The sequence below is a fragment of the Pseudonaja textilis genome, chromosome 1 (genome assembly GCF_049901715.1).
Source record: "Pseudonaja textilis isolate UNSWEBS1 chromosome 1, rPseTex1.2, whole genome shotgun sequence".
Classification (NCBI taxonomy): Eukaryota; Metazoa; Chordata; class Lepidosauria; order Squamata; family Elapidae; genus Pseudonaja; species Pseudonaja textilis.
The window spans coordinates 317,803,234-317,942,975 of NC_141990.1; the positions used below are offsets into that span (position 1 = coordinate 317,803,234).

The 139,742-nt window shown below is 49.1% G+C and overlaps 5 protein-coding genes across 9 annotated transcripts in view; all 5 read left to right on the plus strand.

The window, feature by feature from the left end:
• ANGPTL4 (angiopoietin like 4) overlaps positions 1–3,257 on the plus strand; it is a 26,663-nt gene extending 23,406 nt beyond the window's left edge. The window contains exons 6-7 of the mRNA XM_087922585.1: positions 444–719; positions 2,220–3,257. Coding sequence (XP_087778711.1) covers positions 444–719; positions 2,220–2,401 — 458 coding nt within the window. The 3' untranslated portion in view covers positions 2,402–3,257. The remainder of the gene's footprint in view (positions 1–443; positions 720–2,219) is intronic.
• Positions 3,258–15,459: 12,202 nt separating this feature from the next.
• RAB11B (RAB11B, member RAS oncogene family) lies at positions 15,460–29,624 on the plus strand. The gene is made up of 5 exons (XM_087922587.1): positions 15,460–15,677; positions 20,743–20,938; positions 21,522–21,715; positions 23,534–23,614; positions 27,928–29,624. Exons 1-5 carry the CDS (start codon positions 15,638–15,640, stop codon positions 28,071–28,073), a joined length of 657 nt encoding a protein of 218 aa, XP_087778713.1. The 5' UTR covers positions 15,460–15,637; the 3' UTR covers positions 28,074–29,624.
• A 9,707-nt stretch (positions 29,625–39,331) lies between these two features.
• Positions 39,332–58,220, plus strand: MARCHF2 (membrane associated ring-CH-type finger 2). 4 transcript variants are annotated; one of them, XR_015741271.1, is made up of 6 exons: positions 39,332–39,484; positions 48,762–48,989; positions 50,285–50,480; positions 52,401–52,610; positions 57,091–57,986; positions 58,027–58,220. XR_015741271.1 is itself a non-coding variant. In XM_087922588.1 (5 exons), exons 2-5 carry the CDS (start codon positions 48,814–48,816, stop codon positions 57,247–57,249), a joined length of 741 nt encoding a protein of 246 aa, XP_087778714.1. In that variant the 5' UTR covers positions 39,332–39,708; positions 48,762–48,813; the 3' UTR covers positions 57,250–58,220. The 4 variants fall into 4 exon arrangements, 3 of the variants coding, with proteins under 3 accessions (XP_087778714.1, XP_087778715.1, XP_087778716.1); XM_087922588.1 differs by having other exon boundaries at positions 39,332–39,708; positions 57,091–58,220; XM_087922589.1 differs by having other exon boundaries at positions 57,091–58,220.
• Positions 58,221–61,676: 3,456 nt separating this feature from the next.
• Positions 61,677–87,170, plus strand: HNRNPM (heterogeneous nuclear ribonucleoprotein M). Its single transcript, XM_087922595.1, has 16 exons — positions 61,677–62,040; positions 65,449–65,624; positions 69,713–69,765; positions 70,723–70,730; positions 70,848–70,941; positions 72,484–72,684; positions 73,383–73,536; positions 74,409–74,458; positions 74,547–74,607; positions 78,014–78,115; positions 79,312–79,356; positions 80,087–80,161; positions 80,711–80,809; positions 81,971–82,716; positions 82,981–83,032; positions 86,280–87,170. The coding sequence occupies exons 1-16, from the start codon at positions 61,889–61,891 to the stop codon at positions 86,441–86,443; spliced, it is 2,232 nt and encodes a 743-aa protein (XP_087778721.1). The 5' UTR covers positions 61,677–61,888; the 3' UTR covers positions 86,444–87,170.
• A 1,382-nt stretch (positions 87,171–88,552) lies between these two features.
• On the plus strand, positions 88,553–120,913 carry TIMM44 (translocase of inner mitochondrial membrane 44). Of its 2 annotated transcripts, none has more exons than XM_026722496.2 (13): positions 88,553–88,685; positions 90,000–90,104; positions 95,865–96,035; positions 99,290–99,370; positions 100,698–100,847; positions 103,129–103,268; positions 103,558–103,643; positions 105,079–105,171; positions 106,953–107,077; positions 111,121–111,171; positions 112,290–112,379; positions 117,414–117,524; positions 120,053–120,913. In XM_026722496.2, the coding sequence occupies exons 1-13, from the start codon at positions 88,656–88,658 to the stop codon at positions 120,170–120,172; spliced, it is 1,353 nt and encodes a 450-aa protein (XP_026578281.1). In that variant the 5' UTR covers positions 88,553–88,655; the 3' UTR covers positions 120,173–120,913. The 2 variants fall into 2 exon arrangements, with proteins under 2 accessions (XP_026578281.1, XP_087778719.1); XM_087922593.1 differs by having other exon boundaries at positions 88,610–88,685; positions 95,870–96,035.
• Positions 120,914–139,742: the final 18,829 nt, after the last annotated feature.

The window sequence follows — 139,742 nt, forward strand, 5'->3', positions numbered from 1 at the left end:
CACTTACAACCATCGCAGCATTCCCCATAATCACGGGATCAAAATTCCGGCGTTTGGCAACCAGCATTGTCTTTACAGTGATTGGGGGTCAACATTTGTGGAATGCAGTTTTGATTTCCAAGCTGCCACGCTGCTCCCCCCTCCCTTTCTGTTGGCAACTCCAAAAAGACCACAGAAATATTTGATGAGTTGACGTTGGATTTGCTTTAACGACCGGGCGGCTTAACTTATCCGCTGCTGGGATTTCCTTAACGGCAGGAAAGGTCGCGTAACGGAAACGAAACTTGACTTAGCCAATGTCTCCCTTAAGAGCAGGCATTGGGAGGGAGGGCGCTGTTGCGGTCGTCAAGTCGAGGACTTCCCTGCGTAGCGGTCCATCTTGGCGGCTCCCAAGGCAAGTTTTTTGTTTTTTCCATGGCTCTTTTTCCCCCGCTTTATTTTAGGAGATTTCTGGCTCGGTTTGGAGAAGATGCACCGGATGGTGAAGGAGGAACATTTTCAGCTGCTGGTTGAGCTGCAAGATTGGGAAGGCAACTCTCAGAAAGCGCACTTCCTCTTCCGGCTGGGCGGGGAGGAGACGGCTTACACCCTCAGCCTCCTGGGAGCCATCCGGGGGGAGCTGGAGAGCGCCATGGGGGACTTCCCCCAGCTGCCCTTCTCCACGCGGGATCGTGACCACGATCTGAAGGGTGACACCAACTGCGCCAAGCACCTCTCAGGTCAGGGGCAGCGGATGGAGCAAACACCCGAAGGGCCTTTTTTTTTTTTTTTTCCCAACCCTGTCCCCTTTAAGAGGAGTGGACTTCAACTCCCAGAATTCTGCTTTGTTGGGGGAATTCTGGGAGTTGAAGTCCGCGCCTCTTAAAGGGGACAGGGTTGAAAAACTCTGAGAATGGGGAGTGCAGTTGCACAGCCATTTTGACTGTGCGAGTCACTGAACAGCTTGCAGCGATTTTGCTTAACAATTGTGGCACCAGAGGTCATTAAAATTGGGTGTGATTCACACAACAACCACGTCGCTTACTGGCGGCAATTAGAAACCTAGAAAACTGCAGAAAGACCTCTGGTCCATTGAGTCTCCTCTGTTTTGTTTTATTTCTTAATTGTTAGTTGAGTGGAGTTGAGTTTAATCACTTGATTCCTGTTGAAATTGTGGCCATATTTCGAGAACTAAACAACATGCCTGCAAAAAAAAAAAACTCTTGAGAAAAATCTTCCCGAAGTTTCTGACCCAGTTTGGAATAGCCACGTGGCTCTCGACTTAGCAACAGTTCAAAATTAACAACGGCACCGAAAAAAAAACGACTTATGACCGTTGTTCACACTTACGACCCAACAGCATCCTCAGGGTCACCTGATTCAAAATTGACAACATCGGCGACTGTGTCATGTTAACGCAGTGTTCCCGGTGTGTGTGTGTGTGTGTGTGTTCACCTGATCCCTGTTTTTGACCTTTCGACGGGCAGTCACGTGGGAAGCCAGATTCCCTTAACAACTTTAGTTAGTGATTTCACAAATGAGATGATTCACTTAACAACATTGGCAAGAGAGGTCATAAAATGGGACAAACCTCAGCAAATGTCTCGCTTAACAGCAGAAATTTTGGCCTCCGTTGTAGTTGTAAACTACAGGACTGCCTGTAATCTTTCCCGCTAGCCCAGTGGTGGCTAACCTTTTTGAGCTTCTGTGCCAAAAATTGCTCGCGTGCCAGCGTCCAGAAAGCAATGCGCGTGCGCCCCACCATGCCCTCTGCGCATGCACACGAGATTCCCTCCGCCGCTGCCTCATTACCTGCACTGCACCTCCGAGCTGATTTTTGGCCTGTTTTGAGGCCTTTGTCGGCCTGCCAGAGGCTTTGAGGGAAGCCTCTGCATGCTTTGCAGGCCGAAAAATGGGCCCGTTTTGTCACTTCTGGCATTTCCGGAAATACAGGAAGTGATGAAATGGGCCTATTTTTCGGCCTGCAAAGCCCGCAGGGATGTCTCTTAAGCCTCTGACAGGTTGAAAAAGTCCCGAAAGTCAGCTGGGAGCCACGCGCATGAGCAGTGAGGTCAGTTTGCCTGGGGCTTGCGTGCCTACACAAATGGCTCTGCGTGCAACCTGTGGCACGCATGCCATAGATTCGCCATCACGGCTCTAGCCCGTCGACGGAGTTGCACCCCTATCGGGGTCTTGCGTGCCTGGCTGACCCCCGTTTTCTGCCCCTCTTCTCCTTGCAGGAGGCTGGTGGTTTAGCTACTGCGGCCACGTCAACCTGAACGGCAAATACTTCCAGTCCATCCCACGGCAGCGGCACGAGAGAAAGCAAGGCATCTTCTGGAAGACCTGGAGAGGGCGCTACTACCCCCTGCGATCCGCTACCATGAAGATCCGCCCTGCAGAGCCGGAACGGGCGTCCTAAGCCCCTCCTCTGCCCCACTCCCCCCAAGAGACTGGTTACGGCCCTTCTTCCTGCCCCGTTCCCGCGAGGCACAGCTGGTCTCTGTCTCCGGAGCCCTGGCAACTGGGGGAAGACGGGGTCGCTGCTGGGTTGCGGGGCCAGAGGAATTTGGGGAGCAACCCCTTTCAGCCTCCTGCTCTTTTGGGGAACGTCTTTTGGGCGGCTGTTTCTGCTGATTTCGTGCCCCTCCAAAATGCAAAACAGCTGGGCCTTCGTCTCTCCTCCGCCTTCCCCAAAATATACGCGCAAAGGCATTGAGACAGCTATGGGGTTGTGGGAGGCTAGCGAGGTGGGGGGTGGGGAAGACCACTCCCCACTGCGAATGTGACCTCGATGTAGGAGGGCACACAATGCGGGGGTCTCTTTCACAGACCCTCCAAACTGCCCTCTTTGAACCTAATGCGCCCCCCCATCTCCTCTTCCGGATCTGCTTTAGGTCATATTGACTTAAAATGCTCCTGGGTTTCTCTTGTGCAGGACAATTGTCCGGAGGGGGTTGGGGGGGTCAGTGGTTACATCTTACGTGTGTTTTTCGTCCCCTCTTTTCCAATGCGTGTTTTTTTTAAAAAAAAAAAACAAACCAAAAACCTGGACCATCGCCGAGTGAATATTGTCGTTGTAAACGTGACGAAACTGTGCTTCTTCGGATGCTCGCCGTTAAAAGAGACGGGCGATTTTTTTATTTTTTGTTTGTTTGTTTCTTCCTCTTTGCTTTTTTGTTTTTAAATCTTTTTATACTTAGGTGTGTGAGACTTTGTGGTCAGTGATATGTCTTTTGGGCTTTGATGTATAATAATTAAAAACGACGAGATATTTTTTTCTTTTTCCATTCGGATTTTTTGGGGCGGTAATACGGGAAGATTTTTTTAAAAAACTGTTGAAGCTTTTTTGGACAGTCCTTGTTCAAACGGGCCACCTGGCCGGATGTTTGGAGATGATACACACCATGGAAAAAGATACTTTAAGTCAGTGGACGACCAGTGGACCACTGGTGGTCTGCGAGAAAATTTTATTTTATTTTATTTGGTTTTATTTGGTTTGTCAATTGCTTACAAGATAATAGGTATAAGTAAAAACATAGTTATGAATACATGGATACATATAAGAAAAATAAAAATAAAAGAAACAATAGGACAGGGACGGTAGGCACGTTGGTGCGCTTATGCACGCCCCCCCACAGACCTCTTAGGAAAGGGGTGAGGTCAATAGTAGACAGTCTAAGGTTAAAGTTTTTGGGGTTTGGGAAAGAAACCACAGAGTCAGGTAGAGTATTCCAGACATTGACCGCTCTGTGGCTGAAGTCGTATTTCCTGCAATCAAGTTTGGTGCGATTAACCTTGAGTTGGTATCTGTTGTGTGCTCTTGTGTTGTTATGGTTGAAGCTGAAGTATTCATTGACAGGTAGGACATCTTGGTGGTCCACAGAGAAACGTTGCCACCAAAGCAATGAATCCAGGCTACGCGGGAACACAACGCTGCGCTGCCAGTGGTGGCATTCGACTGGTTCTGCCTGGTTCTGGAGAGCCAGTAGGAGCGATGAACAGTGGAGACCATTCTCTCCACTGCTGTGCTGGTTCTGCTGTTGCGCCTACCCGCCCGCCCGGGCTCCCGTACTCACCTTGATCTGCTTTGCGCGGCGCAGTATAGCGCCACGCAGCAGCTGCTCAAGTGGCCGGAATCATGCAGGCTTGCAGGAGGTGAGTCAGAACGCTTCTGTGCTTGTGCAAATGCCTCTGCACCTGTGCAAAGTGTGCATTTACCGCATGCATACAAAGTGTGTGCATGCATGCAAAGTGTGCCCACCAAGCCACGCCCACTGAACTGGTGGCAACAATATTTGAATCCCACCACTGTGCAGCCCATATGACCTGTGGAAACACAAGGCTTGCGTCGTTTGCATTGCGAACAACATGAGGTAGTGAGGGGAGGTGGGAAAGGTGGGGGGGGGGGACTTGCCCCCCGCGCCTGGCCTGACCACCGGGCTGCTTCTTTCCGCTTCTTTCTTCTTCTGCTTTTGGTAGCACGCAAGGAAAGCAGCCAAAGTCTTTCTTTCTCTCCCCCAAACTCCGCCAGAAATGAGTCTTTGGGACCCTGCAAGGCCTCCTGCGCCAAGAGGTTGCGCCTGCAAAGGCTCCTTTCTGGAGGAGTTTGGGGGAGAGAAAGAAAGACTTCTGCAGCTTCTGCTGCTTTCATTGCATGAAGCCAAAAGTCTCTCTCTCTCTCTCTCTCTCTCTCTCCCGGAGAACGGAGCTGGAGACGGTGTCCTGCGATCCCAAATAAAAAACGATCGATCTGTAGGAAAACAGGATTAGGGATTTTCCTGCAGGCTTTTTGGGGGGGATTTCCCCAGGGTCTCTGGTGTGTGGGATTTAAAATGATGAGTTTGATGGTTCTTGAAGTCCAAAAGGTTGGCGACCCCTGCTCTAAGTCTCTGAAATTCAGAATTTGAGCACTGAGAGGCCGGAAGGACATCTAGTCTGCTCACTTTCTAGAACAAAAGGACATGAGCCTCAGAAAGAAATTGTCTAGAGTGCAGTAGTCCTCAACTTATAGCAGTTCATTTAGTGACCGTCCGAAGTTACAGCGACGCTGAAGAAAGTTGACGTTCACGCGTATGATTGTTGCCGCATCTCCGTGGTCACGCGATCGAAATTCAGACGCTTGGCAACCGACTCGTATCTATGATGGTTGTAGCATCCCGCAGTCACGCAATCCCCTTTTGCGACCTTACATGCCAAGTTCACGGACAAGCCGGATTCGCTTAACAAGTGGCAGTGATTCCCGTAACAACCGGGTTGTAAAATGGGGCAAAATCCATTGAACAAATGTTTCACTTTGCAACAGAAAGGTGAGGATTACCTGTGGCGTTTCCGCGACTTTTAAGATCTGTGAGCTCCCAGATGTCAAGGGTTCTGGCAGTTACTCCAATTAAATCATGAGCCCTGAGACACACTCCCCAAACTAAAGAGGATTTATTTGAAGTTAGCATTCTACAGTCCGGCACTAACCTGGGTGTAGCCAACTCTGAGATATGTAATTCACTGTCACCCTCCTTTCCCCCCCGCCTCTCTGGGTGTATCATCCAATGAAACACGTCCATAGCCAAGAGTCATTAATCATGATCTCCAATTAGATTTTTGCGCGGCAGAATCTTCAGCCATCTAATCGGTCTTTGAAGAAAATATGAATGGAACGTACTTTCGATTCCACACTGCCGCCTGCTCTTTGTAAACTCCCCCCCCCTTCTTTCTGTTGTCAACTATCAAATGTCCATACAAAATGTTTCATGAGTTGACACCAGAATTCCCCAGCAAGCATTGCAAGCCTAAGGGATTCTGGGAGTTGAAGTCCACCCATCTTAAAGTTGCTATGTATGACTGAGAAGCCCTGCTCTAGTTGGGTGTATCTTGCCCCTCCGTAGGCCCAGAAAGGGGAACAGGGTGGACACTGTGTGTGTGGGGCGCTCCCCGAGAACCCCACCCTGGATAATGGCAGTGGTTCCCGTAAAATGACGCAAAGATGTATTCTGCATTTCTCCCGCTGAATTTCCTTTTTTTTCTATCGTTTTTTTTTTTTAATTAATTTATGACATACAAAGAGAATACAAAAGCAAAAATTAGGGAAGGAAGAAGGGAAGTGGATAATGGGGAAAAGCAAGGGAAAAAGAAACAAAAAGAGAGGCATTGACTTCTAACTCCTTTCGTGCAGTAAAATAAAGCATTAACGTCCACCCTCAGCCTTTTACTTTTTCCTAAGAGAAACTAGCCATTTCTATAACAAGAAATCTATTTAATCGGTAAAACCCAAAATCAAAAGTCTCGTGTTTTTTTTTTCCCACCTCAAGCACAAAGTCCAGAAATGGTTTCCAAATAAAAATAAATATATTTGTGGTTTTTTTTTTTAAATCAAAACAGTCAATTTAGCCATCTCTGCTAAGTCCCATCAGTTTTTGTAGCCATTCAAAACCATCCCATTCATTGGTGGGATTGAGGTTGCCTTCCATTTCTGTGCGCAGAGTCGTCTTGCTACCGTCAACATCAGAATTCCAAATTCCGCCCCCCCCACACACACAAGTTTTGTTCCATTATGTGATAACTCCGGGTGGGATACAAAACAAACACAGTCACACAAAACAAGTGAAGCCCCTTTTATTCCTTTAGTTTGCTTCCAAGCTCCAAATATATTTGACGGAAGACAAAAAAAAAACTCCCATGCAGTTACACAAAGAAGGAAAAAAAGGAACACAAACTAGGCAAGATAAGGGCTGGAGGATGTCCACATATAACACACACTGGGAAGGACCGCCAAACTCAAGAGAGGAACTATAAACTAAAGATATTTACATGATTTGTTTCCAGCGTTTGCCAGTACGCAGGCCCGTCCTCTTATTCAGTTGTCACAGCTGCAGACCATGAAGGGGATCAGGGCCCTTACCTCCCCCGCAGACCACCCCATTCCCGTTTCTCCCTTATCCGCTCCTCCCTTCCTGCCCTAGGATGGAGAGGGGATGGGCCTGGGTCCTCCTCTGACTTTCAGCCTCCTCCACAACCTCTGGAGCCACACTTCCACTCCCTGTCCTGCCCCTCAGAGTCAGTCTCCACCAGGGGCATGACACGTTAAACCCAAAAGAAAAGATTTGGTTTTCTTTCTCGATTCACTTTTAAGAATTTTCTCTATTGATAGGAATCTTATTCCAATCTATGTCCACCATAGATGATAGAAAAATCTCTTCTTTACGTTTAGTTTACTTTATTGTCGTTGCACCCCGCACAATAAAATTAAGTACCATCTTCAGGGTATATTATGACTATAAAAATAAACACAAACACACACCCTTCACATTCTACACATTGAAATGAAAACCCCTCGTATTGCATGAATATTGCGCTACGCAGTAGAATTCAATAGAGTTGCTGCCCTGGGATAGAAGCTGTTTTTCAGCCTATTTACATTTCCAATATTCATTTGAGGTACCTTTACACTTTCTTGACAATTTATCTGGAGTTAAATTCCAAAGATACCTTTCCTACTGAATTGCTCAATGTAAGGAAGGTTGCTTTGTCCAAGTAACAGCGAGGACTCCTGGGAAGCACGGGTAAATGGACTTCAGGTGGTCCTCGACTTGCAACATTTCATTTAGTGACCATCCGAAGCCACCACAGCCCTGGAAAATGTGGCTTATGACCGCTTTTCACACTTAACGACCATTGCATAATCCCTGGGGTCATGTGATCGAAATTCAAGACACTTGGCCACTGATTCACATTTATGACGGTCGAAGCGTCCCGGAGGAGGGGTCACTTGATCTCCTTTTCCGACTTTCTGACGAGCCAAGTCAACGGGGAAGGCCAGGTTCACTTAACGGTTGTGTCACCAATTTAAACCACGGCTGTGATTTGCTTAAGAACGGCGGCAAATACGGTCATAAAAAACGGGGCAAAATCCAGTTGTCTCACTTGGCAACAGAAATGCTGGGCTTGACTGGGGCGTGCAGGTCAGAATAACAATAACAGAATAATAAAAAGAGTTGGAAGGGACCTTGGAAGTCATCTAGTCCAACCCCCCGCTCAGGCAGGAGAACCCCTCCCAGACCAATTCACACAAACAGCTGTCCCATCGCTTCTTAAAAGCCTCCAGGGACAGAGCCGTCGAGATCCACCTTACTTCAATCAATCGGAATAGAGCGGGGAGAGACCTTGGAGGTCATCTAGTCTAACCCCGCCCCACCCAAGCAGGAGACCCTCTACCATTTCGGATAGGTGGCTGTCCAGTCTCTTCCTAAAAGCCTCCAGTGATGGAGCAGTGGAAGTCTACCTGTAGTTCCTTTGAGTCCTGAAGCCCCAGGACCAATTGTAGAGTTTGGGTTGAGGTGCTGCGTCCGAATAAGGAAGCCTCAGATATAATTTTACCCCAAGTAATCGTGTCCCAAAGGTGCTTTTTTCAGGAGGCAACTGGACTTTCTTCCTTGTTTGTTTTTTGTTTTGAAGACGTTTCGCTTCTCCTCCAAGAAGCTTCCTCAGCTCTGACGGGATGGTGGGGAACGGAAGGATTTATACTCCTTCCAGACAGCTGGTCATTTGCATCCTTTTTTTTTTTGTTTTGCATCCTTTTTTTGACTTCAACTGCTTTCTAAAAAGATGCAAATGACCAGCTGTCTGCAAGGAGTATCAGTCCTTCCATTCTCCACCATCCTGTCAGAGCGGAAGAAGCTTTTTGGAGGAGAAGCAACATGTCTTCAAAACAAAAAACAAACAAGGAAGAAAGTCCAGTTGCCTCCTGAAAAAAGCACCACCTTTGGGGATTAGAAGGATTTATATTCCTTGCAGATGACTGATCATTTGCGTTCTTTTCAGAGAGACATTGAGGCCACTTGGAGATTTAGCTATGTCCTCGGGGTTGCCTGAAAGGACTGTCTTGTAGACCAGGGGTGGATGATGTCCTCCGCCGTTCCAAGAAGGCTCCACGCCCATCTGCACCACTCGGGTGACCCTGAGGACACAGACAAACCTCCAAGTGGCCTCAACGACGCTCTAAAAGGATGCAAATGATCAGCTGTCTGCAAAGGAATCTATAAATCCATTCCCCCCCAACCTGTCAGTACTGACCTGAAGAAGCTTCTTGGATGAGAAGTGAAACATCTTCAAAGAAAAAACCAGAAAGTCTAGTTGCCTCTTTAAAAACAACAACACAGCTTTGGGACAAGCCACGACCTGGATGACTGAGAACCTCTACAAAGACCAAAGCAACTGACCTTATTCCGCTGAAACCTCCTGACTGACTCATCGCTGGAATAAAAAGAAATGGATGAATCTATTTAAGTTCAGCTCTTAACTGGGGAGGATTACGAGCTACATTACAGGATTAGCCTGGAGGCGGCTGAAATCCCATTGAAGTCAACCTGCCAATTACATTACTAAGCCGTTAACTGTACCAACCATGTCTTAAATGGCTAGCTTTGCAGACTACGTGGAGCCCAAAAGGTGCTTTGCTCGTTAATATCTTCGTATTTTCCACGCAGCCCAGTCCTGCCATCTTGACTTTTCTTAAAAAGTGGACTTTTATCGCGCAGGATATAGGCATCGCATCACCGCCGTCTTCCAACATCGTGTCCAGTTTACCGTTTAAAGCGTTAAAAAAAAACAAAAAACCCTGGAAGTATATAAAAACCATCTTTTTAAAAAAAAAAGTTTTATTGATTTTAACAACAAACAAAAACACATAAAACATAAAAACATCCTCCTCCTTCATAGATTTACAAACAGTGTATCGGTTGGTTTACCACTTTTTTTTGTGCATCCATTTCCTAGTCGCCATTATAGTTATATTACATAATAACTCATATTATCAATCAACAATTGTATAACCTAGTATCATTACTGATCAATCATTTGACTATAATTTTGTTAATTCATACTTTAACAAGATAACTATAATTTACTTAATTTATTTTACAACAAATCATAAGATCATACCAAATCTATCTTAATAAAATTTTATAAAAATAGTATCAAAGAAAAAAGAAAAAGAAAGTATATATTCATTATATCCTAAGTTTCTAAATATTCTATTATTATGTTTTATTATCTAACCATTGATAAAAAAGATCCCAAACTTCATAAAATTGTTTATTTTCCTGTTCTCTAATTTCAAATATCAATCTACTCATTTCAGCACAATCCAATATTTTCTTAATAGTTTCTTCCTCGGATGGAATTTTCTCACTCTTCCAATTTTTAGCAAATACAATCCTAGCCGCTGTTAATACATTTACAATCAAATACTTCAAATTTTTATTATACGTATCAGGTAAAATTCCCAATAAAAAAATCTCTGGTTTCAAATCTATATGTTTCTTTGTCATTTTTTCCAACCATATGCGAATTTTAGTCCAATATTTTCTAGCGTCCTCACAAGTCCACCACATATGGTAATATGAGCCAGGTATCTGATGACATTTCCAGCACTTTTCAGATTTATTCTTGAACATTCTTGATATTCTTGTCGGGGGAAATGCCACCTGTAAAACATCTTATACAGATTTTCTTTATATGCTGTTGACATTGTCATTTTATAATTTTGAGACCACAATTTTTGCCATTTCTCTAAATCAATCCCATATCCAAAATTCTTCCCCCAAGCAATCATCGTTTCTTTAACTTGTTCCATAAAAACCATCTTAAGAGCCTCAGGTGAAAAAATATATCTTTACAGGCCTTTTTTAAAAATTAACAAGCGAAATCTGGGACTGTCATGGAAAAACGCAGTTAATTATTGTTAAGCCTCCGATGATGAGACTTTAGACTGAAATGAAATCCGAGGGGACTCAGGTGGAAATAATCTTGCAAACTGTTTGGAGTTGAGCCATGGAAACACCGTGGACACTCTGTCATGCCTTGGTAAGGCCACACCTGGAATTCTGCGTCCAGTTGTGGTCACCGCATTACAAAAAAAGATCTTGAGACTCTAGAAAGAGTGCAGAGAAGAGCAACCAAGAGGCGAAGGGACTGGAGGCTGAAACATACGAAGAACGGTTGCAGGAACTGGGGATGTCAAGTTTAATGAAAAGAAGGACCAGGGGAGACACCAGAGCAGCCTTCCAATATCTCAGGGGCTGCCCCAAAGAAGAGGCAGTCAAGCTATTCTCCAAAGTACCTGAAGGCAGGACAAGAAGCAACGGGTGGAAACTAATCAAGGAGAGAAGCAACCTAGAACTGAGAGGAATTTCCTGACAGAATCAGTGGAACAACTTGCCACCAGAAGTTGTGAATGCTCCAACACTGGAAGTTTTTAAAAAAGAGATTGGATAACCATTTGTCTGAAGTGCTGCAGGGCTTCCTGTCTGAGCAGGGGGGTTGGACTAGAAGACCTCCAAGGACCCTTCCAACTCTGTTACTCTGTTATTCCACCTTTCTTTATTCTGTTCTGTTCCATCCCGTCCTATTCTATTTTCTATTTTCTATTTTGTTTTGTTTTGTGTTTTGTTTTGTATTTTGTTTTGTGTTTGTTTTGTTCTGTTCTGTTGTTCTGTTCTATTCTATTCCAATATCCCTTCCCATCCTATTGTAGACCCAGCTTGGAGACTGGAAAGGGACTATGGGACAATCCTTGGACTCATGGCTCCCTCTGGTGGACCTGTCAGAACCTGAGATTTCCGTCAAGGAAACGACGCCCAGAGGTCTAATGAAAAGGAGTGACAGGGGTGACGGGATAGCAGTCTTCCATCACTTGAGGGGCTCCTACGAAGACAAGGGGTGGTGGTGGTGGTTCAAGCTCTTTTCCAAAGCACCCAAAGGCAAGATGAGAAACAAAGAAATAAAAATAAACATTTCTCTCCCCCCGCCCGCTTCGTCCTTACCGCTTTCTATCGAGGGACGATCGAGAGCATCCTGTCATGTTGCCGTCTGGCTTGGAAGCATTCCTGCTCCAGGCAGGAAGGCCGTGCAGGTGAGTGGTGAGGGTCACGGGACGTTCACTCCCGGCCCTGCTCCGGGACGGGGCACGTGCTTCAGCAGGGGCCGTGGGATTGTCTGGGACGCTGCACGTCCCCCTCACATGACCTCCTTTCCTTGCTCCGTTCTGGGAGGGGGCTTTGTGGCGGCCGAAGCAAGACCTCCAGATTCAGCCCACAGTTGTGTTCCGTATAGCATCGACCTTTGGGAATTCTCAAGTTTCCTCTCCGTTACGTGCTCAAAATGGACATGATTAATATACATATGTACATATGTTTAGAATAGAATAGAAGAAGAAGAATAGAATAGGGAAAGAACAGAATACAGAATAGAATAGAATTAGAATAGAGTAGAGTACAGTAGAATAGAATTAGAATAGAATAGAATAGAATAGAATAGAATAGAATAGAATTAGAATTAGAATAGAGTAGAATAGAAGTAGAATAGAATAGAAAAGAATAGAATAGAATAGAACAGAATTAGAATAGAGTAGAATAGGATAGAATAGAATAAAATTAAAATAGAGTAGAGTAGAATAGAATAGAATTAGAGTAGAGTAGAGTACAAAGAATAGAATAGAATAGAATTAGAGTAGAGTAGAGTAGAATAGAATAGAATAGAATAGGAGTAGAGTAGAGTAGAGTAGAGTAGAGTAGAGTAGAGTAGAATAGAATAGAATAGAATAGAGTAGAATAGAATAGAATTAGAGTAGAGTAGAGTAGAGTAGAGTAGAGTAGAATAGAATAGAATTAGAGTAGAGTACAAAGAATAGAATAGAATAGAATAGAATAGATTAGAATAGAATAGAATAGATTAGAATAGAATAGAATTAGTAGAGTAGAGTAGAGTAGAGTGGAGTGGAGTGGAGTGGAGTGGAATGGAATGGAATGGAGTGGAGTGGAGTAGAGTAGAATAGAGTAGAGTAGAGTAGAATCGAATCGAATCGAATAGAATAGAAGCTAGAAGGGACCTTGGAAGTCTTCTAGTCCAACCCCCTGCTCAAGCAGAACCTATGCCCATGATGGCAAACCTATGGCATGCAGAACCATTTGTGCCGGCACGCGAGCCGCAGGCAAACTTACCTAAGTGCACATGCGGACACCTCACAACTGATTTTTCTGTTGATTTGAGGCCTTTTTCTGCCTCCCAGAGGCTTGAAAGAACCCTCTGCAAGGCTTTTCAAGGCCGAATAATAGGCCCGTTTCATCACTTCCTGTAATACCAGAAGTGACAAAACAGGCCTATTATTCGTCCTGAAAAGCCTCACAAAGGCTTTTTTCAAGCCTCTGGGAGGCAGAAAAAGGCCTCAAACCAGCCGAAAAAAACAGCTGTGAGGTGCAGTGCAGGTAAGGGGGTGGCGTGGGGGGAGGATTGCACGTGCAATCTGTTCTGTTCTGTTTTATTCTCTATTCTATTCTATTCCATTCTAAATTATATTCTATTCTATACTAAATTCTATTCTATTCTAATTCCTATTCCTCTTCTCTTCTATTTTATTCTATTCTAAATTCTGTTCTATTCTATTCCTTTCTATTCTATTCCTTTCCATTCCACTCTATTTCTATTCTATTCTACCGGTATATTCTATATTCTATTCTATTTCCTATTCTTATTCTTATTCCTATTCCTATTCTTATTCCTATTCTATTCTATTCTATTCTATTCTATTCTATTCTATTCTATTCTATTCTTAACACTTTGCACCAATCATCTGTAACTCTTCCAGGTGTCTGAATCTGGGATGCACGCAAGGAAGCCGTTCCAGCTTGAATTTAGTTAATGCCGAGATCCGGATGGGATGGCCGCCCACCCCCACTGCTGCTGTTTCACAACGCCTGGAAGACCCGGCTCCCCCCCCCGCCCCCCACAAGAGACCTTTGAGAAGGGGGTGTGAAGCCCCCTCCTCAGTTGGGTGGGTCTGTCCCTTTTTTGTCCCACCGGATTCTTGTCAACCTCACCATTTATTCTTCTACCGTTCCCCTTGCTTTTGTTTTGGATGGTTTTACTTGGGAGCTGCCCAGCATGGCTGTCCACGATGTCCCTCAGATCGTCACCTCCTGTTTCTATTGTAAATGTTGCCCTTGCAGTAAACAGATAGTCCTCGCCTTAGAACCGTTTGTTTGTAACTATTCAAAGTTACACCGTCACAGAAAAAAGTGACTTCCAGCTGTTTTTCACACTTATGATTGTTGCAGCCCTCCCCTGGTCATGTGGATATGTCTCTTGTCTATCTCCATCCATCCATCATCTATTTTCTATGTAACTATGTATCTATCTACCTAATGTATTATCTCTTTCTCCTCTCTATCATTCTCTAACTCCATCATCATCTCTCTCCCTAATCTATCTATCTATCTATCTATCTATCTATCTATCTATCTATCTATCTATCTATCTATGTCTCTCTCTTTGTCTCTCTGTCTGTCTGTCTGTCTGTCTATCTATCTATCTATCTATCTATCTATCTATCTATCTATCTATCTATCTATCTATGTCTCTCTCTCTCTTTGTCTGTCTGTCTATCTATCTATCTATGTCTCTCTCTCTCTCTTTGTCTATCTCTCTCTCTCTCGTCTGTCTCTCTCTCTCTCTCTTTGTCTGTTTGTCTATCTATCTATCTATCTATGTCTCTCTCTCTCTCTTTGTCTATCTCTCTCTCTCTCTCTATCTGTCTGTCTCTCTCTGTCTGTCTGTCTGTCTATCTATCTATCTATCTATCTATCTATCTATCTATCTAATCTTCTGTCTATCTATCTATCACCTATCTATCTATCTATCTAATTCTCTATCTATCTATGTCTCTCTCTCTCTCTTTGTCTGTCTGTCTGTCTCTCTCTCTATCTCTCTAATCTATTATCTCTCTCTCCTCTATCATTGTCTCTTTAACTCCATCATCATCTCTCTAATCTATCTATCTATCTATCTATCTATCTATCTATCTATCTATTCTCTATCCATTATCTATCTATCTATCTATCTATCTATCTATCTATCTATCTATGGTGTCTGGAATACTCGATGTCTGGAAGACTCTACCTGACTCTGTGGTTTCTTCCCCAAACCCCAAAAACTTTTAACCTTAGACTGTCCACTATTGACCTCACCCCTTTCCTAAGAGGTCTGTGGGGGGGCGTGCATAAGCGCACCAACGTGCCTACCGTCCCTGTCCTATTGTTTCTTTTATTTTTCTTATATGTACCCATTTCATGTATTCCTAACTATGTATACACTTATACTTATTATCTTGTAAACAATTGACAAATCAAATCAAATCAATATCCCTCCATCCTCTATCCATTATCTATCTATCTACCTGTCTGTCTGTCTGTCTACCTACCTATCATGTCTGACCGATCCCTCCATCCCTCTCTCTATTTTGGGGGCGGGCCGGGCCCGCCTCCTTTCTTGAACCTGCGCCCTTTGCCGGCCGCCGATTGGCCCCCCACCTCCTCTCGCGCTGGCCCAGCACTGGCGGGCCCGCCGGTGCTTTGTCCCGCCTCCCGGGGCGCCGACGCCGTCTCGGATAAGCGGAGCGGTCTGTCCTTCGCGGCGTCGGCCCGTCATCTCCGCGCCGGCCCCGCCCTTCGCCCGCCTGCCTGACGGTGGGGGCGGGGGTGGGGGAGGGGGAGGCGGAAAAAATCCTGTCAGGGCTGGCGCGGATCGCTCCGGTTCGGCCCGCCCGGCTCGGCTCGGCCTTCTCCTCCTCTTCTTCCTCCTCCTCTTCCTCCTCCTCGAGCCCAGCGCCGCCATGGGCACCCGCGACGACGAGTACGACTATCTCTTCAAAGGTGGGCCTGAGGCGGGCGGCGGGAAGGAGGGAGCGAGGGAGGGAGGGAGGGAGGGTCGGGGAAGGAGGGAACGGCGCTCCTGGAAGGGGGCCTGAGGTGGGGGGGGTCTCCCCCGAGCCCCCTCCCCGCCTTTCCTCAGGCCGCATCGGGCCCCTTCACAGAAATGGAGGGCGGGGTTGAAAGAAAGGGAAGCCGCCCCCGCCCCCCCCCCACAAAGACCCCGTTTGCCCCTCCCCCACCTTGGGTGGGTGGGGGGGTCGCCCGTTCCCCCTCCCCTCCAAAAGGCCCGGTGGGAAATCCCCCTCGACCCCCAATAGTCTTGGATGAAGACGCCCCCCAGGTGGCCCTTTCCAAGCAACCCCCCAACCGTCCCTCCTGTTTCCCCTCCCCCACCTTGGGAGGGGGCTCGCCCTTCCCCCTCACCTGGGGGGTAGGCGGGGCTTGCTTGGAAAGGGACACCTGGGGGTCGGGGGTTTCCAACTAGGCCTTTCAGAGGGGAGGGGTGGCCCTTTCCCCGTCGCCCCCTCCCCTCTGAAAGGCCCAATTGGAAGCCCCCTTGACCCCCAATAGTCTTGGATAAAGCCCCCTCCCCCCAGGTGGCCCTTTCCAAGTGACCCTCCCCTCAACTGCCCCCGTATGCCCCTCCCTCACCTGGGGAAGGGGTTGCCCTTCCCCTCCCCTCTGAAAGGCCCAATTGGAAACCCCCTCGACCCCCCAATAGTCTTGGATAAAGCCCCCTCCCCCAGGTGGCCCTTTCCAAGTGACCCTCCCTCAACTGCCCCCGTATGCCCCTCCCTCACCTGGGGAAGGGGTTGCCCTTCCTCCCTCCCCTCTGAAAGGCCCAGTTGGAAACCCCCTCGACCCCCAATAGTCTTGGATAAAGCCCCCTCCCCCAGGTGGCCCTTTCCAAGTGACCCTCCCTCAACTGCCCCCGTATGCCCCTCCCTCACCTGGGGAAGGGGTTGCCCTTCCTCCCTCCTCCTCTGAAAGGCCCAGTTGGAAACCCCCTCGACCCCCAATAGTCTTGGATAAAGCCCCCTCCCCCAGGTGGCCCTTTCCAAGTGACCCTCCCCTCAACTGCCCCCGTATGCCCCTCCTCACCTGGGGAAGGGGTTGCCCTTCCCCTCCTCCTCTGAAAGGCCCAATTGGAAACCCCCTCGACCCCCCCAATAGTCTTGGATAAAGCCCCCTCCCCCCAGGTGGCCCTTTCCAAGTGACCCTCCCTCAACTGCCCCCGTATGCCCCTCCCTCACCTGGGGAAGGGTTGCCCTTCCTCCCTCCCCTCTGAAAGGCCCAGTTGGAACCCCCCAACCCCCACTTAAGAGTCTTGGATAAAGCCCCCTCTAAAATAACAAAAATATTTCATATTTTAATTTTATATTTTAACAATCTGTCCCACAAACGTTGGAAGTGTAACCAAACCCCAGGTACTTATTATCCTATGTGGTGGACGTGTATGAAAGCAAGGATGAAAATATATACATGGTTGGAAAAGACGATTTAAGCGGCATATGGATTTTGAAACCAGAAATATTTTCGTCAGGTGTAATACCAGAAAGCTACGATAAAGGGACTATATATATTTCATATTACGTGTAGTGACGGCAGCGAGAATTGTATTTCCACAATATTGGAAAACGGAGAACGCCCCATCGGATGAAGATATAATTCGGAAAAGATTCGGCAGAGATGGATAGATTGACATTGAAAATAAAAGATAAAGGAGATGCGGAGTATTACTTAATGTGGAATAGGTTTTATGAGTGGTTAGAAATAAGAGGTAGAAATTAGATGAAGAAAGAGCATTGTTATGTATAAGTTAACTATATACTAATATGACCAATAGGATTACAAATAAGTTAATATAATTATAAATATGGTTAGAATCATTCTGTTGTACTACTACTATTGCTATCAGTATATATGTTATTTCTTTTTTTCTTTTTGTTTGTAAAATGGGATGCCTGGATAATACACTGTATTCCAAATATAAATAAATAAAACTTGAGTGAAAGATAACTAAAATAACAAAAAATAATGGAGAAAATGCGCGGAGCACCATTTCAAGCCAGCCCTGCTTAAAAATGGGGGTGGGTGGGTGGGTTGCTTTTTCGTTTGGGTTTGATAGGTGGTGGTGGGGACCAAACCCTCCCAGGGTCGCTGGGAAGAGGTGGCAGTTATGAATCTGATGAATTATTATTTCATTATTATTCATTTTATTCCATTTTTAACCCCGGCTTTCCATGAGCTTAAAGTAACTCTGTGACTTTGGGCGGTTCAAAAGGATAAAAGTATGCAAAAATGTATGTATAATTGGAATAAAGTACTGTAAAAGTATACATTGTTAATCATTACTGGATTTGAGAAGCCAATGGGGATGCTTAGGAGGGTCTTCCTTTGGGTTTTGGTGCATCGGACGGGGGTCAAAGCCACCAGGGAATCTGTGGCAATAATGAATGTAATGAATTATTATTTATTTTATTAAATGTGTTAGTCACCCATCTTGCCACAGGGTAAAATAACTCTGTAACTCTGGGCGACTTAGGGTGTTCAGAAGGATAAAACTATGCAGCATGCATACATAATTTGAATAAAATACTGCAAAAGTATAAGTTGTTAACAATGATTAGTATTGTCCCAATGGTGTTTTTTCAAGAGGCAACTGCACTTTCTGGTTTTTCTTTAAAGACGTTTTGCTTCTCATCCTGTCAAAGCTGAAGAAGCGAAACGTCTTGAAAGAAAAAGTCCAGCTGCCTCTTGAAAAAGCGCCTTTGGGACAACCATGACCTGGATGACTGAGAATCTCCATAGACAATTATTAGTATTATTACATTTCAGAAGATGGGTGGACTTCTGCCGTTGTGCCTACTGTGCTCCCCTCTGGTAGTCAATCTTCCTTTTAGCGCTTTAATGTTTAACCACCTGTGTTCTGAATGTTTTTTTTTTAATGTTCGGGTGGTGTTATACTGCTATTTTACGATGTTGGAAGCCACTCAGAGTGGCTTGATAGGGAGATGGACGGCCTATAATTATAATACTGGGCAATCCCTCTTCTTTAATCAGTGGAAGGACTTGCTTCCTTCCAGAAATGGCGAGTTTCCATCACTTTTCAGAAAACAGCTGTTGGTCTGGAATGGTCTTAAGCATGGACTAGAAGATCTCCAACTCTTGTTCTGTATTTCAAGAGTCTTCTCAGTCAAAAATGTGGTGGACGCTTTCTATAGATCTTTGTTGTCCCCTTGCTTTCTTGGCTCTGTGTGTGTGTGTGTGTGTGTGTGTGTATCCCATGATGTGTAACAACAGAGCCATTGATAAGCTTATGTGATGCTCACATTAGTGCTGGCTGGGCTTAAAAGAAGAGGTGGGAGGTTGTCAGAGAAAGAAAGTTGATTATTTCCTGTGGGCGTATTTGGGGGTTTTGTGATCCAGAGGCTACCAGCATTGGGTTGCAGTAATAATCCAATCACATTTGAGTTAAGGGGTCCTTGGTGCTCTCTGAGCTTGCTTGTTTTCTTGTAGACAAGGTCTACAAGACTAACTAGGTCTAATGAACTCATGATATGTCTGCAAGAGGACCACCAAGCTCAGGAAGCACCAAGGACCCCTCATTTCAACCCTGAGTTGCAAAGGTACCTCAAATTGAGTTGCAATTAGCATCATAGAACTGGCCTAGAGAATAGATGGATCTTAGGCTCCAAATTTAGGCTTTGGTTCTCTGACCTTGTTAGCGTGAAGAGGTAACTTAAGCTAGAAATGAAATTCAGCAAATAAAAAAACCCACTCCTACAGCCCCGTGGAGTCCAGTGTTTTAGGCATATTTGCCGATTCCTGTGGAAAGTTGTCTACAAATAAAGAGCAGCCGACTCTCATGTCTCAAAGTTGTTTTTTTTCTTTAAAAAAAGGCAACTGAAACTGTTTTTTGTCCTTGAGGAAGAAGAATTTTTTTTCCTCTTCTCATCTAAGAAGCTTCATCAGTTCTGATGGAGGGTGGGGGAGAATGGATGTTGCTGCTTACTTCTCTTTAGGGTTATTTGTTTAAGCTGTGTGGAAAGCCACTGCAGAAAGCAGGTGACTACTCAGGTCACTACCCAGGACACAAGTGAACCTCCAAGCGTCCTCAAATAATGCAAAGGATCAGTGTCTGCAAGGAATATAGATTCCTTCCATTCCCCACTATCCTGTCAGAGCTGAAAAAGCTTCTTGGATGAGAAGTGAAATGTCTTCAAAGAAAAAAAAACAAATCTCTGCAAACTTGCAGAAAGCAAGTAGAAAGTGAGAAGGGGCACAGAAAGTCACAGTTGGAAACTAAAAGAAAATCAGAGAAGATGAATCTTTTTACCTGCTAAGTTAATAAGTGGATGCGGGAGGCATAATTGTATGGCAGGCTGGGATTTCTGTGCAGACTGTTGCCCGTGTAATGCAAGGAGTACCAGTTGGGTCCAGTGGTTAAAGCACCAGGCTAGAAACTAGGAGAGGGTGAGTTCTAGTTCTGCTTTAGCCTTGAAAGCCGGCTGGGTGACTTGGGTCTAGTTGCTCTCTCTCAAAAGGAGGAAAGAGGATTTGGTGTGTTCTCCGTCGTTATTTATGAAAATAATAAAGAGGGATAATGTTTTAACACATTTGCATTGATGCTTATGTGGATCTGATTAGTATTTGGATGAGAGACCACTAAGAAATGCAGAGCAATGGAAAGTTGAAGCATCTTGGGAAAAGGCATCCAAAAATCACTTCTGTACTGGTGCCAAGAACAGGGAATCTCCTGGGAGTCCCTAGTAATTGAGCTTGACTGAAGGAAATTTGGGATGGCATGGAGGAGAAGTCGACTAGAAAAGGTAGCAATCAGCCATTGAAAGGGAGAGGAAGGAGCAGGAAAGCAGGACATTCAACAACAGTTTGAAGGCTTCCTCTTAACCACATTGTCATTTTGTGTGCGATTTGCCAATGGCGCCCTTTGCCCTTCCTTCCTTCCTTCCTTCCTTCCTTCCCTCCCTCCCTCCCTCCCTCCCATTTCCAGGTGATGGATGAATGAATACTGATGGAGTGTTGTCTTCTCCTGCCCTGGCAGTGGTGCTGATCGGAGACTCCGGCGTGGGGAAGAGCAACCTCTTATCCCGTTTCACACGGAATGAGTTCAACCTGGAGAGCAAAAGCACCATTGGGGTGGAGTTTGCCACCAGAAGCATCCAGGTGGATGGGAAGACGATAAAGGCCCAGATCTGGGACACGGCAGGCCAGGAGCGCTATCGGGCCATCACCTCTGCGTAAGGCTTGAAAGGCAGCTGGCGGTGGCTAGTCGGTGGCTAACGGGTGGATGGGAGGCGTGTTCGGGTCGTTACGCTCCTCGATGTATGGCCATAACAGACCCCCAAATTTCCATTGCTGAAGCGAGACGATTGTTAAGTGCCTTTTGCCTCATTTTACAACCTTCCTTGCCACAGCTGTTAAGTGAATCACTGCAGTTAAGTTATTAACGCGGTTATTCAAGGGCACCTGACTTCCCCCGTGGATTTTGCGTGTCAGAAGGTCACAAAAACCAAATGCCTCACCCCAGGGGAACTTTCATAAATCCATGCCACTTTCCAAGCGTTCAAATTTTGATCACGGGACCCTGCGGGTGCTGCAGCGGTCGTAAGTGTGAAAACTGGTCACAGGTCGCTTTTTCCCGCCAGCGCCGTTGTAACTTTGAAGCGTCCCTAAACAAAAGGGTTGTGAGCGGAGGTTTACCTGGTCATCCTCTTACGAGCTAGTGAATTTGGCCTCTCGGTAGCTTGCGCTGTGGCCAAGAGGTTGTGTGATAGTGTTTGGCTTTCACTTTGCGTAATAACTCTTTAAAAACAATTTCAGCTACTACCGTGGCGCCGTCGGGGCCCTTCTGGTTTACGACATTGCCAAGCACCTGACGTACGAGAACGTGGAGCGTTGGCTGAAGGAGCTGCGGGATCACGCCGACAACAACATTGTCATCATGTTGGTGGGAAACAAGAGCGACTTGCGTCACCTGAGAGCGGTACCGACGGACGAGGCCCGGGCTTTCGCAGGTTTGGCCCGTTGACTTCTTTAGGCGTTTAGCAACTTTAACATATTTTTTTTATTGATTTTGTAAGAGGAAATAAGATACAAGATAGGAAAGTAAAAATAGGAAAGCGAGGAAGGGTTGGAAAAAAGGAAAAGAATGATTGGCTTCCGACTCTCTTTTGCAGTAAAATAAAGGCATTAACATCAAACCACAACTTTTTGTTTTCCCATGATAAAACGAACAAGCCGTTTCTGTGGGGATCTGTCAGTCTAATCGGGAAAACCCAACATCAAAGTTCCCACATCAGGCACAAAGTTCAGAAGCGGTCTGGTCTCCACGCGGAAACAAAAGTCGTTCTATTCTTTTCCTTAATCAAAATAAGTCAATTTTTGCCATTTCAGCCAACTCCCATCAACTTCTGCAATCCTTTGTCCAGGGTAGGAATCGAAGGGTCCTTCCATTTTATAATAATCTTGCTCCTGTCAACGTCATGTCAAAGCAGGACAGGTTGCTCTCGAAAAACGGGAGAGATATTTTTGGAATCTCTGGAAGGGAGGAAAACCCCCCCCACACACACCTTGCATGCCATACAAAAGCTTTGTGCAAATTGCTGAAGTATTGCAAGGATTCTGGAGCATCCAAAGTGCATTTGCTTCAGTAAAGTCTAGAATAAGAATATCTCCCTGGCAAGAGACCCCTCAGAAACAAGGGCATCCACTGTTCAGGAGCCATTGCACCACGCTACCCCTAGAAAACCAGGGAATTCCCTAAGCAGCCTTTGGCCCATTGCTGTATTCTGGACCAGCTATAGCTTCCCAGAGGTCTCGGAGGGCAGCCCCACATACAAGCCATCGTAACGGTACCCATGCACAAGGCAGCTAAGCGACGAGTGATCATGAGAAGAGGCTCTTAAGCAGGAAGTTGGAGAAGCCAAAGGCACCCCTGTTCTCTTGAGCATAAACAGAATATTGAATAGAATAGAATTCTTTATTGGCCAAGGGTGATTGGACACACAAGGAATTTGTCTTTGGTGCATAGGCTCTCACTGTACATAAAAATAAAATATACCTTAGAATTAATACGCTTTTGTGTTGATCCTCGTCAGGAGGTGGCATAAAACACTCTGCAATCTCTCAAAGTTACAATGGCCGCTGTGGGACAGAGAGTTAGACACTCTTGCCTCAAGTTCAACCTCGATCTTTATGCCCTGGTGGTTGAGACTTACTATAATTGTAGTTTACATTATGAGTCCGGGGGCAGAGGGTGGAAAGCTGATTGAGCGTTACTGTGTCAAATCGCACTGAGCCCCATGGGCTAAAATGGGGGTGGGTTTTATGGATTTTTGTGCGGTAAGATTTGAAAACATTACAGGCCACCTGGAGTCGCTTGTGTGTGAGTTGGGCAGCCGTGTTAAATAAATAAATGTGCTTCTCCTGTTGCAGTTTGACTTGAACTAAACTTTGATTCTTCTTTGCTTTAGTTAGCAAATCTAAGTCAGTTTGAAAACAGGATGAAACTTTGTTTTGTTGTTCATAGTTAAAGCTAGTTACAAATATCAATTTTGGATGCCATAGCAATTCTTCTTCATTTAAAACTGAAGGAATAGAATGGTCTGATCCTCTCCTGGATTGGGAGAGAGGCATTGGACCAGATGCTAACTCCAACTGGTCATATTGGTTATGTATAATCCAGACCAGTATTCCTTTTTCCACTCAGTTAACTAATCTTTTAGGGGAAAATCCTGTGAAACATTAAATCGGCCTTCCCAACTCTGAGTGCTCCTCTGTGCACAAAGTAGCCAAGAAGATTGAAATGATATTTTTCACTCTTCACCTTGCAGAAAAAAACAATCTCTCGTTCATTGAAACTTCAGCACTCGACTCAACAAATGTAGAAGAAGCCTTCAAGAACATCCTTACAGGTAAAGGAACCTAAACTCTGCTCTTCAGGTACGGCCGCGGTCCCACGGGTACCAGAGTTTGAATTTAATGATTTTATATCGTTCATCTCCATCTGGCAAACACCCAGTCGATCGACAAGGAAGGAATTGAATGGCTGTTTGTAGGGTGGGCTTGTTGGACTGAAGCCTTTTTCAAGAAGGAGCTGCCCGATCGAACTTGAATTTCATCCACGCCTAGAGTGTACTTCTTGCCAAGTTTAGCCTATCATATCTTGTTTACAATTTTCTCTCATCGGATAAAATAGGATTCACGCAAACGTTTAGGATCAGCTCCGGGTTGTTCTGGCCTAAGCTTCCCCAACAAGCATGAAGCCGAGTCCTCACCCCGATAAACCCTTTTTATTTAACTTACCATGAATTTCCTCTCCCAACCAAGTCCCGGGCAATAGTCTTCAAGGTAGTTCCCCATTACTGACCTTTTCAGGCTTGGAGAAGTGCCAGGCCGATATCTTTCAGACGCCGCAATATTTGGCAAGCATGCCGGAAGGAACTGATTTGTCTCCTGCAAAGTCCCACTCCCCTTCCGCTCCTCTTTTATCCTATAGGGGGGAGGGGGTCATTCACCATCCACCTGTGGCTTTACTCCTAAGTTGGCCCTTGTTCCTCAGCTGTTCCCTTCTCCTGGCAACTCTGCACATGCGCACACTGGGAACAGGCTCCAGCTGCTCTTCTGCCTCACTGATGGCGGACTCCGAAGGCAGCCGACCACTTTCAGACAGCCCTGGCCCCATCTCTACCTCCGACATAGAGCTCTCACCAGAGCCTTCCCAGGCTCCAGGACAACGTTTTAAAAAGTGACTTATAACTGGTCCTTGTTCTTATGGCCACGCAGTATCCCCGTGGTCACGTAATTGTGATTTAAGTGGCACCTGTTGTGGGGGGCAGAGAGCTGGCGATGTTAGGGACCTTCCATAACAGCCCCCCAGTTTCTCGGGGAAATTAATTGCCTGCCCCTGGAGTAGGGGGAGAGCGGTGCCCTGGGTTACTGCTGCTTTCTGTCTATATGCAGCTGTTGAAGCAGATGTGGGAACCACTCACAGGAAAGTAGAATCAGTATCTGAAACCAGTTCCATCCTCCTGCTCCCCGGCTTTAATCCCCGGTAACCAGATGCTTGGGGCCCCTGGCTCCCACCTTTTGTTGGGCGGGCCCAGATGGTGGTGCTGCCCCCCTCAGAAGGAAACTCCCCTTTGGAGCGCCAAGCCCAGGCCGGGAAAGCAGGGTGCCGGTCAGTATCCAAGAAGCCTGAATGGCTTTCAGAGACACCTGCGCTGGAGATGAAACACCTTTGAGATCCTGCGGTTGAAGCCGTGGACTCCAGGGAGCCAAGAGCTTTGTTCTGCGGCAACATCCCTGCTTACGCCACCTGACGCCATCGTTGCTGTGGTTGGCGGCGCGATTCCCCAAGGCCCATCATCCTTGAAGGCTTCCACCTGCCCTCAGCGTGGCATCCAGTCTGGTCGCTTAGGACTGGGTGGCCACCTTATGTGACGATCCGGGGCACGGCACAGAGGTAAACACAGGCAGATGGCCGTTCAGGCCACCCCTTTTCTTGTTCCAAATTTCCCCCAACGCTCTCACGTTTCTGGCAAGTCCCGGAGCAAAGTGAGGACACACACACTCAAAGCTCAAGCAGCCTCTGGCTGAAAATAGTCCAGCCCAACGCTGTGAGCACCACGGCTGCAAAGCAAGGAATCCAGGAAAATTCCACCCTCCAGGAATTCAGCATTTGTTCCCAACAAATGCCCCTCCCTCCAGCTTCTCCTTAAGCCTCAGTTCCCAGGTGTGCTTTGTGGACGGGGGCGGGGTGCTCTCCTCCCGAGTAGCCGGGTCAGCCTGTGTTGCTTAGCCTCTCCTGGTCATCCTGCTCCCCTTCCTCCCTGCCTGTGAGCCGTCCCAATCCTGACTGGGCCTGCTCCTGCCCATCTTCCTCTGAAGCAGTGAAGCTGCCCCTCTCATCTCTCTCTGTGCTCCAATTCCCAGGCGTCTTCCTGCGCAGAGCCAGGCCTCCAACGGGAGCGCGATACCTTCGCACCCGTGAACCTAACCCTGGGTTGTTGTTTTTTTGGCAGTCCGGGGTCTTCCTGCTTAGAGCATCTTCTTGCCCTCCTTCATAGCTTTAGTTGCCATGTGCATGCGGACTGTCACAATGCCCGGTACGTGGGGCTGCCCTCGGAGACCCCTTGGAAGCCACAGCTGGTCCAGAATGCAGCAACGGGCCAGCGGTTCCCAAAGGATGTTTGGGAAATTCCCCCGGGTTTTTCCAGGGGCAGCTCCGGAGTTCAGTAGGTCTCTTGCTAGGGGCCAACCCCGTGAGGTCCTCTTTGTGACATACAAGTGCCAGCAATGACGATGAGAAGCTATTCAATGTCTGACTCTCTGACTCTGCATGGACATTTGGGGTGCTGAAGCGGAAAGACAAGTCAACCTGAGCACGGGGCAGTGTCCACCTTTGGGGTGAGACCTTTGGTGGGGATAAGGGAGGTGAAGTGGGCTCGCTGCTCCTCCTTTCTTGCCTGAGTGGGCTGCCATCCGGGAGGCTTTGTAATTTCCTACCAGGAATCGTAGAAACCACCTACCTGGCTGCTGAGAGCAATTTGCACATCAGTCCCAAAAGTACCTTTTTTTGTCAGGAGGCAAACTGGACTTTCTGGGTTTTTTATTTCCTTTCGAAGATGTTTTGCTTCTCATCCAAGAAGCTTCAGTTCTGACTGGACAGTGGGCAGTGGAAGGATTTATATTCCTTGCAGTAATTTACCAGCTGTCTGCAAGGGGTATAAATCCTTCCATTACCCACCATCCAGTCAGAGCCGAGGAAGCTTCTTGGATGAGAAGCAAAACGTCTTTGAAAGAAAAAAAACCAGAAAATCCAGTTGCCTCCTGAAAAAAAAAAGCGCCTTTGGGACAGCCATGATTTGGAGGAGAGAGAATCTCTACAGACAATTTGCACAGCAGCTTTCCATGTGCAATTTGAGGAGCTTGTCTTTTTTTTTTTAAACCCCTAAGATCCTTTGTGGCTTGGCACCTGGCTATCCACAGGATTATCTACGAGAGCTAGATCTAGGGCATGTGTCAAACACGTGGCTGTCACGTGATGTTTCGCAACGTTTTTCCCATTCGCGCAGCTGGGGTGGGCCTGGCCCGCACATGAGGCATCCGGCCTGCAGGCCGCCAGTTTCACGCCCCTGATCTAGGGCAAGTGTGTCTGCTGGCTGGTGGGAATTCCCAAACCAACAAAGGAGGTTGCATCCTGGGTCACAGCAAATGCTGAGCGGAGAGAGACTCAACCTTGCAACATGCAGGATCCAGCCGTTCTTTCCCCGTAACCCGGGATCGTATTGTCATGCCCCTGTCGGAATCTGATTCAGAGGGGGAGGCCGAGCTGCTGACAAGGAGTCAGAGTGTGGCTCCGTTGGCTGTGAAAGAAACTGGGGAAGGACAAAGTCCGGCTGGGCAGAGGAGTGGAGAGGTAGAATAAGGGAGAGGGAGTTTAGAGGAAGACTAAGGCCCACCCCCTCTTCATCCCAGGGCACGCAAGGAGGAACGGAGAAGGGAGCAACATGAGTTGCATGGCTTACGGGGGAGGAAAGGGCCCTGATTCCCTTCATTAGCTGCAGCTGGGAACACAGTGTTTAAAAAGGGAAGCTGCGCACAGCAAGTTGTTGGGAGCAAATTGTGAATTATCTGGTATTGTCGTTGCTTATCTGGGTTCTTGGCGTCTTCCCAACTGTGTGAGTTTTGCTGGCCTTTCAATCTGCAATTCCTTCTGTTGCCCTGTCAAGTTAAGTTTGTGTAGATTTTTAGTTACGGTTTGTGTCGACCATGTTTTGGACTGAATTCTCTGCAGTCAAAGACTGTTCCTGGGAGAGTTTTTTCTCCAGCCAGAAAGTATCCAGGACATTGGGGGGCAAAGTTGGAGCTAATAAAGGGACTCTTCTTGATTATCTTGACTGTGTTGCCTTTGTGGCATGCCCCTTTGGGTCATCACACGTGTTGTCCCAGCCTACAATGTTGTGGGGTGGATCACCTTCACTACGGTGTGTCTGTGGAGATTCTCCGTCATCCAGGTTGCAGTTGTCCCAAAGGTGTCCCCCTCCCCTCTCCCCCCGCCCCCCTCCAAGAGGCAGCTGGACTTCCTGGGTTTGCTTTGAAGGCGTTTCGCTTCTTCGGCTTCACCGTGGCATCGCTCCACCAGTTGCTTATTTGGGGGGGGCGGGGTGGGGTCGGCACAAGAAATGCAGGCTCAATCAGAACCACCCTCTGGTCTCCTTTGCAGAGATTTATCGCATCGTGTCCCAGAAGCAGATCGCGGACCGGTCCGCCCACGACGAGTCTCCGGGAAACAACGTGGTGGACATCAGCGTGCCTCCCACCACCGACGGACAGAAATCCAATAAACTCCAGTGCTGCCAGAACCTGTGACCCTCCCTCGGCCGCTGCCTGCCCTTCTCCTCAAGGCCCTGCCCTTCAGCGGGAGACACGTGCGCACTGCTCCTTCCTCGCCCTCCCCCCCCCGACCCCTCTTCCCCCCCCCCCAACCCTTCTCAAAGAGGGCTAACCTCCCCTTCCCCGTGACTGGTGGTGAATGTAGTGCTGGGGGCGGGGTGGGGGATGCGGGGTAAGGGGTGTCTTTGAAATGCCACCACGAGCCAGGAAGTGTTCTCGTGTGTGTGTGTGTGTGTGTGTGTCTGTGTGTGCCTCGTTTAGAGGAACGGGGGGGAAGGATGGTTGCTTGAGGGACCCTCAAGGAAGTGTTGTTGTCGTCTTTCTTTGTGGCCATTCAGGCACAAAGAACTCTTTAAAGCCAAGGAGAAGCCGTTCTTTCCCGGCTTCTGTCCGGTGGGCGTGTCAAGACACCTGCACACTCCCACCTGGGAAGACTCACTGATGGCTTTGTGACTCGTCTCTCTCTCTCTCTCTCTCTTCCCGGTCTCGTGCCAGTCGGGGTTTTATTTTGGCGGGTGGGGGTGGTGGTTTAGCTTTCCTCGCTTTTTCTCTCAGACCAGCCCACTTCTTTCCCTTGGCTCTCTCCTCCCTCCCCTCCCTGCCCTCCCCCCTTGCTTTCAGTCCGGGACAGTGAAGTCTGTCTGTCTGCGCAGTGAGCTCCCGAGCTGCCACCAGGGCTGCGTGCACATCCCGAGAAGCGGCTCTGAAATGTCACCCGCCCTGGCACGACGCTAACAAATCTAGTAGACGAAGAGCGCCAGCCGAAGGCTTTCTGGGTCTCCTTTTTCACCCTAGGAATGCTTCCTCGTGTATCTCCGAGGTCCCATCTCTGCATGTCGCTTTCTTGACCGGCTAGTCGCTCCCCTCCCCACCTCGCCCCTTTGTTTCTCCCCCTCCCCCTCCGGATTGAGTGTGAAGCAATATTTTTCCTGCCATGTACATAACTTGCACTGCTAAGGTTGTTTGGAGGAATAGCTGTAGAGAATCAGATACTGGATAGCTCCTTTTTTTTGGTAACAATTGAGCATCTTGGAATTTGTATTATCTCCTTTTACGTCACTTGCTGTTGATTTCTTATCATCTTAATATGCAGGCCGCTCTATTCACTCTCTCACACATTCTCTCTCCCTCTATATCTATCTATCTATCTATCTATTTATCTATCTATCTATCTATCTATCTATCTATCTATCTATCTATCTATCTATCTAACTAACTAACTAACTAACTAACTAACTATCTATCTATCTATCTATCTATCTATCTATCTATCTATCTATCTATCTATCTAAATAACTATCTATCTATCTATCTATCTATCTATCTATCTATCTATCTATCTATCTATCTATCTATCTATCTATCTATCTATCTATCTATCTAAATAACTATCTATCTATCTAAATAACTATCTATCTATCTAAATAACTATCTTTATCTATCTATCTATCTATCTATCTATCTATCTATCTATCTATCTATCTCTATATCTATCTCTATATCTCTCTCCTCTCTCTCTCTCTCTCTGTCTCTGTCTATATCTATCTACCTCTCCCTCTCCTCTCTCTCCCCTCTCCCTCTCCCTCCCTCTCTCCTCTCTCCCCCTCTCTCATATATATATGAAAATATTAACATTGGGCAAGGTAAAACATTGAACTAGAATATTTGCTGGCAAACCATCCCTTGCAAGAAAGGATCTTGATTCCACCAAACTCGATTCCTGCCGATTTTTGTTTGGCTGTGTAGCTTTTGAAGGAAGGATGAAAACAGCTGACAGGGCATGGACAGGGTTTCTAAATCATCCTCTGGCCAGGGGGGGCAGTTATTGCTGGGCACGAGCCACCCGTAGTACGTGTGTTTTGCCAGCAGAATTTTGGTCTTGCCCCATTTATTTGGGGGCATGTTCACGAGAGCGGGACAGCCGCCATAGCTTCTCTTTTCCTGGCTGGACAAAAATGACTCCAGAGGGTAATTTCTACCTTCCTTTGAATTCCTTGCTTAAGATCTCCAAACAGCACGTGTCTTTTTTAGCCAGCTAACAAATTTTTAAAAAAGGGGGGTGGGGTGGGGACATTTTGCTGTTGAGGTTTTTAAAAATCTCTGATCTATTGAGGAAACCCCTTTTAAGGCCATCCCGGGAAGGAGGAGGGAAGGAAGGAAGCTGTTGGTCCCCTGCCAGTGGATCTCCGGAACGGAGTCGGCCTTTCCTTGGGCTTGGCCGTCTGCTTTCCGAGTGGGCTTCACGGGGGTCATAATGCACCTCCAGAAAACGAGAGCCTTTATTTTGGAGCCCGGCCACGGATCCCTCTCCGGATGCCGGAGGGGTCCTGCCCCAAGGACACCCAGGCGACGTCCGTCGTGGCTCAGAGAGGCGGCTTGTTTGGATGGCAGTCGTGGAGGCAGGCAGGCAGGCAGGCAGTCTGGCTGGCTGCTCCGGCCTCCTCGCTTATTTTGGAGGGGGGCGGGTTTGAACCCTTTTGTGCTTTTGGGAAGCGCTGCCTGTGAGGCGCTGCTGATCGGCACGCGGAGGCTGCTGCCGCCTCAGTGGGGTTTGTTTCCCCCGTCCCAGCCGCACGTGGCGAGGCCTTGGTTTCTTCCTCTGACTAAGGCAGCCCAGGGTGTAGATTCAGACATTACATAACCGGCGGAGAAAACGTGGCTCCTTGGGGATTAAGTGAGCAGCCGCCCACGTTAAAAGGCAGGGAGTCATTCTGGGCCTCCTCTTCTGGGAGGCTGCGCTGGGAAGGGTCCCACCGCCCGGCATGGCCACCCTCTCTGTCCCTGCCATCTTCCTTCGAGCGAGGCTGGTGGGCTCAGATTGGTCTACCCGAATTCTCCTTTTCCCGCGTTGGATCCCAGACAGTCGCCCTAGCAGACCGAATCTCCGTGGGAACGTAAAGGCTATTCTGTTTCTCGCGCCCTCTGCTCCCCCTTAAAAAAAATGCACCCAAGCCTAGCCTTCAAAGAGTGACTGGATTCCACCTCCTCCCCTCCCCTGTCAATCTCAAATGACCACACACACACACACACACACACACACACCCATTTCATTTTTTTTGCTCTTTGGTTCTGGAGGTATTTCTCTCAAAGGGAACCGAGGGATAATTTTACGAAAACAGAACAAAACACCAGGTCCTGTAAGGATGAAGGGAAGGAGGGAAGGAAGGAAGCGAAACGGGGGCCGTGGGAACGGGGGTCAGTCCACCCACGGCGTGTTTCTGTTTCGGGGTAACTTCTCCCAGGAAATCTCTCCCTGCTCTGGATTAGCAGCCTCACTGAATTCAAAAGGAAGACTGCAGGTGCCTCCGGTTCTCTTTCGCGGCTCCTTAGACTTTGCCCCAGCGGGTTCCTCTCTGCTCCCCGCTCCTTCAACCTGCTGTTGCTAACACCCTGGGGGCTCAAGACCCTTGTGGGGGGCAAGGAGGAGGAGAAGAGACCCCAGGCAGTGCTGAACGTCCAGGCCCCCCGTTCCCCCCTCCTGGGCGTAGATGGCCTGCTCCCCACCCCACGCCTTCCCGCCTCCCTTGGCTGCCTTGCGAGCAAGGAAGGTTGCTGGAAGGATCTTTGGCGCTCGGCAAGAGGGAGAGCAATTCCCTTTGAGGCATCAAGCTTGAGAGAGAGAGAGAGAGAGAGGTCTGTCTGTCTGTCTCTCTCTCTCTCTGTGTCTCTCGGTCTCTCTCTCTCTCTCTCTCTGTGTCTCGGTCTCTCTCTCTCTCTCTCTCTCTCTCTGTGTCTCTCAATCTATCTCTCTCTCTCTCTCTGTGTCTCTTGGTCTCTCTCTCTCTCTCTCTGTCTCTCTCTCTCTCTCTCTCTCTCTGTCTCTCTGTGTCTCTCAGTCTCTCTCTCTCTCTCTGTGTCTCTCAGTCTCTCTCTCTCTCTCTCTCTGGAAAACTGCAACCTTTGCAAAGGGGTTTAAAGAGGACAACGGGGCACTTCTGGCTCGGGACATGAAGCACAGGCTCTGCCTCTTCCCTCCCCACCCCCCCAAAAACGCGGGGGCTTGGCACCCGCCACAGAGTGCTGGCGAAACCTTTGGAAAGGCTCTGGAATGTCTTCTCTTGCCTGGTCGAACCCTCCCCGGGGGGCCTGGTCGAATCTCCGGAGGTGACGAAGGAGTCGGAGGAGGGTTGGTTGGGGTTTTTTTGGGGGGGTTTTGGTTTCCCGCTCTTCATGGCTTCCTGCAGATTCTTACGTTAAGTGCAATTCCCCTTGTAAATAAACTCCCCTTGGATTTCGTGCATGGTTATTCTGTATTGTGGATATATAAAGATTGCCAAACCAAATAGCCTCTGTGCGTGCCGTTGTCGTTGGCTCTCTTTTGCTTTAATTCCGAGAGAGAGAGAGAGAGAGAGAGGGGGGTGTCCTTGGAGCTGGGAAAAACGTTCAGTTCGGGGTGGAGGTTGGGAGGAGAGGAAAGCCAGAGCTGAAATTCCTGGTTGCGGGGGGGGGAAAAAAAATCCCCTCCAAGCTTTTTTCTTTTGGTTTTTGATGAGTACGGGGTGGGTGGGTGGAGGAAAGTCCTGTTTCTATGGAAGCCTAAACTGTGCTCGACACCGGCAGATTTTAAAAAACAAACAAAACAAACCACACGAAGCCTCGGCAGGTTGTACGAACTAGACGGTCCCCTCACATCCGTGGGTTGTATAGTTTGTTTTCAGTTGGCATACCTCCTTTAAGGCACCTGTTGTAGTTTGTGAGCTGGGATTAATGGTCGGTCGGCCCTGTAAGCATGGGCGGGGGGGGTTCATTTTGGACGCTGCCTCCTGATACGCCGTGGAGCTGATGGTATCCATGGGAGGGCAGTCGGTACAGTCACTAGGGTTTGTACGGCTTGGGGGCTCCCTTGGCTCTCACCGTGGCTTGTGGAGGAAGCCATAAAAAGCCCTGGTTCCTATCAGAACAGGTCCTAATTCAACCCCTTTCCCCTAAATCGGGGGGTCTCCAACCTTGGCCACTGGCTGAGGCCTTGTGGGAGTTGAAGTCCACAAGTCTTAAAATGGCCAAGGATGGAGACCTCTTTCCTGCAAATACCACGTTTCTCATATAATAAGGCCGGGTCTTTTTTTTTTTTTTTTTTTTTGAGCCCCGAAAAAATGGCTAGGTCGTCTTTTCGGGGGTGACTTAATTCCCCCCACCCCCCTTGCATCTTCGGGCAGGTGGGCGGTGATGGCTTGGATGTTGACCTCGGCGTTGGTGGGGCACTTCGTATCGGGGTCAATGCAGGCAGCACCATATCCGGGTGTGCAACAAAAGTACTTCCTAACGGCAAGCCCCGCCCCCCCCATCTCCCCCTCCCATTTCGCATGTTTTAATATAGGCCTTAATTTGGGCTTAATTTCATTTCATGCCTATAAAACATGCTGGGACTTCCTATTGGGGGAGGCCGTATTGTCGGAGAAATAGGGTAGTTGACAGTTAATCTAGCTAAGCCAGCCACTGAGGCTTTTCCAGGCTTCAGATCCAACCCTGGGAATTTGGGCTTAATGATGATTAATCATTTTGGCTTAATGACAGTTAATCATCTTGGCTTAATGGTTTTGGCTGTCTGGATTCACATAACGCCCCGATCCCCAAGTATCTATATTGAGACTAGTCTCTGCAAGCAGTTTATGGGTCAACTGTGCAAATCTGGGATGTAGGGATAAATAATTCAGCCGGGGACCAATATGTTGGTTTGAACTGTTTGCGACCGGGAAGGTCCTTCACGGACTCAGAATGTGGAGAGGTGCCTTAAGGCCATATAGTCCAACTCTCTCGACAGCGGCTTAGCCACACACGCATGGCCAGATTTGAAGAAAGGAAGTCCCAACCTCTCCGGAGCCTGCCCTTAAGAGCCCAAACGTTTCGGTTGCTTCTGACTTGGCGTTGTGTTACAGCTTCAGCTGTTGCCGTGACTTTTACTGATTCAATTCATACGCTGCCTGTCTCACTGCCGAGTGAGCGACAGGCCTTCCATGAATCCAGCTGTGGTGGTTTAGAATGTATTAATAGGAAACCCCTCCGTGGCTTGCTCAAGCTATGATTATGGCACAAGCCAGCATAGATTTATTATGGCGGTCTGTCTTCTCTTGGATAACCAGCGTGGCCCTCCATGGTCAGCCTTTCCACGGGAGGGAATCTGATTCCTTAAGCAGCTGGCTTCCTATATCGCGCATTTAAACCCAAATGCAATGATCTGCACTTGTTTATAAATGACAGTTTATAAAACTTGATGTCTGATACGAATCCAGCCAATGGTAGTTTATTCATTACATTCGACTGAGGCTGCAAACCATGACTTAGCACTAGTCTGCTCTTTGTCAGTGGCTTTGCGTTAACCCAGAGGGATACATTTCTATATGGAATGGGGTCACAGATGCAACAGGGCTAATATTATGCTAGTGTTCTGAAACTTACAACACCACGTATGGCAAAATTAATACACCGAATTGTCGTCCTGTGGGAGCCTGAACTGACTTGAGCTCTAATATTGTGCATTCATAAGTTAAGGCCAGTTCCAAGACAGTATTAATTTCTTAAAATGTAATCCATGGTCGTGCCTAGCCGATGTAAGAAATGCAGAGATATGGAAAATTGGAAAAGATGCTAAGCCGTCAAAATTGATTGCCGCTGTCATTAGGCCGACAATCTAAAAAATAAAGTTAAGGCAACTGAATTGGAACTAACGCAATGTTTCTCAGTCTTGACGAATTTAAGATACTGGACAGTCATTTGTCTGAGGTGGTTATAGGTTCTCCTGCCTGAGCAAGGGGCTGGACTAGAAGACCTCCAGGATCCTATTCTATTCTATGTTACTATACTCTACTCTAAATTCTACTCTACTCTAAATTCTACTCTATTCTAAATTCTACTCTATTCTAAATTCAACTCTATATTCTAAATTCTACTCTATTCTAAATTTAACTCTATTCTAAATTCTACTCTATTCTAAATTCAACTCTATTCTAAATTCAACTCTATATTCTAAATTCAACTCTATATTCTAAATTCTACTCTATTCTAAATTCAACTCTACTCTACTCTAAATTCTACTCTACTCTAAATTCTACTCTATTCTAAATTCTACTCTATCCTAAATTCAACTCTATTCTAAATCCTATTCTAAATTCAAGTTTATTTTAAATTAAACTCTACTCTAAATTCTACTGTATTCTAAATTCTACTCGACTCTGTTCTATTCGGACTTCAATTCCCAGAATGCGTCACCTTAAAGTCACCAAGGCTGAGAAACACCAGTCTAAAGAGAAAAAAAAAATAAGGCATTTCTTCAGCGGCAGGGCACTTGGGAGTTTCATTTGCTCAATAAGACAATGAACCCAATCCAGTGAAGAAGAAAAAGAATAGGAAAAGACGGGGTGAATTTGCAGCCTGGCACCTGGACCACTTTATACTTGATGGATGATGGACAGACAGATGATAGAATGATGTATCGGGGGAAAGGAGCTGCAAGGTTTGGAAGGGAAAACTCCACCCAGGACTTTTGAAGTATAGGACTTTGAAGGTTCCACCTGATGAGTTTTGTTGCTTGAAAACTTAGCTCCACGGAAATCTGTAACCATCGTTCCTCGCCTTTCTTGTGAAAAGAAACGGGCTCTAATGAATAAATCTGCTTCGTTCTATTCTGTCTCTCCGCCGTTGGCTATACAGTCCACACGTCCAAAGCCTGTGAGGCAGCGAGGTGGTTGTGGTTAGTGTGACAGTATTGTGGGAGGCTGTCCCAGGCAAGTGAGAGAAGAAATTCCCTTCCTGTACAGAGCTAATCTCCATTTGGGGTGGGAGGGTGGGGGACACCAGAAGGATGTGTTGAGAAGATAAAACTTCCCAGTAAAGTGTCAGAAAGCTGGGCAGGATCCTTAGGACAGACTCAGAAGGATCTTGTTAAATGAGATCCCAGATCGTTCTGAAAGGAAGATGACATTCTTCGTTGATATGTACTCTGTACAAGGTCAGTTCCCCAAAACAACACAGGAAAGGCTTTTAATAAATCCCCTTTTTCTCACTGGGTGACTCTGATCGCATCACAGGTAGTCCTTGGCGAACAGCCCTTCGCTTAGTGACTGTTCGAAGTCACAACAGCGCTGAAAAAAAAAAAGTGACCGATGACCAGGTTTCACTGGAGGTCATGAGGTCTCACACTTATGACCCCCAGCATCCCCAGGGTCACGTGATCGAAATTCAGACGCTTGGCAACTGACTCATATTTATGACGGTTGCAGCGTCCTGCAATTCCTCTTTGGCGACCTTCTGTTTCCCCGTCTCCTAGTGATTATGGCGGAACTAGAACTCCCAGTCTCCTGGTGATGGGCCAAAGTCACCCAGCCAGCTTTTCTGCCTACAATGGGACTACAATTCACCGTCTCCTAAGGCAGAACTAGAACTCACCGTATCCTAGTGTTTGGCTCAAAGTCACCCTGCCAGCTTTCATGCTTAAGACGGAACTAGAACTCCCAGTCTCCTGGTGGTTGGCCCAAAGTTCTTAATTTGGATCAGGCGGATGAGCTCACGCCGGTTTTATGCCTGAGAGGTATATTGTTTCCATCCCCAGTTACAAAGGGAGAATTGGCCACTGCTCAAGAGTCATTTAGGACCTATAAACCCGCTACAGAAACAGGCATTGCCACATTTGCTGACCACTGGTTTCCAGAATCGCTTTGACTCGACCCGCACTAGAAATAAACTTCCTTTTTTTTTCCTGAGGGTTTTGGCTGAGCGAAAAGGCGCTTAAAACCCACAGGCAGAGATGGTGATGTGGTTGCAACCAGGCTCCAATTTTATTTTTAGAGAAAGAGAGAGTCATCCTTTTATAGTTTGCAAAATACAGAGCGTTGCTTGCTTACGAGCATCATCAGAAGAGTCAGCTGGTTAATTTTTCCTTGTGGGGGACCCATGAGAACCCCAGAATTTAGGGTGGGGAGGGGAAATGACTTTCTTGAGCTTTTTTTTTTTTTTTTAAATGCTCAGGAAAGCAGGAGCGTCTCCGAAACAGTTTTAAACCAAATTTTCTGCCCAGAATGATGTTTGTACAGATGAGAACCCTGAATTGGGGGAAATCTTCAAATAGGCTGAAATACGCCAGAATTGAGCCGTTATGGCATTTTCAAAGCCCTGGGATTCTGTGCTCCCCGCCCCCCAAAAAACTCCTCCTTATTTATAGGCATTGCTGATGCAGTGAAAGACGTTTGTAGGTTTTTTTTTCCTCCGTTTTGCCATGACAAACTTGGCAGCTAACAAGAAGAACTGAGGGAATTTGTTATGTTGGTTCGATGTTTATGCCTCAGGTAATGCAGCCTATGACAAACAGCACAAGACGATATAAACACTTTGGGTTATTTTTCTTTTCTTTTTTTAAAAAAAGCAATGAACAGATTTATTGGGATCTGCCATCCAAAGAGGGTGAAATGGACCCACTTGGGTGCAATTCTGCCAACACAGTCTGGAAAAGTCATTATATATATAAAAAAAATACCGCACAAGTCACTTAGTTACCATTCAAAATTCCACTGCGCTAGCTGTAAATTTTGGCAACGTTCTTAGCCTGATGTGCCTCTGCCAAAATAGGATCCGAGCTGGAAAGGTAGATGAATATCTTTTTATTTATGCATAAGTCATAAGATTGGTCTCCCACAGGTACAAGGTGAGAAGATCCTTAAAAAGGTGAAAAAACTTTGGAAGATTCTCATTGGCTACCATGATTTGAAGCATCTAGTGAATATGCTCAGACAAGTGATAGATATAGACAGACAAATAGATGAGAGAGAGAGAGAGAGAGAGAGATAGAAATGTAGATTGGTAGATAAATAGATATAGGAGATTGATAGATCGATAGAAATGTAGATTGATAGAGCAATAGCACTTAAACTTATATACCACTTTACAGCCCCCTCTAAGTGGAGAGTCAGCCTTTTGCCCCTCAACAATCTGGGTTTGACCCACCTCGGAAGGATGGAAGGCTGCGTCAACCTTGAGCCTGGTGGGATTTGATCTGCCAAATTGCAGTAGGAAATTAGGAATAGCTTGCAGTACTGCACTCTTAAGCACTGTGCCACCAATCTAAATGAGAGAGAGAGAGAGGACTAGATAGACAGATGGGCAGGTGGACAGACAGATAGATGACAGATGGATGATAGATGAAAGATGAAAATAGCAAACATCACTGGAGGAGGAATTCTGGGAATTGAAGTCCACAAGTCTTAAAGCTGTCAAGTTTGAAGACCCCATGATCAATCAATCGATAAGGCAGGCAGACAAGTAGATAATAGGTAGGTAGATAGGAAGATGAGATAGATACTGATACCGATAGATAGATAGATAGATAGATAGATAGATAGATAGATAGATAGATAGATAGATAGAAGATAGATATAGAAGAGAGACAGACAGACAGACATTGAAAGAACTAGATGCAGATGGATGGATGGACGGACAGGCGTGCAGGTGGACAGATGCATAGATGACATAGATCAGAGCTCTCTAAACTTGGCAACTTTAAGACTTGTGGAGCAACTCCCAGAATTCTCCAGCCAGCATAGCTTCTGGAATTCTGGGAGTTGAAGTCCACACGTCTGAAAGTGGCCAAATTTGGAGACCTCTGCCATAAAGAGGGCAGCAAGAGCTTTGCACCCAGGGCTGAGTTTCTCCAGCTCTGCGGCTTTAAGAGGTCTGGACTTCAACTCCCAGAATTCCCCCAGCCAGCAAAGCTGGAGACGAGCGCGGCAAAGCTGGCTGAGTGAATTCTGGGAGTTGAAGTCTAGACCTCTTAAAGTCTGGGGAAACCTTTGGTCCAGGGCTCCTGTTGCCATGGTGGATGCTCGCTTGGACTGCTGGGAAGGAAACGGCTCCTTTCAACCCGGAAGCCCCGGAGGAACCAACGCCAAAAGAAAAGGGGCGGGGCTTCTTTCCTCTATCGCGGGGAGAAAAAAAATATCGAAGCGGGGAAAGAAAAACAAAACAAAACAAAAACCTTCCGTTGAGAGCTCGCGCAGCCCCGGACGGGGCGAGGCACGCATGCGCGAGCTTCCTCTCTCGCTCGCGCCCTTTTCCCCACCCTCCCGACTCAGAGGCGGGCCCTTCTTCGCCCTCCCGCCCCGCCGACACCGCGGATTGGCTCTTCCCCACGCCTCTCTCCGCCCCTTCGGGACGGCTCCGGACTGCCGATTGGCTGCTGCGCGCGCGGGGGGGAAGAGGCGGGGAGAAAAGGGCGGGATCCTTTTCCTCCTCCCCGTCAGGTGCGCCAGGAGACGCGGCTGACAGAAGCGGCGGAGGCGGCCGGGCCGGGAGGCCTCTCCTCTTCCCCGCGCTCTTCTCCAGCACTAGCCGGAGAAGATGGGCCGGGCCAGGCCGCGACGCTGAGGCGAAGCCGGGGCGGCGGCGGAAGGGGCGGGGCGCAGGTGAGAAGAGGCGGGCCCCGCGACGTTTGAGTGACAGCAGCAGCAGGAAGCGAGGAAGAGGAGGAGGAGGAGGAGGAGGAAGAGGGTTTCGAGGCGGGGAGCCGATGGAAGCCTGGCGGGCTTGGAGGGCGGCCCGCCCGGGGATGAGACAGCGGCACCTTGGAAGGGCCGGCTCCTGCGGCGGAGGAGTCCGGAGGGAGGGTTCCTGTCGCCGGCCTGGGGTGGTGAGCAGGCAGCCGGGCCCTTGGGGAGGGCGGGGCGGGGGGCGGGGGGCGTCTCGGTCCTTCCACCCCCCCGATGGGCTCGGGTGTGGAGGGGCTGGGGGCGAGGGGAGATCTCTTCCCCGATCTTCCTGCAGCCTTGGAGTTTCCTGGCGGTCTCCTTTCCCTGGACTCGATAGCCTCGGTCCCTTGGCAATTGGCCCTGCGGGCAGTCCTCGACTTACGACCGCCACCGAGCCCCGGAAATGTAGACGTTGGTTAAGGGAGTTTGGCCCATTTTACGACCTCTTCTTGCCTAACGGGCGTTAAGTGGATCGCTGCAGTTAAGTTGGCGACTCGGAATTTCCTGGTGGTCTCCTTTCCCTGGAGTCAAATTCCCCCCCCCCCCGAGGTTCCTGCCCCCCCCTCCCCATGTCGGGCATGGGAAGGCCAATTTGGGGAGGGGGGAAGGCTGTACTTCCTGCATCCTTTCTAGCTCATGGGGGAGGGGGGGAGGGTTAGGGTTAGACAACAGGCAGTCCTGGACTTAAGACCGAAATGGAAGCCAACATGTCTCTTGCCAAACGAGATGTTGGTTAAAAGGGAGTTTTGCCAAACGAGATGTTGGTTAAAAGGGAGTTTTGCCCCCCCCCCCGCCATCTTGTGACCTTTCTTGCCCACTGTCGTTAAGTGAATCACTGCAGTTCCTAGGCTAGTGACAGGGTGGTTAAGTGAATCGGACTTCCCCTGTTGAATTGGCTCATTGGAATCATGTGACACACCCACACCCAGACCCTGCTACCGTCACAAATATGGACCATTTGCTGAGCATCTGAATTTTCAACCCTTGAGGGATGCTGCAGTGGTCATTAAGTGTGAAAAATGGCGGTAAGTCGCTATTTCAGGGACGTTGTGCCTTTGGACCATCACTAAATGAATTGTTGTATGTCAAGGACTACCTGCATTGGTTTCTGCCCACTTGCTTGATCTGGTCGGGTGGGGATGGTCATGGCTGGGTCCTTGAGGTTGGGCACGCCAGGCAAGGGTGCTTTCTCTGCTGTGGCTTATGGAACAGGCATTCCCTTGAGAGAAATGGTGACTTGGCCTTGCTGGCGTTCGGGAAGGCAGTGAAGATCTGGTCCTGGGGTCAGGGGATTGATGGAATGGCATGGGGTGGTTGGCAGCTGGCGGTAAAATTGGCGATGGCTGTGAATCAGGGTTGTCCAACCTTGGCAACTTTTAAGACATGTGGACTTCACCTCCCAGAATTCCCCAGCCAGCATTGTGGACATTAACTCCCAGAATTCCTCAGCCAGCATTTCTGGAGATTAACTCCCAAAATTCCCCAGCCAGCATTGTGGACATTAACTCCCAGAATTCCCCAGCCAGCATTGTGGACATTAACTCCCAGAATCCCCCAGCCAGTGTTTCTGGACATTAACTCCCAGAATCCCCCAGCCAGCATTTCTGGACTGCAACTCCCAGAATCCCCCAGCCAGCATTTCTGGACTGCAACTCCCAGAATCCCCCAGCCAGCATTTCTGGACTGCAACTCCCAGAATCCCCCAGCCAGCATTTCTGGACTGCAACTCCCAGAATCCCCCAGCCAGCATTTCTAGACTGCAACTCCCAGAATCCCCCAGCCAGCATTTCTGGACTGCAGCTCCCAGAATTCCCCAGCCAGCACTTCTGGACTTCAACTCCCAGAATTCCTAGGGGAAATAGGCCTCTTTTTGCCCTCCTCAGGCTCCGGAGGCTCTATGGAGGCCGGAAATAGGCCCGTTTTCCACCTCCCAGGGCTCCATGCATCCCCTGCACTTACCTGGGATCCAAAACGGGCTGTGTGGGGACTCCAGGGCGGTGTGGGGCGGGGCCAGCCAGTTATTCGAACTACTGGTTCACCAAACCGGATGTGAAATTAACAGCCGGTTGGCTGGAACCGGTGCGAACCAACTGAAGCCCCCCCGCCCCCCGCAAAACTCAAATGTTTCACTTAGCTGCAGAAATTTTGGGGCTCAGTTGTGGTTGTAACTGAAAGACTTCCTGTATGCCCCTTTCTGTACCTGCCACCCCTTCCGAGAGTTGTGGTGGTGTGGAAAACGGCCCTTAGCTGTGTGTCTTTATTTCCAACCTCGATACGCCGCCTGGTCTACTTTTTGACATCCAGCTTGGAGTAATGGTGTTAAGTACCAGACTGGAAACCGCCAGGCCCTGAGTTCTAGTCCTGCCTTGGGCACGCAGTCAGCCAGGTGTCTTTGGCCCTGTGCCTTCTGCAATGGCAAAAGCCATTTTGGAAATCCTGCCAAGAAAACTACAGAGACTCATCCCAGGCTGTTGTTTAGACTCCACACTGACTCAAAGACACATTATGCGCATATCCCCCCCCCACCCCTGTTCAACTTTGCTTCTCTGGACTGCGCAAAGCATGCATCTTTTGGTCTCCTTCTGTTAATATTACCTAAAGCAGGGGTGTCCAACCTTGGCAACTTTAAGACTTGTGGACTTCGACTCCCAGAATTCCTCAGCCAGCTTTGCTGATTGTGAGGCGAAAGCTCCACCTTCTAGGCCAGGGGTGTCCAACCTTGGCAACTTTAAGACTTGTGGACTTCAACTCCCAGAATTCCTCAGCCAGCTTTGCTGATTGTGAGGCGAAAGCTCCACCTTCTAGGCCAGGGGTGTCCAACCTTGGCAACTTTAAGACTTGTGGACTTCAACTCCCAGAATTCCTCAGCCAGCTTTGCTGATTGTGAGGCGAAAGCTCCACCTTCTAGGCCAGGGTGTCCAACCTTGGCAACTTTAAGACTTGTGGACTTCAACTCCCAGAATTCCTCAGCCAGCTTTGCTGATTGTGAGGCGAAAGCTCCACCTTCTAGGCCAGGGGTGTCCAACCTTGGCAACTTTTAAGACTTGTGGACTTCAACTCCCAGAATTCCTCAGCCAGCTTTGCTGATTGTGAGGCGAGCTCCACCTTCTAGGCCAGGGCTGTCCAACCTTGGCAACTTTTAAGACTTGTGGACTTCAACTCCCAGAATTCCTCAGCCAGCATCCCAAAGATGCTTTTTTTTTTCCCAAGAGGCAGCTGGACTTTCATTTTTTTTCTTTGAAGACGTTTCGCTCCTCCTCCGAGAAGCTTCTTCAGCGCTGACTGGATGGCGGGAGAATGGAAGGATTTATACTCCTTGCGGACAGCTGGTCATTTGCATCCTTTTTAGAGGGTCATTGAGGCCACCTGGAGGTTTACCTGTGCCCTCAGGGTCACCTGAGTGGTGCAAATGGGGTGGAGCCGCCTTCTTGCACCACTCAGGTGACCCTGAGGGCACAGGTAAACCTCCAGGTGGCCTCAATGACCCTCTAAAAAGGATGCAGGGATGTCAAACTCGTATTTAATTGAGGGCCTTATCAGGATTCTGTTTGACTTGGTGGGGTGGCCAGGGTGGGCCTTCCTTCCTTCTCCTTTTTCCTTCCTTGCTCTCTTCCCATCTTCCTTTCTTTTTCTTTCCTCTTTCCTCTTTCCTGTCCCTTCTTGCCCGCTCAAATGCAAACGGGGAAAAGTTTCGCCTTTTGTTTTCGCTGGCAGAGGCACCGCGGGCTGGTCCTTCCAGGGCAGCCCTGAAGGCCGGATCTAACCACCCCCAACGGGCCAGATTTTGGATTCGGCCGGCGGGCCTTTGAGTTTTGACACCCCTGGTGTAAGGTCTCCTGCTTGGGTGGGTGGGTGGGTTGGACTAGATGACCCACAAGGTCCCATCCCCCCACCCCCACCCCGGACTCTGTTATTCTGTTAAATCGCAGCTTGATTCATGTGGTCGTTAGTTCTTCTTTTACCACTATTTGCGTTGGTTCCTTTGAGGCTTAACCAGGGAGGTGTTTCCTTCAGGCCTACCTGGGTTTCACAGGCCGGTGGTTCCAGAGGATGCCCTGTTTCGTGAACCGTGTTTCCCTTCTGAACAAAATCAAAGGCGATACAAGTTCAGCCTTTTGCTGTCTCTGACTATCAGCCAGGAGCAATTTTGTGCCATCTGGTGCTGGGAAGGACACCATATTTTATTTGGTCACTTTGGCCGCTCTGCCTTGGGGCTACCGTGGAAGTCGGAGGGGGCTGCTCTTAACCAGTCCCACGGCCAGGAATGGATTCCCTTCTGTTTAAACCTGTGGCTGGGAGAGTCACCAATAATGGACCGATCAATCAATCAGAATAGATCTGGAAGGGACCTCGGAGGCCTTCTAGACCAACCCCCCTGCCCCCGTGGTCAAGCAGGAGTCCTGAAACCATTTGAGACAGCTGGCTGTTCAGTCTCTTGTTCAAAGCCTCCAGTGATGAAGCATCCACAACTTCTGATGGCAAGTTGATTTAATTCTTCGCCGTCCAAAAATTCTCCGTATTTCCAGGTTGGATTTCCCTCTGACTTCATCCCCCAGAATTCCCCAGCCAGTATGCTTTACGATAGGAAGGCTTAGAATCATAGAGCTGGAAGGGACCTGTTGAGGTAATTCCCCGTTAGGAGAATGAGCGCATACAGGGAGACGTATTTGAGAGGAGTGTTTGAATAATACACACACAGCACACAGATACACTGTACAGTAAATGTAGGTTTTTACTTCCAGAAAGGTTTAAGCAAAGTCCAAAATAAGCAGTCCAAAAGTCATTCACAGGTAAATCAGTCAGTTTTTCAATCCAGGGATAATCCAATAACAAATTCCACTGTCAGAAACAGTTCAGTATCAGACTTACATTAAATCCAGTAATATCAGTGTTAGGGATACACCCTAGCAGAATCTGCATGGCAGGCAGGCAGGCAGGCAGGCAGGCAGGCAGGCAAAATATGCGAGATAAACGTTTTTGTAGCTTACACTCAGTAAAACAGATACACAGTGCTAGTTAAATAGTTTATTCCAGTAAGAGTTATAGCATAGTCAAACAGTCCATATATCATACATTAATTCAGTCCGTCCGGGGATTATTCAGTTGCAAAGTCCAGTGTTGAAAAAGAGGTCAGTTAACTTACTTATATCAGTCCAGTAATATATCTCCTCGCAGTAGAGATATGAAGAACTCAAACCTCCTTTCTTCCTCCAACTCAGCGGCAGGGAACCATCAATCCAGCAAACCAGCAGGTTCTCTTGCTCCCTCTTATGGCAGTTTCACAACCGCACCCAAAATTACATGCTTTGCAGTTTAAAGTGACACACACTTAAACTTACTGTCATAGTTTATATATATTATTTTACCCAAACTACGTTAGGTACCCTTGTTATTCCTAACAATCAGTCAATTAGAAGAAATGGAGCAACGGCAATACTTTCCAACAGAAGGAAACAGAGATACTCATTCAGACACACTCTCTTCTGATACTAAGACTAAGACAACCCAGGTTTCTGGCTCCATCTTATGGCTGTATGAGAAACCACACCCAATTGCATGGTCTTGCATTCCCTTAAAGACATAGTACTAAAATCCTGGTTTATATATTTCTAACCCAAATACCCCGTTAGGTGACTTATATTCCTAACAGGACCTCACAAGTCTTCTAGTCCAACCGCAGGAGACTCTATCCCATTTCAGACAAGTGAGCATCCAGTCTCTTCTTAAAACCCTCCTCCGCTGATGAAGCACCCACAACTTCTGGTGGCAAGCTGTTCCACTGGTTAATGGTCCACACTGCTAGGAAGTTTCTCCTTAATTCTAGGTTGCTCCTCTCCTGGATCGGTTTCCATCCGTTGCTTCTCGTCCTGCCTTCTTGGTGCTTTGGGGAATAGCTTGACCCCGCTTTCTTCTTTGGGGCAGCCCCTCAAATATTGCAGTGCTACTGTCATGTCCTTCCCGGTCCTTCTTTTCATTTAAATTAGACATACCCAATTCCAGCAACCGTTCTTGATATGTTTTAGCCACTAGCCTCCTAATCATCTTTATTTCTTTTCTCTGCATTCTTTTTAAGAGTCTCAGCATCTTTTTTGATACCCTGCTGACCAAAACTGGATGCAGGTCCTCTAGTCCAGGGGTATCCAACCTTGGCAACCTTAAGCCTGGAGGACTTCAACTCCCAGAATTCCCCAGCCAGCAAAGCTGGCTGGGGAATTCTGGAAGTTGAAGTCCACCAGGCTTAAGGTTGCCAAGGTTGGAGACCCCTGCTCTAGTCCATCAAGCAGGCAACCCTATCCCATTCCAGACAAATAGTTGGTCCAGTCTCTTCTTAAAAGCCTCCATCGATGTATCATCCCCAACTTCTAGTGGCAAGCCGTTCCACCGGTTTAATCGTCCTCCCTGTCAGGAAGTTCCTCCTTAGTTCTAGGTTGCTCCTCTCTTCGATTAGCATCCCATCGGTTGCTTCTGGCTCTGCCTTCTGCTGCGTTGGGAAATAAGACGATTCCCTTTTCTTCTTTGGGGGGGGGCGTCCCCTCAAATCCTGGAACGCTGCTATCCTGTCCTTTCTGGTCCTCCTTTTCCCTAGACTGGCCAACCCCAATTCCTGCGACCATTCTTCGTCTGCTTTGTGAACAAAAGTCCCTCTTAAGGGGAAAAGGCCTCCCTGAGCATCACAGCCTGCAACGGGACCTTCGGCCTCCACCCGTTGCTGCAGCCAGCAGGGTCCAAAGGTTAGTGGCGATGGTGGGGTTTCCTGCATAAAGGCAGGAAGAGCTACAGGTCCTGCAAGGTGTGATTCAGAAAATATTTTTTTTTTCCCCCAGAGGCACAAAAAAAACAAACAATCCCACGCTCTGTTCTTTCAAGGTTACATATTCATTTTGAAAAACGTAAGCGCTTCCCTCCAGCGTGTATTCTTGCTTTGACTCAAGCATCCTCTTCTGGAAACCAAGAGGGCAGAGAGAAATTTTCCCCTCCCTTCAAAAAGTTGTGCAACTTTTTGTTTGCTTGCAGGAAGACTAAAGATTGATTCCTGGATATCGTCGTGAAGCTGGCAATAGAGTCAGATAGTGAGGAGGTTGGGGAGGAACCTTGGCCAGTCCTGGAGGCTGAGGAAGGCTCGGACGAGGGCTCTGCGTCAGAGGCAGAGATGGGGCCAGGGCTGGCTGGCTGGCAGTCAGCAGCTGCCTTCGGAGTTGGAGAGCAGTGAGGAGGGGGAGTAGCTGGAGCCGGTGCCCAGCCTGCCCATGCGCAGAGCGGCCAAACGAAAAGAACAATTAGGAACTCAGGTTCGACGTGGGAGTAAAGCCACAGGTGGACGGTGAATGGCTCCTCCCCTAGGGATTAAAAGAGGAGCAAAAGGGGAGGGGGGCTTTTGCAGGAAGCAATTCCTTCCTTCCATCATTGTGATGACCTGCCTGTGCATCTCAGAGACTGTCTGCCGAGCCCTTCCTTGTCAGCACTGCGTTTGGCAATAGTTACTTGGCAGCTCTCCAGGCTAGATCAGGTCTGTGCTCTCAATTTACACCCTTGAAAGACTGTTGGCCAGGCTGTTGCCTGAAGGTGAATGCAAGAAATTCACCTTCGTTTTAATAAAAGGGGTTTTGCCGGGACAAAGAGTCTGCTTCGGGCTTTTGGGGGAAGCCGAGGTCAGAACAGATAACTGAGTCAGCGCGGGAGGAATGTCGCCTTCTATCTCCAGAAGGCTTGAAAGCGCGCGGGAATTTTTGTTCTGTGGCGCTTGAAACCCACCACTTTTAACGTGGCCTGTGCCGAAGGCCATTTTCCAACCCGAGCTGGTCACTTTTGTCTCCTTGACAGGAAGTCTCTCTGCTGGCTGCCAGAATTGTGGGATGGATGTTGTGTGCCTTTACAAACAAACAAACACATGGGCACACACGCACAAAAACCTCGGCCGAGTCAGGGGAAGCGTCCAGTCAGATGCAAAAACGGATTAGCGTGGAAGATCTCCCTCCTTGCAGCCAACTTTGGAATGTCTGCTAAGGCAGTGGCCCCCAACCTTTTTTGCGCCACGGCCCGGTACCGGCATCACAAAATCATCCGTGGCCCGGTACCGGCATCAGCACGCATGGCAAGGCAAGCCGAGCGACCGGCCAGCCAGCCGTCCCCCGCTTCTCCCCGCCACCTTCAACTCTTCCTTTGTACCTTTGTCGATGGGCTTCGCGACGGCTTCGGGACGGCCGCTCGGCTCGCCTTGCCTTGGGTGCTGAAAGAATCCTCGCGCCTTAGTTTCGTTCGAAGCTGCCGCCCCCCCCTTCGATGAAACTAAGGCGCGAGGATTCTTTCAGCACCCAAACAGCCGCTTTCTACCCGGAAAAGCTCACCGGAAGCACTTTTTCATCAAAACAAGATGGCGGCACCAAGCAAACCGGTGTCCCGGTAGAAATTGTTCCACGGACCGGGACCGGTCCGGGGACCGGTGGTTGGGGACCCCTGTGCTAAGGAGAAGAATCCGGAGTCGCCTTGGAGGGGAGATGGGCGGCCTAAAAATGACAGCCAGTTCTCTACTGACAACGCTTCATGTAGTGACCAAAGTTACAATGGCGCTGGGGTGGGGGGAAGGTGACTTACCCGCCCCCCTTTTTCAGACTCATGACCATTGCAGCATCCCCCAGGGTCACGTGATTTGCATTTGGGGGGGCTTGGCCGGCAACCGACTCGCATTTACGACGGGCGCAGTGTCTCCCCCGGGTTGGTCACCCAATCCTCCGCCCCTCTTTGCGACCTTCCGACAAGCCAAGTGGATGGGCATGAAAGCCAGGCTCGCTTTATGACCGGGTGACTAATTTAAGAGCTGCGGCAATTGATTCCCTTAACAAACGTGGCGGGAAAGTTGGGCAAAACTCGCGGAACGAATTTTTCACTTTGCTGCATAAACTTTGGGCTCATTTGCTGCTGTAATTAATTCATTAATTAAACATATGGATAAAGGAATGGCTTTCTTCACATCTTTTCTTCGTTTCTCTTTTTCTTTCTCTTTTTTCTTTTTTTCTTTTTCTCTTTCTCTTTTTCTTTATTACGCTTTCTGTCTTTCTTTTTTCTTTTTCTTTTTCTTTCTCTTTGTCTTTCTCTTTCTCTCTTTGTCTCTTTTTCTTTCTTTCTCTTTTTGTCTCTTTTTCTTTCTTTCTCTTTTTGCCTTTCTCTTTGTCTCTCTCTACCTCTCTCTCTTTCTCTTTCTCTTTCTCATTTCTAGCTTATCATGAACCTGCTGTCTGGCTGCTGAACCCAGCGTCCCCCCTGTTGCCATGACAACAGGTGATTGCTGCCACCTCCCCGGCTCGCTCTGTGACTGCCCGGGCAGTGCCACCTTGTCCAAGTCCGTGGAAGATTCGGACCTCGGGCGCCCCCAGTACGTCACCCAAGTCACGGCCAAGGACGGCCGACTGCTGTCGACGGTCATCAAAGCCCTGGGCACGCAGAGGTGAGGCCGCTTCAATCCTTGGTTACAGCTGGCAGAGGGAAAGAAATTAAGAAATTAAAAAATTCCTCCCTTAGCGACGTAAAAGCTGGGCTCCATTGTGGTCGTAAGTTGAGGTCGACCTTTTACGTCGATTCCAAAAACCGCCTGCCTTAGGATGGGCTGTTTTTGGCCAGTCGAAGGGTACAAACAGAGGAATTTAAACAGCCAAATAAATTAAGGCCCCCAGCCGGAATTTGGGCTGGCTTCTTCTGGAATCGGCCGGAGGCTTTCGGCTTTTGGCAGCCCAGAGGCGAGGGTTTTCTCTAACCAGCTTGTGGCACTCTGTTCTGACCCAGCTCCCCAAACAAGACGAATCCTCCGAGGTGAACTCAAAAAGATTCCTTTATTAGGAGTGCCGGCAGCCTCGGCAAAACATTTCTCTCTTTTTTTTGTGTGAAAACAATTTGATTAGTTTTTAAAGACAAACAAAACAAAACATTTCTTAACGCAGGCTAACAAGTAGGGGAGAGGAATAGTCGTCTGCCACACCTATTCATCTCCGCTCCGTTGCCTTTTATCCCCAGAGCTCAGCTAGCAGCGGTGGCTCTTCCGTCCCAAGGACCGGCCCATAGATTTCCACTGCTCTCCTCTCCTTTTATCCCCCAGAGTCAGGGTGGGGCTTCGCTAGCAGCCATGGCTCTTCCGTCCCAAGGACCGGCCCATAGATTTCCACTGCTCTCCTCTCCTTTTATCCCCCAGAGTCAGGGTGGGGCTTCGCTAGCAGCAGTGCCTCTTCCATCCCAAGGACCGGCCCATAGATTTCCATTGCTCTCCTCTCCTTTTATCCCCCAGAGTCAGGGTGGGGCTTCGCTAGCAGCCATGGCTCTTCCATCCCAAGGACCAGCCCATAGATTTCCACTGCTCTCCTCTCCTCTCCCTTCTTTGCATCCGCTCATCAGGCACTGGGCCCGGCTGTTCCTCCTCTTCCGCATCAGCCACGTCCAGACCTGGGGGCTGTTGACTCTCCACCCGAGGGCTGATGGGATGGCCCAGGCTCTGCCTCTGTCTGTCTGTCTCTCTCTCTCTCTCTGCCAGCTCCATTCCCTCTTCCCCTTCGGAGCTCCCCGGTTGTCCCGATGTTGACCGTGCCTCCCCATCTGCCTCCTCTGATTGGGCTGTTTTGGGGGGCGGGGGGGCTGGCGGCCGATCGGCCACGACGCACACTTCCCAAAACGAACGGGAGGGCTCCCCATTTCCCCCCCCCGGAGAACCCCGTGGCGGTTTTCTTACCTCGGTCTCTGCCCCCTCTTTTCTAGCGATGGTCCGATCTGTCGAATCTGCCACGAAGGTGGGAACGGGGAAGGCCTGCTTTCGCCCTGCGACTGCACCGGCAGCTTGGGCACCGTCCACAGGAGCTGCCTGGAGAAGTGGCTGTCTTCCTCCAACACCAGCTACTGCGAGCTTTGCCACACGGAGTTCATGGTGGAACGGCGGCCCCGGCCTCTGACGGAGGTGGGTGTGTGTCTCCCCCGCTCCCCCTTGGTCCCTACCCAGAGGAAAAGTCTTTGGAAATGATGGAGGGGGGGGCGGGGGGTGTTCGTCACGTGGGTGTTTTGTCACTTGACCCACTTGGGACCGACTTTTCGACGGGTTGGAGGAATCGGGGCGGGCTTGTCACTTGGAAAGCCGGCAGCCCAGGTTCGAGACCCTGAGCGCCACGAGACAGGCTCCGCTCCCTTCCTCGCCCTCGGCTCCTTGCCCTTACTAGCAATTCTTGACGCGACCCATCGCGGTCTTCTTACGGGTGGCCTGAGGTGACCTTCAAGTGACACCTCTCAAAGCCATGTCGGGCACGTGGAACCAGTCCATTGGCAGGAGGAGCCAGCTGAGTGTCAATTCATAAAATATTTCTCTGGTCTTTTTAGAGTTGCTAACAGAAAGGGAGGAGGGGGGAGCAGCGCGGCAGCTTGGAAATCAAAAGTGCATTCCATAAATGTTTTTTCAAAGAGAGTAACTAGGCGACTGAAGTTTCTGCCACTGCAAAATTCTAACTGGAGAGCCTGATTGATGACTCTGAGCTATGGAGGTGTCCCATCGGAGAATATGAATTACGATACACCCAGAGGGGTGTGGGGGGGAAAACCAGGGTCAAGGGTGACAGTGTCTCAGAGTCGGCTACACCCAGGCAGTGCCGGCATGTTAACTCCCAATAAATCTTTTTGAAGTTTTGGAAGTTTGGCTCGAGACTCAGGATTTAATTGGGGTTAAGTGCCGGAGATTTGGCTGCTCACATTCTTCCTCCTACCCACCCCCCCCACTTTCCCCCTTTCAACTCTTCCCCTCCACCTGATGTTCTCCTTCCTCTCAGCGTCTGCGGAAGACGTTCAGACGCTGGAAAGAGTGAAGAGTGGGAAAGAGAATTGGGGGCGCTAAAGGCTAAAACATGTGAAGCAGAGTTGCAGGAATTGGGAATCTCTAGTCTAGTGAGAAGAAGGACCAGGGGGGGACAGGATATCAGCCTTCCAGTATTTGAGGGGCTGCCCCAAAGAAGAAAGGGGGTCGAGCTGTTCTCCAAAGCACCAAGAAGGCAAGACAAGAAGCAACGGATGGAAATGAATCAAGGAGAGAAGCAACCTGGGATTAACTTCCTGACAGGGAGGACAATTAACCAGTGGAACTGCCTGCCACCAGAAGTGGTGGGTGTGCTTCATCGCTGGAGGTCTTTAAGAACAGACTAGATCGCCCCAAAACTGGCAGAATGAAGAGACCCCTACAGAAAGCGAAATAATCCGGGAAATATTAGTCTGTGCAGAGATGGACAGACTAGAAATCAAGGATAAGGGTGAGACACAGAGCATTAGGAAGTCGGGAGTAAAATGGATCAGACCGGAATCGAGGGGGGAAAAAAGAAAGAAATTGTTGATGCTTTACAGGACCGAAAGTAAAAGCTTTGCAAATTAAGGAAAATGAAATATAATGGGCCAACATGAGACGCCTATAAAAACTACATAGGGAAAAAAAGGAGATGGATAAGAAGCTGAGCTGTAAATATGTATATAAATGCAAATCGACACAAATATGTAACTAGCATTATATCAACAAGGGAAAAGGGAAAATTAAGTGTTATATTTATTTCTATACTATAGCTCGTACGGCCAAAATGACGGCCAGGAAAGTCGCACTGTGTTCAGCTGCTTTTAATGTTTATTTAATAAAATATTTAAAAAAAAAGAAAAGAAAAAGGACAGACTAGACAACCGCTTGTCTCAAACGGGGTGGAGACGCCCGTTTTTAAGAACAGATTGGACAACCGCTCGTCTGAAATGGGATTAAGGTCTCCTGCTTGAGCAGGGAGGGCTGGACTAGAAGACCTCCAAGGTTCCCTCCCGACTCTGTTATTTACCTGATGTTCTCTTTGTCTTCCCGCTCCAGTGGCTCAAGCACCCCGGACCCCGGAACGAGAAGCGGACGCTGTTCTGCGACATGGCCTGCTTCCTCTTCATCACCCCGCTGGCGGCCATCTCGGGCTGGCTCTGCCTGCGCGGCGCCCAGGACCACATGCAGTTCAACAGCCACCTGGAGGCCATTGGCCTCATCGCCCTGACCATCGCCCTTTTCACCATCTACGTCCTCTGGACACTGGTCAGTGCTCACGGGCTCGGCCGGCTCGCCTCGTGGTTTCCCATGCTGGCAGTCTTGGCTACACTGGGCGGTTACCCCTCTTTGGCTGGGGTGGGCGTCCTTTTCTTGCCGTGGGTGGGGCTGCAAGGGTCAGAGCTGACGACGTCACAGGGGTCAGAGAGAGATGAGGTCCAATTTCCTTGTCTTTTTTTTTGTTTTTTTGCTCGCTGGAAGGATGGTCGGCAGTTAAGACGCTGGGTTTGGCGGCTGGAAAAAGCCGGCAGCCCAGGTTCGAGACCCCGGGCGCCTTGAGAAAGGGGCAAGCTCCCTTCCTCGCCCTCAGCTCCTGCCCACCTAACAGTTCAAAAGCATGCAAAGGCGAGTAGATAAATAGGTAGCAGTAGCACTTATATAACCTCTTCACAGCCCTCTCTAAGCGGTTTACAGAGTCGGCCTCTTCCCCCAAAAAAAAAAAAAAAAAACCACTATCTGGGTCCTCATTTTACCCACCTCGGAAGGATGGAAGGCTGAGTCCACCTTGAGCCGGTCAGGATTGAACTGTTGGTACTGAGCAGAATGAGCCTGCAATGCTCCATTCTAACCACTGTGCCACTACGGCCCTTCCTTCCTTCCTTCCTTCCTTCCTTCCTTCCTTCCTTCCTTCCTTCCTTCCTTCCCACTTAGCCCTTAGACTTCTATACCGCTTTATAGTGCTTTACAGCCCTCTCCAAGTGGTTTACAGAGTCAGCCTCTGGCCACTTCCTTCTTCCCTTTCTCCCTCCAGCCCTCTCTCCTTCCTTCCTTCCTATCCCTCCCCTTCTTCTTCCTTCCTTCCTCTCCCCTCCCTCTCTCCTTCCTTCTTTCCTCTCCCTCCCTCTTTCCTTCCTTCCTATCCCTCCTATCCTTCCTTCCTTCCTTCCTTCCTTCCTTCCTTCCTTCCCACTTAGCCCTTAGACTTATATACCACTTTATAGTGCTTTACAGCCCTCTCTAAGCAGTTTACAGAGTCAGCCTCTGGCCACTTCCTTCCTCCCTTTCTCCCTTCAGCCCTCTCTCCTTCCTTCTTTCCTATCCCTCCCTTTCTTCTTCCTTCCTTCCTCTCCCCTCTCTCTCTTCCTTCCTATCCTTCCTTCCTTCCCACTTAGCCCTTAGACTTCTATACCGCTTTATAGTGCTTTACAGCCCTCTCTAAGCAGTTTACAGAGTCAGCCTCTTGTCACACCCTTCCTCCCTTTCTCCCTCCAGCCCCCTCTCCTTCCTTCCTTCCCTTTCTTCTTCCCTCCTTCCTCCCTCCTCCCTCTCTCCTTCCGTCCTTCCTCTCCCCTCTCTCTTTCCTTCCTTCCTATCCCTCCTATCCTTCCTTCCTTCCTTCCCACTTAGCTCTTAGACTTATATACTGCTTTATAGTGCTTTACAGCCCTATTTACATTGTCAGCCTCTGGCCACTTCCTTCCTCCCTTTCTCCCTCCAGCCCTCTCTCCTTCCTTCCTTCCTATCCCTCCCTTTCTTCTCCCCTCCTTCCTCCCCCCTCCCTCTCTCCTTCCTTCCTATCCTTCCTTCCTTCCTTCCCACTTAGCCCTTAGATTGATGTGCCGCTTTATAGTGCTTTTACAGCCCTCTCTAAGCGGTTTACAGAGCCAGCCTCTTGCCCCCAACAATCTGGGTCCTCATTTTACCCACCTCGGAACGATGGAAGGCTGAGTCCACCTGGAGCCTGGTGGGATTCGATCCGCCAAATTTCGCAGGCAGCCGGTAGTCAGCAGAAGTGGCCTGCAGTACTGCCCTCTAACCCCTGCGCCACTGAGGTACCCGGTTTCCCCCCAAAATAAGCCCTATCCAAAAAATAAGCCCTTGCATTGTTTTTCCGTATGCGCCTAATATAAGCCTTAACACCCCCCCCCAAATAAGCCCTACTTAAGCGCCCGTGCAGAAGGGCCCCCCCATTCTGCCTGGTTGCCCACGGTACCTGTGAGAGGAGTTGAGGTGAAGGGGGGGGGTGGAGCCCCACCTCCTGCATTGACTTACCTCAGCCTCCCCTCCTCCCCCCCCCCCAGGGCCATCCACGCCTGACAACTGCCTTGTGGCTGCAGCATCGGCGTTTCGCTTGGCCTCTTGGCTCTGTTGTGGCCGCAAGCAAGCAAGCAAGCAAGCGGGCCAGTGGCCACGCGGCGGGACCTGTTGGATGGGCCTGCTGGAGCCGCCACCACGAGGCGAGGCAGGTGTGAGGACACGGGTGGCCTGGCTGCGGGGGCCCTGAGGGAAACCGGATGTGGGGCGCTTGGGGCAGCTCCACCCCCTCTGGCCTTGCGGTGGCAGTACCGTCATACCGTGTGGCCTCCCACTCTGCCGCGAGCAAGTAGAAATGGGCCCTCCCCTACGTGGGAAACTAACCTGGTTAGTCTCTGAGCTTTGGTGGGAACATCCTCCATGCCGAGGGGGGTCCTGGATAAATGACCGTTTTACAATCAGAATTTGGGTGCTTTGCAGCATCCCCGGTGTGTGTGTGTGTGTGTGTGTGTGTGTGTTGCAAATCAATAGGAGGGAGGAGGGAAAAAACCCAGATTCACTTCACAGCCGGGTTACCCACTTAACCCCTGCAGAGATTCAGCGGTGCTCAGAAAGGACGCAACGGGGTGGGGAAACTCACTTCACGCGGTCTCGCTCAGCAACTGCAAATTTTGGGGGGCCGGGTTTGCATGTCATAAGCCGAGGGCTGCCTGTGCCGAAATCGGATCATGGGGGGCGGGATTACAAACGCAGTTGCAAACCCCTGCCCCTCCCTCCCTCCCTCCCTCCCTGTGATAAAAATCAACCATTCAGGTATTCAGACAACGGGAGACCCGTGAACAATATAGATAAGAGCTTTATTATGAAGCTTTTGCAAGAGGGAATTCTGCTCATGGGCAGAAGACCTGGTTCCCAGGAGGGCTGGGATTTATATACAGGTTCAAATATACAGTTTCTGCCCCTTTCCTGGGTTCACAATCTATCCAGCTACATATTTCCCTATGCAACACTCCTATTATTATTGTAGCATAACATCAGTTTCCTTGACCTGTTTACCCGTTTCCATTTCCAGTAATCTCCATCATTAATTAAATGGAATTCTTTATCGTCATTGTATGTATATACACAGTATACATACAACGAAATTCACAGAACACCCAGAGACCAGACTCAACACGCACATACACATGACAATCCCCAAACACACACACCCCCCCCAACAAAATTCCCCGCCTCCTAAAACACACACAATCATCCACACAACAGACCAAGTAATACTGTCCAAAAGCTCACTTGATGGTGGTCCTTAAGTTCATTGTTAAGTGCCATTATAGCTCTGGGATGAAAGCTCTTCAGAAAACTCGCGTGGTCCGAGTTTTAATGGTTCCTGTATCTTCTGCCAGAAGGCAACAGTTCACAGAGATTGTGAGCAGGATGGGAAGAGTCTCTGAGAATATTGTGCAACTTCCTCCAACAGCGAGATGCGAAGATGTGCTCCAGGGCGGGTAGCTGGAGCTACGATGATATTCTGGGCCGTTTTAATGATTCTCTGTAGAGCCTTTTTTTGTCCGCTACAGAGCTACTCCCATCCCATGCAAGAGTGACATATGTCAGGACATTCCGGGGTAGTAGGAGAGAAGTAGATGCTGAGATAGATTTATATCTTACTGAGCCTTCTCAGGGAGTACAGCCTCTTCCTCTGTGCCTTCTTTACAAGCATGTTAGCCTTCATAGTCCACGAGAGATCCTCCGAGATGTAAATACCAACCCTCTCCAACTGCTCAGCATTCATGTACAATGGTAAATATACACCTCTCTTCCTCCTGAGGTCAATTATAAGTTCCTGAAGTCAATTATAAGTTCAGTTAACATGACACTGGACAGCGTGACCCGCCAAATATATATGCTAGAAAACTGCTACTGAGATTTCTGCATGCACAACAGCCTCCTCCCTTACCAATAAGTACATTTCAGTAGAATTTGCTAACATATGCAAATTCTAAGGAGGCAGAGAGACCTTCTTTACTGCACAGGTAATATGATAAATACTGGCATAAAACTCATCCCAAATCAACACTCAACTGTTCCTTTAAGACTTACTTTGAAACAATTGACAACCAAATGAAAATTCTGTCCTTTAACTGTGCCTTGTTTAGCAAAATCCTTCAATAGGAGGAACAACTGTGTCGCTGACTGCCCCGCATTATTATCTACTGCAGGTAGAGGAATCTTTAAAATCCAGAGAAATGATTGAAGAGCACCAGCTGGAAAGAAAATAGGAAGAATGATTTATATGGCTCGCTAACCTTTATGCAAAACAATAGAGAATTCTCACATAGCATTCCAGTAAATTATCCGAGGTTAACACAGAAGCTTAAAAATGGCATTACCGTTGCTTTATATGTTCGCCAGGTGTATTTCTACGTATCACACTCACCTTATGCTTCCTCTGCTGTGTCTCACCCCCCCACCCCCCAACTCCCCTTTCGACCAGGTGTCGTTCCGCTACCACTGCCAGCTCTACTCCGAGTGGCGAAGGACCAACCAGAAAGTCCGGCTGATGATTCCTGACGCCAGGAACCCGTCTCCCGTCCCTCACTCCCTGCTCTCCACCAAGCTGCTAAAGAAGAAAGCCGACGAGACCACCGTGTGAGCCAAGCCGCGGAAGGGGAGGAAGAGGAGGAGGGCTGGTCACGGACGTTCCGCCAGGCCAGCCCTAAGGGAGCTTGTCAGTCCGGCCTCCCCATCATCCGCTCCAAACGACAACCAATTCCCGGGCGTGTGCAATGGGGCAGGGGACGCGGCAGTGCCCAGGGCACCCGTTGGCCCCTCTCCGCCCTCAAGGCCCAGTGGGGGGGAGAGGGGAACACCTCTCCCTCCGTCCGCGTAACTATCTTATATTATTGGACCTTAATTATTGTTGTAATTATAATTTGGATGACTGTTCTCGGTTTCGGCTGTTGTGTTCAGGGCCCTTCCTCCACTTTTCTGGACATCACTGTGAAAGCAGGCGGGGTTTCCTTCCTCGGAGGGGCAGGGGTCCTGCCCTTCCTACCATCCCAAGGGTCCAGCCCTCGTTCAGACGCACAGGCGTGCAAAAAGCAACGTGCAAATCCGCTCGTCTTACTCCGGGAAGGAATGGAGGCTCTTTGGAATAAGAGTGAGGTGTCACCTCTACTGGCACCCTGGCTCCTCTCTCTCCCTTCCTCCCTCCCTCCCTCCCTCTCTCTCTCCTTTCATATTTTTGCACTATAATAGGTGGGGATGGCGGCAGTGTTGTCTTTTCACCCTCCTTAGTTCCTCAGTGATGTTGCTCTCTTTATCTAGGGCAGGGGTCTCCAACCGTGGCCACCTTAAGGCTTGTGGGCTTCAACTCTCAGAATTCTGGGAGTTGAAGTCCACAAGTCTTAAGGTGGCCAAGGTTGGACAGCCCTGCCCTAGAGGACCTTGTGCTGTTGGGAATGGATTCTGTTCTAAACATCCCAGGAGGAGTTAAGAAAAGAAAAGAGTTATACTAATAATAACCCCAACAGAAAACGGAACTGCCAGTGAACCGGAGGGTGTCCAACCCCTTTTTTAAAGACAAATAAATAAATAAATGCTGTAAACCTTACAGAAACAACAGCCGTGGGGCTCTTGCAATCTCAGTATTTGCGCAAACGTACGACATGCCGATTTGTCAACCGTAGCTGCTGGCTTCGGCTTCTCGCTCGATCGGGATAGCCTGGTGCACTGAACCGTAGCGGAACCCTTCCACCGACCGGGTTCGTTCCTGCCGGCGTTTTTTGTGGGTCAGCATTTTCATCCGACTTTTGGGTGCGTGGGAAAAAAAAGAGGCGGTTTTGGTTCGGAGGCCGTCGCCCTGCAAGACTGGGCGACACCCCACAGAACATAGAATCCGAGGGCTGGAATGGGGCCTCGGGGAGGTCATCTAGTCTAGGGATCTCCAACCATGGTAATTTTAAGATTTGTGGACCTCAACTCCCAAAATTCCCCAGTTTTGCTTTGCTGGCTGAGGAATTCTGGGAGTTGAAGTCCACAAGTCTTAAAGTTGCCAAGGTTGGAGACCCCTGCTCTAGTCCAACCCCCCTGCTCAAGCCAAGAGACCTTGTAGGATCCCAGTCAAATGGTTGTCCAGTCTTATTTTGGAAAACCTCCAGTGATGGTGTTACCCACCTTCCCAAGATAATCTATTGGTTAATTGTTCTCACTGTCAGAAAATTTGCCCTTCTAGATTGGATCTCTCATAACACGTAGACATATATACCGCTTCCCAGTGCTTTCCAGCCCTCTCTATGCAGTTACAGAGTTGACCTCTTGCACCCAATAATCCGGGCCCTCATTTTACCCACCTCGAAAGGGTGGAAGGCTGAGTCCACTTTGAGCCGGTCAGAATTGAACTCCTGACTGTGGGCAGAGTCAGCCTGCAATATTGCATTCTGACCACTGGAAGGAAGGAAGGAAGGAAGGAAGGGAGGGAGGGAGGGAGGGAGGGAGGAAGGAAGGAAGGAAGGACCATAGCAATAGCACTTAGTAATAGCAATATGTACTACTTTACAGTGCTTTTACAGCCCTCTCTAAGTGGTTTACAGAATCAGCCTCTTGCCCCCAACAATCCGGGTGCTCATTTTACCCACCTCGGAAGGATAGAAGGCTGAGTCAACCTTGAGCCAGTCAGGATCGAATTCCTGGCTATAGGCAGAGTCAGCCTGCAAATGTTGCATTCTAACCACTGCATCAAGGAAGGAAGGACGGGCGAACAATAGCAATAGCAATATATACTACTTCACAGTGCTTCTACCTCTAAGCTGTTTACAGAGTCAGCGTTTTGCCCCCAACAATCTGGGTCCTCCTTTTACCCACCTCGGAAGGATGGAAGGCTGAGCAGATCAGGATTGAACTCCTGGCTATGGGCAGAGTCAGCTTGCAATGCTGAATTATCGCCACTGCGCCAGCACGGCTCTTACAAGAGAAAGGAAGAGAAAGAAAAAGAGAAAGGACAGAGAGGAAAAAAGGGAACTAGATGGAGTAGGAGAAAAAAGGAAAAAAATGGAGGAAAGAAGGGAAGGAAGGAGAGAGTAGAAGGAAGGTAAGAAAAGAAAGGTAGTTAGAAAAGTTTGAAGGAAGGCGAGGGAAGGAAGAAGGGAGAGTATAGCACTAGCACTTAGACTTATATACCGCTTTACAGTGTTGCAAGCAAGCAAAGCCTCATTCACCATATTGCAGGCAGCACGCAAAGCCATACCCCCTCCAGTCCACAGAAAAACCCCTCTCCATAGAACCTGGGGCCCAAAAGATTGGGGGCCGCTGTCCTAGGACATATTGTGAAGGGAGGAAAAAAAAAACGGTTCCAGAGGCAGTAATCAAAGCAAGGGACACGTGATTTCCATGGAAAGACAAAAGTCACCGTTTGGAGAGAAGCGAAGAAAACTCTCCCTTGATCCCGATCCAGAAGGGAAGATGGCACTTTTGAATGCCGTTTTGGTCTCGTGGTTAAGGCACCAGGCCAGAAGTCGAAATGGGGAGGGAGTCCTGGTGAACTATGGAAGCCAGCTGGCTAAGCTTGGGCCAGTCCCACTCTCTCTTGTTCCCAGCCCTTGCTAACCTCTGGGGCCTGTTCCTGTGGAGAAAAGAGAAGGCGTGTTGAAGATGTTTGCCCCTTTGAGTATATAAATAATATAATATAAATAATAAAGGTGGGATATGAATGAACGAACAAACGAATGAATAGCAAGGTTTGACATTTAAGCAGGACAAACCAAAGGGACAAGTATAGATTGCGCAAAACCTAGCTCAACACAACAATTGTGAGAGGGACCTTGGAGTCCTAGTGGATGATCCTTTGAACATGTGCCAGCCGTGGGTGGCAGAATTAGAATACAATCCTCGTTTGCATGGAATCAAAGGCATAGAATCAAAATCATGTGAAGTCTTAGTACCGCTTAATAAAATCCTTAGTAAAACCACATCTGGAATAACTGCATCCAGTTTTGGTCACCACATTACAAAAAAAGGAAGATGTTGAGATTTTGGGAAAAGTGCAAAGAAGGGCATCTAAGACGATTAAAGGCCTGGAGACAAAAACATATAAACATTTGTCAGAAATGGTATAGGGTCACCTGCTTGGGCGGGGATGGGTGGGTGGGTTTTAGACTAGATGACCTTTCCAATTCTGTTAATCTGAAGAACGGTTGCAGGATTTGGGTATGGCTAGTTTAATGAAAAGAAGGACCAGGGGGGACATGATAGGAACCTTCCAGTATCTCAAGGGTTGCCCCAAGGAAGAGGGGGGGGGGGTCACCCTATTCTTCAAAGCACCTGAAGGCAGGATGAGAAACGACGGATGGAAACTCATCCAGGAGAGAGAGGCAACCTGGGATTAAGGAGACACTTCCTAACATTGAGAACAATTAATCAGTTGGAACAGCTGGTCTCCAGAAGTTGTGGGTGCTTCATCACTGGAGGCTTTTAAGAAGAGCCTCGATAACCATCTGTCTGAAATGGGATAGGGTCTCCTGCCTGAGCAAACTTCCCAGCAGTGAGAACAATTAACCATAAGGGACCTTGGAGGTCTTCTAGTCCAACCGACTAGAAGACCTCCAAGGTCCCTTTATGGTTAATTGGTCTCTCTGCTGGGAAGTTTCTAATTAATTCCAGATTGCTTTGTCTCCTTGTTTAGTTTCTATCCGTTATTCCTTGTCTGGCCTTTAAAAAATAGGTTGACCTCTGTGGCAGCCCCTCAAATATTGGAAGGCTGCTCTCCTGCCTCCCCTGGTCCTTTCTCTCCAGGCCCAGTTCCTGCAAATGTTCATCGTTATGTTTGAGCCTCCAGTCCCCTCATCAACCTGGTTGCTCTTCTCTGCACTCTTTCCAAAGTCTCAACCTCTTTTTATATATTTATATTTTTATAGTGTGGCGACCAAAAGTGGCTGAGGAATTCTGGGAGTTGAAGTCCACTTCTCCTCCCCGCCTAGAGAGACGGTTAGTCAGGGATGCCTGCTGTCACTCAAGCGACATCAGAGGCGCCAACTTCCGGTGGCGTGCTGCGGCCTGCTATTCGGCAGCTAAGGCAACGCTGACGTCATGGGGTGGGAGAAAAGGGCGGTGCTTAGTGACGTGGCTCCCGGGCGTCGTTTTTCCCCCCCCCCCCACCGCGCCTTTTCTTCATACCTCACCTCCCTTTCTCATTGGTCCGCCTAGGAGGCGATTTAAAAAAACAACAAAAAAAAACGGGAGGGCTGGGCGTCGCCGACGCAGGCGCAGTAGTGCTCGCGAGCTCGCTTGAGAAGGAAATGGCGGCGGTCGTGTCGGGCTCAGTCTCGGCGGCGGGTTTGGAAGGCGGCTCCAAAATGGCGGAGAGTGGAGTCGTTCCCGTAGGCGGCTTGGGCTCGGGAGGGCCGGCGAACGGGGCGGGCAACGGCATCGCCGTCGGAGGCTCCAAGAGGTGCGTGTTTGGGCGGAGAGAGAATGCGGTGGGGGGAGATGGGGGGTGAGCAGACGACAGGCAGGCCTCGTCGTCGTCTCGGTGCGCATGCGCAGCAGCGCCTAAGGCGCCTTTTTCGGCCGCTCCGCTTCTCTTTTAGCGGGGGAGGATGGAAGATGTAGTCCCGGCGGGATGGGTCGGGAAGAGGAAGGGAAAGGCCGATTCATCCCGGCGAGGATGTGGGAGGCCGCTTTTTCCCTCAAGACGGAGGCGTCCTCAGCTGGTCCTCGACTTACGACGGCTCGCTTAGCGACCGAAGTTAGAGCGGCGATGCAAAGAAAAAAAAAATCCCGACAACCACCACCCGACTTTGTGGCCCCTATTTCACGCTTACGACGGTTTTAAAGCATTTCCCCCCATGTAATAAAAAAAACCTACGCTTGGCAACTGTCATGTACTTATGACGGTCGCCCTGTCTTGGGGGGGGGGGTGTCACGTGATCCCTCCCTCCTTAATTTGCCACCTGACAAGCCGAGTCAATGGAGGAATCCCGGATTTGTTTCGCGACAGGCTGACTCGCTTAACAACGGTGGCAGGAGAAACTTTGTGGAATGGGGTGAAACTTGCTTAGCAACGCCAATTCTGCCCTCGATTGGTGTCGTAAGTCGAGGATTTCCTGGATTCCTTTACAGGAAGCGGAGTGGAAGCTGGGAAGCCGCATTCAAGGAAGGGCCAGCACACTAGTTTAAACGTGCTTGGGATGAACACACACGTCCATTGTCCAACAACAACAACAACAAAAGTTAAAAAAATTAAAATAAATTCAAAACTAATACATTAACAAGAAAACAAACACCGAAAAGGCAAACTCGATGGGCCGCTGGGTCTTTTTCTGTGTTTCTAAACCACTGAATCAATCTCTGGATTGATGGGTGAGAAGCGAAATGTCTTCAAAGGAGAACCAGAAAGTCTCAGTTGGCTCTTGGAAAAAAAAAAAAAAAAACATCCTTGCGACAGGATCAATCATAAAATTCAATTGGCAGAATTATTGAAAAGTGTAAAAAAGAAAGATGTAGCGTCCTCTTCTCTGTTATAAGGGAAAGGTGCACCTGAAAGGTGTGTTTATTTCAGGGCTGTTATTGGAAGAAGAAGAAGTGAAACCAGGTTAAATAGCAATAGTAACTGTGAGAGGGATGTTGGAGTCTTAGTGTACAATCAGCTAAATAGGAACCAGCTGTGTGCAGCAGCAGCCAAAAAAGCTAATGCAATCCTAAATTGCATTAACAGATAAATTCAAGATCCAGGAAGGTACTAATACCCCTCTATAAAGCCTTAGTAAGGCCACACCTAGAGTCCTGCATCAAGTTTTGGTCACCACACTATAAAAAAGATGTGGAGACTTTAGAAAAAGTGCAGAGAAGAGCAACCAGGATGATTAGGGGACTGGAGGCTGAAACATACGAATAACGGTTGCAGGAATTGGGCTTGGCTAGTCTAGGAAGAGAAGGACCAGGGGAGACAGGATAGCAGTCTTCCAGTATTTGAGGGACTGCCACAGAGAGGAGGAGGAGGAGGGGGTCAAGCTATTTTCTAAAGCTCTTGTAAGCCAGACAAGGAACAATGGATGGAAACTGAACAAGGAGAGATTCAACCTGGAAACAAGGAGAAACTTTCTGAGAGTGAGAACAATCAATCCATAGAAGAGAAGTTGCCTTCAGAAGTTGTGGGAGTTTCATCCCTGGAAGCTTTCAAGAAGAGTCTGGACTGCCATCTGTCATAAATGGTGTAGGGTCTCCTGCTTGGGTGGGGGGTTGGACTAGATGACCTACAAGGTCCCTTCAAACTCTGTTAATCTGTTTAAAAAACTACGCATTGGTCCCTTTTTAAATCTAGTTCCTGGTGGGTTTTAATGCTTTAATTCTTAACGTTGCAGGGTTTCAGTGTTACTGTTTTGCAGTGTACTTTTATATTGTAAAGCTGTCCAGAATCACTTGGCATATAAGGTTAATAAACTAGTAATAGGTAGAAGTGGATATTTGGAACTTGGAGATGAACCGTGACATCCTTGGTGTTCTGTAAGCTTAGTGGTTTTCTTGCAGATGTTTCATTATGCGTAGATCTTGTACTCTCAAATTGCAAATGGAGACGTGGGTACTCCATTTTTCTTCATTTTTAAGTGCTTTGGTTTTATTGTATTGCGAACAGTTGCTGGGGTGCATCCCCAGTTTCGTTGTACAATGACAATAAAGTTCCTCTAATTCTAATTACCTGACTAAGTAACATCATCGTGGCTATGATGCTAAGCTAGACAAGCACTGATGTTAGCTAGTTTGGGAATGAAACAGCTTGCAAGACAACTGAAGAAGCTTCTCAGATGAGAAACATCTTCAAGGAAAAATCAAGAAAGTCCAGTTGCCTCTTGGGGGGGGGGGGGACAGCCTTTGGGACAGCCTTGGATGATGGAGAACCTCCATAGATAACTGCAAGAAAACCACCAATCTCGGAGAGCACCAAGGACCCTGCGATAAATAAATAAATTTCCGTCAGATTGGTTTGTGCATGCGCATATTGGAATACGGTTGTTTCTTACATTGGACATTCTGTTGCACCTGAGCTGTAAAACGGGCGACTGTAATCTTGCCATAAAGGATGAAAGAGTCTGCAAACTGGGAGCAGTTTGAGATTGCCCCTGCCGAGTTGATGTGACTGCACTGGATTGTGATTTGTCGGGTTTACACACTGCGGAATTGCTGTGATTTTTGAGTACAACGAACCAGGCTATCGTGTCTCGTTGTTAGAATCTAGGTTTAGTGCAGGGGTGTCAATCTCTATTTCATTGAGGGCTGTATCAGGGTTGTGTTTGGCATGATTGAGGGTGTGGCTATGGTGAGTGTGGCCACACTGACTACACTCGTGTCGGGGGCACCTGTGCTGGTCAACCCTGGGATCCTCACTCTCATTACCATCTTCCATTCTTCCTTCCTTCCTTCCCCCTCTTTCCTGCTTTTTCCTTCCTCTCTCTCCCATCTTCCCTTTTTCTTTTCCTGTACCTTCTTGCATGCTCAAATACAAAAGGGGAAACGTTTCTCATTTTGTTTTTAGTTTGTTTTGCTAGCCCTCAGCCAGCCAAAATGGGAGCCCAGGGGGCTGCGTGCGCCCCCTGTTCTGCAGCCATCTGCCAGAAAAAATGGAGGGGGGGGGCTCCGTTTTCTCTGGCAGAGGCACCGCGGGCTGGTCCTTTGCTGTTTCCAGGTTGGCCCTTTGGGCCAGATCCGTCCCGCAGGCCTTGAGTTTGACAACTCTGGTTTAGTGTCACGTTGCTAGGCCAAGCATGTCATGTGTCTGTTCCCGGCTAGGCTTCCAGAGTTAACGTTGGACCTGGTTTTGGGTAGGGTTCTGACTCGGTCTTCTCCCTTTCCCTGTTTGCAGTGAAGGCGAATGGCCCAGCCAGACGGAGAAAAGGAAAGAAAGAAACGCCAAGAGGGGCGGAGGGAGCCGCTTTGAGCCGTACCCCAGCCCTTCTTCGAAAAGGTACCGAGCCTTCATCACCAACATCCCCTTCGACGTCAAGTGGCAGTACCTGAAGGACCTGGTCAAAGAGAAAGGTACACGGCTTGGGCCCGACTTCCCGGACCTCTGCCCTCTTTCCTCGTGACCTCTTTTTTTTTTTCCTCCCCCCTTTTATCCAGCAGACGCGGAATGGGTCGGAAGTGGCTTGGGTAGGAGCCGTAGCCAAGTATGTTGAGCCCCCGAAGGTTTTCTGAGGGCAGGCAGGCGCTTCTGGCGTTGCATGCTGGCTAGCGGCTGTGCCCCGGCAGGAGACATCTTTGGTGTGCAGGTGTTTGGCACAAAAGCGCCTTTGGGCTCTTGGGAGGAGAGCAGAGGCTGATCGTCAAGAGGCTTTAGATTGAGGGGATTTTGGTTCTCTTTTTTCTTTTTTAAATCAGAAGCCCTCTTGAAAGCCTTCCTGGATCGACGATCCAATTTCCATGGAGGGGGAGAGAGAGCAGCAGTCTTCCTCGTTGACGAAATCTTGCTTGTTGGTTGAATATCTAAGCTTGTTTTAAGAGTGAGCTCAAGAAAAGATGGGTTCAATGCAGCCCCAGGCCTGGTAAATTTGCAAAAGGAACGAACGCCCTGCGGTTCCTTATTTGTCTTCGGTCAAAGCTCCTGCTGAGCCTGCTTCAGAAATCCAAAGCAGGCAGGCAGCCAGGCAGGCATTGGGCCAGCCCGTCGTGTTGTAAACTGGTAATTTACCTCGTGGTAATCTTGCGGGCAGGGTGGGGGCAACGCCAAATCGAAATCAGGCACGACTGGAGCCGCTGCTGTCCTGAATTTCATTTTGTAGCGGGAAAAGAAGGCCGGTTGCAATCTTGGCGGAGCCTCTCTTAAAACACTTAAAACCTGGACAACAAGGGCCTTTGGATTATTGTGCTTAGGGCCCAAGGTGTACCTGTGGCTTAAAGTGGAGGAAAGATGTCGGACAGGAACGGTGAGCCCAAGGCAAGCAAAGGCATTGCCTGGCCCCTCCTAGGGGGGTGTGGGCCATTCACAATTAAGCATATAACACCCCCCCAGGAGGGGAGGACGTTGATAGCACCAGAAAGCGCAGCGTCCTCACTCCTGAGAAATCGGACTTCCACTTCTCTCCTCCTAGCTGTAGCTTGATTCACATGAATTGATGAATGGAAGGTTGCTTTGGGGCATGCCAGTTCTCTTTTAACGCTGCGTGAGAAATCTTGGTGAAAAAAGGAGTGCCTTCTTCGCGCATAGAAGCGTCACCCCTTCCAGTACGATGTCAACCTTGGCCAGCCTTGTTTTCTGGCCTTTTTTTTTTTTTATTTTCTCCCCCTTCTTCCAGTTCACAACCCCATCCCCACTGGATGCCAACTTTCCAAACGGGAGGGTTGTTTCTCCTCTGTTCTCCTACTCCAGAGGTTTTCCCCTGCGGGATAGTCCCCAGGAGGAAAAGGGGAGAAAGGGCTTCCTTCTCTCTGCCCGAGAGCTTGGCGGTTCCGACGTTCTCGGAGTTTGTGACGACAGCTCAGGTTGACGTAACCGGCACCTCTACGGAGCTGTTTTCGTTCCAGCCTTCTTTGGAAACAAACTTGAAATCTCAATTGTCCTTTGATGGCAGTCCCAGTAGTTCCAGGAATCCCACATGGCGGTTCTAAACCTGGCTAGCCCTGGCTGGGCGTTGTCTCCAAGCAACCCAGGGCCTTGGATTTCAGGTATGGCGCAGCAGTTCAATGCTGAAGGGTTACCGACTGCTCTTCCACCCCTCAAGGATTGTGGGAGCATTCAAGCCCCCGCAGTAATAATCCTACTGCGGAGGTGCCTGTAAGTATGCGGCTGAGGAGACTTCAGTGTTGTGGTCTGTTCAGATCTCGCACGGGTGTGTGTATTGGATGCCTGCCTTGAAATGTTCAATTGTGGCCTCTCCCCTCGGTGAAAGGCGAAATTCTAGGCTGATCATCGGTTGGTGAAAACTTCCAAGTTACAGGTGTGCAGCATATTTGTTTTATTTATTTATTTTTTCCCCACCCCCTTTTCAAACTTTACACCGGTGTCCCTCGATATTTTCCCAGCCCGCCAAATTAAGGTGATATTCATTGCTGAAATGTTTGGACACAATGGGCGACGGTCGTTTCGTGGGAAAAAAAAATAACCCAACAACATTCACCAGATGGCAGAACCAGAATAATCTGTTTGAAGAACCCACACCGTTCAGATTATTTCCTCACAAAAATTTAAAAAGCCTTTCTTAGGGCAGGGTGCAATTTGTTGCTTTTAAAGGTTTTTATTATGCTCCAGTCTGGATAGATACTTCAGCCAAGGGTATTTTAGTTATGGCATCTAACTGCCCATCTTCTAACCAACTCTGGGCAACTCCCAGTCAGAGTGATAGCCAGTGTCTCAGAGCCCCCCAAAACTTCTAGATCAGGGTTGTCTTTGACCTCGGGGGGAAGGCAGGGGTGACATGGACAGGGTGGGCGTGGCCAGCTCAACGTCCCCCCATCAAGGCTCCGTTTTCAGCCACAATGGCCTCCTGCAGCCCTCTGCCAGCAAAACCCAAGCTCGGAGACGCCACACACGGCCCACCTGGGGTCCGTTTTCACTGGCAAGAGAGTTTCCAGGAGGCTATTGCGGCCCCAAACGGAGCCCGGGAGGACCACGCGTGGCTCTCCTGAGCTCTCTCTTTGCTGGCAGAGGCACCACGGGCTGGTCCTTCGCTGTTTCCCAGTGTGGGCCCCTGGGCCAGATCTAAGTACCCCCTAGGCCAGATTCGGGCCCCGAGCCTTGAGTTGGACACCCCTGTTCTAGAAGGTGTATATCGTATTCTTACACATCTTCTCGCTTCTCCTACTTTGAACTCCTTTGTGGTTTGTAGTCATCGTGCCTGCATTTTCAGATTGCAGCATCCCTGTGGTCACAAGGATTGCAGCTCGCCACTTATCCCCTGCTGGCTTCTTCGAAAAGGAGGGTCAACGGAGAAGCCGGTTGGTGATCCCAAACGGGGACCCCCCCACGAGGTCACCCCCTAAGAGCTGGAGGAGATTGGCTTAAGCGATGGAACGTCTGCCACGGTTGCAAGACGTTGCTTTAGGAACACACGCACACTTGTGAGGTGCCAGTTACTGTCACTACACGAAGGGCTACCTGTAAATGCGTTGTGACTTATGACCACAACAGAGCCCAACATTTCTGACTGCTAAGCGAGGCACTTAAGTGAGTTTTGCCCCGTTTCACAATCTTCCTTGCCAAAACCGGTAAGTGAATCCCCGCATTGGTTAAGTTAGTAACAAGGGCTTTTTTTTTTCCCCCAAAGAGGCAACTTGGGCTTCCTTCCTTCCTTGTTTTTTCTTTGAAGACTTTTCGCTTCTCATCCAAGAAGCTTCTTCAGTAATGTGGTTGTTAAGTGAGTCTGGCTTCCCCCTTGACTTCGCTTAGCAGACTGTCACAAAAGGAGATCACTTGACCCCAGGACACTGCAAGTGTAGTAGCACTTACACACCACTTCACGGCGCTTTACAGCCCTCTCTCTAAGGGTTTTTTACGGAGTCATAAACATGAGTCAATTGCCAAGCACCTGAATTTTGACCGCCTGACCACAGGATGCTGCAACGTTGAAGTGCGAAAAAGGATCCTACGTCACTTTTTTCCCCCGTGCTGTTGTAACTTTGGAACGGTTCGCTAAAACGAACCGAACGGGATTTTGATGCCCAGTAGATTCGAAAGGAGAACAAGGCCTAAAATAAGTTTTAAATGTTTTCACGACCGAACCACAGCGTCATTAGGGAATCCTGGGCGGGCACACCAGGCTTCTTCCTTGAGAGGCAGGAGAGAGACCTGTTAAAATCAGGCTGGCAGTATGGACTAGAAGGGGGTGGGGGGCGTGGAGAGAAGGAAATTTCTCCCTGTGGGTTCTTCCCACTGTGTTCCAACCTCGAGGCGCCATCAGCCGGCCGATTCAATCGGGCAGGACAATGTCAGGGGGCTCCGGTGCCGCCACCCCACGTGCTGCCCACCCGTAACGCCGAGTTGCGGCTGCTTAGCCAACGGAGGAGTGTTCCCGGGCTTTTTTCTAACAAGGCAGAGGCTCCACATATGGTTGCTGACGACTGTTCTAAATCCCCCTTGTTTTCTTGGCTTTTTCCCTTGGTCTATGTACCGTCTGGAATCTCATTTGTAGTTGGTGAGGTAACATACGTGGAGCTCTTAATGGACGCTGAAGGAAAGTCAAGGGTAAGTCTCCGAGAGCATTTCTTCCGTGGATTTTTAACTACATGACAAAAATGTGTGTGATGGCGGCGTGGAAAAAAAACCCCCTCCCCTCCCCAACGAGGTTGGGCCAGGGGCAGCGTGTATGTGGTAGAGTGGTTCTCTCGTTGGCAGTGGGTTTTGGGAGGGGTGGGGGTGAGTGGGAGGGAGGGAGGGAGGGAGGGAGGTAGAAAGGGGTCTGCTTAGACCCAGCAGCACCCTTTGCCGGTGCCGCTGCTGCTGCCGCTGCCGCCGCTGTGCTCCTTGGTGTTTGGCTGTCTGACTTAAGCATGGATCCTTACTGGCATTATCAATGTTCCACCCTTAGCTTAAATGTCTCCGTGTGGTTCTTGTGGCCGGCCTTTCGTTAAGCTCGGTGTGGAAGCGAGGTTGTTATCCATGTCAGAACTCTCTACGGCCGTCCGTGTCTTAAATGTTCAGGCCGAGCGGTAGCTGTTGATGGGGGCCTTGTCAGCGCAGAGGGGAGGCTCTTGACGCACCTTCCCCAAAGGCCGCTGGTGGAGGAGAGAGAGAGAGAGAAAAAGAGAGGGAGAGAGAGAGAGAGAGAGAGAGAGCAGGTGTTGGCTGGCCTAGAGGCACGTCGGACTTCGCAGAGTCGAGAGGTTCCGAGAGAAACTGGCATCTGTCCTCCCAATCATGGCTTCTGCGTCCCCTTCCCCCGTCCCCCCACTCCTGGCCATGTAGGCTTAGCGTCCGGCGCTCAGGCGAACAGCAGTTGTGCTGTTGTTCAAACGGCAGCCTGGACCTCGCGGGCATGATCCCAAAGAAGTAATCTGAATATCCTAAGATCCAGTGGAAGAGAAGATCTCTGAAATGATTGTCCTGCGCCGAACTGACTTTTGTTTCTCTGTTCCCTTTGCCTTCCCAACCCTGTGTTTTGTTTGCGTTTACCTGCCTGATTCTCCACTTCGGCATCGTCAGGGCTGCGCGTAAGTAGAAGTCCCTCCCCGCCACCCCTCCTTTTCCCCCCGAACTGGGGCTGGAACCGGGACGGTTAGCCCTGGAGAGACTCACCCCCTCCTCGCCTCGTGTCTTTCGGCCTGCAGGGTGGTTGAATTCAAGATGGAAGAGAGCATGAAAAAAGCCGTGGAGGTGCTGAACAAGCACAGCCTCAGTGGGAGACCCCTGAAGGTGAAGGAGGTAAGCTTGGAGCTAGGCCGCCCCAATGGGGAGCAGCCAATTTTGCCCACCCCCGCCCCCCAAAATAAGAGAGCAGCATCTGAGATCGAAACAATAGCCTGAAATTGAGGTCATCCTCGGGACTTAACAACCAGAATGAATGCTAAAAGCGAGCTTGATCCTTTTCTGCCACCGCCGTTAAGTAAATCCGGCTTCCCCCATCGACTCCGCTTGTCAGAAGGTCACACAAGGGGATCCCATGGTTGATCCCTGAACCACTGCAACCGTCATGAATGTGAGTCGGCTGCCAAGCGTCCGAATGTAAATCACGTGACCACCGGAGGTGGGTGAGAAATAGCCACAAGTCATCTCGTTTTCCCTTCCCCAGTGCTGTTGTAAGTTCACACGGTCACTGATGGCTGTAAGTCGAGGAATACCTGTCCGTATTCTCTCTCCTGCAGAGGGAGATAATTGCATGTTTTTGCGTTCAGAAATGCAAAGGTGATTTTGTTTATTTTTAGCATGTTTTGTGACGTGAAGAAGAATGGATTTGCGTTTAATTTCCTTGTTGGGTGGGAAAAGCAGTTTTCCTTTCCTTTGCTCCCTCTGGAAGTCTGAAGCGACTCTCAGCCATCCAGGTCATGGGTTGTCCCAAAGGGGTGCTTTTTCAGGAGGCAGCTGGACTTTGTTTTTTTCTTCTTTCGAAGACATTTCGCTTCTCCTCCGAGAAGCTTCTTCAGCTCTGCCTGGAAGGGAATGGAAGGATTTCGGTTGCTTGCTTTCTGAGGGTCCTCGAGGCCACCTGGAGGTTTGTCTGTGTCCTCAGGGTCACCTGAGCAGGAGCCAGGAGCACCACTCAGGTGCTCCTGAGGACAGAGACCAATCTGCAAGCGGCCTCAACGGCTTTCTAAAAAGGATGCAAATGACCAGCTTTGTCTGCAAGGGCTATAAATCCTTCCCCACCATCCAGTCAGAGCTGAAGAAGCTTCTTGGAGGAGAAACGAAACCTCTTCAAAAGAAAAAAACCAGAAAGTCCAGTTGCCTCCTGAAAAAAAGAGAAGAGGACGCTAGAAAGCTAACGAGTGGAGCATCTCAACTTTGGGGGTGGAAGGGGATGAAAGAAGACTCAGTGTCTTGTCCTTGGAGTTGGAAGCCTGTAGTTGGATTCATTTTACGACTGCGTGAGTCGCCCAATAACCCCATGATTTGCTTAAACCAACCTGGTGGAAAAATATTTGTAAGGTCGGGTCCCGATCACGTGATGCCTTGCTTAGCGACCGAAATTCTGGTCATGGTGGACATACTTCAAGGGCTGCCAGCACAGGAGACCAGGCTCTCCAAGAAGCATCCCCCCGCTCGGAATCTTAGTCACTTTCATTGCTTGATCAAACGATTTTAAGATTATAAAACGTTGGCAGATTTTTCTTGGTTGTTACTTGCCTGTGTTTGAATGGGAGCGGCGGGCTCCGAAGCAAACCTCGCAGGCTAAAGAATTGGTGGTGGTGGTGGGCTTTCTGTATGCCCCCCACCCCAAGAATTGTCTTGTCTTCCTCCCTGTTTTAGGATCCCGAAGGCGAGCATGTTCGAAGAGCTGTGCAGAAGGCCATGGCGGCCTCTGGGAGCGGGATGGGCATCAGCCCTGGCGCAGGCGGGCCTGGCATGATTAACATCCCGCCCAGCATTCTCAATAACCCCAATATCCCGAACGAGATCATCCACGCCCTGCAGGCCGGCCGCCTGGGCAGTACCGTTTTCGTGGCCAATGTAAGTCGCCCCCCCTCCTGGGGGCTTTGTATTCAGAATTTGGGTCCTTGGATCCGAAAGGAAAATCGGGGTTTTGTTTTTTTTCTTGGTCTCTGTGGCAGGGATGAAATTGGTCCCGTCTGTAGCAAAATAGTATACGTGGTCCTAAGCTATTGTTTAGTTTTATTCACCGTTGTAAGATATAAACCATGGTTTTACAAGCCGTTATTTGGGAGGGCTGCATAACTCCTGCCTCTCTTTCTTATCTGGATCTCTGGAAATCTGGGTTCAGACTCTGGTTTGCGTCAGGCTAAGCCCCAGAACGACATAAACTGATCCAGCCAAAGAGCATTTCTTCATTCGCTTATATGGCCTTAGACAGAATCTTGCCAGACTTAACACGCGGTTTGACCTGATCCGGGGTTTCCCCATGGGCAACTTCAAGATGGATGGACTTTTAACTCCCAGAATTCTCCAGCCTGTCAGTCCACCCATCTTCAAGTCACCCTAATGGGTGACTTTTGGCAGTGAGGGGAGGGCACATCCCGTCCTTGGCGTTCGGTCCTGCTTAAATAAACCCGTGTCCCAGACAAGCAGCTAATCCCCCTGGTGTGGCGTTCCTGAGGTGCGACCCAGGTTGGCCGCCGTCTTTCAAAAGATCCGGCGTTAACGTTTCACTGTTGCTCCTCGCTCGTCTCCTCCCGTCCTCTTCCTTCAAGCTGGATTACAAGGTTGGCTGGAAGAAACTGAAGGAAGTCTTTGGCATGGCCGGCGTGGTTGTCCGAGCAGACATCTTGGAAGACAAAGATGGGAAGAGCCGGGGGATCGGCACAGTCACCTTCGAGCAAGCCATCGAGGCTGTCCAGGCTATCTGTATCCTTTGTTTGGACCGGACTAAGGTTTGGGTGTCTTTGGGATAGAACGAATTGAGTGGGTCACCTGCGGAAGGGAGTTGGGTTCAGCCTTCCTTGAGAGGCTGGTTTGGAATTGCTGGCAACTGCCCCTAACCATCAGTTGATGGGTAAGTGGAGGTTGCAGGAGCCGACGCAAACACCTCTGAATCCTACTGCCCGTTGTGGGGAGACGTGTATCCCGATTGGTTCCCACTTCCTCCTGGAAGAGCCATAGCCCTTAGGCTTACATACCACTTCCCAGTGCTTTACAGCCTTCTCTAAGTGGTTTACAGAGTCAGCGCCCCCAAATAATCTGGCTCCTCCTTTTACCAACCTTGGAAGGATAGAAGGCTGAGTCAACGTTGAGCTGGTCAGGATCAAACTGCTGGCAGTGGGTAGCGAGTTAGCCTGCAATACTGCATTCTGAGAATATCCTCTTGCTGAATAATAACTCCGCGTTGGCGACAGGAAGGGCACCTGGCCAGCTCCATTCAGTCCCTGCAAGGGGTTACGGGGTCCTTAAAAGAGGATGATGGCATGTCAACGGGCTGTCACCGGCCGCACCTTCTGCCAAAACAAGAATTTTTCTCCTCTTGAACCGAAGCCCCCCATGAGATCAGCTGTGATGATAAAAAAATAAATAAAATGTTTTCCTCTCGCTCCCCGGCGCCTCTCTTGGGAGAATGGGGCAGCGAGTGGATGAAAACATAACGCGAAGGAGAGGTTCTCGCGGGCGTTTCCTAGAAAGGGGAAGAGAATCTGAGGGGCATACAAAAGGTGTTGCGCTGCTGCTTCTTTTGCGGGTCTCCGTCGGACCGACGTATGACCGGAAGGCCTTGACTCAACTCCTAGCTATGTTCAACGGGCAGCTGCTCTTCGACAGGCCGATGCACGTCAAGATGGTAAGCAAGGCAAGGTTGCCTGCACCCCCATCCCCTCCTGGTCTCTTCCTTCTCCACCCAACATTAAGCTTCTCTTTTAATGTTTCAGGACGAACGGGCTTTGCCCAAAGGGGATTTCTTCCCTCCGGAGCGGCCCCAGCAACTTCCTCGTAAGTCCTCGGAGCTCGCTAGGGAAGTGGCCCCTGGTGTTCTGACCCACCTCCCCAAACACGACAAACCTTCTGTAGTTGAAGCAATGATTCCTTTATTAGGAGCGCCAGCCGAAATTCCCTCTCTCACCGCAGGCTAACCAGTCTGTCCTGCAGGGAGATGAATAGTTGTCTGCCACATCTGTTCATCTCCGCCCCCTGCCTTTTATTCCCCAGGGTCAGGGTGGGGCTTCGCTAGCAGCAGTGCCTCCTCCATCCCAAGGACCGGCCCATAGATTTCCAATACTCTCCTCTCCTTTTATCCCCCAGAGTCAGGGTGGGGCTTCGCTAGCAGCCATGGCTCTTCCATCCCAAGGACCGGCCCGTAGATTTCCACTGCTCTCCTCTCCTTTTATCCCCCAGAGTCAGGGTGGGGCTTCGCTAGCAGCAGTGCCTTTTCCATCCCAAGGACCGGCCCATAGATTTCCACTGCTCTCCTCTCCTTTTATCCCCCAGATTCAGGTTGGGGCTTCTCTAGCAGCTATGGCTCTTCCATCCCAAGGACCGGCCCATAGATTTCCACTGCTCTCCTCTCCTTTTATCCCCCAGAGTCAGGGTGGGGCTTTGCTAGCAGCAGTGCCTCTTCCATCCCAAGGACCGGCCCATAGATTTCCACTGCTCTCCTCTCCCCTGCCTTCTGCGTGTCAGGCACTGGACCCAGCTCCTCTTCCACCTCAGCCACCTCCAGACCTGGGGGCTGTTGATTTTCCCTCGCAGCCCAGGCTCTGCCTCCCCCTCTCCCCACTTGGAGCTCTCAGATTGCGTTGATGCTGACCCTGACTCCCACGCCGCCACCTCCTCCTCCTCCTCTGATTCAGCTGCTGGAGGCCCCAACACCTGGTTGGGCTGGAGAGATTGGGTGGTTGGTGGAAGATTTTGTATTTTTATTTTTTGCAAAAATCTATTGGATTCATTTCCTGCCTGTAATTGAGGAGCCTACTAAGCAGGATACATTTTGACGCAGGCAGCCGCTTTGCAACTCGGAGAAGGGGTGGGGTCTTTGGGGCGCTCCATGGACCCTAGAGCGTTGGGTGTTGCTTGCGAGCTTTGGGATTCATTCGTTCGAAAGTGTCTCGAAACCAAACCTTGACGAAAGACACAAAGCTGGATTCGTTCCTAGGGTGTCTCCGGAGACATGGGAAGGAGCTGACAACTTGCAGAAAGCAGCTGGCCCTGCCTGAGGGGAGACACACAACACAGCTTTTTTTAATTGATAGGAAAGAACAATTTTGTAACTCGGGGTTGAATTTGTGCGGTCCTTGGCGTTCTCTCTCTTTTTTTTCCTTGCAGAAGTTGCACTGCCCAAATTAGGTAACATGACCAGTGGAAGGAAACAAGCCACCTCAGAGAACAAGGACCCCCCTCATAACTTTTAATATTGCGATATGGCTTCTTGTCTGTTGTTTGCATTTTGTATTTCTTAACTACCCACCTCCCTCACAAGAGGGGCTCCGGACAGTGGTTTGTGCTGTCCTTCAACGGTGAATAGTGTTAGGGATACACCCTAGCAGAATCTGCACGGCAGTCAGGCAGGCAGGCAAAAATATGTGAGATAAACGTTTTTGTAGCTTACACTCAGTAAAACAGATACGCAGTGCTAATTAAATAGTTTATTCCAGTAAGAGTTATAGCATACTCAAACAGTCCATATATCATTCACTAATTCAGTCCGTCCGGGGATTATTCAGTTGCAAAGTCCAGTGTCGATAAAGAGATGTCAGTAAACTTACAAATATCAGTCCAGTAATATATCTCCTTGCAGTAGAGATATGAAGAAGTCAAACCTCCTTTCTTCCTTCAGCAGCAGGGAACATGCAGTTAGCAAACCATCAATCCAGCAATCGTCAGCAATCCAGCAGGTTCTCTTGCTCCCTCTTATGGCGGTTTCACACCGCACCCAAAATTACATGCTTTGCAGTTTAAAGTGACACACACTTAAACTTACTGTCATAGTTTATATATATTATTTTACCCAAACTACGTTAGGTAGCCTTGTTATTCCTAACAAATAGAACACGGGATATTTGTGGCATCCAGTGCCTGCTTTAAAATTCACATCAGGGGAGCCTAAAGGAAGGTGCTTAAAAAATGTGTGTGTGCGCTTCTCCAAGAAGCTTCTTCAGCTCTTATTGGATGGCGGGGAATGGAAGGATTGATCCTCCTTGCAGACAGCTGGTCGTTTGCATCCTTCTAGGCCAGGGGTGTCCAACCTTGGCAACTTTAAGACTTGTGGACTTCAACTCCCAGAATTCCTCAGCCAGCTTTGCTGATTGGGAGGCGAAAGCTCCACCTTCTAGGCCAGGGGTGTCCAACCTTGGCAACTTTAAGACTTGTGGACTTCAACTCCCAGAATTCCTCAGCCAGCTTTGCTGATTGTGAGGCAAAGCTCCACCTTCTAGGCCAGGGCTGTCCAACCTTGGCAACTTTAAGACTTGTGGACTTCAACTCCCAGAATTCCTCAGCCAGCTTTGCTGATTGGGAGGCCAGCTCCACCTTCTAGGCCAGGGCTGTCCAACCTTGGCAACTTTAAGACTTGTGGACTTCAACTCCCAGAATTCCTCAGCCAGCTTTGCTGATTGGGAGGCGAAAGCTCCACCTTCTAGGCCAGGGGTGTCCAACCTTGGCAACTTTAAGACTTGTGGACTTCAACTCCCAGAATTCCTCAGCCAGCTTTGCTGATTGTGAGGCGAAAGCTCCACCTTCTAGGCCAGGGCTGTCCAACCTTGGCAACTTTAAGACTTGTGGACTTCAACTCCCAGAATTCCTCAGCCAGCTTTGCTGATTGGGAGGCGAAAGCTCCACCTTCTAGGCCAGGGCTGTCCAACCTTGGCAACTTTAAGACTTGTGGACTTCAACTCCCAGAATTCCTCAGCCAGCTTTGCTGATTGGGAGGCAGCTCCACCTTCTAGGCCAGGGCTGTCCACCTTGGCAGCTTTAAGACTTGTGGACTTCAACTCCCAGAATTCCTCAGCCAGCTTTGCTGGCTGAGAATTCTGGGAGTTGAAGTCCACAAGTCTTAAAGTTGCCACGGTTGGACAGCCCTGTTTAGAGGGTCATTGAGGCCACTTGAAAGTGTATTTGTGTCCTCAGGGTCACCCGTGCAGCGCTCCCGATTCCTGTAGCCTGCAATTTTTTCTTCTGGGAATCCATTCCTACTCCCACCCCATTCCAAGGGTGTTCATCCCAAATTGTGTAGCTTAAAAGCCGGTAGAGATTCTCAGCCATCCAGGTCAGTTGCCTCCTGAAAAAAGCCACCTTTGGGGACAACCGTGGCCTGGATGGCTGATGATCTCTACAGACCTTTAGCTGTTTATAACCTAAATGAGGAACAAGCATTGATTGTCTCCACTGTCCGTCATTGTTGCAGATGGCCTTGGGGGAATCGGCATGGGACTGGGGCCGGGAGGAATACCGATCGATGCCAATCACCTGAACAAAGGCCTGGCCATGGGCAACCTCGGCCCTGGAGGTGAGTCATCTGCTTGCTTTGGGGGTCAGAATCAGAATAGAGCTGTTCCTCTGATTAATGGTCCTCCCTGTTAGAAAATTTCTCCTTCATTCCAGGTTGCTTCTCTCTCGGATTAGTTTCAAACCATTGCTTCTTGTCCTGCTTTCAGGTGCTCTGGGGCCCCTTTTCTTTGGGGCAGCCCCTCAAATACTGGAATCCTGCTACCATGTATTCGTTTTTTTCCTTCCTCAATTGTTCGTCCCAACATCAATTTTCTTCTGCTCTCCTCTTTGGCCTTCCTGACCTGTTCGGGAGTCTCCCGGGGCCCCCCCCGGGGCTGGAAAGCTTTCCTTTTGGGGCAGCCCCGGCCTCCCCACAGACAGGCTCCAAATCAGAAGGAGCAATATACGCTTCGATCCATACAGGTAGACCTGGGCGACCCACAAAGGACCCACCAAAAAATGGTTTTTTGGTGCTGGGTGAAAAAGTGTTAAGGGAGTTTTTGTCCCATTTGACGGACTTTCCTTGCCTCGTTTGTTAAGTGAATCACCGCAGGTGTTAAAATTAAGGGAACACGTTTGTGAAGTGAATCTGATTCCCCCCACTGACTTTGCTTGTCGAGAAGGTTGCAAAAGGGGTCACCTTGACCGCCCCCCTCCCCAGCCATTGCAACCATCATAAATGTGAGTCGGTTGCATGCGAAGGTAAAGCACGTAATCCCGGGGATGCTGCAACGGTCATAAGTCTGAAAGATGGTTGGCGGCGTCGCTTTTTCCAGTGCCGTTGTAACTTCAAACGGTCACTAAGTGAACTGCTATAACAGTCACTGAATGAACTACCTTCGTAGTTTACAAGCCCACCCCAAAGTGGTTTACAGAGTCAGCATATTGGCCCCCAACAGTCTGGATCCTCCTTTTACTGACCTCAGAAAGATAGAAAGCCGAGTCAACCTTGAGCTGGTCAGAATCGAACTGCTGGCAGTGAATAGTGAGTGAGTTTGCAATACTTTAAATAAATGCTTATTTTAAAATGTCCGTGATAGTGTAGAAGAAAAGGGGGGGAAAAATACCTGGAAAAAAAAAAAGCAATCATGAGCAGGCAGCAGAATTCACCTGCAGTGCTGCCTTCTAACCGTTGTTCTAGGGTCGCTTCTTTTAATGTCTTCTGCTCTTAGGCGCATCCACACAAACACCTTTTTTTTTTTTCTTAATTTTTAGGGATGGGGATCGAAGGCTTGGGCTTCGGAATGAATAAAATGGGAGGTAAGTCCCGCAGCTGTTGGAAGTCTGGCCGTGGAGACTTCGACAATGATCTAAGATCATCCAGAATCTTCCCGTAGTAACTGACCAACTACATCGGAAAGCCAGACTCTTGCATTCTTCTTCTTTTTCTTCTTCTTTTAACGACCCCATAATCCTTTGCGTTGGGGTGGAGGAGTCTGGGCAACGGAATTGGAGCTAGCGGAGCGTTTTACTGGCCGGATGCCCAACCTGTTGCCAGGGCGGAGTTTTGCCCAGCCCAGAGAGAGAGAAAAGATATCTGCCTCTCCCCTAGGATCGAACTCGCAGCCTCCTGATGGTGAGGCGAGAGCTCCACCTCTAGGTCACTGCACCACGCTCTAAAGCCAGCCTCTTGCATTGCACCCCATAAATGAGCCATGAGCGTTCAGTGTTCGGGCACGGGGCCATCGCTTGACCATTCGCACCCCTAGGGAGGAGGGTCAGCCCCATCAGGATCTCAGCACCTTCCTGCCAGTCTGGCTTGGTCCAGGAAGCCGGTTGCCCTCAGTTCCTCTCCGGCCTCCTTCAGAGGCCCTCGGAGGATTTCTTGGTCTGGCTGAGAAGGCCAGGCGAGCCGCTGCACGTATTATTATAATTATTATTAACAAGTGCAAGAAATAGGGCGTGATCAAACCTCCCGATTTCACCACGCGTGCTGCCAATTTGCGGTCTCTCCCGAAACGGGAGCTGAACGGCGATGCTTCCGTTGCAGGGATGGAAGGTCCTTTCAGCGGAATGGAGAGCCTGGGCCGTTTTCCTTCCGGAATGAACCTTGGCCGGATGAGTGGTAAGAAGCTAGCAGCCTGAAGTGGTCAGTGGCTGTCTTCCTTTCGCACCTGTGCGCATGCACCCCCCCTCCCCCCCAGTGTGAGGCACCCCTGTGGCAGTAGTCTTTTAAGGCTGTGTAATTCCTGGCTGGTAGCTCCTGAAGGCAAATGGAAGAGGGACGTGTTCCCTTTAACAACCGCTGCAAAACGAGGTCATTTACACCTGTCCCAAGTTCCTAACCGGGATGGGTAGGACGACGGTCCTTACTCAAGGACCGTTCCATTGCTCTTCGCCCGAAAGGATTCCTTTTGTTTTGTAAGCGCAAAAGAGCCAAGGCGGGATGTTCCTTTGTATGGGATCTAGACAGGCTGGGTTTGAATGTTTGCTGGGGGAAATGCCTTCCTGTGAATTGGGGGTGGCGGGGAGAGGCCGGCTGAAGGGACCCAGCCGCACCCAGGTGGTACCTCAAACCCACCCAGGGAGGATGCTGGCTTTGGGCCTTTGGCTCGTGTGTTTTCTCCCCGACTTCCCCCGAGCCGGAGGCTTTGATTTCCTGTCTGTCTTGCAGAAATGGACCGTGCCATCGGAGGGGGATTCGAAAGAGACTTCCCGAGAAATGAAATGGGGATGCCCCGTAGTTTTGGAGACACTCTGGAGAGAGGCATAGGTACGTCACCCGGACACTTGACACCCCCCCCCCCCAGGAGTGTAGAGGGAAGGGGGGGATGGCGAGTGCCGGAAGGCTCAGAGCTGAGCCTCACATGCTTAGCTGGGGTTTCCCTGGGGCTTCTTGCGGGAGGAGGAATGGCAGGCTTCTCAGAAGGAGCGGAGGGAGGAAGGAAGGAGAGAGGAGGGAAGGGAGCCTTTGTTAAATGAGCTTTGCCCCGTATTACGGCTTCCTTGCCACAGTTGTTAAGTGAATCACTGCAGGTGTTAACTGAGGAACACTGTTATTACGTGAATCCGGCTTCCCTCTTGGACTGTGTTGGTTAGAAGGGAGCCGAAAGGGAATCGTGTGACAAATACACACACACACCCCCAGCCAGGGCACTGCGACTGTCGTCAATGCGAGTCCGCGGCCTGAAGATGCAACTGTCGTAGGTATGAAAAATGGCCAGAAGTCACTTTTCTCCAGTGTCGTCATAACTTGGTACGGCCACTCAACGAGCTGCACTGGTTGTCCTGGACTTCACAATTCATTCAATGACTGAAGTTAACACACTTTTTTTTTTTTTTTTTTAAAAAGCAACTTATGACCGTTTTTCATACTTAATGACCGATGCAGCATCTCCTGGGGTCACGTCATCAAAACAGCTGCTTGGCCACCGACTCACATTTACGACGGTTGCAGCACCCCACCGTGTGTGTGTGTGTGTGTGTGTGTGTGTGTGTGTGTGTTTGTGTCAGGCGATCGTCCCCTTTTTCCACTTTCTGACAGCCAGATTCACTTAACGACGGCGGGGGATTGCTTTGGCAAGGGAGAAAGGTGGTAAAATGGGATCAAATTGAGCAGGGTCTCACTTAGCGACCATTTTGGTGTGTGTGTGTGTGTGTGTGTGTTCCACTGTGGTCGTAAGCCGAGGGCTACCTATAAAAATGGGGGCAGGAAGGCCCTGCTCGGGTGGTGGGAGAGGCCTTGTTTTGACAGCCGGGGCCTTTCTGCCGGGGGGAGCCCACCTTCCTCCCCCCAGCAGGCAAAGGAGGCTGAAGAGACAAGGGGGGATGGGTGGGTGGAGGGTGGGGTGGGGGTTTCCTGGGGATTCGAGGGTGAGGGAGGGGCTTTTTCCTGTAACGGGACTGAGAGCGTCCTCCTCTTTTTCCCCCCCAGGGGGTGGCGGCGGTGGCGCCACGATCCCGGCCATTGACCGGATGGCCCCAGGACTGGACCGCATGGCCAGCAGCATTGACAGGCTCCCCAGTGGCCTGGGCCACGGGATCGAGCGCGTGGGCTCCGAGATGGACCGCATGGGGCTAGTGCTGGACCGCATGGGCTCCGGAGTAGATAGGATGGGCTCGGGCATCGACCGCATGGCCCCCCTGGGCTTAGACCACCTGGCCTCCAGCATCGACCGCATGGGCCCCGGGATGGACCGGATGGGGGCCGGCCTGGGCTTCGGCCTGGACCGCATGGGCTCCACCCTCGACCGCGTGGGCAGCGCCATGGACAGGATGGGCAGCGGGGTCGACCGCATGGGCCTGGGCTTGGACCGCATGGTCCCGGCGGGGATGGGCCCCGTGATGGATAGGATGCCGGCCGGGCTGGACCGCCTCGGAGCAGCCCCCATGGACCGCATGGGGCTGGACCGGCTGGCGGCCCCCCTGGACCGCATGGGGCTGGACCGCATGGGGGCAGCGGCCAACAGCATGGACCGCATGGGGCCGGCCTTGAGCCAGGGCATGGGGGCAGGCCTAGACAGGATAGGGCTGCCCTTGGGGAGCACCTTCGAGAGGACCATGGACATGGAGCGTGGGAACTTCGCCGCCGGAAACTTCACCAGCGCCCTGGGAACTGGAGGGCCCGTGGCTGCCGCCGCCGGAGTGGCCAGGAAGGCTTGCCAGATTTTTGTGAGAAACGTGAGTTGAGCTCGTGGGTCTGGGGGTGGAGGAGATCCAGTGAGAAATTGCCCTCTTTCTGGGATCCCCATTTTCTTCCACCATGTTACGCCTTCAAGCGGACTTCGGGGACAGCAGCAGACCCCTGACCCAAGGGAGGAGGAGGAGGGGGCTGGGGGCTCCCGGTGGGATTCGCGGCCCAGCTTGAGGCTTGCTTCCCACCTGGCTTGAGGGGGAAACCACAGTGGGGATGACTTGGTGGCGCCTTGTCTCTGTTCCCTCCAGCTCCCTTTTGACTTCACGTGGAAAATGCTGAAGGACAAGTTCAATGAATGCGGTAAGTCGCTCGCGCCGACTCTGGTAAGCCACTAAGCGGGGCGGGGAAAACGTTGGGCGCGTTAGGGAAGAAGGAAGAGCAAGCGGCTGTTCCTCGCAGAGAACCGCGTGGCCTGAGGCAGCCCAACTCTGCGCGCAACGTGCTGCGAGCAAAGCGGTGGAAGGAAAGCTGTTTCGTTCTCCCCAATTCCGCCTGAGACGTGTTCAGCCCGGAGCGGAATATGCGGAGGGAAGACGAGCCTGGTGGCCTTTTGCATTGAAAGCGGCCGCTGACATTTCTTTGCCACCCGAGAATCGCTTTTCAAAACGAGGCGGGCGGCAAACAAACGGAATGAACAAAATACAGGTTAAGAAAGGAGCATATTTGCAGCTCAGGGCTGACATGAGGTCTCTTCGTTGCTCTCTGAGCTTGGCTGTTTTCTTGCAGATGTTTCGTGACCCAACTAGGTAATGTCACCAGTGCTAGTGTTTGGCTTTTTTTTTTTTTAAAAAAAAAAACAAATTAATTTTTAAAGACGTACAAAGACACAAGACATAAAAACATAAAAAAACCTCTTTTCTGAAGGTTGCTTAGTCCCGGGTTAAAAATCTTCGTACAGACACAAAATCAAATTCATATTCATTTCATATACCATTCCATATCTTATTAACATTTTCAATTTTCTATATAGCTTCTCTCTTTTAAATTTTCTTAATTTTGTTTTATTTGTTTATCTCATCTCAATTCGAATCATAATATTATTCTTTGTCTGTTCTACTTCCAACTATCCATTTATCTTTCTTCTTTAAAGAAAACTTCTCCTGTACACGAATTGGAGTATGACGCCTTTACCTCTTTCCCCTACATTTATAATACTTAATATAGAATACACAGCTTACATTGGGATTCTGTTTGGTACATTCTAAAATTATACAATATTATCAATACTAATACAAATCTATTCATTAATATTAATGTTCATTTATATCTTAAACACTTAGCACATTACTTTTCAATTAAATAACCTACTTTCCAAGATTATTCCCCCATCACATATTTTAAATCATTATTTCATTAGGCTGTTCCCCCTTCTCCTACTCCAAATCTCTCATACCATAAAGGTATGGTATTTAACTGAAATGGGTAAAATGTTTAAGATGGTTAATATTAATGATTGGACTATGTTGTCCTAGTGGAATTTTTTTTTTTTTTTGAAATAGTGTTTGGCTTTTGACTGTTGGTCAGATGGTGATAGTGTTCTGACCCAGCTTTAGCCCAGGAGGAAGGAAGAGACTCCTTGTCACGAAAAACTCCTTTTCATTTACCCCTTGTGAATTAATGGCATTCACCCACCGAAAAGTCCAGGCAAGAGTCCTTCAAAGAATGAATGGCAGCAACAGACCTTTATCCGTTCCTTGCAATAACTGAACGCAAGGCCACCCAAAGATTGCAGATGAAGTCCTGGCGAACGGTCTCTGCCGCGAAGCGCAATGAGCAAAATCTTCAGAGAGACAAACTCTTTGTCTCTTCCGACAACCGCTCCCCTTCTATTTGTTCCCCAGCCTGGAAGGGCCCGTTCGGCGTCCACGTGTGCTTTGCTTCCCGAGTCGACTCCTCGACCTCCGCCGTTCCCCCTCTCCTCGCATCTCCGCACATACGTGCGTCTGGAATAGGCCCCAGCTGCTCTTCCTCCTCCTCCTCCTCCTCCTCCTCACTCATGCCAATCTCGGAAGGCAGTTCCTCTCTGGGGGCTGGGAGATGCCGGACGGCCCTGGCTCTCTCTCTGCCTCCAGCACTGGCCCAAGATCCTCCCCTCAACCTCCTCACCGTCCAATTCTGCCGCCGGCTCTGCTGGCAGCTGGCAGGCCACAACGGATAGCCTGGCCCTTTTATAGCAGAATGCAGAGTTCCCCAACCTTTCTGGCCTTGCAGACGGGGGAGTTGGGTGTGCGCGAGCACGTGTGTTGGCCGTCTGCTCGCGCAAGTGGGTGGTGTGCCCACTCGCCCGACACGTCCATGGCCCAGAGGTTGGGGACTCCTGTTTTATTGGCTTCTGAGGGCTGCTTTCTTACCTGTTCTCTTCTGCTCTGTGGAATGACGCGCACGGAGGACGTTGCCTAGTTTGGGTCATGAAATGGGTCCTGAAATGTCGGCAAGAAAACCACCAAGCTCAGAGAACACCAAGGACCCCACAGCCCTTCTCCTCCTCCTCCTCCTCCAACCCACGCCCTTCCTTCTAGTACAGATGATGTTCCCTAGTTGGGTAATGAAACGTCTGCAAGAAAAACAACCAGGCTCAGAGAGCTCCAAGGTGGACCCCACAGTCTTCCCCTTCCTCCTCCCATCCTTCTCTTCTTCCTCCTCCCCCCTCCTCCCCCTTTCTGCAAGCCCCTCTCCCTTCTAGCATGGATGATGTTGCCTAGTTGGGTAATGAAACGTCTGCAAGAAAAGCTCACCCAGCTCAGAGAGCACTAAGATACCCCACAGTCCTCCCTCCTCTTCCCCTCCTCCTTTTTCTCCTCCTGCACTCTGCAAACCCCACTCCTTCTAGCACTGATGAGGTTACACCATTGGGTTGCGAAACGTCTGCCAGAAAAACAGCCACACCAAGGACCCCAACACGACTCTTTTCTCTTTTCTTCCTTTTTCTCTTCCTCCCTCCTCCTCCTCCTCCTCCTCCTCCTCCTCCTCCTCCTCCTCTCCACACACCGCCCTCCCTTCTAGCACCGATGAGGTTACACCATTGGGTCGCGAAACGTCTGCCAGAAAAACCGCCAAGCTCAGAACACCAAGGACCCCAACACCACTCTTTTCTCTGTTCCTCCTTTTTCTCTTCCTCCCTCCTCCTCCTCCTCCTCCTCCTCCTCCTCCTCCTCTCCACACACCGCCCTCCCTTCTAGCACCGATGAGGTTACACCGTTGGGTCGCGAAACGTCTGCCAGAAAAACCGCCAAGCTCAGAGAACACCAAGGACCACGACACCACTCTTTTCTCTTTTCTTCCTTTTTTTCCTCCTCTTCCTCCCTCCTCCTCCTCCTCTCCACACACCGCCCTCCCTTCCAGCACCGATGAGGTTACACCGTTGGGTCGCGAAACGTCTGCCAGAAAAAACCGCCAAGCTCAGGGTTGGGCGCCCAGGATTTCGAAGCTTGCGAGCCAAGTTGGGGTGCTTGAAAGAAAAACCGGGGGGTGGGTGGGTGTGGTGGTGGTGGGTGGGAAAACAAGCACAGCCGAGAGACCCAACGACGGCCGACGGATTCCCTTGCAGGGCACGTGCTGTACGCCGACATCAAAATGGAGAACGGGAAGTCCAAAGGCTGCGGCGTGGTCCGGTTCGAGTCTCCCGAGGTGGCCGAGCGAGCCTGCCGGATGATGAACGGCATTCAGCTCCGCGGCCGAGAAATCGATGTCCGGATTGACCGGAATGCTTAAAAAGCCCACCCGTGTCCCTTCTTTTTTTTTTTTTTTTTAAATGCTACGTGGGAAGTAGGGTGGGGTGGGAATCTAGATTTGTAATTCTTTCTCGTTTATTATGGTGGGGTTTGTTCGTTTGTTTTTTTTTTCCTCTTTTTTTAAAAAAAAATCTGCCCGGATGTGAGACCGGTAAAGATAGTAGCTCTGCTGCCTCCCTGGAAGTTCATTTTAAATAATTCCCTTTTTAAAATAGGGCACAGCTTTTTTTTCCCCCCGCCTTTCTTCTTTTCATGTTTTTTGTCTTGTCTTTTACCTCTCTTTATTTTTTTTTTTTTTTTTTTTTGAGGTAGTTTTTTAAACCGTTTAAACATGCAGGATTCCGGTTCTTTTTTTGTCGCAATGCCACCTTATTGAATTGAAGAAAAAGAAAACCCAAACAAAACAACCCATTTTACATTGTGTCTAGAAGTAATTCCATTCCCCCTCCCCCCGCTCCTCCAGGAACTTTCACCTCTTTGCCCAGTTCCTGACTGGTGAAAGAATCTTGTGGAAAAATCTCTTTTTTGGGGGGGGGGGGAAAACTAGTCCTGATCATTGTGTTACCTCTTCTCCTTTGGAAAATAGCTTGTTTGCAACCTTTGTCAGACCAGAAGTGTTTGGAAAAACGTGTGTGAATAGAAACCACAGTCCCAACGAAAACCCGTATGAAATCTGTCGACATTAAAGATGTTTCTTTGTGACTTAACTCTTTCTCTTCTCCGGTCTTTTATACTTCTTATTTATTAAATTGATATGCCTCCTTACAGGTCATAAAGAGAGAAAAGAAACATAATGTATAATTTTTTTTAAAAAAAAGTCCTGCCTGACTTTTTAAGGCACGGGACTCTGGCACCTCCCGAAAGGTCCCTTGGAGCTATCAAACTCTTATCCCTAGTACAGGTCCTCGACTTAATGGCCGCAATTGAGCCCAGAATGTCTGCCGCTAAGCGAGGTAGCTGTTAAAGCCGCTTTTGGCCCCTTTTTACAACCTACCCTGCCCATTGTTGTTAAGTGGATCACTGCAGTTGAGGAGTTAAGTAACCAGATTCCTTGCGAAGCGAACCCAGCTTTCCCCGTGGACTTTTTTCCTTGCCAGAAAGATGGCAAGAGGGGAGCCGTGTGACCCCCCGGGATTGCTTCGGACTGTCGTAAATACAAGTCAGTTTGCCAAGCCTCTGACTTTTGATCACGTGACCCTGGGGATGCGGCAATGGGCCGGTCGAAACTGGGCATAGGTCACTTTGGGGGCGGCTTTGAAAAAGTTACTTTTTAGTATACAGTTGTAAGTGGAGCCCTACCTGTATTTGGGGTACCCCTTGGACTCAGAACCAGAAATCAATCCATCTGGGCTGTTTGGGCAGCTGTAGCTCCGTTCCCAGGATGGGTGAGAATTAGGAAAGCCAGAAGCTAGCTAGCTAGCTAGCTAGCTCTTTCTTTCTTTCTTTCTTTCTTTCTTTCTTTCTTTCTTTCTTTCTTTCTTTCTTTCTTTCTTTCCTTCCTTTCTTTTCTTTCCTTCCTTTTTTCTTTCTTTTTCTTTTTCTTTCTCTTTCCTTCCTTTTTCTTTTTCTTTCTTTCTCTTTCTTTCCTTTTCTTTCTTTTTCTCTTTCTTTTCTTTTTCTTTCTTTCCCTTCCTTCCCTTCCCTTCCCTATTAAGAGAACTACCTGTGCCTCCCTTCATCTTCCCCTCATTCCTCTCTGCCTCCCTCCCTCCATCTTTTTTCCCCTCTCCCTATCTCTTTCCTTCCTCCCTTTTTCACTTTCCCTCCTTTCTCCCTCATCTTCCCTCCAAGGGGGACTCTGGGCGGCGGGGCCTTGGCCGGAAGCCGGGCGGGGGGGGGGGAACCCTCGGCCTTTGTGCGGAACGCAGCTGAAGCCCCTGGCCTGTTCGGGGAGCCCCCCAAAAGAGAGGGTCCAGGGGGGTCCAAGCCCCTCACCCGCACAGGACCGGGAGGCTAAGCTAGGAAAAGGGGGGTCCCGTTGGGGGAGGGGGCACCGAGTGTCCCGTTTCCCCCCCCCCCAAAAAAAACCACCATTTCAGGTCAGCAGCCCCCTGAAAACCACGTGTTTGCCTCCTCGTGCCCTTTCTGCGCCTGCGCGGCGGGCGTGACGCCCCCAGCTTACCGCCCGTCGCGCTACGACATCATCACCGTGCGCCGCCGGGCTCCTTGCCCACCAGGCTTCCTTGGCGAAGATGGCGGCGGTCGCGTCCTGGGGCTGCCGGGTAAGCCGGACGGGGGGGCCCCCGGGGTGGGGGGTGTGAGGAAGGAAAGCGGGGTGGAGTGGGGGTTTTTCTGTCAGCCGGGACGGGGGAGGAGGCTCTCCGGCCACGCCAGGACGGGGGTGCCTGGGCTGAAGCCAGCCGGCCCCAGCTCGGGGAAGGCGCTTGCAGGCCGGGGGTCCGAAGGGGTTTTGGCGGGGAGGGTTGTTGCGGCTGAGAGTCCTGAAGCGGTTGAATCCCCGAATTTCTGAGGTCCGGACACGCGTCCCTTGACAGGGGTGGGCCTCGGGAGCTTTTCCTGACTGGAGGCCTCGCAGTTGTTGGGAGGGAACGTCCGTGGACTTCCACTCCCAGAATTCCCCAGCCGGTATATCCAAACCTGATCACTGGAAGACGTGTGGACTTCAACTCCCAGAATTCCCCAGCCGGTATATCCAAACCTGATCACTGGAAGACATGTGGACTTCCACTCCCAGAATTCCCCAGCCAGTATATCCAAACCTGATCACTGGAAGATGTGCGGACTTCAACTTCCAGAATTCCCCAGCCAGTATATCCAAACCTGATCACTGGAAGATGTGTGGACTTCCACTCCCAGAATTCCCCAGCCAGTATATCCAAACCTGATCACTGGAAGATGTGTGGACTTCAACTTCCAGAATTCCCCAGCCATTATATCCAAACCTGATCACTGGAAGATGTGTGGACTTCCACTCCCAGAATTCCCCAGCCAGTATATCCAAACCTGATCACTGGAAGACATGTGGACTTCAACTCCCAGAATTCTCAGCTGGTAGGTCCAAACCTGATCACTGGAGGACCTGTTGACTTCAACTCCCAGAATTCTGGGAGTTGAAGTCCACAAGTCTTCCAGTCACCTAGTTTGGAGATGCCCTGCTGTAGAGGTCAAAATTTCCTGCTGGAACTCATCATCTGATAAATCCCCAAACCTGGATGGACAGAATCACAATTCCTGCATTTGCTTCTTCGCTGTCCTCAAAACACATCGCATGACAGCTTGAAAGATTTCATTCCTTTCTTACATTGACTGTCTATCTCACCACAAGGCGACTCCGAGCGGCTCGCAACACTCAGTGCAATGCTTCATGCAATGGGGGGGGGTGGGGGGGGTTGCGCCACACCTTGCAACCTGCATTCCCACAACACTCTTGACCTGCAAGATGTCCCGCCCCTTGTCAGCCTCGCCTGGCGTGTTGTGTGAACCTGCTTTCTACAACTCCTCACCCTGTTTACAGACCCAGGTCTTTTATTGGCCAATGTTAACGACACATTTTTTTTTCTCTTTTCTAATCCTAGAAATATCTTTTAAACGCGTGGCTTCTATCCAGGCAATGCTCCGGCCCTGTGCAGCACCCCTTCTGCGTGTGCCGAACGAGCAGATTGGCGTTGGGATTTTACCAGGTGCGTTTATGACCGACAGGTAGTCCACAACTTCACAACTAGGACCGAGCCCAGAATTTCTGCGTGTTTAAGCAAGAGAGTCGTTAAGTGAGCTTTGCCCTATTTTATGCCCTTTTGTTGTGGCCTGCCTGTGGCTGGCAGAGCTGGTAGCGAGGAGGTTGGGGAGGAAACGACCAGTCTTGGAGGCTGAGGAAGGCTCGGACGAGGGCTCTGCATCGGAGGCAGGGAAGGGGCCAGGGCAGGCTGGCGGTCATCAGCAGTCAGAGTTGGAGAGCAGTGAGGCGGGGGAGGCGGGAACTGGTTCCCAGGCTGTGTATGTGCAGAGCTTCCAAAAGAAAAGAACAATTACGAACTAAGGGTTGATGTGGGAGTAAGGCCCCACCTCGGAGATGATTGGCCCAGAGGTGCTATTCAGCAGGTTCTGACCAGTTCTGTAGAACCGGTAGCAGAAATTTCGAGTGGTTCGGAGAACCGGCCAATCCCGCCTCTGACTGGCCCCGCCAACCCCCTCTCTTCTCTGCCTCCCATTGAGTCCCATCTGATCGGCTGAGTCTTCTTTAGTTGCCCTGCAGAGGAGAATGGATCTGGAAAGCAGGTTAGTGGGGTGGGGAGCAGAGGTGCTATTCAGCAGGTTCTGACCAGTTCTGCAGAACCGGTAGCAGAAATTTCGAGTGGTTCGGAGAACCGGCCAATCCTGCCTCTGACTGGCCCCGCCAACCCCCTCTCTTCTCTGCCTCCCATTGAGTCCCATCTGATCGGCTGAGTCTTCTTTAGTTGCCCTGCAGAGGAGAACGGATCTGGAAAGCAGGTTAGTGGGGTGGGGAGCAGAGGTGGTATTCAGCCGGTTCTGACTAGTTCTGGGGAGAGAAGGGGGATTTTGCAGTATATCCTTCCCCTGCCATGCCCACCAAGCCACACCTACAGAACCGGTAGTAAAAAAAATTGGAATCCCACCACTAGATTGGCCCCTCCCATAGGACATTAAAAGAGGAATGAACGGGAGATGAGCTTTTGCAGGAAGCAATTAGTTCATCTGGTCGGTTCAAGCTTTGAAAAGTGCCGTTTGACTCTGTGTCAAGTTTGGCCTTGCGCTGCGTCTGGCAATTAGTTCTCTGGCCGCATTCCAAGTGCGATAAGGTGGGTTTTTTATCAACATTCCCCCGAAAAGACTGTTTGTGAAGCCTGGCAGGCTGTGAATGGACTTAATTCACAGCCGTGGAAATAAAAAGAGGTTTTGCCGGGACTTAAGGTTGTGTCTTATTCTTTCTAAGGAAGCCTAGGTCAGAACGTTTTTCTTGCCACAGTGATTAAGTGAATCACCACACTCGTTAAGTTAGTCACACGGTCATTAAGTGAATCTGGCTTCCCCACTCTAAGTTATGCTTGTCGGAAAGTCACAGATCGTGATCACATGGCCCCAGGACTCTGCCACTGTCATAAATAGGAGTCAGCTGCCAAGTGTCTGATTTATTGATCACACGGGAAAAGGGTGCAACGGTCATGAGTGTCGAAAATGGTCACAAGCCACGTTAGTGCCATTGTAACTTTGAATAGGTCAGGATCGAACTCCTGGCTGTGGGCAGAATTAGCCTGCAATGATCCATTCTAAGCACTGTGCCACCACGGCCTTTCCTTCCCTTCTTCCCTTCTTCCCTTCCTTCCTTTCCTTTCCTGCCTTTCTTCCCTTCCTTTCTTCCTTTCTTCCTTTCTTACTTACTTACTTACTTATACAGTGCTTTACAGACCTCTCTAAGCAGTTTGCAGTCAGCCTCTTGCCCCTTCCTTCCTTCCTTCCTTCCCTCCTTCCTTCCTTCCTTCCTTCCTTCCTTCCTTCCTTCCTTCCTTCCTTCCTTCCTTCCGCCTATTGTCAGCCTATTACTCCTCCCTTCCTCCCTCTCTTCTCCTTTCTTCCTTCTTCCTTTCCTCTTCCATCCTTTCATCTCCCTCCCTCCCTCCCTCCAAACTTATTTATATACCGCTTCACAGTGCTTTACAGCCCTCTCTAAGTGGTTTACAGAGTCAGCCTATTCCTTCCTTCCTTCCTTCCTTCCTTCCTTCCTTCCTTCCTTCCTTCCTTCCTTCCTTCCTCCTATTGTCAGCCTATTACTCCTCCCTTCCTTTCTCCTTTCTTCCTTCTTCCTTTCCTCTTCCATCCTTTCATCTCTTTCCCTCCTTCCCTCCCTTCACACTTATTTATATACGGCTTCACAGTGCTTTACAGCCCTCCCTAAGTGGTTTACAGAGTCAGCCTATTGTCCCTCCCTTCCTTCCTTCCTTCCTTCCTTCCTTCCTTCCTTCCTTCCTTCCTTCCTTCCTTCCTTCCTTCCTTCCTTCCTTCCTTTTCTCTCTTCCTTCCTCCTTTTCCTTCCTCCATCCATCCATCACCTCCCTCCCTTGTTTCCTCCCTCCCTCCCTCCCTCCCTCTTTAGACTTATATACCACTTCACAGTGCTTTTACAGCCCTCTCTAAGCAGTTTACAGAGTCAACAAATCGCCAACAGTCTGGGTCCTCATTTTACTGACCTTGGAAGGATGGAAGGCCGGGTCGATCTTGAGCTGGTCAGGATCGAACTCCTGTCAGTGAGCAGTGAGTTAGCCTGCAGTGCTGCATACTCATCACTGCGCCACCATGGCTCTTACAGGAGAAAGAAAGAAAGAAGAGAACGAGGAAAGAAGAGCAAGAGAAAAAGGGAAATAAGAGATGGAGGGAGCAGGAAAGAAAGAAAAAAAATGGAGAAAAAGAAGAAGGAAGGAGAGAGGGAAAGAAAGAGAGGGAAAGAATAGCAAAAGCAGTTTTATATACCGCTTCACAGTGTTTTATAGCCCTCTCTAAGCGGTTTACAAAGTCAGCCTCCCCCAATCATCTGGCTTACTCTAAGGGCAAAAATGAAAGGAGGAATAGAAAACACAAAACGAGAATAGGAAATTAAGGTAGGAATAGAAATATATTCTGGGTTGTGGAGCTGGAGAGAGGCTTCGGTCATCGGCTTGAAGAGGAGAGGCCAACGTGATTTTATTGAAAATTAATATCATGTTTTATGAATGACTTGTCCTGTTTAGCTCTAAGGAAAACTGGGTTTTCTCTTCTCGCCTTATTCCTTTCGTTTTTCTTTGTGTACAGCCACCTGAAAGGGGACACTTTTTAAGCTTTTAATTTTGGATTCAAGTGCCTAGAGGCCATCGGGTGGTTTGTAAATGAAATCTTGCCTTGCTTCTCCGTTGGTTCGTTCCTCTGCCTGAAAGAAGCTGTCCTTAGGTGACTTTCAAAGGAAGGGTGAGAGATAAAACGGTGGCAAGAGATTTAGTTAATCTGTCTTCCTTCCTGAGATTTGTCAGTGTGGAAGTTTCCCTGGGTATCCTTGCAAATTGAGGTCATTAGTTCTTGGAAACAAAAGAGAGGATTTGGGTGAACATTCCCTTAGCAAGAAGGACAGGTTATAAACAGCTTAAGTTCAGACACTCCTCTCTTAAAATAAATATTGGACTTAGAATAACTTTATTGTCACTTTAATCGGCATGCATTAAAATGAAATTTCATTGCCTGCAGCTTCCAAAGGGTCACCACCTCCAATAGACACTACATCTACATGATGAAACTATAAATAATTTTTTTAAAAAGATCATGAACATACCCACACATACCGTATTATTATACGACACAGAGAAACAACACAGTCTAGTTTGGATGTATAAATGTAAATGGTGAGAAAAACAAAAACAAATTACAGCTCATTTGTCATGTAAAAGCTTAAATCTTGATGAGCAGTCTTCCAATATTTGAGGAGGGGCTGCCACAGAGAGGAGGAGGAAGGGGGTCAAGCTATTTTCCAAGGCACCCGAAGGCCAGACAAGGAATAATGGATGGAAACGGAACAAGGAGAGATTCGAACTGACAGTGAGAAGAACCAACCAGTGGAACAGATCTGCCCATCTCTTTTTAATGTTCTTCTGTTCTGGTCTCCATCCTGGCAGGAACTCTGTTGAATTCTACTGTATAGTGCAATATTAATGCAATATCAGGGTTTTTTAGTTCAATGTACAGAATGTGAAGGGTGTGTGTATTTTCATAACGTAAACTGAAGATGGTGTTTGATTTTGTTGTATGAAGTGCAGTGACGATAAAGTAAAGTAAACTAAAGCTAAATTAAACCAAACTGCAAGTTCCAAATCGGGGCCAACAAGGCAAGGATTTCAGAAAGGAGGCAGGATGTCGGTGATCTGATCAAATTTAAAATGGAAGTAGGAACGTATGCCTGTTAAGACAGTTCAAAACTACTTGGCAACGGCTTAGCTTGGAGAGATTAAGGGAGGGAGGGAGGTGGATTGGAATTGTGATAGGCAAACCAACCTTTCTTCAAAGCAGTTTTATTTATTCATTTGTATCTCATCCCCAAAGTGCTTTTTCGGGAGGCAAGTGGACCTTCTGGTTTTTCTTTGAAGATGTTTCGCTTCTCATTCAAGAAGCTTCCTCAGCTCTGACTGGGTGGTGGGGAATGGAAGGATTTACACTCCTTGCAGACAAAACTGGTCATTTGCATCCTCTTAACGAGTCGTTGAGGCCACTTGGAGATCTATTTGTGTCCTCAGGGTCACTTGAATGGTGCCAATGGTGGAGTGGAGCCTTCTTGGAACTACTGAACGGACTTTGCTGTTAACTGGAGACAGATGATGTCATCAGCGGTTCTAAGAAGGCTCCACACCCGTCTGCACTCTTCAAGTGTTTCCGAGGACACAGATGAGCCTCCAGGTGGCCTCAACGACCCTCTCAAAGAATGCAAATGACCAGCTTTAAAATCCTTCCATTCCCTGCCATCCAGTCGGAGCTGAAGAAACTTCTTGGATGAGAAGCGCAACATCTTGAAAGAAAAAACAAGAAAGTCCACTTTCCTCCTGGAAGGAAAAAAAAAAAAGAACCTTTGGGACAACCAGGACCTGGGATGGTGGAGAATCGTTGCTGACCATTGGAGCTGAGATGTTTCTCCGTGGAAAACCCGTCTTGAGCCATAGGCCTTGGGCAGTGGGTGCCACTGAGTGCACGTATCCTGTCCCTGTTGGAATCTGGTTCAGAGGGGTAGGCCAAACAGCTGACGGAGTGGGAGTGTGGCTCCGTTGGCTGTGGAAGAAACTGGGGAAGGACAAAGTCTGGTTGGGCAGAGCAGGGGGAGGTAGAACAAGGGAGAGGGAGTTCAGAGGAAGACCCAGGCCCACCCCCTCTTCATCCCAGAGCACACAGGGAGGAACGGAGAAGGGAGCAACGTGAGTTGCATGGCTTACGGGGGAGGAAAGGGCCCTGATTCCCTTCATTAGCTGCAGCTGGGAACACAGCGTTTAAAAAGGGAAGCTGCGCACAGCAAGTTGTTGGGAGCACATCGTGAATTGTCTGGTATTGTCGAGGCTTTTCTGTGTTCCTGGCGCCTTCCCCGCTGTGTGAGTTTTGCCGCATTTTCAAGCCTGCAATTCCTTCTCCTGCCTTGTCAAGCTAATCACTTCACCGTGATTTGTGTGGATTTTTAGTTACAGCCTGTCTGTATCTTGTTTTGGACTGAATTTCCTCCACTTAAAGGCTGTTCCTGGGAGAGTTTTTTTCTCTCCAGCCTGAAGGTAACCTGGACATTGGGGGCAAAGTTGGAGGTATTAAAGGGATCTTTATTGATTATCTGACTGTGTTGCCTTTGTGCTATGCTACGCCCCTTTGGGTCACTGCAGCCCGGGCCAGGCCCGCCTTCATGCTTCAAGGTGTAATTGTGACCTTTTCTTTAGTCTAGATGTTCTTCCTCGGGCCATCGGAAAGGTTTTATATCCGGCTTCGTAGAGAACATCAAGCAGGAGCTAGCCAAAAACAAGGAGATGACGGAGAGCATCAAGAAATTCCGAGACGAAGCGAAGAAACTGGAGGAGTCGGACGCCCTCCAGGAAGCAAGGCGGAAATACGTACGTTGGCTCCCCCCCCCTCCCCCCTCCCGACATCGAAGGGCGCTTGGTGGCTTTGGGCCACCAGGGGAACGTTTATGGGACAGGTAGTCCTCGACTTAACGGCCACGGCGGGGTCCAGAATGTCCTTCCCTAAGCGAGGTGGACGAGGAGTGAGCCCTCCTTCCAATCAAAAGTCTCTGGCCGCATCTCAGGGACAAGTAAATTGGTTTATTAGAAGTTGCCGTGTTGGCGCGTGGCTGGGTGCAGCTGATACTCAGTCACATCATCCATTTCCCCCTTGACCCTGGTCTTTCCTCCACCACCCCCCGGATGTGACTTCTCCAATGGGACCCATCCGTCTCCCAAGAGTCATCCATCATGCTCTCCAATAACCGCCTTTTTTTTTTTGTTTGAAAACAATTTTATTAATTTTAACAACAAACAAAAACACATAAAAACATCTTCCTTTCCTTCCTGAGTTTACAGACAGCGTGTCGGTTGGTTTACTACTATTTTTTGTGTGCATCCATTTCATAGTCTCCATTGTAGTTATATTACATAATAGCTCGTATTATCAATCAACAATTATGTAGCCTGATATCATTATTAAACAATCATTTGACTGTAATTTTATTAATTCATACTTTAACGAGATAACTATAATTTATTTATTTTATAGCAAATCATAAAGTCATACCAAGTCTATCTTAATAAAATTTTATAAAGATAGTATCAAAGATACTATCCAATAACCGTCTTATGCGCCAACATCTTTAGGCTGCTGAGTTGATATCTAGGCATTTAAGGAAGGCCTTGTTTACCTCCAACTCCATTTTTCTGGCAGCTAAAAAGACCAAAGGAGTCTCTTTTTTAGTTGACAATGACCTTTTCTCGCCACGGCGGTTGAGCGAATCCCAGTCGTTAAGTGAGTGCGTCTCCCGCCGTTGAGTTTGCTAGCTGGGGAAGGGCGCAGAAGGCGGCCACGGGACGCCAGCCTACCGCAACCGTCGTAAGTCCATGCCATTTGCCCAGCTCCTGGATTTCGATCCTGGGAGATGCTGCGACGGTCATAAGCGCGAGGACCAGTAGTCAATCTTTTTTTTTTTTTTCAGCGTCGTAATTTTGAGTGTTTGCTAAACAAAACGGCTGTAAGCCGAGGGCTACATTGGGCAGGCAGTCCCTTGACTCACGACAGTTCATTTAGTGACGCGGCAGTGACAGAAACTTGACTCAGGACCGTTTTTCGTGCCTTTTTGTCCGTGTCAGCATCCTCCACGGTCACGTGATCAAAAGGCAGGCGCTGGGCCACTGACTCATATTTACGACGGGCTGCTCCCGGGATCACGCAATCCCCTTTTGAGACCTTCTGACAGATTCACTTAACAACCGTGTGATCAACTTGACACCTGCAGTGGTTCATTTAAAACAGGGCAAAACCCACGTAATGAATGCCCCGCTTGGCAACGGATAGTTTGGCCTCAAGTGCAGTCGTAAGTTGAGAACTACCTGTATCCTAAGGGACGGCGAAAGGCCGCAGGTGCGTAAATAACATTGCACCTTCTTCCTGCTTCAAAAAGAGTTGAGGATGTAGGCATGCCCTCGGCGGGGAACTAAAAAATATGTGTGACCTCTTTGATGATGAAGATGATGAGAATAAGAATAAGGATGATGTGTGTTCAAATCCCAGAAGGTAAAGCTAATTCTCACAGTGGAGATTTGAGGAGTCCTTGGGGGGTCTCTGAGCTGGGCGGTTTTCTTGCAGATTTCTCATGACCCAAAGTAGGTAACATCCGTGCAAGAAGAGGGTGGGGTTTGCAGGGAGGAGGGGGAGGAAGAAGAAGAAGAGGAGGAGGGAGCTCCCACAGTCCTCCCTCCCTCCCTCTCCTCCTCCTCCTCCTCTTGCAAACCCCGCTCCCTTCCGGCACTGACTGTCAGCTTTGGAAGCCATATTTTGCTTGGAAGCTTCAAGGCTGCCGCATTCAGCGCCTGGGAATTTGAGTGTGGGGCTTTCTTATTGCAAGGGTCTTCAAACTTGGGACAAGTTTAAGACTTGTGGACTTCAACTCCCAGAATTCCTGAGCTAACATGACGGGAGGAGGAATTCTGGGAGGTGGAAGTCCACAAGTCTTAAAGCTGTCCAGTTTGGAGACCCCAGTCTTAAGCGAGTAGAAGATTAGACTCAACAACATTCTTTCCTAAAAGTCAAGGACAAGCTGCCCTGCAGCTGGAGAGGAGTATCTGGAGGAACGGCTTCCGTTGGGACGATGATTTGATTGGGCCGTGTGATGGACTGGTGGGTGCCGTGGATGGATCTTTGAATTTTTTTGGGGGGAAGGGAAAACCCAGAACTCTCAGATTCAGGTTTTCCCAGATGTGAAAATATGACTTTTCTAATAAAGTTCTTACTTGGATGGACTTTTGTTTCTGAGTGCTGAATGGAAATGGGAAATTTCATGGGAACGCCAACACTGATGATGTTCCCTAGTTGGGTCACGAGACGTCTTTAAGAAAACCACCCAGCTCAGAGAACACCATGACCCTCCACAGTCCCCCTCCCCCTCCTCTCTCTTCTTCCTCCTCCCTGTAAACCCCACTCTTCCTCCTCCTCCCCTCCCCTTCATCTTCCTCCTCCTCCTTCCCCCCTTCCTCCTGCTCTCTGCAAATCACACTCCCTTCTAGCACTGATGATGTTCCCTAGTTGGGTCACGAGACGTCTTTAAGAAAACAGCCAAGCTCAGAAAGCACCAAGGACTCCCACAATCTTCCCTTCCTCCCTCCCTCTTCCTCCTCCTCCCAGAAAACCCCACTCCCTTCTAGCACTGATGGAGTCCCCTAGTTGGGTCACGAGACGTCTGCGAGAAAACCACCCAGCTCAGAGAGCCCCAAGGACCCTCATGCCATCCCTGACCTACAAACATTCTCCCTTGATTAGGAGGATGTTTCTTCCAGAGATTTCACCCTGCAGATTATTTTAAAGCTCTCTCGTGTCTTGCGGGAGGCTGAAGGTCTCCCCTTCCATGACAAACTAACCCATCCGCCCAAAACTGCTTAGAGCAGCCTGAGAGATCGGGGCCGATCCTACTGGGGGAAATAAACTTGGCTCCAATTTGCTCCTGAAATTCTGAGACCGTAGCTGTTGTGTGGGTGGGGTTGGGGGTCATCAAGAGATGGCGGTCCATTCAGAAGAACCTAACAAACAGAGTTGTCGTTGGGTGAGAAGAGAATTAGCTTTCTCCCTGGGCGACACCAACTTTTCTGCTTCCTTCTCGCAGAAAACCATCGAATCCGAAACCGTCAAGACCTCGGAAGTGCTTAAAAAGAAATTAGGAGAAATCAGTGGCACCGTCAAAGAGGTAAGAACCACCGAGTGGTGTCCTTTTCGCCCTGGACTCTCTTACTCCGGCGGCTAGGAATGTTCTCCGGAGCCAGCACAGCACTGGTGTATTCCACCTTGGCCGTACCGGCAGTTCTCTGGAGGGCCCAAAGACTGAAGGAGTCCATGCTGATTCTTCTAAGAGGCAGCCTCCTTCCTTTTACGATTTAAATGTTTTTTTTATTAGAATATAAAAGAAAACAAAAATAACGGGAAGCTAGAAGAGGAAAAAACGGAATACTGCATCCAGTTTCGGTCACCAGACTATAAAAAAGATTCAGAGACTCTAGAAAAAGGGCAGAGAAGAGCAACCAGGATGATGAGGGGACCGGAGGCTCAAACATACGATGAATGGTTGCAGGAACTGGGCCTGGCTGGTCTAGGGAAGAGAAGGGCCAGGGGAGACAGGAGAGCAGCCTTCCCAATATTGGAGGGGCTGCCACAGAGAGGAGGAGGAGGAGGAGGGGGTCAAGCTATTTTCCAAAGCTCCCAGAATAATGGTGGGAAACTGAACAAGAAGAGATTCAACCTGGAAATAAGGAGACATTTTCTGACAAGGAGAACCATCAACCTATAAAAAAGACCTTGAGACTCTAGGAAAAAAAAAAGTGCAAAGAAGAGCAACCAGGATGATGAAGGGACTGGAGGCTAAAACATACAATGAACGGTTGCAGGAACTGGGCCTGGCTAGTCTAGTTTAGTTTAGTTTATTGTCATTGCATTTACAACGAAATTAAATGCCATCTTCAGTCTACATTATACATAAAAAAGCAAAAACACACATCCTTCGCATTCTATACAATTGAAAACCCCTGATATTGCATTAATATTGCACTATACAGTTGAATTCAATAGAGTTACTGCTCTGGGATAGAAGCTGTTTTTCAGCCGATTTGTCCTTTTTAGTCTAGTGAAAAGAAGGACCAGGGGGGACACGATAGCAGCCTTCCGATATCTCAGGGGCTGCCCCAAAGGAGAGGCGGTCAAGCTATTCTCCCAAACATCTGAAGGCAGGACAAGAAGCAACGGATGGGAACTCATCCAGGAGAGAAGCAACCTGGAATTAAGGAGGAATTTGCTGACCGCGAGGACAATGAACCGTTTTTGGGGTTTTTTTGCCACCAGAAGTTGTGGGTGCTTCATCACTGGAAGTTTTTTTTAGAAAAGACCTAGGCAGACATTTGTCTGAAATGATAGAGGGTTCCCCGCTTGAGCAGGGGTTGGACTAGAAGATCTCCAAGGTTCCTTCCAACTCTGTTCTTCTGTTCTTCCTTCCCGCCCCCCCACCCCACCCCCTCTGGTGGTAGAGCATAGATGAAGTCAGCAAGAGCGAGATTGGCCGGAAGATCAAGGAAGGAATGGAAGAAGCAGCCAAAACAGCGAAGCAGTCTGCGGAAACAGTCTCCAAGGGAGGAGAAAAACTGGGCCGGACTGCAGCATTCAAGGCCATTTCTCAGGTAAACTCCCTTCTTCAGTCAGGTGCAGGGGTGCGCCGCAACGGGTTTGCCCGGGTTCTAGAGGACCCATTCCTAACATTATGGCTGGTTCGGCAAACCGCCAAATCCCACCCCCTGGGTCATGCCTTTTGGTGGAGACTGACTCTGAGGGAGGGGAGGAACGGCCGACGGAATGGAAGTGTGGCTCCGGAGGTTGTGGAGGAGGCTGGGGAAGGGCAGAGCCTGGCTGGGCAGTCAGAGGAGGACCCAGGCCCATCCCCTCTCCATCCTAGGGCAGGAAGGGAGGAGTAGATAAGGGAGAAATGTGAATGGGGTGGTCTAGGGGGAGGTAAGGGCCCTGATCCCCTTCATGGGCTGCAGCTGTGACAACTGAATAAGAGGATGGACATGCGTAGTGGCAAACGCTGGAAACAAAGCATGGAAATATCTCTAGTTTATGGTTCCTCTCTGGGTTTGGCGTCCTTCCCAGTGTGTGTTATCTGTGGACGTCCTCCAGCCCTTATCTTGCCTGGTTTGTGTTGCTTTTTTCCTCCTTCTTGTAACTGTTTGTGTGGGAGTTTTTTGTCTTCAGTCAAGGATATTTGGAGCTTGGAAGCAAAGTGAAGGAATAAGAGGGGCTTCACCTCTTTTCTGTGACTGTATTTGTTTTGTATCCCATCCTGGGTCAGTCATCACACCCTGGCTCGGGAGCCCGTTTTCGCTGGCAGATGCTCGGGCTGCCACAGGCGCACCCGACATGAGTGATGTTGAGCTGACCACTCCCGCCCCTGCCTCCACCGCCCTGCCCCCCTCCCCTTGAGGTCAAACACAACCCTAATGTGGCCTTGCATGAAATCGAGTTGGACACCCCTGGTATAGGCCGTGCTCAGATTTTTTAATATTTTTTTTTAACAGTACAGGTAATCCCTGGGTTACGAGTGTTCCCTTAGAGAACGGTCAAAGTTACGTGATCAGCGCCCCTTCGTGTTTCTGAACAAGTCCCGAAATTATGAATCTTGCAGCACCACGGCAATTGTTCGCCCTTACCAATGACCGCAGAGGCTCTTCAACGTTTGTCCTGCTCTTTGCTGGCCAAAACGGAGCTTCGGAGGGGCGTGCACAGCTGAGAGGCTAGAGAGGAGACCACTTGCTAGATCTCCTGACAGAAAGTGACCTGGCACGGCAGCTTGGGTGTGTGGTGGGGGGGAAGCAATTGTGCTGGAGCGTGAGGTATTTCTGTGAGTCGGGGAGGCCTTGGGTGGTTTTAGGCAGGTGACATGTTCCTTCACCAGGGCCCCGCCATGGACTTCCCTATCCTGAAATGTCTCATATTCACTTAACAAACCGCTCGTTCGATTAGCAAATGCGTGGGTGAAAGGAAGGAGTGATGGCGTTCAATGTACGAGATTCACTCCCACCAATTCCTCGGCTTATGAATGGAACGGGGCAGCTTTATTATCTTCATAACTCAAGGGCTACTTGAATGGTCTTTGCCTCTTCTGTCAATCAATCCAGGGACTTCCTCTGCCTTTGCTGCAAGGTTGGAAAACCGACAGCTAAGCAGGGAGGATGAGTCAAGGGGGGAAGTAGCCTCGAGTCCTTATACAGCCGCAAGAGGCATAATCCCAACCTTCTTTCCCTTCCATTGAGCTTTACCTGGGTGGTTCCCAAGGGAAGAAGGTGAGCAGTCTTTGGAGGGGTGTGGAATAAACAACTTAAATTGTCTTCTACCTATATTACAAAGTCAAGTCAAAGTCAAAAATCAAGTTGTTGATTTTTCCTAAGTTGAGACATTGAAAAAAAAAGTGCAGAGAAGAGCAACGAAGGTGATTAAGGGCCCGAAGACTCAAAACATATGAAAAATGGCTGCAGGATTTGGGTCTGGCTAATCTAGAAGGACTAGAAGGGACACGATAGCGGTATGTCAGTATTTGAGGGGCTGCCATAAAGAAGAGATCAACTTATTTTCCAAAGCAGCAGAAAACAGGACAAGAAACAACGGATAGAAACTAATCCAGGAGAGAAGCAACCTGGAACTAAGGAGAAACTTTCTGACAGGGAGGACAGTTAACCAGTGGAACTGCTTGCCACCAGAAGTTCAGAGTGTTCCATCACTGGAGGTTTTTAAGACGAGACTGGACAGCCACCTGTCTGAAAAGGTGTAGAGTCTCCTGCCTGAGCGGGGGGTGGACTAGAAGACCTCCAAGGTCCCTTTCAGCTCTATTTTGATTGATTGATTTGGACCTTCCGTGAGTGGATCCGGTTCCTTGCGGCTGACGTATGACATGGCTTCCCTCCCCAGGGTATGGAGAGCGTCCGGAAGGAGATTGACGAGAGCGTGTTGGGTCAGACGGGCCCTTACAGGCGTCCGGAGAGACTCCGGAAAAGGACGGAATCTGCCAGCGAGAGGCTGAAAGACGAGCGGATATTCGAAGCGAACGAGTGGGTGTCAGAACTGGGATCAGAACTGGAACCAGAGCTGGGTGATGTTGGGGGTGGGGGGGAACAAGAAAGAAACCTCAGCCAGGAGAGGCCTGGCATCTTCCAACGGAACTGGAAAAGCACATCCGCCTCGCTCTTCCTGAGGCCGTGCGGGCAGTTGGCGGCGAGGGTTTTCGGCTGCGAGCCGGGAAAAAAAAAAACTCTCTTTCCCAACGACTGGAGAATCGGGGACAGGCAGAGGGACGTTCCAGCCTCCTTCCCTGAACCTCCCTCTCTCGCCCCCCTCTAGGCAAGCGATGGGCATGGTCCTCCACAAAGACTCCAAGTGGTACCAGCAGTGGAAGGAATTCAAGGACAACAACGTGGTTTTCAACCGTACGTATTGCGGGAACGCGGTGGGTCACGTGGTTAGGGTACGGGCTCAGCACGGGTCGGCTCGAGACCTGGTTGCATGCTACAGGACGGGGCGAGCGCCCGCCACTCGTTCCAGCTCCTGCCGACTCTGAACAGTTTGAAAGCGGGCAACTACGCGTCGATAGGTTGGTATGTTGTGGCCCGCCGGAGGAGCTGACGGAGCTGGCATCGGAGTCGGACAATCGTGAGGAGGTTGGGGAGCCACCTGGACCAGCCTTGGAGGCTGAGGAAGAGGATGAGGGCTCTGCATCAGAGCAGAGATGGGGCCAGGGATCAAGAGGATACCGAATAATTATTTAGCATGGGATTGGTTTTACAAATGGTTAGACAGTAGAGGTAGAAATGAGAAATTGGAAGAATATTATTACATACAAGTAAACATTATTATTGGCTGTATGTATGTATGTATGTATGGCATTCAGCTTTGTTCGGGTATTTCCCCACGTCATTGTAGTGCTTTTAAAGTTGTAGCAACGTTTCGGCAGAATCTCATCTGCCATCATCAGGCTTCTGTATTGTCTTCGTCTGTGCACATACATGCATACATGTAAGTACCCGCGAAAACTTAAGAAAATATATATATACACACACACATACACATATTTACATATATATATATATATATATATATATATATATATACAGGTATATGTGTCTGTATGTATGTATGTGTGTATATATATATGTGTGTGTGTATATATATATATGATGATGGCAGATGAGATTCTGCCGAAACATTGCTACAACTTTAAAAGCACAACTACAATGACGTGGGAAAATACCTGAACAAAGCTGAATGCCATACATGTAAGTACCCGCGAAAACTTAAGAATATACACACACACACACACACACACTCACACACAAACACACATGTATTTACATACATATATATATATATATATATATATATATATATATATACATATACATACATACATACATACACACAGGTATATGTGTATGTATGTATGTGTGTATATATATATGTGTGTGTGTGTATATATATATATATGATGATGGCAGATGAGATTCTGCCGAAACGTTTGTACAACTTTAAAAGCACAACTACAATGACGTGGGAAAATACCCGAACAAAGCTGAATGCCATACATGTAAGTACCTGCGAAAACTTAAGAAAACATATGTATGTATATGTATGTATGTATGTATGTATGTAAATGAACCAAGACATTACACTGTTTATTGAGCACAGATGTATATTAAATATGTATAACTAAAACTTACTTAAAAAAGAATCCTTAGTGCTATTTGAATTTATTTTTCAGCCCCTAGAGAACAAGTTTCTTTTTTTAAAAAAAGTGACCTCCTCCTGGTTTCCCAGGGCAGGGGGGCCCATATTCCTTCTTCCAGGGGTACCTTTCCATTTCCTTAGGTTTCTTTGAAATGAAGATGAAATACGACGAGAGTGACAATGCCCTCATCCGTGCCTCACGCGTCATGACGGACAAAGTGACCGACTTCATAGGTCTGTCTTCCTTCCCCCCCCTCCTCTTCTGGTGAGCAAGGGGCATTTCTGGCTGGCCATTTGCAGGACCTTATAGGCAGTGGTGGGTTGCAACCGGTTTAACAACCGGTTCTGTGAGCGTGCGTGAGCGCAGAGTTTTCAAAAAACACCAATTTGAACCTCTACAGCAGGGGTCCCCAACCACCGGGCCTCGGACCAGTACCGGTCCGTGGAACATTTCCTACCGGGCCGCCGGTTTGCTGGGCGCCGCCATCTTGTTTGACGAGAAAGTGCTTCCGGGTGAGCTTTTCCGGTTGGAAAGCGGCGTTTGGGTCCTGAAGGAATCCTCGCGCCTTAGTTTCATCGAAGGGGGGGGGCGGCTTCGAACGAAACTAAGGCGCGAGGATTCTTTCAGCACCCAAGGCAAGGCGAGCCGAACGACCATCCCGAAGCGGTCCCGAAGCGAAGCCCATCGACAAAGGAGGAGTTGAAGGTGGGAAGAAGCGGGGGACGGCTGGCTGGCTGGTCGCTCGGCTCACCTTGCCTTGTCATGCATGCTGATGCTGGTACCGGGCCGCAGATCATTTTGTGATGCTGGTACCGGGCCGTGGCACAAAAAAGGTTGGAGGCCACTGCTCAACAGGGTAAGTAGAACAGCTGAGGTGCGTGAAATCTGTGCCGGGCGAATCAGCTGAGCTGAAAAAGAGAGAAATATAGGACAGGATAGGGTGATGGGTGAGCTGATCATTGGAACTACCGGTTCGCTTGAACCGGTCGGAACCAGGCACAGCTCACCATTGCTTATAGGGCAGTGATGGCGAAGCTTTTTGTTGTGGTGTGCCGAAAGCGCACGCAAGCGCGATAGCAAGGGCGCGCACGTGCCAGCACCCACAATGCAATGCAGGCCCCCCCCCATGCATGCACGCACAATCTCCTTACTTGCCCTGCATATGCGCGTGCCACCAACTGATTTTCGGCCCTTCTGAGACCTTTTTCACCCTCCCGGAGGCTCGAAGGAAGCCTCTGCAGCCTCGGGAGGCTGAAAAACGGGCCTGTTTCGGCACTTCCGGTATTTCCAGAAGGCCCCGTTTTTCAGTCTCCCGGGGCTGCAGAGGCTTCCCTTGAGCTTCCGGGAAGGCAAAAAAACAGCCTCAAACGGGGCCGAAAATCAGCTGGGAGGTTCGTGCGTGCGCAGTGCAGTGCTGGGGCTCGCATGCCCGCACAAACGGCTACCCGTGTCATAGGTTCACCATCATGTCAAAGGGCGAAAAAAGTGTTTCCCTGTAAAAAAAAAAAAAAAAAGACAGTTCATTTAGTGACCAAAATTATAACAGCATTGAAACCACTGACTTCTGTCAATCGTTGTTCATACTGAACGACTATTGCAGGATCCCTACAGTCGTAGGATCCAAATTCGGACGCTTGTCAACTGGCTCACACTTGCGACGGTTGCGATGTCCCAGGGTCAAAGCTACCGTCCACCCGACCTCTCCGGCAAGGGGGCATTTAATTCCACAAAAGGTCTCAACACCCAAGATCAAGAGCCTGGCCTTTTGGGGCTCCTAGATTGGTTGACTCCGGCCCAGAGCGAAGAGCAATTGTTCTCCACCGTGGCCCCTTTAAGATCTGCGGGGCTTCCCAACTCCCAGAATCCTCCAGCCAGCTCTATCTAGAATCCTGGGAGTTGAAGTCCCACAGGTCTTAAAGGGGCCACAGTTGAGAAACACGGGCGAAGACAAGACCTGGGGGCTTGTGAAGGGCAGGGATCCATCTCTTCCCCTCTCCCTCCCTCCCTCCGCCAGGCGGGCTGTTCTCCAAGACCGAGATGTCCGAGGTCCTTACCGAGATCCTGCGCGTTGACCCCAACTTCGACAAGGACCAATTCCTCAAGCAGTGTCAGGCCGACATCATCCCCAACGTCCTCGAGGTAAGTTGGGTGGGGAAGAGGCGGAGGGGTGAGGGTCCCCAGCCTGCCACCCCCCGCCTCTTAAGAAGCCCAGGCTTCACAGGGGTAAAGGGTTCCCCATTCACGTACATGCTAGTTGTTTCCGGCTCGAGGGGGTGGTGCTCATCTCCATCTCCATTTCTTTTTTATTTTATTTTATTTTATTTTATAAATATTTTTTTTATTTTAACAACAAAACAACATAGACATACTACATAAAACATAAAAAATATCCTCCTTCTTCATAAATTTACAAACAGTGCATCGATTGGTTTACCACTTTTTTTGTGTGCATCCATTTCTTAGTCACTAATATATTACAGAATAGCTCATATTATCAATCAATAATTGTATAACCTAATATCATCACTAAAAAAAATCATTTATCTATAATTTTGTTAATTCATATTTTAACGAGGTAACTATAGTTTACTTAGTTTATTTTGCAATAAATCATAAGATCATACCAAATCTATCTTGATAATGTTTTATAAAGATAATATCAAGAAAAAAAAAGGAAAACAATTTTTTATGCTAAATCTGAATATTATTATGTTTTATTATCTAACCATTGATAAAAAAGATCCCAAACTTCATAAAATTGTTTATCTTCTTGTTCTCTGGATTTCAAATGTCAATTTACTCATTTCAGCACAATCCAATATTTTCTTAATAATTTCTTCCTCTGATGGAATTTTCTCACTCTTCCAGTTTTTAGCAAATACAATCCTAGCTGCTGTTAATATATTTACAATCAAATACTTCAAATTTTTATTATATATATCAGGTAAGATTCCCAATAAAAAAAATCTCTGGTTTCAAGTCTATATGTGTCTCTGGTGCTCATCTCCATTTCTAAGCCAAAGAGCCAGCGCTCCGTGGTCCTGTGGCCGGCAAGGCTAAACCCCTTTGAAGGCGCACGGAGGAACGCTGTTCCCTTCTTCCCACCAAAGGAGTCCCTAGTTTCCTACTTGCATTTTTTTTAACGTGTTTTCGAACTGCTGGGTTGGCAGAAGCCGGGACAAGTCACGGGAGCTCACTCCGTGACTGTTAGGGATACACCCTAGCAGAATCTGCACGGCAGGCAGGCAGGCAGGCAAAAATATGTGAGATAAACGTTTTTGTAGCTTACACTCAGTAAAACAGATACACTGTGCTAGTTAAATAGTTTATTCCAGTAAGAGTTTTAGCATAGTCAAACAGTCCATATATCATTCACTAATTCAGTCCGTCCGGGGATTATTCAGTTGCAAAGTCCAGTGTCGAAAAAGAGAGGTCAGTAAACTTACAAATATCAGTCCAGTAATATATCTCCTTGCAGTAGAGATATGAAGAAGTCAAACCTCCTTTCTTCCTTCAGCAGCAGGGAACATGCAGTTAGCAAACCATCAATCCAGCAATCGTCAGCAATCCAGCAGGTTCTCTTGCTCCCTCTTATGGCGGTTTTACACCGCACCCAAAATTACATGCTTTGCAATTTAAAGTGACACACACTTAAACTTGCTATCATGGTTTATATATATTATTTTACCCAAACTACGTTAGGTAACCTTGTTATTCCTAACAGTGACGCAGCTATACTAGGGATTCGAACCACCGAACTGCCAACCTTGCTGATCGACAGCCTCAGCGTCTTAGTCCCTGAGCCACCGTGTCCCCCTTTACGGGGGTAGCGGAAGATAAACAGGTGAGGCAGGATCCCTTGGCCAGCTCTTTGGGCCTTGTGGTTCCCTGTCTTTCAAAGCCTGGGCTTTCCTGCAGGAGCAGAAATGCAAGAGTCCTCAACTTTCGACGGTTCATTTAGTGACCGTTCGAAGTTCCAAGGGCCCCTGGGTAAAAGAAGCGACTTGGACCTTTTTCACACTTACGATCTTTCCAGCGTCCCTGTGGTTACGGGATTCAAATTCAGATGCTTGGCTAGTGATTCGTACTTAAGACGGTTGCAGCGTCCTGGGCGGCTGTCACACAGTCCCTGTTTGTAACCTCCTGACAAGGAAAAACCAATGTGGGGAGCGGGGCTAATCCAGATTCACATAACAACCTCGTTCTTAACTGAACGATGGCAGCGGTTCACTCAACGCCTGCCTCAGGGACGGTTGCAAAATGGAGCAAAACCCGCTGAACAATTGTGGCTGTAAGCGAGGATTACCTTGTAAGATCGCGGCGAAGAACACCGATCCTTGCAGCCGACAAGGTGTGAGACTGGCAGCCTCACCTGTCGAAACCGCTGGACCTCCAGCGGTGCCGACCACAGCAGTCATAAGCCAGAGGACCAGTCGCAAGTCTCATCCTTCAGTGCCACGGTAACTCTGAACGGTTGTTAAAATGAATAGTCGTAAAATACCGGTAGAATGGAAGGGTGTTTGAGCTAAGATTCACTTAATAATACGTGGCAAAACTGTCAAGAGTACATTCATTAACTGGCAGGGACATGGTTAACAAAGGAAGCATCGCAAAAGACCAGCCAATGGGAGCGGAGAACCTGGGTGTGGTTTGGCTTTCTGTGCTTTGGTGAGAATTGAAAGTGAAACTAGACTTGCTTGCTTGCTGAAACTAATGTCTGCTCTGAGCGGCTGGTGCTGCTTCTGTTTTTTCTTCTATTACACTGGAAGAATCTACAAATGGTATTGTAAACTTTACCTCATCTTATGTTTATCAAGAAGTGAATGATCCTGCTGAATCAGTCATCTGTGTGTTTCCTGGACTTGAATTTCTGCTGCAAACTCGTAACAAAAACTCACCTCACAACCACAGAAATTTGGGGCTCAATTGTGGTCATGGGTTGAGGACTACCTGTACAGCAAATTGCCCTTTGATTGCCCCTTTTGATGCCAGGATGACAGAAACCCCCCCCTCCTTCCTTCCCCGCCAGGATGTCCTGCAGCCTCTCCGTTTTATTCCCACTTCAAATGCAACAGGAGCAGCCGGCGTTAAATCCCGCTATCCAGCGTCTTCAGATGAAACAAACTTAAGTTTCACCCTCTCCCGCGCCGGCTTTGTCCTTCCCTCTTGCCCAGGGCACCCTCCCCACCCCGATGTCAGGATTCCGGGGATTGTCCTAATTAAATCACGAGCCTCGTTAACCGGAATGAACCCCACTCCGACACATGTAATTTACAGTCCCCTGTGACTCTCTTTCCCCCCTCTCCCCCTCCTGCGTGTGTCATCAATCAGATTCTCCAATGAGGGTTTTTCGCAGGCAGAAGGTCTGGTAGCCTAGGCTACAATCCTTTGAAGACAAGTGTGGAATGTACTTCGGGTTTTTTGAAAACAATTTTATTAATTTTAAAAGACAAAACATAAAAATATCCAGCTTTCTTTCATAGATATACAAACAGTGTGTCGGTTGGTTTACCAGTTTTTGTGCATTCATTTCGTAGTCTCCATTACAGTTACATTACACAATAACTCATATTATCAATCAGAAATTATATACCCTAGTATCACTATTAAATAATCATTTGACTGTGATTTTATTCATTCATACTTTGCGAGATAGCTACAATTCACTTAATTTATTTTATAACAAATCACATACTCATACCAAATCTACCCTGAAAACTTTTTATAGATGTGATATCGAATAAAAAAGAAAAAAAAATCTCTTTATATATTCATTATTATCTAAAATTCTAAATATTCTATTATTGTATTTTATCATCCAACCATTGATAGAAAAGGTCCCAAATTTTATAGAATTGTTTATCCTCTTGTTCTCTTAATTTCAAATGTCAATCTACTCATCCCAGCACATTCCAATATTTTCTTAATAATTTCCTCCTGCGATGGTATTTTCTCATTTTTCCAGTTTTTAGCAAATACAATCCTAGCCGCTATTAATACATTTACAATCAGGTATTTCTGGTTTTTAATTTGCCGATCTGCTCCTTCAGATGTCCCCCTCCCGTCCCGCTTAGGGCAACTCGAAAACAAGCATGGGAGTGTTTTACGAGTTGACACCATCCATTGCCTCCCCCCTCCTCGGCCCCTGCACACCCCTGACAAACATCTCCTCCTTTCCCCAGGCTATGATTTCCGGAGATCTGGACATCCTGAAGGACTGGTGCTACGAAGCGGTGAGTCTCCACACGGGGAGGATATTTGGGGCATGTGTGCGCGCGTGCGCGGCAGGGGCTCCTGGGAAAAGGTGTGATGACCCAAAGGGGCGTGACACGAAAATAACCAAGTCACAAAAGTAGAATAAATTCCCTTTAATGCCTCCGACTTGGGGCCCAATGTCCGATTTTCCTCAGCTGGATATCAAACTTCCAAAAACAGTCTATGAAGGGGAGAAATGCAGTCCGAACCCAAAGTAAAGATAATTAGAAATTTTTTAAAAAAAACACAGCACAAACCACGCGGAAGTAATTAACACGGCAGGCCAGGATGATAAATTGCAGACTTCCACAAGAGAACGCAGCAACCACAGGTGGGAGGACCCAAAACTCAGATAAGCCTCGACAGAGATAATGTGTCCGCTACAGAATCATGATTGATTGTGGCCACGTAGCTGGAGAAAGTGATGTAAATTGAGTAGCTCTTAATAGACAAAATATAATTCTTTTGATAGGTCAAGGTTAAAGAGTGTGGCGCAGAAAGAATTGGAACTTACTTTGGGATTAGTTCGTGTGATGTGATGATGAGTAAAAAAAAGAGATGGGTTTGTAGGTTGGGACAGTATGGGAAGTCCGGGGAAACTTTTAGTTTCGGAATTCCGCAGAATGCGCCAGGCTCTGTTCTAATAAAAGTACTTTGAGATTATGGTTTGTCTTGGAGTTACTGACAGGAATGGATTTTATCTGGAACGCTGACATACTGCACGCTTTTGCTTCCAGCAAGGAGCCGTGTGCAAACGCCCCACTTATATCCTGTTCTTCCAGCTACAGCTAATGAAAGGGCTCAGGGCCTTTTCCTCTCCCGTAGGCCATGTTGCTCCCTTCTCCGTTCCTCCCTGCGTGCCCTAGGATGAAGAAGGGGTGGCCCTGGGTCTTCCTCTGAATTCTTCCGCAGCCACCGGAGCCACACTCCCGCTCCGTGTCAGCTGCTCAATCTCCCTCTCAGAATCAGATTCCAAGAAGGGCATGACGGGAAGAACTTTGTAGCTCCCCACCCCCCGAAAAAAGCCTGGCGGGACTTCTGGGGCCAAGAGACGGGGCGGGGGGGCCCTCTCTTAAACCGTTCCCTTCTCTTGCAGACCTACAGTCAGCTGGCCCATCCCATCCAGCAGGCCAGAGCGATGGGGCTCCAGTTCCACTCCAAGATCTTAGACGTGGACAATGTGGACGTGAGTAGCCCCCTTCCGACTACCGCTACGGAACTCTTGCGCACCCCGAACCATTAGTTTTGGACTTCCGGCGGGGCCCCGTCTTGCACCCAAAGAGCTCCGGCGGAGGAGGAGAGGTTCCCAACTCCTGGCTATCCCTCGGGGTGGGGGGCTTCTCTTCCCACCGGCCAGGTCTTATCTCCCCCCCCTTTAAAGCAAGATGCACCAAATTAGGCCTTTCTTTGGGGGGGACGACACATTCCTACCTTTTTGATTACTTAAGGCAGGGGTCTCCAAACTTGGCCACTTTTAAAACTTGTGGACTTCAACTCCCAGAATTCCCCAGCTGCCTGGGGAATTCTGGGAGTTGAAGTCCACAAGTCTTAAAAAGTGGCCAAGTTTGGGGACCCCTGCCTTAAGGCATGGATGGGCATCGTTCCCAAGAAAGCCCAGTGGGGGTGCTCCAGGTCGAATCCATATATTCAACCCATATATTCAATCCACCAATGGCTCATGTCATCTGCTGTCGCTGGGGGCTGTTGGGGAGGAGGTGGGGGGTGATTTTACTATATTAATTTATTTGATTTTTACGAGTTGTATTGTTTTTAAATTGTGGTTTGACATGTTGCAAGCTGCCTTGAGTCGCCCTGGCGAATAGGCGGCAATACGAATCTAATGAATAAATAAATAAATATAATTTGGGATGAGTTTCTCTCTGTCTCTCTCCATCCATCCAACCATCCATCCATCCACTATGTATGTTTGTTTATCTCTCTGCCTCCCTAACTACCTACCCGTTCATCCATCCATCCAGTCTGTCTATCTGACAGTCATCTATCTATATCATCTATCTCATCTATCATCTGTCTATCGATTGATCTATCATCTATATCATCTGTCTGTCTGTCTATCTATCTATCTATCTATCTATCTGTCTGTCTGTCTGTCTGTCTGTCTATCTATCTGTCTATCTATCTATCTATCTATCTATCTATCTATCTATCTATCTATCTATCTATCTATCTATCTATCTATCTATCTATCTGTCTGTCTGTCTATCTATCTATCTATCTATCTATCTATCTATCTATCTATCTATCTATCTATCTATCTATCTTGTTTATCTGTCTGTCTGTCTATCTATCTATCTATCTATCTATCTATCTATCTTGTTTATCTGTCTGTCTGTCATCTATCTATCTATCTATCTATCTATCTATCTATCTATCTATCTATCTATCTATCTATCTATCTATCTATCTATCTTGTTTATCTGTCTGTCTGTCTGTCTATCTATCTATCTATCTATCTATCTATCTATCTATCTATCTATCTATCTATCTATCTATCTATCTTGTTTATCTGTCTATCTATCTATCTATCTATCTATCTATCTATCTATCTATCTATCTATCTATCTATCTATCTATCTATCTATCTATCTATCTATCTATCTTGTTTATCTGTCTGTCTGTCTGTCTATCTATCTATCTATCTATCTATCTATCTATCTATCTATCTATCTATCTATCTATCTTGTTTATCTGTCTGTCTGTCTATCTATCTATCTATCTATCTATCTATCTATCTATCTATCTATCTTGTTTATCTGTCTGTCTGTCTGTCTATCTATCTATCTATCTATCTATCTATCTATCTTGTTTATCTGTCTGTCTGTCTATCTATCTATCTATCTATCTATCTATCTATCTATCTATCTATCTATCTATCTATCTATCTATCTATCTATCTATCTATCTATCTATCTATCTATCTTGTTTATCTGTCTGTCTGTCTATCTATCTATCTATCTATCTATCTATCTATCTATCTATCTATCTATCTATCTATCTTGTTTATCTGTCTGTCTGTCTGTCTGTCTATCTATCTATCTATCTATCTATCTATCTATCTATCTATCTATCTTGTTTATCTGTCTGTCTGTCTATCTATCTATCTATCTATCTATCTATCTATCTATCTATCTATCTATCTATTTGTATGTCTATCTATCTATCTTATTTATCTATCTATCTATCTTGTTTATCTGTCTGTCTGTCTATCTATCTATCTATCTATCTATCTGTCTGTCTGTCTATCTGTCTTTCTTTCTGTCTATCTATCTATCTATCCATATATCTATCTATCTTTCTATCTATGTCTATCTATATATCTAACTGTCTGTCTGTCTATCTATCTATCTATCTATCTATCTATCTATCTATCTATCTATCTATCTATCTATCTATCTACCTATCTATCTATCTATCTATCTATCTATCTATCTATCTATCTATCTATCTATCTGTCTGTCTGTCTGTCTGTCTATCTATCTATCTATCTATCTATCTATCTATCTATCTATCTATCTATCTATCTATCTATCTATCTATCTATCTATCCATCTTTGCCTTTCTGTCTGTCTATCTATCATCTATCTATCTATCTATCTATCTATCTATCTATCTATCTATCTATCTATCTATCTATCTATCTATCTATCTTATTTATCTATCTATCTATCTATCTTGTTTATCTGTCTGTCTGTCTGTCTATCTATCTATCTATCTATCTATCTATCTATCTATCTATCTATCTATCTATCTATCTATCTATCTATCTATCTATCTGTTTATCTGTCTGTCTATCTATCTATCTATCTATCTATCTATCTATCTATCTATCTATCTATCTATCTATCTATCTTGTTTATCTGTCTGTCTGTCTATCTATCTATCTATCTATCTATCTATCTATCTATCTTATTTATCTATCTATCTATCTATCTTGTTTATCTGTCTGTCTGTCTGTCTATCTATCTATCTATCTATCTATCTATCTATCTATCTATCTATCTATCTATCTATCTATCTATCTTGTTTATCTGTCTGTCTGTCTATCTATCTATCTATCTATCTATCTATCATCTACCTACCTACCTACCTACCTACCTACCTACCTATCTTGTTTATCTGTCGGTCTATCTGTCTGTCTGTCTATCTATCTATCTATCATCTATCTATCTATCATCTACCTACCTACCTACCTACCTACCTACCTACCTATCTTGTTTATCTGTCGGTCTATCTGTCTGTCTATCTATCTATCTATCTATCTATCTATCTATCTATCTATCTATATCTAAATAACTATCTATATCTATCTGTCTATCATCTATCTATATTTATCTATCTATCTATCTATCTATCTATCTATCTATCTTATTTATCTATCTATCTATCTATCTTGTTTATCTGTCTGTCTGTCTGTCTATCTATCTATCTATCTATCTATCTATCTATCTATCTATCTATCTATCTATCTTGTTTATCTGTCTGTCTGTCTGTCTATCTATCTATCTATCTATCTATCTATCTATCTATCTATCTATCTATCTATCTATCTATCTATCTATCTATCTATCTATCTATCTATCTATCTTGTTTATCTGTCTGTCTGTCTATCTATCTATCTATCTATCTATCTATCTATCTATCTATCTATCTATCTATCTATTTGTATGTCTATCTATCTATCTTATTTATCTATCTATCTATCTATCTTGTTTATCTGTCTGTCTGTCTGTCTATCTATCTATCTATCTATCTATCTATCTATCTATCTATCTATCTATTTGTATGTCTATCTATCTATCTTATTTATCTATCTATCTATCTATCTTGTTTATCTGTCTGTCTGTCTATCTATCTATCTATCTATCTATCTATCTATCTATCTATCTATCTATCTATCTATCTATCTATCTATCTTGTTTATCTGTCTGTCTGTCTGTCTGTCTATCTATCTATCTATCTATCTATCTATCTATCTATCTATCTATCTATCTATCTATATAACTAACTATCTATTTGTATATCTATTTGTCTATTTGTCTGTCTGTCTGTCTATCTATCTATCTATCTATCATCTATCTATCTACCTACCTACCTACCTACCTACCTACCTACCTACCTATCTTGTTTATCTGTCGGTCTATCTGTCTGTCTGTCTATCTATCTATCTATCTATCTATCTATCTATCTATCTATCTATCTATCTATCTATCTATCATCTACCTACCTACCTACCTACCTACCTACCTACCTATCTTGTTTATCTGTCGGTCTATCTGTCTGTCTGTCTATCTATCTATCTATCTATCTATCTATCTATCATCTACCTACCTACCTACCTACCTACCTACCTACCTACCTATCTTGTTTATCTGTCGGTCTATCTGTCTGTCTGTCTATCTATCTATCTATCATCTATCTATCTATCATCTACCTACCTACCTACCTACCTACCTACCTACCTATCTTGTTTATCTGTCGGTCTATCTGTCTGTCTATCTATCTATCTATCTATCTATCTATCTATCTATCTATATCTAAATAACTATCTATATCTATCTGTCTATCATCTATCTATATTTATCTATCTATCTATCTATCTATCTATCTATCTATCTATCTATCTATCTATCTATCTATCTATCTATCTATCTATCTATCCATCCATCCATCCATCCATCCATCCATCCATCCATCCATCCATCCATCCAACCTTGTCTGTCATCTAATCTGTCTCCTATATCAGGGGTCTCCAACCTTGGCAACTTTAAGCCAAGTGGACTTCCACTCTCAGAATTCCACTCCAAAGTGGCTGGGGAATTCTGGAAGTCCACAAGGCTTAAAATTGCCAAGGTTGGAGACTTCTGTCCTACGTTACGTCATATCATGTCTGTCTCTCTGTCTCCATCCATCCGTCTATCCTTTTTCTTCTATATATCTATCTTCTCTCTCTCTCTGTCTTCCTCTCTTTCCCTCTCCCTCTCCCCCCCCTTGTAGATTTTCTTTTGAACACCCCCACCCCCCCAAAAAAAGTCCAGTCACCTCTTGAACAAACGCACACCTTTGGGACAACCAATGTCCTGGATGGCTGAGAACCTCCAGAGACGTTGAGCCACTTCGAAGCGTTTCGTAGCGTGTGCTGGGCCGGTCCCAGCAACCCTCTTCTGGACTAGCGTCTTGAAACGAGTCTTCTCTTTTCCAGCTGGCCATGGGGAAGATGATGGAACAGGGCCCCGTGCTGATCATCACCTTCCAGGCTCAGCTGGTGATGGTGATGAAGAACCAGAAGGGAGAGGTGGTGGAAGGAGATCCGGTAAGGCGCCCCCACCCTTCGCGATCTACCATTCGAATGGTGCCACATTCAACAACCTCGGTTGAGAAGGAAGAGAAAGAGTAGCCCACAGGCCCGGGGTGGGGGGTGGGGGTCAGAGGGGACATGGGCAGGGTGTGTGTGTGTGTGTGTGTGTGTGTGGCCAGGTTGACATCACTCATGTTGAGGGCACCTGTAGTAGACTGAGCGCTTTGCCAGCAAAAATGGGCTCCTCCCAAGCGCCATTTTCGGCTGCGACAGCCTCCTGCAAACCTCTGCCAGCGCAGCCCTCCCAAGCTCCGTTTTCGCTGACAGAGGCACCACGGGCCAGTCTGCTGTTTCCAAGGCGGCCTCGTGGGCTGGGTCTAAGGATGCCGCGAGGGCCGGTGTCACCTCATCAAACATTCCTAGGCCCGTTTTAGTAGTTGCCATTTAAAAAAAAGGGGGCGGGGGGGGAGGAAAGAAATCTGGAAGAGCAAGTGTAGCAGTTTGGAAGCGACAGTACATTCCAACTCTTCGCTTGAAAAGGTTGTAGCTAAACTACCAGAGCTTTTGCCCGGGAAATATTTAATTTGGAGAACCGGATTGATGATGTCCAGCCTGTGAACGTGCTCAGTTGGAGAATCTGATTTATGACACACCCAGAAAAAAAGCGGGGGGAGAGTCACAGGGACTGTAAATGACGTAGGCCAGAATTGGCTTCATACAGGGCAGGGCCAAGATGTCGCCTCTAATGAATCCTTTCAAGTGTTTTGAAGTTTGGCTCGAGAATCAGGATTTCATTAGGGCGATTGCTGGAATCCTGACAGCTGGATCTAAGCGCCCTGCGGACCAGATCCAGCCGCAGCCCTTGGATTTGACTCCCTGCTGCCTTGGGCAATCCAAGGAGGCTGGATTGAATTTTGAATTTTCCTTTCCCCGCCTTGCCTCCCCACTCCTGGTCTCCTGTTCCCTCCCTTCCCTGGCTCCCCAGCGTTGGGCACCTGTCTCGGGGCCAGGAGGTGGGAAGGGTCTTCTAGAGCAGGGGTCCCCAACCACCGGGCCGCGGACCGGTACCGGTCCGTGGAACATTTCCTACTGGGCCGCCGGTTTGCTGGGCGCCGCCATCTTGTTTGACGAGAAAGTGCTTCCGGACGAGCTTTTCCGGTTGGAAAGCGGCGTTTGGGTCCTGAAGGAATCCTTGCGCCTTAGTTTCATCGAAGGGGGCGGCCGAGCGAAACGAAGGCGCGAGGATTCTTTCAGCACCAAGGCAAGGCGAGCCGAGCGACCGTCCGAAGCCGTCCCGAGCGAAGCCCATCGACAAAGGTACAAAGGAGGAGTTGAAGGTGGCGGGGAGAAGCGGGGATGGCTGGCTGGCGGTCGCTCGCTCGCCTTGCCTTGTCATGCGTGCTGATGCCAGTACCGGGCCGCGGATCATTTTGTGATGCCGGTACCGGGCCGTGGCACAAAAAAGGTTGGGGGCCACTGATCTAGAGACAGGGCGAAGCTCACGGTCTCCTTGTTGCTTCAGAAAACAAGAAAGTCCAGTTGCCACTTGGAAAAAAAAACCCACAACAAAAACAAACCACTTTGGGACAACCGTCACCCGGATGGCGGAGCATCTCCCTAGGACAACTTGTAGTTTTGTGTCTAGATGACCACGGGGGCTGCTGGGTCAGGAGTGCAATTTCAGTCGGTTGGGGAGATCGCCAGGCAGGGGTTTCTTTTTCCAGCCGGGGTTTGTCCTCTGCTGCCCCCCTTTTTTTAATCCCTGCGACATGCCGGCCTCCCTTTTCACAGATTACCAGCTTAACACAGTTGGGAGGGACCTCGGAGGTCATCTAGTCCAGTGGTCACACACCAGTGGGCTGGGGACCCCGGGTGGTCTGCGAGAAAATTTTGGGGTGTGTGCAGAGAAATGTTACCCTCCCCCCCCCAAAAAAGCAATGAATCCAGGCTGTGCGGGAACACAAGGCTTGCGTCGCTTGCATTGCAAACGACACGAGGTAGTGAGGGGAGGGGGGGAAGGGTGGAGGGGGGGACTTGCCCCACGCGCTTGGCCTGGCCACTGGGCTGCTTCTTTCTGCTTCTTTCTTCTGATGCTTTGGGCTGCACGCCAGGAAAGCAGCCGAAGTCTTCCTTTCTCTCCCCCAAACTCCGCCAGAAATGAGTCTTTGGGACCCTGCAAGGCCTCCTGCTCCAAGAGGCTCTGCCGGCAAAGACTCATTTCTGGAGGAGTTTGGGGGAGAGAAAGAAAGACTTCTGCAGCTTCTGCTGCTTTCCTTGCATGAAGCCAAAAGTCTCTCCCCTTGAGAACGGAGCTGGAGACGGTATCCTGCCATCCCAAATAAAGAACGATCGATCGGTAGGAAAACGGGGTGGGGGGATTTTCCTGCAGGCTTTTGGGGGGGGGGTGGATTTTCCCAGGGTCTCTGGTCCGCGGGATTTAAAACGATGAGTTTGGTGGTCCCCGAGGTCCAAAAGGTTGGCGACCCCTGTTCTACCCCCCCGACCCACAACCTCCGCCCTTCCTTTCTCTTTCCCCCCTCCAGGAGAAAGTCCTGCGGATGTTGTACGTCTGGGCCCTCTGCAGGGATCCTGAAGAGCTGAACCCCTACGCTGCCTGGCGCCTGCTGGACATTTCTGCTTCCAGCACTGAGCAGATCCTATGAGTCGGCCCGGGGGGGGGGTGAGGGGGAGCTCGACCGCGATCCTGCAGAGCGCCCCACCCCGCCTGTCCTGCGCAGAGTCCAGCACGAGGGACCCCAGCGGGCTGGGACAGGGGTGCTGCCGGATGTAGATGCTGGGAGACCCTCCCCCCCGTACCCTCTTTTTCTGGTCTTCAGACTTGGAACTTGCTAGCATCCGGGCACGATGCGGGGCAGCGCTAACCCCCCCACTTGCCCTCACGGACGTCTGGGTCTCCCAGGACGGACACCGGCCTGTGCTTTGCCAAAGTTGTGCCTGTTCCGAAACTCGCTGCCCTTTCATCCTCGCGCCGAAGAGTCTTCCGGAAGGCTCCTTCCCTTGCAGCGGATTCCAGAGGCTGAGCCGGACACGGTGGAGGGGGGGTGGGGGGCTGCCAGGCGGGGCAGGGAGACGACCCCCCCCCCACATACGCGGGAGAGGAAAATGGGGTGGAGACAGAGAGGGAGGGTCTTGAGGCGTGGAAGGCCGGCAGGAGGTGGTCCGTCTTCCTTCCAGGAGCTATTTCCTCACAAGGTTGGCAGGCTCAGGGTAGAATCGGGGGGTCTTTGGTACACCCTTTTTTTGTAGCCCTTGCCGGGCTTGGAATTGGCTTAGCATCCTTGACGGGGTGCTGGGGCGGGGGTGGGGAAATGGCCTCCTCTCCATAAGAGTCTTCCCCTCCCCTCTGTAAATTAAAAAAAAAAAAAATACGGCCCACCCTACATGTGTACATATCTGTTTTGACCCAGCTCCCCAAACACGACCAACCCTCTGAAGTTAAAAGATTCCTTTTTTAGGAGGGCCGGCAGCCCTGGCAAAAAAATTTCTGTCTCGCTAAGTCCATCCAGCCGGAAGACAAATAGTTGTCTGCCATCTCTATTCATCTCCACCCCTGCTTTTTATCCCCCAGAGTCAGGGTGGGGCTTCGCTAGCAGCCATGGCTCTTCCGTCCCAAGGACCGGCCCATAGATTTCCACTGCTCTCCTCTCCTTTTATCCCCCAGAGTCAGGGTGGGGCTTCTCTAGCAGCCATGGCTCTTCCGTCCCAAGGACCGGCCCATAGATCTCCACTGCTCTCCTCTCCTTTTATCCCCCAGAGTCAGGGTGGGGCTTCGCTAGCAGCCATGGCTCTTCCGTCCCAAGGACCGGCCCATAGATTTCCACTGCTCTCCTCTCCTTTTATCCCCCAGAGTCAGGGTGGGGCTTCTCTAGCAGCCATGGCTCTTCCGTCCCAAGGACCGGCCCATAGATTTCCACTGCTCTCCTCTCCTTTTATCCCCCAGAGTCAGGGTGGGGCTTCGCTAGCAGACATGGCTCTTCCATCCCAAGGACCAGCCCATAGATTTCCACTGCTCTCCTCTCCTTTTATCCCCCAGAGTCAGGGTGGGGCTTCGCTAGCAGCCATGGCTCTTCCGTCCCAAGGACCGGCCCATAGATTTCCACTGCTCTCCTCTCCTTTTATCCCCCAGAGTCAGGGTGGGGCTTCGCTAGCAGCCATGGCTTTTCCATCCCAAGGACCAGCCCATAGATTTCCACTGCTCTCCTCTCCTTTTATCCCCCAGAGTCAGGGTGGGGCTTCGCTAGCAGCCATGGCTCTTCCATCCCAAGGACCGGCCCATAGATTTCCACTGCTCTCCTCTCCTTTTATCCCCCAGAGTCAGGGTGGGGCTTCGCTAGCAGCAGTGCCTCTTCCATCCCAAGGACCGCCCATAGATTTCCACTGCTCTCCTCTCCTTTTATCCCCCAGAGTCAGGGTGGGGCTTCGCTAGCAGCCATGGCTCTTCCATCCCAAGGACCAGCCCATAGATTTCCACTGCTCTCCTCTCTTTTTATCCCCCAGAGTCAGGGTGGGGCTTCGCTAGCAGCAGTGCCTCCTCCATCCCAAGGACCGGCCCATAGATTTCCACTGCTCTCCTCTCCTTTTATCCCCAGAGTCAGGGTGGGGCTTCGCTAGCAGCAGTGCCTCTTCCATCCCAAGGACCGGCCCATAGATTTCCACTGCTCTCCTCTCCTTTTATCCCTCAGAGTCAGGGTGGGGCTTCGCTAGCAGCCATGGCTCTTCCATCCCAAGGACCGGCCCATAGATTTCCACTGCTCTCCTCTCCTTTTATCCCCCAGAGTCAGGGTGGGGCTTCGCTAGCAGCCATGGCTCTTCCATCCCAAGGACCGGCCCATAGATTTCCACTGCTCTCCTCTCCTTTTATCCCCCAGAGTCAGGGTGGGGCTTCGCTAGCAGCCATGGCTCTTCCATCCCAAGGACCGGCCCATAGATTTCCACTGCTCTCCTCTCCTTTTATCCCCCAGAGTCAGGGTGGGGCTTCGCTAGCAGCAGTGCCTCTTCCATCCCAAGGACCGGCCCATAGATTTCTACTGCTCTCCTCTCCTTTTATCCCCCAGAGTCAGGGTGGGGCTTCGCTAGCAGCCATGGCTCTTCCATCCCAAGGATCGGCCCATAGATTTTCACTGCTCTCCTCTCCTTTTATCCCCCAGGGTCAGGGTGGGGCTTCGCTAGCAGACATGGCTCTTCCATCCCAAGGATCGGCCCATAGATTTCCACTGCTCTCCTCTCCTTTTATCCCCCAGGGTCAGGGTGGGGCTTCGCTAGCAGACATGGCTCTTCCATCCCAAGGACCGGCCCATAGATTTCCACTGCTCTCCTCTCCTTTTATCCCCCAGAGTCAGGGTGGGGCTTCGCTAGCAGCCATGGCTCTTCCATCCCAAGGACCGGCCCATAGATTTCCACTGCTCTCCTCTCCTTTTATCCCCCAGAGTCAGGGTGGGGCTTCGCTAGCAGCCATGGCTCTTCCATCCCAAGGACCGGCCCATAGATTTCCACTGCTCTCCTCTCCTTTTATCCCCCAGAGTCAGGGTGGGGCTTCGCTAGCAGCCATGGCTCTTCCATCCCAAGGACCGGCCCATAGATTTCCACTGCTCTCCTCTCCTTTTATCCCCCAGAGTCAGGGTGGGGCTTCGCTAGCAGCAGTGCCTCTTCCATCCCAAGGACCGGCCCATAGATTTCCACTGCTCTCCTCTCCTTTTATCCCCCAGAGTCAGGGTGGGGCTTCGCTAGCAGCCATGGCTCTTCCATCCCAAGGATCGCCCATAGATTTCCACTGCTCTCCTCTCCTTTTATCCCCCAGGGTCAGGGTGGGGCTTCGCTAGCAGACATGGCTCTTCCATCCCAAGTATCGGCCCATAGATTTCCACTGCTCTCCTCTCCTTTTATCCCCCAGAGTCAGGGTGGGGCTTCGCTAGCAGCCATGGCTCTTCCATCCCAAGGACCGGCCCATAGATTTCCACTGCTCTCCTCTCCTTTTATCCCCCAGAGTCAGGGTGGGGCTTCGCTAGCAGCCATGGCTCTTCCATCCCAAGGACCGGCCCATAGATTTCCACTGCTCTCCTCTCCTTTTATCCCCCAGAGTCAGGGTGGGGCTTCGCTAGCAGCAGTGCCTCTTCCATCCCAAGGACCGGCCCATAGATTTCTACTGCTCTCCTCTCCTTTTATCCCCCAGAGTCAGGGTGGGGCTTCGCTAGCAGCCATGGCTCTTCCATCCCAAGGATCGGCCCATAGATTTTCACTGCTCTCCTCTCCTTTTATCCCCTAGGGTCAGGGTGGGGCTTCGCTAGCAGACATGGCTCTTCCATCCCAAGGATCGGCCCATAGATTTCCACTGCTCTCCTCTCCTTTTATCCCCCAGGGTCAGGGTGGGGCTTCGCTAGCAGACATGGCTCTTCCATCCCAAGGACCGGCCCATAGATTTCCACTGCTCTCCTCTCCTTTTATCCCCCAGAGTCAGGGTGGGGCTTCGCTAGCAGCCATGGCTCTTCCATCCCAAGGACCGGCCCATAGATTTCCACTGCTCTCCTCTCCTTTTATCCCCCAGAGTCAGGGTGGGGCTTCGCTAGCAGCCATGGCTCTTCCATCCCAAGGACCGGCCCATAGATTTCCACTGCTCTCCTCTCCTTTTATCCCCCAGAGTCAGGGTGGGGCTTCGCTAGCAGCCATGGCTCTTCCATCCCAAGGACCGGCCCATAGATTTCCACTGCTCTCCTCTCCTTTTATCCCCCAGAGTCAGGGTGGGGCTTCGCTAGCAGCAGTGCCTCTTCCATCCCAAGGACCGGCCCATAGATTTCCACTGCTCTCCTCTCCTTTTATCCCCCAGAGTCAGGGTGGGGCTTCGCTAGCAGCCATGGCTCTTCCATCCCAAGGATCGGCCCATAGATTTCCACTGCTCTCCTCTCCTTTTATCCCCAGGGTCAGGGTGGGGCTTCGCTAGCAGACATGGCTCTTCCATCCCAAGTATCGGCCCATAGATTTCCACTGCTCTCCTCTCCTTTTATCCCCCAGGGTCAGGGTGGGGCTTCGCTAGCAGACATGGCTCTTCCATCCCAAGGACCGCCCATAGATTTCCACTGCTCTCCTCTCCTTTTATCCCCCAGAGTCAGGTTGGGGCTTTCTAGCAGCCATGGCTCTTCCATCCCAAGGACCGGCCCATAGATTTCCACTGCTCTCCTCTCCTTTTATCCCCCAGAGTCAGGGTGGGGCTTCGCTAGCAGCAGTGCCTCCTCCATCCCAAGGACCGGCCCATAGATTTCCACTGCTCTCCTCTCCTTTTATCCCCAGGGTCAGGGTGGGGCTTCGCTAGCAGACATGGCTCTTCCATCCCAAGGACCGGCCCATAGATTTCCACTGCTCTCCTCTCCTTTTATCCCCCAGAGTCAGGTTGGGGCTTCTCTAGCAGCCATGGCTCTTCCATCCCAAGGACCGGCCCATAGATTTCCACTGCTCTCCTCTCCTTTTATCCCCCAGAGTCAGGGTGGGGCTTCGCTAGCAGCAGTGCCTCCTCCATCCCAAGGACCGCCCATAGATTTCCACTGCTCTCCTCTCCTTTTATCCCCCAGAGTCAGGATGGGGCTTCTCTAGCAGACATGGCTCTTCCATCCCAAGGACCGGCCCATAGATTTCCACTGCTCTCCTCTCCTTTTATCCCCAGAGTCAGGGTGGGGCTTCGCTAGCAGCAGTGCCTCTTCCATCCCAAGGACCGGCCCATAGATTTCCACTGCTCTCCTCTCCTTTTATCCCCCAGGGTCAGGGTGGGGCTTCACTAGCAGCCATGGCTCTTCCATCCCAAGGACCGGCCCATAGATTTCCACTGCTCTCCTCTCCTTTTATCCCCCAGAGTCAGGGTGGGGCTTCGCTAGCAGCCATGGCTCTTCCATCCCAAGGACCGGCCCATAGATTTCCACTGCTCTCCTCTCCTTTTATCCCCCAGAGTCAGGGTGGGGCTTCGCTAGCAGCAGTGCCTCTTCCATCCCAAGGACCGGCCCATAGATTTCCACTGCTCTCCTCTCCTTTTATCCCCCAGAGTCAGGGTGGGGCTTCGCTAGCAGCCATGGCTCTTCCATCCCAAGGATCGCCCATAGATTTCCACTGCTCTCCTCTCCTTTTATCCCCCAGGGTCAGGGTGGGGCTTCGCTAGCAGACATGGCTCTTCCATCCCAAGTATCGGCCCATAGATTTCCACTGCTCTCCTCTCCTTTTATCCCCCAGGGTCAGGGTGGGGCTTCGCTAGCAGACATGGCTCTTCCATCCCAAGGACCGGCCCATAGATTTCCACTGCTCTCCTCTCCTTTTATCCCCCAGAGTCAGGTTGGGGCTTTCTAGCAGCCATGGCTCTTCCATCCCAAGGACCGCCCATAGATTTCCACTGCTCTCCTCTCCTTTTATCCCCAGAGTCAGGGTGGGGCTTCGCTAGCAGCAGTGCCTCCTCCATCCCAAGGACCGGCCCATAGATTTCCACTGCTCTCCTCTCCTTTTATCCCCCAGGGTCAGGGTGGGGCTTCGCTAGCAGACATGGCTCTTCCATCCCAAGGACCGGCCCATAGATTTCCACTGCTCTCTCTCCTTTTATCCCCCAGAGTCAGGTTGGGGCTTCTCTAGCAGCCATGGCTCTTCCATCCCAAGGACCGCCCATAGATTTCCACTGCTCTCCTCTCCTTTTATCCCCCAGAGTCAGGGTGGGGCTTCGCTAGCAGCAGTGCCTCCTCCATCCCAAGGACCGGCCCATAGATTTCCACTGCTCTCCTCTCCTTTTATCCCCAGAGTCAGGATGGGGCTTCTCTAGCAGACATGGCTCTTCCATCCCAAGGACCGGCCCATAGATTTCCACTGCTCTCCTCTCCTTTTATCCCCCAGAGTCAGGGTGGGGCTTCGCTAGCAGCAGTGCCTCTTCCATCCCAAGGACCGGCCCATAGATTTCCACTGCTCTCCTCTCCTTTTATCCCCCAGGGTCAGGGTGGGGCTTCACTAGCAGCCATGGCTCTTCCATCCCAAGGACCGGCCCATAGATTTCCACTGCTCTCCTCTCCTTTTATCCCCCAGAGTCAGGGTGGGGCTTCGCTAGCAGCAGTGCCTCTTCCGTCCCAAGGACCGGCCCATAGATTTCCACTGCTCTCTTCTCCTTTTATCCCCCAGAGTCAGGGTGGGGCTTCGCTAGCAGCCATGGCTCTTCCGTCCCAAGGACCGGCCCATAGATTTCCACTGCTCTCCTCTCCTTTTATCCCCCAGAGTCAGGGTGGGGCTTCGCTAGCAGCAGTGCCTCTTCCATCCCAAGGACCGGCCCATAGATTTCCACTGCTCTCCTCTCCTTTTATCCCCAAAGTTGCCTGGGGGGGGGGGGCAGCAACTAGCAAGGGAGGGCCAGGACTGTCAGGTACATTGGACGTGCCAGGCAGAAGGAGCGAATCCTGCCCCAGCTCTGGAAAGATGGAGGCTAGCGCCGCCTTCACACTAGTCTCGTGAGTCTGGGCTTGTGTGACTCTCAACTCCCCTCCTCCTCCTCTAGCTGGGGAAGAAAAGGAAAGACAAAGAGAAGGTTCGGAGAAGGGATGACAGAGATATAGAGGTCCCTTCCGAATAGAGCTGGAAGGGACCTTGTAGGTCATCTAGTCCAACCCCTGCCCAAGCAGGAAACCCTACACCATTTCTGACCGATGGTAGCCCAGTCTCTTCATGAAAGCCTCCAGGGATGAAGCTCCCACAACTTCCAAAGACTGGTTCATTGTTCTCACTGTCAGAAAGTTTCTCCTTATTTCCAGGTTGAATCTCTCCCTGATCAGTTTCCATCCGTTGTTCCTCGTCTGGCCTTCAGGTGCCTTGGAGAATAGCTTGACCCCCTTCCTCCTCTCTTGTGGAAACCCCTCAAATATTGGGAAGGCCGCTCTCCTGTCTCCCCTGGTCCTTCTCTTCCCTAGACTAGACAAGCCCAGTTCCTGCAACCGTTTTTCGTATGTTTTAGCCTCCAATCCCCTCATCCTCCTGGTTGCTCTTCTCTGTACTTTTTCTGAAGTCTCAGTGTCTGGAATGCAGTACTCTTACTAAGTGGCCTTACTAAGGCTTTATATGGTGGTCCTAAGACTTTGCGTGATTTTGAAGCAATGCCTCTTCATACAACCCAGGATTATATTGGCTTTTTTGGTAGCTGCCACACAGACTCACGTTTAAACGATCCTGCCTCAGCTGCAGAAAGACAGCGGCTGCAAAGAATGGCGGCCTCAGCCGCTGCCTTCCCAGATGCCTCCTGGTCTGTGCATCCTCCCAGCTTGTGTGACTCCAACTCCCATCGTCCTCTAGCTGGGGAAGAAAAAGCAGATCTTTCAGACAGTCCAGTCCCTTCTTAAAGAAAAAGGAAGAAATGGAAGGAAAGAGAAAAAGAAAGGAAGAAATGAAAGAAACAGGAAAAAAGGAAGGAGGGAGAAAGAAGGAAAGAGGAAGAAGTGAAAAAGGAGAAAGAAGGAAGGAAAAAGGGAGGGAGGGAGAAAGAAGGAAAGGAAGGAAGAAATGAAAAAAAGGAAGGAGGGAGAAAAGGAAAAAGGAAGTGAAAGGAAAAAAGGAAGGAAGGGGGAGAAAGGAGGAAACAGGAAGAAATGAAAAAAGGAAGGAGGTAGAAAGAAAGAAAGGAAAGGGAGGAAGAAATGAAAGAAACAAAAGGAGAAGGAAGGAAGGAAAAGAAAAGGAAGGAGGGAGGGAGGGAGAAAGGAAGAAATGAAAAACAAAAAGGAGAAAGAAGGAAGGAAAAGAAAAGGGAGGGAGAAAGGAAAGGAAGAAATGAAAAACAAAAAGGAGAAAGAAGGAAGGAAAAGAAAGGGAGGGAGAAAGGAAAGAGGAAAGGAAATGAAAGAAAAGGTGAAAGGAAAAGAAAAGGAAGGAGGGAGGGAGGAAGGAAGAAATGAAAAACAAAAAGGAGAAGGAAGGAAAAGAAGGAGGGAGGGAGAAAGGAAAGGAAGAAATGAGAAAAGGAAGGGAGAAAGAAGGAAGGAAAAGAAAAGGAAGGAGGGAGGGAGAAAGGAAGGAAGAAATGAAAAACAAAAAGGAGAAAGAAGGAAGGAAAAGAAAAGGGAGGGAGAAAGGAAAGAGGAAAGGAAATGAAAGAAAAAGGTGAAAGGAAAAGAAAAGGAAGGAGGGAGAAAGAAGGAAAGAGGAAGAAAGGAAGAAATGAAAAACAAAAAAGGAGGGAGAAAGGAAAGAGGAAGAAGTGAAAAACGAAGGAGGGAGAAAAAGGAAGAAATGAAAAATAAAAAAGGAAGGAGGGAGAAAAGGAAAGAATCAGGAAGGAAGGGAGGGAGAAAGAAAGAGGAAGAAAGGAAGAAATGAAAGAGAAAAAGGAAGAAAGGAGGGAGGGAGGAAGAAAAAAAAGAAAGAAGAGGAGAATGTCTCCAAAGAAGGGATGATGGAGATTTAACTAAAATCCTTTGGTTTCCCGAGAGCGCCTGGGGGTGGCGCCCACCTCGGATTCATTCAACGTAACGTGCCAACTTGGGCACCGGCTTGGAGAAGCTCTCGGCCACGCCAGCCTCCCCGCTCCCAGGCGCATCCTGCTGTCTCTCTCTCTCTCTCTCTCTCTCTCTCTCTCTCTCTCTCTCTCTCCCCCCCGCCCCTTCCCCAAACAGCCTCCCTGGGCAGGAACCCTCGCGCAACCTGGACGCCCTGGGCACGTCGCCCCGGTGCCACCCCGGCCGCACCAGCGCCTCTGCGGCACTGTGTTGCTTGGCCGAGGCTCAGCTCGCCACAGGGCTCATGGACCCAGCGGAGGCTCAGCCAATGGCCGGCCGTGTCTCACCTCCAGTGCCAGCCTGGCTTGACCGGGCTGGGCACTTGGCATCACACACACACACACACACGCACACACACCCCTAGCTGGCAGCCGCCTCTCTCTCTCTCTCTCTCTCTCTCTCTTTCTCTCTCTCTCTCTCTCTCTCTCTCTCTCTCCAACTCTTCTTCCATCTCTGGCTTGGGCGCATCTGGGGGCTTTGGCTATTTGGGGGGAGGTTTGTTGCCAGGGGTGTGTGTGTGTGTGTGTTTGTGGGGAAGGGGGGCAGCTTCTCTTGGGTCAATCCAGGTGAGAAGGAAGACAAAGCAGCCCCCCTCCCCCTCCCCATTCCAGAAAAACTCCCTCCTTGACTCTGGGTGCCTTGGGCGGGGGGGCGGGGGGGAGGGCAGAGGAGGAGGAGGAGGAGGAGGGTGGGGGCAGCCGCCTTCCTCTGGCTACTTTCTGGATCCCGCGTGGCCAGGAGTTGGCTGGAGTTTGTCCCCAGACGTGCCTGATTGGCTGCTTCATCCTCACTGCGCCCGGGGTGGGTGGGGCAGGGAGGCGGTTGCCATGGCGACCGTCGGGCAACCTTGCGTGCTTGGACCAGGTTCCTGAGCTTTTCCCCAGAGGTCGGTGGGTGATTCATCCCTGGAGGGTTTTTTTGTTTTGTTTTGTTTTTAAAGAAGAGACCAGACAGCCACCTGTCTGAAATGGTACCTGGTCTCCTGCTTGAGTAGGGAGGGCTGGTCTAGATGGCCTCCAAAGTCCCTTCCGATTCTTCTTGTTCTTATCATCTCAGATCAGTGAACCAGTGGAACAGCTTCCCTCCAGAACTGGTGGGTGCTCCATTCCCTGGAGGTTTTTTCAGAAGGGACTGGTAACTGTCTGAAAGATCTGCTTGAGCAAGGGGGCTGGACTAGATGACCTCCAAAGTCCCTTCCGAACTCTTGTTATTTCTACAGTCTCAGATCAATGAACCAGTGGAACAGCTTGAGAAGCTGTGGTTGCTCCATCCTTGGAGGGTTTTTAAGAAGAGACTGGACTGTCTGAAATGGTGTAAGATCTGCTTGAGCAAGGGGGCTGGACTAGATGACCTCCAAGGTCCCTTCCGACTCTTGTTACTCTACAATGTCAGATCAATCAACCAGTGGAACAGCTTCAGAATTTGCAGGTGCCGCATCCCTGGAGTGTTTTTTAAGAAGGGACCGGACAGCCATTTGTCTGAAACGGTCTGCTTGAGCACCGGGGGTTGGACTAGATGGCCTCCGAGGTCCCTTGCGACTCTCTTTATTCTATTCTCCATCCCACCTGTTTTCAAACGTTCGCTCCCCCACCCTTGAACTGAGGGGGGTGGGAAAAGAGGGTCTCTGGGGCCGTTTCCAGGATCTCGGACGGGTGGGTGAGGGGTTTCGGTCCAGATTGGCCACTCAAAGCCCAAGATCAGATGGGGGGGGGAGAAACCCCCTCCCCACAGTTGGCTCTCGCCGCACGGGGTCTTTGATCTGGGCCTGGGGGGCGGGGGGGAATCTAGGCAAGCCCTGATCCCAGACCCTCAGCCTGGCTGGGAAGGAGGGGAGTCGTAGTACAGCCTCTCCCTCCAACCCGACAGGACGTGCAGAGCTGGGAAGGCCGGGGGCGGGAGGGGGGTACCCCGAGATCATACAGCTTGGTCTGAAGGCGGCAGGCCCGACGGTCGCGGGTGCTTCTCTTTCTTGCTGGGTGGTCTTGAGACCAGGTCCCTATTCCAATTTGGGGTGCATTTGAGGTGCTCATTGTCACCCCGAAAGCCCTTTGGGGCTATTTGCTCTCAGTTGGGATCCACCTCTCTGGGGAGGACTGGAAGGGAGGGGTCCCTCTGGGGCTGCAACCCTAGGGAATACGTAGAGTAGAGTAGAGTAGAGTAGAATAAAATAGAATAGAATAGAATTAGAGTAGAGTAGAGTAGAGTAGAGTAGAGTAGAGTAGAATAGAATTAGAGTAGAGTAGAGTAGAGTAGAGTAGAGTAGAATAGAATAGAATAGAATAGAATAGAATAGAATAGAATAGAATAGAATAGAATAGAGTAGAGTAGAAGAGTAGAGTAGAGTAGAAGAGTAGAGTAGAGTAGAATAGAATAGAATTAGAATAGAATAGAATAGAATAGAATAGAATAGAATAGAATAGAATAGAATAGAATAGAATAGAATAGAATAGAATAGGAAGGGAAATTGGAGGTTGAATATAGAATAGGAGAGAATAGAATATTGGAATGAAGAATAGAATAATATAGAATGGAATAGAATAGAATTACAGTATGGAATAGAATAAGGAATGGAACGGAACAGAATAGAACAGAACAGAAGGATGGAGAGTAGAATAGAATAGAATAATATAGAATGGGATAGAACAGAATTAGGGAATGGAATGGAATGGAATGGAATAGAATAGAAAATGGAATAGAATAGAAAATAGAATAGGACAGAACAGAATAGAATACTGGAATGAAGAATAGAATTAGGATAGGATAGGATATAGAATAGAACGGAATAAAATAGAATACAGGGTTAGAATAGAATAGAATAAATAGAATAGAATAGAATATAGGATAATATAGGAATAGAATAGAATAGAATAGAAGATAGGATAATGTAGGAATAGAATAGAATAGAATAGAATAGAATAGAATAGAATACTGGAATGAATAGAATGGGAGTAATAAGAAGAGAACAGAGCAGAACAGAGTAGAATAGGGCTGGAAGGGACCCTTGGAGGTCTTCTAGTCCAGCCCCCTGCCCTGCCCAAGCAGGAGACCCGACACCATTCCAGACCAGTGACCGTCCAGTCTCTTCCTAAGAAACCTCCGGCGAGGAGACCTTCCTTCGCTCCCTGCCCTGCTGGGCCGAGGGGCGGTGGGGGGGGGGTGTCCCCAGTTTCCCAGGCGGCTGGTTGGGCTGCTCGAGGGCTCGGAGAGGTGGTGGGCTGGGCTACCAGCCTCCCCCGCCCGGCCCCCTCCGCCTGGGAGCCCCCGCGGAGGCAGGAGGCCGCCTCTTGGACGGTCATGAGGACTAGAAGCTTAGCTCCGGGGCCAGGCGTCGTTTCAAGGCTGCGCCCCGGAAAGCCCCCCCCCCCCTCGGACTCCCGGAGGGGCGGTCGAGCGGGGGTCCTGATCCCAGCGCCCCGCGACCCCAGACCCTCCAGCCGAGCCCGGGCCTGGCGGCCAGAAGAGGCGAGGACGGAGCAATCCGGAGGGATCGCCTGGTAGCCCCCTGTCTCTCGCCCGGGGAGGACCGCGGAGCCAAGCGGACTCAAAGGTATCCGGGTAGGAGGAAGAGGAGGGAGGAGGAAGAGGAGGGAAATAGAAGGAAGGGAGGAGGAGGAGGAAGAAAGGAGAAGGAGAGGAATAGGAAGAAGAGGAAGAGAAGGAGAAAGAAGAAGAAAAGGAGGACGAAGAGGAGGAGAAGGAGAAGAGGAAAAAGGAGGGGGAAAAGAGGAAGAAGAGGAAGAGAAGGAAGTAGAAGAAGAGGGAAGAGAAGAGGGGAGGAAGAAAGGAGAAGGAGAACAGGAAGAAGAGGAAGAGAAGGAGAAAGAGAAGAAAAGGAGGAGGAAGAGAAAGGAGGAACAGCAAGAGGAAGAGAAGGAGAGGAGGAGGAGGGAGAAAGGAGAAGGAAAGGAACAGGAAGAGAAGGAAGAAGAAAAAGAGGAAGAGAAAGAGGAAGAGGAAAAAGGGAGGAGGGAAAAGAGGAAGAGAAGGAAGTAGAAGAAGAGGAGGGAAATAGAAGAGGAGGGGGGAAGAAGAGAAAGAGGAAGGGGAGATAGAGAAGAGGAGGAAGAGGAAAAACAGGAAGAGGAGGAAAAATAGGAGGAAGAGGAAGAGAAGGGGGAAAGAGAAAGAGGAAGAGGGGGAGGAGGAGGAGGAGGAAGAAAGGAGAAGAGAAGGGAAGCAGAAAGAGAAGAAGAGGAGGAAGAAGAGAAAGAGAAGGGAAGAGAAAAAGAAGAGGAGGGAGGGAGGGAGGGAGGGGCGGGCAGCCCAGCCCCTCCCCAACCAGGCGCCCGCGGGCCTTCCGGAGGGCGAGGCGTTGCCGGCTTGGCGGCTGCCGGGATCGCGCGGAACTCCGGGCGCCGCAGAGCGGGGGGGGGGGGTCCCGCCCTTCCCTGCCCAGCCTCCCCGCCAGCCCCGGCTTCGCCTCTGCGGGCGGCGGCCGCGCCCAGCCAGGTGACGGGGACTGCGGGGCGGGCAAGGACCCGGGCGGGGGTCGCGGGGGTCTCGCCGGCTCTGAGCCGCCCCTTCCCGGCGCGCCCGCTGCCTCCTCCGCCCGGGACCCCGAAGCCCGGACTCCCCCGCCGGCCCCGCCTTGGGAGGGGGGCGCGCCGGGCATGGGCCGCTGCGAGCGGTTGGCGCCCCCGGAGAAACGGTGGGGCTCCTCGGGCAGCGAGGAAAGGGGATGGGGGCAGAGGGGGGCTCCTCCTCCTCCTCCTCTTCCTCTTCTTCTTCTTCTTCTTCCTCCTTTCTCTTCTTCCTCCTCCTCCTCTTCCTCCTCCTCCTCCTCCTCCTTCTTCTTCTTGTTCCTCCTCCTCCTCCTCCTCTTCTTCCTCCTCCCCCTCCTCCCCTCTTCCTCTTCTTCCTTCTCATCCCCTCATCCTCTTCCTCCTCTTCCTCCTCCTTTCTTCTTCTTCTTCTTCTTCTTCTTCTTCTTCTTCTTCTTCTTCTTCTTCTTCTTCTTCTTCTTCTTCTTCTTCTTCTTCTTCCTCCTCCTCCTCCTCCTCCTCCTCCTCATCTCGTCCTCCTCCTCCTCTTCCTCTTCCTCCCCTCCTCTTCTTCCTCCTCATCTCCTTCTCTTCCTCTTCTTCCTTCCTTCCTCCTCCTTCTCATCCCCTCCTCCTCCTCCTCTTCCTTTTCCTCCCTCTCCTCCCCTCCTCCTCTTCTTCCTCCTCATCTCCTTCTCTTCCTCTTCTTCCTTCCTTCCTTCCTTCCTCTCATCTCCCTGCTCTCCAGAAGTGCCCCCCGTTCCCTAAGGACTAGCTAGAAACTTGCTTTTCAAACAATGCTGGGGGTCGGGGGTCCCTGGGGTGCCCTGTTGCACCAATTTCCCTCCCCCCCTTTGGGTTTATTTCCCCCCCCCCAAGAAAAAGACTGTCTGGGAAACCTGACGTGGTTCAAGCTCTGTTGGGACCCCAAAAGGCAGTTCTAAGCTGGTTTACTTGGGAGGAACCTGACGGCATCTCTGGGCGGGGTGTAGAGGTATAAAGTTGTTGTGTGCATAACAACGATGCAGGTTTTTGGAGTACGGATCGCATCGCTGGCATTTTTGCAAAGCTGACTGAGATGAGAGATGAGGCAACCTTGGCACTTCCTTCCGGGATAACTACAACTATAACTAGGAAACTCCCGCCCCAGCCCTTCAAATCTGCCCAAACTTTGCCCCCTTCTGGCTTTCATCTCCCCCAAAAAAACCCCTTTTTGCTCGAAAGGATGACTTTAAAAACCAACATTTTTAAAACTCCCTTCCGTCCCCCACCATTCGTTGCCGGCTTGCAAAGGATCAGCTTACAAGATTAACTAGAGTTGGATGGGACCTTGCAGGTCATCTAGCCCAACCCCCTTTAACGGATCGCAAATTCTCCCCCACCCCATTCAAATTTGCACGTGTGTGTGTGTGTGTGTGTGTGTAGCTGAAATGTGCTTCGAAAAGGATGAGAATTGGAGATTTGGCTCAATGCGGGGCCTGATTGAACTCGGATGGCCGGCCCTGGGTGACGGAGGAGTTTTGGCAAACCCGAACTCGGATTCGAACTCAGAGTTAGGGGGGCATGTTTTGCCCTTCCTGAATGGCCCATGAATCTTTTAACTTGTCGAGGGCTCTGAGTGGAGCGACCATTACGAGGGCTGCTTGGAGCAAGGCGGGTGTCTGTGTGTGTGTGTGTGTGTGTGTGTGTGTGTTACACAGACAGGGACGGAGGTGAGTTTGCGGCAAAATCAGATTTTGCATAAGTGTAGAGTTGTAACTGCAGGAATGTTCCTAATCTCGGATGGCCAACCTCAGATAAAGACGGTTTCCAAGCAAATACAACTCAGGCAAACAAAGTCACTAATCTAAAGGAGGATTAGAGAGAGGAAGTCAACCTATGTTAGACTTTAACTAGAGATAATTAATTGTGTTAATTACTATTATGCTAAACAGGAACGAAAGTTAAGCAGTAACCAAAGTTAGCCAATGTTGGAGGATAACTAAGAATGTGTATAAATGCAAGACTAGACTCCAGTAAAGATCATCATGATTCAGTGGATCATGATCAAACAACTCGACTGCCTCGTCATTACAACAGAGATCCGTATGGAGTGGGCAGATGGAGGAATTGCTTTGGAGGCCCAGAGCATCATTCTCCGCTGCCTACGAGGGTGGGTGGGTGGGGGCTGGATTTAAAAATAGAAGCAGGCGTGGTGCCCTCTTCGCTTGTTCTCTTGACACCTTTCAAATCGATTTCGGATAGATCTCTCGGCCTCTGTTGGGCCTTCCGTAATGCGGGCTAGCGGCCTAGAATAATAATAATAATTTTAAAAAAAAATTTCAGCATGCTAAACTTAAAGGTTTTTCCTCACCCCACGGGGAAGGCTGCGAAGGAGAAACTGACCACCAGGAAGATTGCAGAGTTGGAAGGGACCTTGGAGGTCATCTAGTCCAACCTCCCAAGGCCCAAGCAGAAGACCCTACACCCTTTCTGACCGATGGCAGCCCAATCTCTTCTTGAAAGCTTCCACAACTTCCGAGGGCAACTTCTGTTCCATGGGTTGATTGTTCTCACTGTCAGAAAGTTTCTCCTTATTTCCAGATTCAATCTCTCCTGGTTCAGTTTCCATCCATTGTTCCTTGTCTGGCCTTTGGGGGCTTTGGAGAAAGGCTTGGCCCCTTCCTCCTCTGGGGCAGCCCCTCAAATATTGGAAGATGCTCTCCTGTCTCCCCTGGTCCTTCTCTTCCCTAGACTAGCCAGGCCCAGTTCCTGCAACCGTTATTCGTATGTTTCAGCCTCCAGTCCCCTCATCATCCTGGTTGCTCTTCTCTGCACTTTTTCTAGAGTCTCAACATCTTTTTTATAGTGTGGGGACCAAAACTGGACGCAGGACTCTAGGTGTGGCCTTACTAAGGCTTTATAGAGTGGTATTAGTACCTCCCTTGATCTCGATTGTATCCCTCTGTTAATACAACTTAGGATTGCGTTGGATTTTTTGGCTGCTGCTGCTGCACACGGCTGGCTCCTCTTTAGCTGGTTGTCCACTAAGACTCCGAGATCCCTTATTACAGTTCCTGCTCTTGAGCCTGGTTTCACCCAGTCTATTATATGTGTCCTTTTGGTTTTTCTTGCCTAAGTGTAGGACTTTCCTTTTCTCTACACTGAATTTCATTTTGTTAGATACGGCCCAGTGTTCCAGTCTTTCAAGATCCCTCTGGATCTTGAGCCGATCTTCTCGGTTGAACAAAGACAAAAAGAGGCACGGTGACTGGATAATAGATCTTTCTGCCAAATGCAGAATGGAGATAGGATCCAAATCCTGTCAAATCCCGCTTCCCACCTAATCTGGATGCAGACCAAGGCCTCTCATCCCTGCCCTGTGGATGTATTTCTTTCTTTCTTTTTTTTTTTTTGGGTTGGAAAGCAATTTATACAATTGCTTCATTGCACCAGCGGACTGGATTTAATTTGGCTGTAGGTACAAGCCTGCTTTCTTTGGAGTAAATTCTGTGCCACAGGGCCTTGCACGCTCAGGTGTGGTTCAGCCATATTAATACGTGGTTTGTGGAGGTCCTCAGTGCTCTCTGCGCTTGGAAGGTTGTCTTGCAGACGTTTCGTAATCCAACTAGGTAATGTCATCAGTGCTGGGAGGGAGTGGGGTTTGCTCCCTCTTTAGCACGAGGCGCTTGCCCTGTCACTGTTGATGGGAGTGTTGTTTTCTTCTTTGTAGTTCTTTAATTAAGCTGTTATTTCCTGTTTGTCTGACTTATCATTTCTGATTCTGGAAAGAGCGCAGAGAAGAGCAACCAGGATGATGCGGGGACTGGAGGTTGAAACATATGAAGAAGAATTTCGGGAATTGGGTGTGTCTATTCTGATGGGGGAAGAAAAAAAAAGGACTAGGAGAGACATGATAGCAGTGTTCCAATATTTGAGGGGCTGCCCCAAAGAAGAGGCAGTCAAGCTATTCTCCAAGGCACCTGAAGGCAGGACAAGAAGCAACGGATGGAAACTAACCAAGGAGAGAAGCAACTTGGAATTAAGGAGGAATTTCCTGACAGTGAGAACAATTAACCAGTGGGACAGCCTGCCACCAGAAGTTGTGGGTGCTTCAACACTGGGGACTTTTAAGAAGAGACTGGACGGTCACTGGCACAGACTGGCAGGAGGGTTGGACCAGATGACCTCCAAGGCCCCTTCCAACTCTGTTATTCTAAGTCCTAAGCATCCTTACCTCCCCAGCTTCCAACTCAGACAATATCTGTATCCAATAGCAAAAAAAAAACAGCCCCACGCAGGAGCCACCAAGAACACGAAGGAGTATTAGAAGAGCAAAGAGAACCCCACTCTGGGGGCGTAGATCCTTTCTTGGAGCCCCTTCATTCCTCCCCACCCCGACTGATCTGTTTGAGGGGCTTCCCAAAGATAGCAAGCGGGATCTGGGGTGCCTATCCCCCCCCTCCCTCCCCAAACCCCACACCCCAGTTGTGAGTGCACTCCGGAAGGAGAAAGTCCTGCCTTTGGCTTGACTCTCAAAACCCTCTTCAAAATTTCCATGGGATGGGGGGCAACACCCCCGCCCATTTTAACTCTGTGCATGGAGGGGAGGGGGCACTGAAGAGGCTTCTTTGCAAAAAAGGGCAGCCTCTTTGGTTGCACGCATCAGGTTTCCGGCCCTGAGCAGCAGCGAAAGAAAGAAAGAAAGAAAGAAAGAAAGAAAGAAAGAAAGAAAGAAAGAAAGAAAGAAAGAAAGAAAATAGGGAGGGAGGGAGGAAGGAAGGAGGAAGAAAGGAAGGAAGGAAGGAAGGAAGGAAGGAAGGAAGGAAGGAAGGACGGAAGGAAGGAGGAAAGAAGGAAGGAAGGAAGGAAGGAAGGAAGGAAGGAAGGAAGGAAGGAAGGAAGGAAGGAAGAAGGGAAGGGAAGGGAAGGGAGAGGGAGAGAGGCAGGTGTACAATTTCATCCTCATTTCAGTATCAAACCAGCCAGTTCTTTTTATTAATTATTATTTTTTATTTTAACAACAAAAACAACAATACCATCTTTCAATTTTACAGTGTGTCGGTTGGGTACATATATCTTGTGCACATAATAATATTATTATACATTTCTTTCTTACTTCTATTTATAAACCATTCTAATCAACATTTTATATCATATTATTCAATATTACGTTATATTAATATTATAATGGTTGTCTTTCAAGAACATATTTCATCCTTGCTAAGTTGTATTCATTCTCTTATTCATTCAAGGTCAATCAGTTTTAGTATATTATTAGTATTACCACATATTTCAGTTTGTTACTCGTCTATCTAACCGTTTGTAAAATAAATCCCAAATGTTATAATGCTCTTTATCTTCCTCTTCTCTAATTGCCGTTGTCAGCCTACTCATTTCTGCACATTCCATTATTTTCTTAATTGTTGGAATTTTCCTCATTTTTTTCCAATTTTGTGCAAATGCAATTCTAGCTGCTGTTAAGCCAGCCAGTTCTTTGCTTGCCTTTCCTTCTTCTGGTCCCACTAACCGTTCCTAGCGTCGTGAGCCTGAATTTCCACGTATGACCTGGCCACAAAGTAAACCAGACGTAATCTTGTGATTATTATTATTTTTAGCTTCTAGCGATGGGTTTGGTTTTATACGAGTTCACAGCTCTCAGTTAGTTCTGGCTGTCCCTGGTTATAAAGGCAGTAATTTAGGCCAGAACCAGAGTTCTTAGTGTGCAACGCTCACATCTGAACCTCATTAGAGGGAAGAAACTATTGTTTTTTTTATATCTCTATCAATATCTCTGCTTTTCCCAGTCTCATTCACGTTAACCGTTGCCCTGCGGTCTAAGGTTAGCCCTGAGCTTGGTTTCAGACGTAGGGGTGAGAGATCACCCCATCGAGCCCCTGGCACCAGAGGCACCTTGCCCAAGCAAGTCCAAACGGAGCGGTGCGCGAAGTCAGTGGGGTGAGCCTGAGAGAGGGAAACAGAGAGGAAAGAGAGAGAGAGAAAGAGAGAGAGAGAAGGAAGAAGAGAAAGAGAAAAGGGAAAGAAAGGAAGAGGGATAAAGAAAGAGGGGTGGTGGTGGAAGGAAGGGACAGAAAGAAAAAGAAAGAAAGAAAAAGGGATAAAGAAAGAGGGGAGGATGGAAGGAAGGGACGGAAAGAAAAAGAAAGAAAGAAAAAGGGATAAAGAAAGAGGGGGATGGAAGGAAGGGACAGAAAGAAAAAGTAAGAAAGAAAAAGGGATAAAGAAAGAGGGGAGGATGGAAG

Excerpts from the sequence above, each read along its gene's own strand:
- MARCHF2 (XM_087922588.1), top strand. The coding sequence starts at position 48,814 with ATGACAACAGGTGATTGCTGCCACCTCCCCGGCTCGCTCTGTGACTGC. Across the intron at positions 48,990-50,284 it reads AAAGCCCTGGGCACGCAGAG|CGATGGTCCGATCTGTCGAA; the intron begins GTGAGGCCGCTT and ends CCTCTTTTCTAG. Across the intron at positions 50,481-52,400 it reads GGCCCCGGCCTCTGACGGAG|TGGCTCAAGCACCCCGGACC; the intron begins GTGGGTGTGTGT and ends TTCCCGCTCCAG.
- RAB11B (XM_087922587.1), top strand. The coding sequence starts at position 15,638 with ATGGGCACCCGCGACGACGAGTACGACTATCTCTTCAAAG. Across the intron at positions 15,678-20,742 it reads GTACGACTATCTCTTCAAAG|TGGTGCTGATCGGAGACTCC; the intron begins GTGGGCCTGAGG and ends CTGCCCTGGCAG. Across the intron at positions 20,939-21,521 it reads TATCGGGCCATCACCTCTGC|CTACTACCGTGGCGCCGTCG; the intron begins GTAAGGCTTGAA and ends AAACAATTTCAG.
- TIMM44 (XM_026722496.2), top strand. The coding sequence starts at position 88,656 with ATGGCGGCGGTCGCGTCCTGGGGCTGCCGG. Across the intron at positions 96,036-99,289 it reads AGGAAGCAAGGCGGAAATAC|AAAACCATCGAATCCGAAAC; the intron begins GTACGTTGGCTC and ends TCCTTCTCGCAG. Across the intron at positions 99,371-100,697 it reads TCAGTGGCACCGTCAAAGAG|AGCATAGATGAAGTCAGCAA; the intron begins GTAAGAACCACC and ends CTCTGGTGGTAG.
- HNRNPM (XM_087922595.1), top strand. The coding sequence starts at position 61,889 with ATGGCGGCGGTCGTGTCGGGCTCAGTCTCGGCGGCGGGTTTGGAAGGC. Across the intron at positions 65,625-69,712 it reads GGACCTGGTCAAAGAGAAAG|TTGGTGAGGTAACATACGTG; the intron begins GTACACGGCTTG and ends TCTCATTTGTAG. Across the intron at positions 83,033-86,279 it reads GGACAAGTTCAATGAATGCG|GGCACGTGCTGTACGCCGAC; the intron begins GTAAGTCGCTCG and ends ATTCCCTTGCAG.